Raw genomic sequence first — 144,179 nt, forward strand, 5'->3', positions numbered from 1 at the left:
TTTGATAACTATGGTAATTGGGATTGCTCTCTTGATTGCTATTTCAGATAATTTCCTCTTTCAGATAATTTTCTATTGGTATATGGCAATGCTACTGATCTTATATATTGATTTTGTGTCCTGCAACTTTTCTCAATTCATTAAGTAGTTCCAAGAGTTTTTTGTTGGAGTCTTTGGAGCTTTGTGTATATAAGATTAGGCCACCTATAAACAGTGACAATTTGTCTTCCTCTTTTCTAATTTGAATGCCCTTATTTCTTTCTCTTGACTGATTGCTTTGACTAGGACTTCCAGAACTATATTGAATAAAAGTGGTGGAATGTGGCTATTATTATCTTATTCAAGATCTTAGACAGAAAGCCTTCAGCTTCTCCCCATTCAGTATAATGTTAATTGTTGGCTTATTATTTGTGGCTGCTATTATGTTGAGTTATCATCCTTATATATCTAATTTGTTCAGCATTTTTATTATGGACATTGAATTTTATCAAATGCCTTTTCTGCATCTAATGAAGTGACCATATGGTTTTTGTTCTTCATTCTGTTTATGATGTGTATCATTTTTATAAATTTGCATATATTGAACAATCTTTGCATCTCTCTGAGATGATTTCCACTTGATCATGATGAATAATCTTTTTAATGTTGGATTCAGTTTGCTAATATTTTGTTGATGGTTTTGCATCTATATTCATCAGGGATATTAGCCTCTATTTTTCTTTTTGTGTCGTGTTCTTGTCTCATTTTGGTATCAGAGTAATGCTGGCCTAATAGAAGTAATAGTCTCATTGATTTATTCTGTAATTATTGATTTATTTTGTAATTTTTTAGTCTCTATCTCATTTATTTCTGCTCTGATCTTAGCTATTTCTTTTTTTTTTTCTCTACTAATTTGGAATTTGGTTTATTCCTCTTTTTCTAATACCTTAAGATGAAGCGATAGGTTATTTGAGATCTTTTTGCTTTTTTTTTTTTTTTTTTTTTGGGTGCTGGGGATTGAACCCAGGGCCTTGTGCTTACAAGACAAGCACTCTACTGACTGAGCTATCTCCCCAACCCCTCTTTTTGCTTTTTTGAGGTAAGCATTGACTGCTATAAACTTCCCTCTTAGAATTGCTTTTACTGTATCCCATTGGTTTTTTATGTTATGTCTCCATTTTCATTTATTTCAAAAATACTTTTTTCTTGATTCTCCCTTGATCCATTGGTTGCTCAAGAGTATGCTGTTTAATTTCCATGAATTTGTAAAGTTTCTGAACTTTTTCTTGTTATTAGTTCATAGTTTTATTGCATTGTGGTTAGAAAAGACACATGACATAATGTAAAATTTTCAAAATTTCCTGGGTCATGTTTTTTGGCCTATCATATCTGTCCTGGAGAATGTTCCATGTGTTGTTGTGAACAATGTGTATTGGGAAGTTATGGGGTGTTCTGTTAGGTTCATTTGGTCTTGAGTATAATTTAACTCTGCTATTTCTTTGTTGATATTCTGTCTGGAAGATCTGTTCACTACTGAAAATGGAGTGTCAAAGTCTCCTGCTCTTCTATTGAAGTCTACCTCTCCTTTTTACTGTTATTACTTTTTACTTTATTACTGTTCACTTTATATACTTGGATACTATGATATTATGTAAATATATATTTAGAATTGCTCTTCTTGTTGAATTGAACCCCTTATCATTATATAATGATCCTCCTTGTCTCTTTTTAGCACTTTTGATTTAAATTCCACTTTATCTTATATAACTACTCCTGCTTTCTTTTGGATTTCATTTGCATGGAGTATCTTACTCCTTCCCTTCACTTTCTATCTGTGTGTATCCTAGAGCTAAAGTGAGTTTCTTGTAAGCAACACATATTTGGGTCTTATTTTAATCCATTCAGTCACTCTGTGTCTTTTAATTGGAGAATTTAAACTGTTTAAGGAAATTATTGATGAATAAGTTCCTATTCCAGTTACCTTAAACTTGTTTTCTAGTTTCATTGTAATTCCATTTCTTTTCCCTCCTTTTCCTTTGTGGTTAAATAATTTATTCAAGTTGTATATTTTGATTCCTTGCTTATTATTTTTGATTTGTCTATTATAGACTTTTGCTATATGGTTACTAAGAGGCATGCAGAAGACATCTTTTGCTCATAAAAGTATTTTGAGATGATAGCAATTTGGTAAAAATAGGGGAAAAATCATAGAAAAACATTAATTAAAAAACTACACTTCACCTCCATTCCTTCCCATATTTTGAATTTGATGCCCAGGTTTACATTTTTCTATATTGCCTATCTTTTATATATTAATGTAGTTTAATATTTTTAATTGTTTTGATTTTTAGTTTGCATGCTAAAGATATGAATGCTTCACATACCATGTTTGCAATATTAAATTCTAATTTTGTCTGTAAGGTATATAATGTCTAAAATTTTCTTCTTAATTCATTAACTTGTTTTTTTTTACAGTTTGGAGAATTTCCTTTATCATTCCATATAGGTTAGGTGTGGTGGTGATATATTCTCAGCTTTTGTTTGGGAGGGTCTTTAACATAATTTAGTTTTTGAGGAATACCTTTGCTAAGTACTGTATTTTTTTTTTGGTTCCAGAAATTGAACCCAGGGGTGTTAAACAGTGAGTCACATCCCAGTTCCCCTTTTCTTTGAGAGGGGATCTCATTAAGTTGCTTAGGGCTTCACTAAGTTGCTGGGGTTGGTTTTAAACTTGTGATCCTCCTGCCTCAGCCACCTGAATCCCTGGGATTACAGGTGTGCACAACCATGCCTGGCCCAGAGTATAGTATTCTTGATTGGTAGATTTTGTTTTTATTTACCACTATTAAAATTTTATTCCACTCTTTCCTGGCTGCTAAAGTTTCTACTTAGAAACCTACTGTGAGGTGAATTGGTAACCCTATATGTCATTGTTTTGTTTGTTTCTATTATCTTGCAGTCTTGAGAATCTTCTCTTTGTATTTCACCTTTGAGAGTTTGATTATAATATTTCCTGTGGTATGTTTGGTTGAGTTAAATCAGACAACCGACCATTGACTTTCCAAGACCTGGATACTCATATTCTTCTCTAGGCTTGGGAAGTGTTATGTTATTATTTGTTTGACTAAGACTTCTGTCCCCGGGCTGGGTTTGTGCCTCAGTGGTAGAGAACTTGCCTAGCATGCGTGAGGCACTGGGTTTAATTCTTAGCGCTGCATATAAATAAATAAATTAAATTAAAGGTCCATCAACAACTAAAAATATTTTTAAAAAGACATCTATCCCTTTGACATCCTTAAGTTACTCCTGAACCCTAATAACCCAAATATTTGTCTTTTCAATGCTGTCCCAGAGTTCCTTCAGGTTTTCTTCATTTCTTTTTCCTTCTTCAGCTGTGTATCTTTAAATAGCCTGTTTTTAAGCTCACTAATTCTTTCTTTCATTTGATCTATCTTATTAAAGATGCCTTCTATTACATTTCACTGAGTGTATTTTCAGCTCAATATGTTTGACTTTTTAAAATTGCTTCCATCTCTCTCTTAAATTTCTCTGTTTGAAGTTTGAATCATTTTTCTGTTTTGGGGTTTTTTTTTAAATTTTTTTGAGTTTCCTTAAAACAGCTGTTTTAAATTCCCCATCTGAGCGTTCTCTCATCCCGTTACTAACAGGACATTTTCTCATGCTTTCCGACCATTAGGTGAGGTCATGGTTTCCTGAAAACTTTTGATGATGTGTGATATCATCTGGACATCGAAGGATTAGACATTATTCCAGTCTTTTTATTTCTGTCTTTCCAAAAATTTTAAGCAGATTGCTTCGGAACCTGTAATCAATCACTTCAACTAGTTGGCAGTAGACGGCGCTCTGAGTCCAGCTTTGCTGCTAGTCTTCTGTTGATGTCTTAGCACTTTTTCAGCACTAGAGGGCGATCTAAGCCCAGTTTCCTCCCAAATCCACTGTTACTGTGCCTTTCAGCAAACACCAGGGAAGTACTTAAAATGGGTAGTATATTCCTCCAAGCATCTCTTTGGGGCTGGGGTAGGCCAAGAGTCACTGGCCTGTAGTCAGTCATTATATGATTCTGCCCAGCTCTGGTATGTTTCTCAGCAAATTCAATCTTCTTAGAGTCTTGGAGATGATTGTATGCTGGATGCCACCTCCAACTAACAAGGCTCATTAGAAGATTTATATATAATTTCAAAGTACAGATGTATTAATTCACAATGAGAAATAAAACTTCTAGATGGATTGAAAAATTGTATTGGCAGAACTAACATTCATTAAAAAATAGTTATTGATCACTATCGTAGGCTGATCAATAGAGCCCAAAGGTATCAGGTCATAATTCCTGAAACCTATAAATGCTATTTGAAAAACAAGGGGGAACTTTGCAGATGTAATCAAGTTAAGAAACTAGAGATGGGGATATTATCCTGGACTTATCCATGTGGACCCTAAGTATAATCACAAGTATTCTTTTAAGGGAGAGCCAGAGGGAATTTTGAGTATACATACACAGAGGAGAAGGGCATGTGAAGAAGGATGGACCAGACAGGGATTTGAAGATGTGGTGAAGATTGAAGTGATGTGGCCACAACCCAAGGAACTCTGGCAGTACCAGAAGCTGGAAGAGGCTTCTAGAGTCCTCTAGAGTCCCCAGAAGGAGTGTGGCCCTGGTACCAACACCTTGATTTCCACCAACTGGTAATGATTTCAGACAAGTGGCCTCCAGAACTTCAAGAGAATAAATTTTGATTGTTTTAAGATACCAATTTTGTGATCATTTGTTACAGTAGCCATGGGAAATTAATACAAGGACAAACTATGTGCACATGAGAAATAAGTGGTAAACAAAACTACATGGTCTCCATCTTCATGAAGAGTCAAAGCAGGTAATAAGAAGTCATATGATTGGATGAAATTGATCTTTCAGACCTTTCTGAATTGCTGCCACACTGGGCATAAGTAACCTGTACAAAAACTGATGGGGCCTTTTCAGAGGGAAGGGCATTTTTCCTTCAGACAATTTTCCAAGTTTCTATTTTATGTACCAAGGTAACCATCCCTCTGGCACAATATCTCTTTAGTTATACACTCTTCTCTTTCATTCCCACCAACTGGCACTCTAACTAGATAGCTATAGATAGGTAGATATACACATGTTGTGCTTAATTCTCACAAAGTATCCCCTTTTCATATCAAGTTATTGAGGTACAGTTCACACAGTTACATTGTTTACATAACATTTAATATTTTAGGACTTGCAATGAACATAATTGTGGATATGGGGCATTTGAACAGAACTGCTTCTGATATTTTATGACATTTTTAACTAGGACCTTCCACTCAGCAAAGAGTTTATGACCTGGGCAAATGTTCTGAACATTCTGGAAATAATCACATGTAGTAACCCTTTGACCATAGAACACATTGACCATAGAACAAGATATGCTGCCTTGAGAATTATCACAAATTTCTCTACATTTATTTTAAGATGCTTTGTAAATAACTGTAACTAACATGAACTGTCTATTATAGTTAAAATGTTGACTATTTTACTTATGGTATAGATGAATTGGTAATGTCATGAGGCCATAGTCCAAGAAATGCCACCTTCCTTTGCCTCAGTTGGCATTAAGGACATTAAAACCATGTCCTCATGAGAGGCATGAGGTAGTTGGTCATTCAGTCTCACACACAGAAAAACAGCACCCAGGGTCTCTTCTTTGCTGTGACTATCCAACAATGGAACTGTGTGGATGAAAGAGAACAGGGAGCTTTTACAACAGTGCTTTCTCCCAGCCCATGATGGCAGCTGGGAAAGGGGAAAATAATGTATTTCTCTTATCTAGCTCCCTGCCTCCTGCAGTTTCTATCTCCTATAGCCAGTTCACATTTGCTGTTCAAAAATGTGGTTAGTTCACTTTTTAACTCCCTCCAGGATTTGTGAGGTTTTCCATGGGCGTCTGATACTTCTATTGGAGTCAGTAGGCCTGGGAAGGGACAATTGACTTGAATACTTTGCCTGTTTCACTTCTCTGCTTTCATAGGCCTCAAAAAAACAAAGCATAGACTGGAGCCTGTTTGGATCATGACTTTATAAAAAATTAAATATATTTTATGATTATAAAGTAGTAATGTAATCATTGCATACAATTTAGATTATAAATTAAAGTATAAAGAAGAAAATTATGCCACCTGAAATCTACCACTCCAAAATAGCCAGTGTTGGCCTTGAACATGAATACCTTTCTTTGGATCCAGTTTAGCATTCTGCTTGGTTTTTAGTTTACATGAAATCATATTTTCCTGTGCCATTATATAGTCATAAACATGACTTTCCAAGGCTGTAAATATCCTGTCATAATGTTTGACCACTTCTCCATTGTTCAATGATTTTCAATTTCTCATTATTCAAAGGAACACTTTGAATGTAAAGGCTTGCCTTACAAATTCTTTGTGGACATCTATAATTATTTCTCCAGGATAAAGTGCTAGTTGTGAAATTACTGGGTCAAAGAGCATTCAGACTTTAAATACTTTCTGCTGAAACACAACATACACACAGAAAAGTACACAAATCACAAACAAATCGCTTGATGAGTTTCTATCAAGTGAACACAACCATGGAACCAAAACATAACACCCAGATCAAAAAATATTACCAGCACTCCTAAAGCCACCTTCTCAGTTCCTAATCCCCAAAAGGTAACCATTACACCCACATTTCACAAAAGAACTTAGTTTTACCTTTTTTGAAGCCTCAATATAAACAGAATTATTGAAATGGTATGTACTCTCTTTTTTTCATCTGACTCCTTTCACTCAACACATGTCATTTATGCAATTCATCCATTTAGTTGGGTGTAGCAATCATTTCTTCAGTCTCATTTTCTAGCTGATATTCTATAGTGTGCATATGCCACACTACCTTATCCATTTTAGTGTTGATAGGCATTTGAGTGCTTTCTGATTTGGGGTTATTATGAATAGTGCTGCTAAGAAGATTCCGGAACTGTCTTTTGATGAACATATGTACAAACTTCTGTTGGATATGTACCTAGGAGTAGAATTGCTAGGTCGTAATGATGGCATATGTTCAGCTTCAGTAGATACTGTCAAACATTTCTCCAAAGTAGTTAGAATATGCACATTTTAAGTCTCTTGATACGAGCTGCCATTCCAAAAGGTTCTCTCCCTTTACCATCTTCCAGCAGTATATAAGATTCCATGGGGAATTCTTCCCAACAGTAGATATTACACATTGTTTTTTCCCAAAATTTTCCCCAGTTAGCCTCCAAATGGTTTCTAGCTATTGTTTTAATTTGTATTTCTTTGATTGCTATTGATAGTAAACAAACATCTCGCAAAAGAAGAAACACAACTTTCTAAATGAACATATGGAAAAAATGTTCACATCATTTCCAAATTACCTTTTGGAATATTTTCCTTTTCCTTGTTTTGAAAGGCTTTGCTTTATATTAATAGAATCACTGCAGATTTTTTTAAATAGTAGCTATGTATACACACATATACTCAAATTGATGCAAGAGTATGTTTTGTTACTCTCAGTTTTGAAATTCTCAAATTGTTATCCACTAAGAAATTTACTGTGCATACATTATGCTCAATACACTATAGTGGATGCAAAATTGTTCAAGATGTATAGATTCTATCCTTAAGTGGTTTGTAGTCCATTGACTGCATAAGATACCCAAATGAATATCCACAGTGCAGAGGAGTAGACTATGCAAGTCATACAGCAACAGCACAGTAAAGGACTTAGGACTATAGGGGAAAGACAAAGACCATTTGACTGGAATAATAGATCAGTGAAGGTCCAGATGTCAAAATTGAAGCTTGAAAGGTGGGAGGACCTTCTCTGCCAATTGAAGCTGAAGGAGAAGCACAGGCCAGGTTGGCACTGAGGCCAGAAGAATGTCCAGCAGTAGAAGGTAGGCCACGATTATATATGAGGAAAAATCAAGAAGCCCAAACTGGTTCTTACACAGAATTTAGGCAAGAGAATGTTGAGCTCAAATAAGATGGAATGATGGTTTGAGACCAGTGAGTTACAGTTTGAAATAATTTCACTAGAATGAAGTTATTTCTCCATTTTCCAAATCTTTTTAAAAACAATATTTTTAGTTGTACATAGACACAATGCCTATATTTTATTCATTTTTTTCCTGTGGTGCTGATGATTGAACCCAGTGCTTCACATGTGCTGAGCAAGTGCTCTCTCTACCAGAGCTATAACCACTGCCCCATTTTCCAAATCTTGTTCTCCCTGGAAGAATCCACTCGGTTGGGCTCTGAATACCAGACAAGGCTGGGTGGACTTAACTTGGTAAGTCTCACACATACAAAATTAAGACCCTTAACACTGAAACAGCTGAGAAAGTAAACTGAGGAGGCACATTTATAATGCTGAAGGCAGACTGGGTTGTTCTCATGTGCTAACCTGTTTGAAAAGTGAGAAAAATAAAAGCAAAGGCAAACCAAAGAGATTCATGGCTCTGATTAGCAAATCTGAGGAGAGTTTATTTTGAGTTGATTTTTGTAACTGAGAGAAAAACAACTGAGAATGGATGTGGGGAACAGAGAGGCAGTGCAGTGCCTGGGGAGTGGGAAATCAAGTGAACTTGTGAGTATACTGGCAAATATAACCCAAGATTCAGATTAAATTTTAGTTTGTTTTAGGAGTATTATGGAGTGTCCAGCGCTTTCCTTCCACTGACATATATGTACATCTTATAAAGACTGTGTAGCCAAATTAATTTCTGTGTGTTTTCCTCACTCAACCCAACACCTCTCCACACACACTCACTGGGAGTGCTCCCTTGGAGCCAAGAAATGTCCATAAACTTGTTCCCTGGCTTAGAGCCCAGCAAAAGAAAATGAGGGGCTAGCTGTGAGCAAACTTCATTGTGTTGTGTTCCACAGGTTCATTTCCCTAATGCTATTCAAGGGCTCTAAACATCGGTCTCAAAAGGACCTATGAAAGAGTGGGAGTACCTTTTCTTCCTGGAATTTGGCTTACCACAGGTGAGGCAGTGGGAACGGTCAGTTCCAGGTACAAGCAATAAGGGGGTGCATTGTTTGTAGATAATTTTAAAACATCAATAACATCACCTTGTGAGGTCTGCTTTATTTTCACCATGCATTGGTAATTCTAAACAAGTGGGTGAGAAAATAGTCCTTCTTCTTCCAAAAAGATCTCTTGCTGCTACAGTTACTTTTTAAATTTTAATGCCATAATATACATGTAAACTTTAAAACAGCATTTTGCATTGTTTATCCTTCAATCAACATGACATTTTACAAGGAAGTGAATTCAGAGAACTCCTGGTTACAGGCCCAATTGCATACACATGAACTCAGCTGCTACATTTCTAAAGAAGACAGTTCTGAATGATATGATACTACATTGGATGAATTTCCTGTCTTCATTTCCTGTGGTATGGGCCATCCTTACATTTAAATAGTAGATTTTGCTGGGCATGGTGGCACATGTCTGTAATCCCAGCTACTTGTAAGGCTGACAAGAGGATCACAAGTTTGAGACCAGTCTCAGCAACTTTAACGAGACCTTGTCTCAAAGTAAAATTATAAAGCAAATCTGGGAATGTAGCTCAGTGGTAAAGCATTGACCTAGCATACTTGAAACCCTGGGTTCAATCTCTAGTACCACAAACATGTAGATATAAAATAAACAACAATTTCTAGAGGCATAAAAACAGAAATCAGTTATTTCTTTCTTTTTTAATTTGGTACCATGGATTGAACCCATGGACACTCCATCACAGAGCCACATTCTTTTTTATTTTTTATTTTGAGATAGTGTCCCACTAAGTTGCTTAGGGCCTTGCTAAGTTGCTGAGACTGGCCTTGAACTTGCAATCCTCCTGCCTCAGCCTTCTGAGTCACCTGGATTACAGGTGTGCACTGCTGTAGCCAGCATAGTTATTTCAATTGTTTTAATGCCATAATATATATGTAAACTTTAGAATCTCTGGACCTGGTGGCAATATCTTTTCAGAAGTGTTTCTTCTCATGTCCCCTCCCCCTTTCTTTCTCAAAATGACAGTAATGTAATTAGAAAGTATTCATCTGTACCTTTTGCCTTTTTTGTACTATGATCTTTTATTTTAATTATCTTACAGGAATAATATATTCAAAGTTTAAGAAAATGATCACTGTCTACATTTTCTTGCTAGCCAATATTATTAATAATTTTATACCATAATTATCCCTGATTAATTTGGTCAAGAAATCATCTGTTGTGGGTGCCAATATACTAGGCAAGGTGCTGAGGAAAACTGAAGGCTTCCCATCAGGAGTCCCAGTAAAGATGAGTTCCAGTATGAACTTGGACCATATCAGGTCTCAGCAACCCACCTGGGAAGATGCATCCTAGAAAAGAGGAGCAGAATCCAAATTTCTATTTGATACACTGAGGTCTCAGAACCTTAATCCCAAGGAGAATGTATACGGTGGGCAATCAGAGAAACTTCCAAATCAGGATTACAGCCACAGACCCATTTAGCATGCAAAATAGAAGTGTTTGAGCCTCTATGACAGCAACCAACAGTTAAATAAATAAAATATCTATTTTACATGCAACCTGAGCACACATCCAAATATATTCATATACACATTATTTTTAAAAAACTTGAACTTTACTATGGATAATGAAATCTGTCTATTCTACTCAATTTCACTTTTTAAAAATGTTAGTTGTGACCCAGTAAATTGGTTTCATGACCCACTATTGAGCAGTGAGCTGAAGTTTAAAAATACTGATGTAAGAGAAGGGAACCTTGACCTTCCAGTGCTCTGATAATAATCTAAGGTTTGTTGGTCTTTTACTTCAGATCAAGCTTTGAAGAGCTGTGTATTCCCTCTTATCCTGTGTGAAGAAATCTGAGCTGAGACTTCACTAAAAACTAGGGACAAGGATTGGTCAGGAACAAAACAAAATTCAGACAGGTTCAAACATCATATTACAGTAATGAAAGAAGACCTGGGGATACTTGGACAGTTTTTAAATATTTAATTTATTGTTAACTTTTTAATTGCCATGTAATAATTGTGCATATACTTGGGCTAAAAGATGATATTTCAAAAATTGTCTATAGTGTGCAACAATCAGATCAGGGTAATTGGCTTATCCATTACCTCATTTCTTTGTATTGATAACATTCAAATTCCTCTCTACTAGCTATTTTGTAATGTACAATTAATTATTGTTTCTGACACATTTAATGAATAAAGTAAGTGTTCATTGACTAAGAATATCTCAATTTGGGGGTCTAATTTATTACTACAATAAAAATACAATTAGAAACTTCAAGAAATAGCTTTGGAGAAAGGAAATGTCATAGTACACTACTACCTGACAGGAAATAATATTTACATAGCTAAAATAATGTGAATATTTCTGGTTTTCCACCAGAAAAAGTTAGGATTCACTTAATTGAATTGTGTATTGGAGGAAACTACAGAAAAGGCTAGAGTCATTTTAAAACAGATGCTATTGGGAAGGGGTGATATCCAGGACAATTGTTTTTTATTATACATTTTCCTCACAAATTCACTTTTTAAAACAATTTAATGAATTATTCTGATTTAAACAAATTATAAAATTAATAGTAACAGTGATGACAACAATTAGTGTGACCTAGAAATCTATCAATTTACCCTACTGACCTCATAAAGTTGTGAATCAATTGTTGAGATAAAAATTATTATGGGGCAATCCAAGATGGCAGACTAGAGGGTGACTGCATCTCCAGTTGCTCCAGAACTCAGGATTCAAGAAGGGGAGGCATTGAGAGACTCGGACTAAAATAGAGTCACGGGGTGAGTCTCCCCCACCCGGTGAAGCTCTGCCTGGGTGGCAGGCCCGGATTCGGGTGGCTCATTAGAGTAGGGCAGGGCAGCTAGAGCCTTCCCCAGGTAGCCCTATGCACTCCGGCGGTGGGCTCCTCCCACAGGGCCAGATTCTCCAGCTTCTTAGAGCAGGCCCCGAGTGAGAGCCTTTCTGCACAGAACCAGCTCCAAGTCCCTGAGCCAGCGCAATGAGTTCCTGCCGGCAGGTTGCTTCAGGAACAAGGACAGGGCAGCCAGGGACTTCCCCAAGCAGTCCATCTCCCCCTCCGGCGGGAAGCGCCTTTCCAGGCTAGCTTCTCAGAGCAGGCCTCCCAGTGACAGCCTTTCCACACGGAGCCAGCTCCAAGTCCTGGAACCAGTAGCGGGCTAGGGGCAGCTTTCTTTGGAAGCACTGCATTATCAAGTTACTCCAAGACTTCAGGCTACTGAAGGCAGGAAGGTGATACACTGGAAATCTACAGGGACACCATAAGCCAATAGAAGAATTCTGCAATACCACAAAGTCCCACTGACATCTGACCAATAGGAGAAAACAAGGGAAGAAAATGTCCCAAACAAACCTAGATACTATATCAATAAAACCCAATGACAGCACAGGAGAAGAAATGTCAGAAAGGGAGTTCAGAATGTACATAATTAAAACAATCAGGGAAGCAAACAAGGAGATGAAAGAGCAAATGCAGGCATTGAAAGAGGAGATGAAAGAGCAAATGCAGGCATTGAAGGAGGAGATGAAAGAGCAAATGCAGGCATTAAATGATCGCACCAATCAACAGTTAAAGGAGCAAATACGGGAAGCAAGAGATCATTTCAATAAAGAGTTAGAGATATTGAAAAAAAAAACAAACAGAAATCCTTGAAATAAAGGAAACAATAAACCAAGTTAAAAACTCCATAGAAAGCATGACCAATAGGATAGAACATCTGGAAGATAGAACCTCAGATACTGAAGACAAAATAGTTAATCTTGAAAACAAAGTTGACCAAACAGAAAAGATGATAAGAAATCATGAACAGAATCCACAAGAATTGTGGGATATCATGAAAAGGCCAAATTTAAGAATTATTGGGATTGAGGAAGGCTTAGAGAAACAAACCAAAGGAATGAACAATCTGTTCAATGAAATAATATCAGAAAATTTCCCAAATCTGAAGAATGAAATGGAAAACCAAGTACAAGAGGCTTATAGGACTCCAAATACACAAAATTACAACAGACCTACACCAAGGCACAGTATTATGAAAATACCTAACATACAAAATAAAGAGAGAATTTTAAAGGCTGCGAGAGTAAAGAATCAAATTACATTCAGGGGGAAACTAATAAGAATATCAGCAGATTTTTCAGTCCAGACCCTAAAAGCTAGAAGGACCTGGAACAACATTTACCAAGTCCTGAAAGAAAACGGATGCCAACCAAGAATCTTATACCCAGCAAAACTTACTTTCAGATTTGATGATGAAATAAGATCCTTCCATGATAAACAAAAGCTAAAGGAATTTACAAAAAGAAAGCCGGCATTACAGAACATTCTCAGCAATATATTCCATGAGGAAGAGATGAAAAACAAAGATGCAAATCAGCAATGGGAGGAACTAGCCTAAAGGAATAGCCAAATAAAGGAGAAATCAAATCATGGCAAAAAACAAAACTGAGTCAAATGACTGGGAATACAAATCATATCACAATAATAACCGTGAATGTCAATGGCCTGAACTCATCAATCAAAAGACATAGACTGGCAGACTGGATTAAAAAGAAAAATCCAACAATATGCTGCCTGCAAGAGACTCATCTCATAGAAAGAGATACCCATAGACTAAAGGTGAAAGGATGGGAAAAAACATACCATGCACACATGGACACAGCAAAAAAGCTGGAGTATCCATCCTCATTTCAGATAATGTGGACGTCAAGCCAAAACTAGTCAGAAGGGATAAAGAAGGACATTACATACTGCTTAAGGGAAGCATAAATCAGCAAGACATAACAATCATAAATATCTATGCCCCGAGCATTGGCTCATCCATGTATGTCAAACAAATCCTTCTCAATGCCAGAAATCAAATAGACCACAACACAATAATACTGGGCAATTTTAACACACCTCTCTCACCACTGGATAGATCGTCCAAACAAAAATTGAATAAAGAAACCATAGATCTCAATAAAACAATCAACAATTTAGACTTAACCAACTTATATAGAATATACCAACCAATAAAAAACAAATACACTTTCTTCTCAGCAGCACATGGATCCTTCTCTAAAATAGACCATATTTTATGCCACAAAGCTACTGATAGCAAATACAAGTAGAGATACTACCTTGCACTCTATCAGATCATAATGGATTGAAATTAGAATTAAATGACAGAATAAAAAAAGAGAAACTTCTCCAATACCAGGAGATTAAATAATACACTATTATATGATGAATGGATAACAGAAGACATCAGGAGGGAAATAAAAAAATTCTTAGAAGTAAATGAGAACAAAGACATCATATCAAAATCTCTGGGACACTATGAAAGCAGAACTTAGAGGAAGATTTATTTCATGGGGCACATTCAACAAAAGAAGTAGAAAATCAACAAATAAACGACTTAACACTACAGATCAAAGCCCTAGAAAAAGAAGAGCAGACCAACACAAAAAGCAGTAGAAGACAGGAAATAGTTAAAATCAGAGCCGAAATCAACGAAATTGAAACAAAAGAAACAATTGGAAAAATTAACAAAATAAATAGTTGGTTCTTTGAAAAAATAAACAAAATTGATAAACCCTTAGCCATGCTAACAAAGAGAAAGAGGGAGAAAACTCAAATTACTAAAATTCGGAATGAACAAGGAAATATCACAACAGACATGAGTGAAATACAAAACATAATTAGAAGCTATTTTGAAAATATATACTCCAACAAAACAGAAAACCTCGAAGACATCAACAAGTTTCTAGAGACATATGAATTACCTAAACTGAACCAGGAGGACATACACAACTTAAATAAATCAATTTCAAGCAATGAAATAGAAGAGGTCATCAAAAGCCTACCAACAAAGAAAAGTCCGGGACCAGATGGGTTCTCAGCCGAGTTCTACAAAACCTTTAAAGAAGAGCTCATTCCAATACTTCTCAAAGTATTCCATATAATAGAAGAGAAAGGAACCCTCCCAAACTCATTCTATGAAGCCAATATCACCCTGATACCTAAACCAGACAGAGACACATCAAGGAAAGAAAATTTCTGACCAATATCCTTAATGAACATTGACGCAAAAATTCTCAACATCATTTTAGCAAATCGCATACAAAAATATATTAGAAAGATAGTGCACCACGATCAAGTGGGTTTTATCCCAGGGATGCAAGGTTGGTTCAACATCCAGAAATCAATCAATGTCATTCACCATATCAACAGACTAAAAGTTAAGAACCACATGATTATTTCAATAGTTTGCAGAAAAAGCATTCGATAAAATACAGCATCCCTTCATTCTCCAACCACTAGAAAAAATTGGGGTAGTGGGAACATTCCTTAACATTGTAAAGGCCATCTACGCTAAGCCCATGGCCAATATCATTCTAAATGGTGAAAACTGAAAGCATTTCCCCTAAAAACTAGAGAAAGGCAGGGATGCCCTCTTTCAGCATTTCTATTCAACATCATTCTTGAGACTCCAGCCAGAGCAATGAGACAAACCAGAGAAATTAAAGGGATACGAATTGTAAAAGAGGAACTCAAACTATCCCTGTTCGCTGATGACATGATTATATATTTAGAGGAACCTGGAAATTCCACCGAAAAACTCTTAGAACTCATAAGTGAATTCAGTAAAGTAGCAGGTTACAAGATCAAGGCTCATACATCCAATGCATTTTTATACATAAGTGATGAATCTTCACAAAGAGAAATGAGGAAAACTACCCCATTCACAATAGCATCAAAAAAAAATAAAATACTTGGGAATCAATCTCACAAAAGAGGTGAAAGACCTTTACAATGAGAACTACAGAACACTAAAGAAAGAAATTAAAGAAAATCTTAGAAGATGGAAAGATCTCCCATGTTCTTGGATAGGAAGAATTAATATTGTCAAAATGGCCATACTACCTAAAGTGCTATACAGATTCAATGCAATTCCAATTAAAATCCCAATGATGTACCTTACAGAAATAGAGCAAGGAATTATGAAATTCATCTGGAAGAATAAGAAACCCAGAATAGCTAAAGCAATCCTCAGTAGAAAGAGCGAAGCAGGGGGTATCGCAATACCAGATCTTCAACTCTATTACAAAGCAATAGTAACAAAAACAGTATGGTATTGGTACCAAAATAGACAGGTAGATCAATGGTACAGAATAGAGGACATGGACACAAACCCAAATAAATACAATTTTTTCATACTAGACAAAGGTGCCAAAAGTATGCAATGGAGAAAAGATAGTCTCTTCAACAAATGGTGCTGGGAAAACTAGAAATCCATATGCAACAGAATGAAACTAAACCCACATCTCTCACCCTTCACAAAACTCAACTCAAAATGGATCAAGGACCTTGGAATCAGACCAGAGACCCTGCATCTTATAGAAGAAAAAGTAGGTCCAAACCTTCAACTTGTTGGCTTAGGATCAGACTTCCTTAACTGGACTCCCATAGCACAAGAAATAAAAGCTAGAATCAACCACTGGGATAGATTCAAACTAAATAGCTTTCTCTCAGCGAAGGAAACTATCAGCAATGTGAAGAAAGAGCCTACAGAGTGGGAGAATATCTTTGCCACTCATACTTCAGATAGAGCGCTAATTTCCAGAATCTATAAAGAACTCAAAAAACTCTACACCAAGAATACAAATAACACAATCAACAAATGGGCTAAGGAAATGAACAGACACTTCACAGAAGAAGATGTAGAAGCAATCAATAGATATATGAAAAAATGTTCAACATCTCTAGTAATAAGAGAAATGCCAATCAAAACTATCCTAAGATTCCATCTCACCCCAATTAGAATGGCGATTATCAAGAACACAAGCAACAATAGGTGTTGGCGAGGATGTGGGGAAAAAGGTACACTCATACATTGCTGGTGGGACTGCAAATTAGTGCAGCCACTCTGGAAAGCAGTATGGAGATTCCTCAGAAAGCTTGGAATGGACCCACCATTTGACCCAGCTATCCCACTCCTTGGCCTATACCCAAAGGACTTAAAATCAGCATACTACAGAGATACAGCCACATCAATGTTCATAGCTGCTCAATTCACTATAGCCAGATTGTGGAACCAACCTAGATGCCCTTCAGTTGATGAATGGATAAGGAAACTGTGGCATGTATATACAATGGAATATTACTCCGCCATGAAGAATGATAAAATTATGGCATTTGCAGGCAAATGGATGAAATTGGAGGATATCATGCTAAGTGAGATAAGCCAATCTCAAGAAACTAAAGGACAAATGATCTCGCTGATAAGCGGATGAGGACATATAATGGGGGGTAGGAGGTGTTAGCATTAGGGTTAGGGTTAGGGATAAGGAGGGTGGTAGGAATGGAGGACGGAAGGACTGTATAGAGGGAAAAGAGGGGTGGGAGGGGTGGGGGGAAGGGAAAAAATAACAATGAATCAAACTATATTGCCCTATGTAAATTTATGATTTTTAATTTAAAAAAAATAAATAATAAAAATTATTATGGCACTTTAGAGTTCTCTCTCTTACTCCTGGCATCCTTTGCCAGCTTCTAGAAATGGTTTTCTATACCATCCATTCACAAATGACACTTAAATGTAAGTCAAATAAAAACATTCCCCAGAAATTAATCAACTTTGGAGAGACAGAGATGTTTCAATAGTTTTTTGATCATATTTTATGTTCCATATTTGGCTTCTCAGTGCGAGCAACATTATGTTGCATAAGGGAAAAGCATTTTCCATTCTGTTCATTGTAACTTGAACTACAAGGACCTCCAGAGAAAACTCTTTGCAGAAGCTGTTTGCAGACTGCATTTGCAGTGTCGATGGGAAGTAGCTGGGTATGTGTTCACCTTGATCAAGTACAAGATGGAATGTCAGAGTTGAAATGGACCTCAGAGATGGTCTGGCACTTTGATACTCAAATTAGGGTCCCAGGACCAGCAGTTGGAGCATCACCTGGGAGCTAATTAGACATTCACAAACTCAGGCTCCAGAACTGTTGAATCAGCATCCACATTTTAACAAGATCCCCCGTTGATTCAGCTGATTCGTGTACACACATTAAACTTTGAGAAGCACTGGTCCATTGAAATTCCCTGATAATGTGAGATCCCCCTTTCTAGCTTTTGACCAGTGGTCTCCCAGCCTCGCCTGTGTTGAGATTGATAGCCATTACTTTGGGAAGGATGTACCAGCATTGGTTTGAGGGAGGCTAATTTCATGATGTGCTAGAAATTGCCTGGAAGACTGAAGTGGGGGACAGTATTGGGGCTGGTGGAGATGAGTTTAAGGACCATGAAGCATGGAACCCAGGAAAACAGAACAAGCATTAGAGACCAACTATAGGGAAGGGCTGGGTCTGAAATGAGAGTTCAGTCAATGGCAGAGCTGCTGTGAGCAACCAAAAGAAAACATAGCTAGTCCAGGTTAAACTAGAAGACAGTATAGGTTAGAGAGCTCTTTGTAAAATTGCTCTAGTCTGGCCAAATGATAGCGTGTTTTTCTCTTGAAGAGCTTCCAGTTAGATTTCATGAGCTTTCTTAAAAACAGCTTTATTGAGATATAACTTCTACACAAAACCATTCAATGCACCCCTTTAAAGTGTATAATGCAATGGCTTTTAGTGTAGTCACGTAGTTGTGCATCAATCAGCACAGTTGTAGAATACTATTGTCAGTTCAAAGAAGAACCCTGCACCCTTTATCCATCATGCCCCATCCCCTGACCCACCCATCTCCACTCCTGATAACCAGTAACCTACTTTCTGTCTTTCTGGATTTTCCTATTCTGGACATTTCATATAAATGGAATCATGCAGTATGGGCTCTATGAGGACTCGTATATATATGTAGCATATATTTTCAAGGTTCATCTTTGTTGCAGTGTGAATCAGTAGTTCATGAATTTTTAAAACAAAACCAAATGATAATAATAATCCCCTTCCTATGCCCTCACTAAAAACGGATTAAACTCTTCATTCTATCATGGTGTTGTAGTATACTGTATTGTGCATGTGTTTTAAGGAAACTTCCCTCCCTTGGTCATCCATTTTCTTGAACCCTCTTACTGGGCCTCATTGCACAGCTGTCATGCTGGGATTTGCATTCCCTCTTCTCCCTAGGTGTCACCAGTTCTTGGGTTCCTTGTCTTCCTTTTTCTTCATTATACCTTTGCTTCACCACAGTACATGCTCAAGCAATATCCTAAGGTAAGATGTTTGGGAGACAAGTTTCCTGAAATTCCTAAATTTGTTTATATTTCACCCTCATATTTACTGATTGAGTCAGATTGGATGAAAAGTCACAGATTAAAAATTATTTTCTCATACCTGAGAAAGTCAATGCTCTTTTGGCATCTAGGGTTAATAACAAAGAGTCTCAGATCAATCTGATTCACATTCCTGGTAGGGGCATTATTTTCTACCATCTGAAAAATGTTAAGTATTTAACATTTGGTGATTTCTGTAGATGAAAGTTCCATTTGTTTGCTTTTGTTAGTTTTAAAACTTCCCCATTCTATTTTCTCTGGCATGCTCAATCATTCAGATGTTAGACTTACTGAATGAATCACTTACCTTGTCTTTTTCTCGTTTCTATTTATGATGGACATTTTCATGTGACAATTTGTATGAACAGTACCCAGTTATTTAATCAAACAATAATCTGCATTAGTGATGGTATTTTGTAGATGTAGTTGAGTTTAAGTAAAGATGTATCCTGTATAATCTGGGTGGTCTAATCCAATCCATTGAAAAGACTTAAGAGCAGATTTCCTTGAAGAAGAAGAAATTGATCTGTGGATGGCATCATGAATTTCCCCAAAGCTCCAGTATGACCTTCCTGATGGGCTGCTTTACAGATTTTAGATTTGCTTAGTCAGTCCCTACAACCCCATAAACCAATTCCTTGTTACATAGATATAAATATAAATATAGATAGATATATAGGTACAGATATCTCCACTAGGTTCTTTTTCCCTGATAAATGTATTCTACTTTTTTATTTAATTTTTTATTTGTTCTATTATGTTGTACATGACAGTAGAATGTATTTATGCATTTTGACAGAGCATACATAAATGGAGTATAATCTATTCACCTTATCTTACAACTCTTCCATACACCTTTACTTCATAATAACGTCTTTAATTTCTAAGTGTTGGTGTTCTCGGATTATTCACATTTTATTATATCCTGTACTTTTATTAATACAGTATTTATTCCTTCTGAATTTCAAACTTCTTTTCCTCTTCAAATTGCTTCCTGCCTCTGGAATTACAATTTTCTATTTGCTTACCTGAGTTTCTCTTTTTTTCATAATGGAGAATTTCCTTAAGTGCCCACTGTGGGTATGGGAGTCAGGGGAGAAATAAATGATAGGAATTCTTCAAATTTGGATATTGTTGACTGTGTATTCATTAAATGCCAGAATGTAGAAATTTTTTCGGGGGCATTCAGTTTATTTTGAGGAGAATTATTTAATTTTTTTCTTGAGTTATAAACATACTATATGCATGCATTCAAGATGGATGGTTGAGTTTTCTGTTTCATAGTTACACGTCCAATTAGTCTCCCATATCTCCTTCCTATCACCTTCTATTATAGCTATAGTTCAGCAAGACAAGCTGTGTCCTCCTTAACTATGGCCCCTCTGCATTTACTGTTTGCTATGGTGTCCTTTGCATGTTTCATTCATTAGTATGAATTCTTGCCTATATGTTCTGTCTTCCAGAAATATGTAGAAATATCTCCCATGCTCCCATCCCACGCTGTAACATTCTCTTTGTTGATTGCCATGAGTTTATACATTTCCATTCCATCGCATCATTTTGGTATTGGGAAGAAAAGGAGGTAAAATTATGTGGTGAAGTCACCAAATTTAATAACTGAGTGGTAACTGAAGGCAGGTGGGGTGTGTCTGGAGGAAGTGGGCATTACCTTTGGGGGTATATATTTTGTATCTGGCCAGCAAAGTCTCTGTTTTCTGATCATGATGTGAGCTGCCTCCCTATACCACACTCTTCTGCCATAATTTTCAGCCTCCCCTGGAGCCCTGAGGAATGGAGCCAGCTGTCTATGGACTGAGACATCTGAAACCGTGAGCCCCAAATAAATTTTTCCTCCTCTAAAATTGTTCTGGTCAGGTCTTTCAGTCACAGCAGTGAAAAAGTTGACTAAAACTATAATATGGTTAAATGGCAGAGAGATCAATAGAAGGAAGGGAGCAGAGGGTGGAGAAAGGGAAGGGAAAGAAGAAGTACTGGGGTCTGAATTAGATTAAGATATATTCCATGCTCGTATAATTTTGCCAAAATGAATTCTACTGTCATGTATAACTAAAAAGAACAAAAAAAAACAAGCCCTGGATCGTTCCTCACTGACCATCAGATCAAGGCCAGATAGATCCCTTGAGCTCTTCCATTAACTAGTCCCACCTTACCTTTAGGCTCTTCTCTTTTCTTGGTCACCAACATAGAACTTGTTCTCCTATAAAAAATTCTCCTTTTCCACCTTCAAACTCCAGTCTCTCTTCCTTTATCCCTCCAGCTCCCTCTGCCTAGAATATTGTTCTCTGGCATTCCAAATCTTCCATTCCCATTGATGCCCATCTCAAAGCCTATGAAGCCTTGCAGAATTAACCCCACTGTATATTCTTTCCTTCCACTTCTGTCCTTGTACATTTATACTCATTATCTCAGTACATGTACTCATTCACACTAGAAATGTGTAATGAGCTCCAATTATATACCATACACTGCACTAGACACTAGTCACAGGGATTCAAATAAATGGGAAGTAGCCTCTACTTTCCCAGCAGCATATTTTCATTCCATATCACATATGTTCAAATCTCCTCAGACTCCATCATCTACTTTCTGATATTGGCCTTAAAGCAGTTATTAACATAGTAAATACACATTGCTGAGTAATCTCCCCTGTATCCTCTTGCCCTTTAAATTTTTTAGAAGTAATTCTTTCCTTTAAGGCTTTCTTCCATTGCATCCAGAAAACCATTATCCTAAAAAGCCAGATTTTTTTTTCCTTTTTGTTATTGAATGTTTTCTTTTCCCATTTTATTGGTTCATTTTAGCTATACACAGCATTAGAATTCATTTTGACATAATTATAAATACATGTAATATAATTTGTTCCAATTCAGTTCCCAGTGCTTACTGTTACCCACCTCCCTCCCCTGTTCCCTTTCGTCTACTCTACTGATCTTTCTGCTATTTATTTTTATTTAATTTTTTTATTTTTAGTTAGTGTCTTGTGGATGTACATAATTGTGAGATTCACTGCATGTGCATAGGAAAGTTTGGTCAGATTCATTCCACTGTTCTTACATTATCCCACCTCTCCTCTCTCCCCCTGAATCCCCTTCTTCTAATCCACTGAGTTTTCTTCTGTTTTGATGGACTACCTCTCTTCTATTCTCTTCTCTTCTCTGCTCTTTTCTTGTCTTCTCTTCTCCACTCCTCTCCTCCCCTCCACTCCCCTCTCCTCCTCCTTTTCTTTCTCCTTCCCCTCTCTCTCTCTCTCTCTCTCTCTCTCTCTCTCTCTCTCTCTCTCTCTCTCTCTCTCTCTCTCTCTCTCTCTTTCCCTTCCTTATTTTAGACTAGGAAAGCCAGAATTTTGATAGGTATTTCTCAGTGTTGTCCACCGATGACTGAACGTATGTGCAATGTTTGAAATTGACAAATAGGTAAGCCAGAAAGGTGCACCCACTATCCACATAGCCTTCAGGCTCAGAACTGACTGTTGGTGTCGCCCTGCTTGCAAACACTATAGAAATTACTCCTACCTCCATCCCTGTCTGCCAACTGCCATCCCACTGTGGAAAGAAGTCTTTAGCAATGCTCTGTCACTGTCTAGTACACCTAGCTTCACACACACTTGCATGTAATACACAATCATCCAACCCACACAGGACAAAGACTATTTGTTCACCTATCTCTGCCCGTTTTGCTTCATCTTGTCTTCAAGCCTTTTATGTAAGAGGTTCATGATAAGTATTATACTTTCTCATGTTCCTTTCTTACCTACTTCTGAATTCACACTGTATTCTGGAGAACTGGTATCATAGTTTGGATTTACAGAAAGTAGAATCTGATACAGAGCTTAGCATGCTGGTACATTTATTATGGTTTACAGTAGGCATTCATTCCTGTGAAAGGGAGAGAATGGAATCAAGAGTGATCAGAAGAAGTGGGGTCCAAAAAAGCTTCAGCGAGTCCCATAAGGGGCTCTGGACCTGGCAAGCATTTCAGTATTCTCAAGGTAGGTAAAGGAGATCAGGGCTTTATATTTGGGCACTTATCTGTCAAGGGTTGCAAACTTGCCCTGGAAGGAGGTGAGATCTTGGGCAAGACAGTTTTTTCCAGTGGAGTCAATCTCCAGAAAGGTCAACTGCTGAAGACATCCTGCAAGCAACATTCCCTGAAGCCAGGGGAGTAAGGGAAGAGGATGGTCAACACATTATGGCATCCCCAAAATTCTGTGCTCTGAAGAATGGTGTATTGCTGAAGTAGGTGTGGGCACAGCAAAATCAATTCAAATGCTTCCTGGCCTAATGTGGCATTTTTTCATTCAGTTATATCCAGGCCTTAATAAAAAATTATCAGTAAGGACCTCCTACCCATCTCCACTCAGCACAAGTTCTCCCAGCTTTTTTACCACAGAAATAATAAGAGGATCAAGAGAAACATCACCAGATGTCAAGTTATCAATATATCCTTTGGATCAATGATGAAACAGAATTGGCACAAAACAAAGGCAGGGAGAAATAATAAAGACTTTCTGTGATCAACCTTTTACTTACAATGTTAATTGTCAGCTATGTTTTATACCTGTCCATGTGCTACTGTTCATTTACACACAGCCCCAAAAATGCTTTGCACACAGCTGGTCCTCAATACAAATTTGTTAAAAAATAAATAATGCCTTTTAGAAACCACTCCTCTAATCAAACACGGTGAAGAAAAAGTGCTGGAGAATTAGAGGAGAATATATATTTTATTAATTTGTTTCTCATGGCTTATTACCTTAAATGTTCTGGGTGGTGACTTTCTTTAACTGACGAGTACAAAGATATATATGATTCAACTCATTAAGCAATGGTGACACCTACTCATACCTCTTATGGCATCCATTTCACAGTTTGTGTTCCAGAAATACTAAGTTAAAATGCTGCTTTAGATGAAGCCTTTGCTTGCTGTCTGATTTCCCTTTGGGTTTCCAGGAATCATTGGTGAAGGTCAAAGCAGTGTTATTTGCTAGACAGTGACTGATCCTATGAATGAGAAACTTCTAAACTGAAAAAGAAGGTGCCCCACAGTTTGCAGATGTTTGTCTTTCTTTTCAAAATGTTTAATCAGCTTGCTCCTCATGTCCAGTTTGATTATTGTAAGACAACAAAGTCTCATCCTCCCACATGCTAGGCCTTCTTGATCAGACTCTAGAAGAAATTTTCCTTCCATGATGACACTGATGCTCTGGGGTTGATACTGAGCAAAATGAAAAGAACATGATGCTATTTAGAAACACAAATCATCACACAAAGCATTATCACACCTGGAATCCTGAGTCATTTATCTTGATTCAGTCCCAAACATACTCCTAAGGCTCATGCCAACACAAATTCCTAATCTTCCAAGGCTTCTGCCCAGTAGTTATTATACATTTTTTCCACACACACACATGAAGAGATTGATGTCTTGAAATATCCTGCAAGACGTTACTGAGCATTCAATGTATAACATAGGTAATCCCCTTTCCCTACTGTTGCTACCATTGTTCTCACTGCTGGGAAATCCTCATTCCATTCCTGTGGCCAGGCTGGACTCATTGTACCAACTCATAAAGGACAAACTACAATCAGTCCATTAATGGGTTACAACATCCTGAAGCAAGGAGATAATTGCAATCCAAACTCAGAGCCTGGCCTCTCTCTTCAGACCACAGGATATCAAAAACTCTGTAAACATTTCCTCAAGCTGATCTCTGGAAGAGACAGTACAAGGTAAGAGATTTTGACTCTTCACAAAGCACAATGGTATTTGCAATATATATACTAAATACCCAACTGCAAAATTTGACTTTGAATTACAAGGAACCCCTAATGTCTAGCATCTTTATTCCATAAATTTCTGAGATCCTGGGGTTTTTAATTTAAGATCTAATTTATGAGTGAAGTTCATTTAACATAAGAACATGAAGAAATTGTTAACAGAGTGAACAGGGGTTTCTTAGTTTTTAATCATGTAAGACACATTTGTTTCTATCATGCAAACAGAGAAAATGATGAAAAGAGGGGAATAAAGGTGAAAGAGAGACCACTAAGGATGTCTTTCTGTCCCCAGATTAAGTCCCCTTGTTTTTCTGAGAATCACTCCCTTCATCCATAGGGATGGAATCCTCCTAACCTTGTATTATGGGAACCTGGGCCTCAGGTCACAGCTCATTGGATCCAGGATAGACACCACTTCCAAGATGAACCAATCTCTCCATGGAATATAAAATTGAGATTCTGAATTGTTGGTTAGTCTCTTCCTATGACCATAAGGGAGTACAGGTAAATGTAGGAAATGCAGGCCCATCATTACCTACCATGCATGAAGAGAAACCTGTCTGAGAATGATAAATAATGAGGAAGCCACATAGGGAGAAAACAGGCAGTGAGACAGACAGATAAGCTCAACCTGCTGTTAAAGCTATCTACTCATGGTTCCAATTCACAAAGAGGCTTGGCTCCATTTCCTGCCCTTGAGCTCTGTGATTATCCCTGTGTTCTCTTAATAAATTCCTCCTTTTGTATAAACAAGTTTAAGTGGGTTTCTATTACTTTTAACTAAAAAATACCTTGACTAAGTAGAGTTCTTATTCTGTTAGTACCATTGAGTAGTAACTATGATTCATCCTCTATCATATCTTGTTTGTAGTGTCTCCAGAATATGTTAGCTTGAATCTGAAAGCTATAAAACTCCTAGATTGTTTCATCTCCACCAAGTTTGAAACCAAATACACTGAGAAGAGAATAGACTCGGGGAAACAGGCATATGACACCAGAGTGCAGAGGTGAGACCTCTGCCTTAGCCTCACATTCTAGCAATCAAATGTGGGCAACAAAACCCTGTTTCCTTTGCCTGGGATAGAGAACATAGTTCACTCTTGGGCCTAGCTGAAGAGGGTTTTGAGAGAGAAGATTCAAGAATTCCAGCGTGGGCACTAACACACTGAGTACAACAAATGGAATGAATGTGGGAACTTCTCAGAATTGATTAAAGTGTTCAGTTTCTTTCTGTTCTGCTAAATAATCTTACACAGGGGACCAAAGAAACAACCTGCTATAAAGCAAAGAGTCCTTTTGGCTCTAAATTCAGTGTGCTGAGTCATGCTGCCTTACGTTTTGGATAAGAGAATGAGAAGAAATAATAACCACTATAATGGTACCAGCCAACATTTAGAAAGTTCTTATTGAGCTGTTGTGAGCATATCACTCATGTGAACTCAATTAATCTTCACAATAGCTCCGATGAGATAGGTACTATTATGATCTCTATTTTACAAATTAGAAAGATGAAATTCAAAATGGTTAAGTATATTTCAAAGGTTTCATGCTGGTAATTGTGGAACTGGTATTTAGAGCTAAGCATTCTGACTCCCCGTTGGAGTCTTAACTTTTAGCTTGTGATTCAACAATGGAAAATGGATGATTTGGTCATTTAAAGTTAAATAATATGTATTTAAAAATCTTACTATAGTGAGCCCTTAATCTCATTCATTGGGCTTCTAATTTGTGTATCTTCCTCTACTCCTGTATGGGTCATGATGCTGGCAGGAATTAAAAGGGATTCTAAAATGGCATGATTTAAAATAAGTTAATTTAGGGAATATTTATAGGTATGGCCAAGATTAAGAAAAAGCAACATGGAGTGGTGAAGCACCCCAGAGTTAGCAAGAGCAGTAAGCTATTGCCATCCCTAAACTGAGTGAACAGGCGAAGGGAGCCATTGTCAGAACCTAGGGAGACCTATGGTGGTAGGAGAGAATCACTGGGTAAAGGCTATGGCCATGGGTAGAGGAATAAAGCCCTCACCAAACCTTGGCCTTATATAAACTTTCTCTTCCCCACCTCTCTCACTTTCTGCCTTCTGTTCTCTTGCCAGTGCTTCCTATTAGCTGAACTCAACCAGAACAGGGGGTAATAGGGCCCATCAATGCAGCCCACACAGGTTAGCTCTCAGGGCACAAAGCAGGGCAAAGCTAGGTGGAGTGTAGATTTGGAGATACAAATGTAGAATATCCACCAAACCTCTCTTCCAAGATCACAAGGACAGAAAAAATTTTAATATACAAAAATGAAACAATAACACAAGAAAGGAAACTGAAAATAAACCAAAAGTTTTGAAACCATGGAAGAAAGAAAGTTGATGGGATTGTATTCATGGAAAAAGGAGATTCAAACCAGAAGCTTAAAACATCACAGTAGTTATCTCTGAGAGCTCAATATTAGACAATTGAGCTGGCATGGTGGTGCATGACTGTAATCCCAGTGGCTTGTGAGACTGAGGTAGGAGGATCATGAGTTCAAAGCCAGCCTCAGCAACTTAGTGAGGCCCTAATCAATTCAGTGACACCCTGTCTCTAAATAAAATATCAAAATGGACTGGGAATGTGGCCCAGTGGTTGAGCACCCTTGGGTTCAATCCCTGGTACAAAGAAAAAAAAAAACCCAGAAGATTAGAGCATTGTCTCATACATGAGCTTTTGGGGACAACTCATATCTAAACCATAATAACATTCTGCCCCTGACTCTCAGAAGCTCATCTCACAATGCAATTTACTTTTAGTCCATTTCCAAGAGTCCCCATAGTCTCAACAGCTCCAGGATTGCTCAAAAGTTCAAGTTTATAGTCTCCTCTGAGACACAGAGCAAACTCTCAGTGTGAACCCCTGTAAAAATAAAAAGCAAGTTACATATATCCAATATACAAAGGCAAAGAGTGAACATTTCCATTCCAAAAGGAAGAAATAGGGGCATAGAAATCCAGCTGGGCAAACAAGTCCTGTAATTTCATGTCTGGCATCTGGAGCACATGGCATCCTGATGTTCTCTGCACAAGGCATGTGTAGCTCTGTCCCTGTGGCCCTGCTGGTTGAAGCCCACATCACCTCTTTGTTGGCTTGTTTCTGCTCAATTCCTGTAGCTTTATTCAGCAGAAGAAAGAAGCATTTCTTAATCTTGGGGGACCCCACTACTGCTTTGGCTTCCTTCTCACTTCTCCATACATTGCCCTCTCAGAGGCAGCCTTCAGGGACTCTTACCCTGCTGCACATTGCTGGGCCTCCCAGGCCTTCCTCTGAAATCTAGGTGGAAGCCTCCATGACTCCCTACCTCCAGTATCCTGAAATTCTGCAGAACCAACACCAAGTGATTGCTGCCAAGGTCTGCTACCATCTGGAGCAGTAGGCAAGCCTCCAGGGAGCATGGCTACAGCAGCTTCTGAGGTGCCTGGGCGGCTAAATATGGTAAAACAACTTCCCAGATCCCTGGCGCAAGCAGGATTCCCCACTGATCTCTTCTCAAAGTAATTTTTACTTTTACACCCTTGAGACTGAGATGGGTGTAATCTTACTACAGCTATTGCTTCTGGCTAAAGTATTTAGCAGCATCTCTATAGTGCCTATATTATCTTTATCTACCACACCTTCCTTAGTCCCACTTTACTCACAGTTTTCTAGACAAACTGCAAGTTTTTAAATCTTTTTGCTTTGCTTTCTCTTCCTGATTATCACAATAAACTTGGCTAAAAGTCGCTGGTAAAATCCATGCTACTGACCGACTACTATGCTGCCTAGAAATTTCTTCTGCAAGATTAAAGCTCACAGAAAGTCTCAGAACATGAGAAAATGTATACAATTCCCTACCCAGAATGCAACATGAATGGCCTTTACTCCAATTTTCAATAGAGTCCTCTTTTTCCTCTGAAAGCTCATGAGCTATCTGTAGTCCTATTAACATTCTGGTGTTCTGAACTCCCACCAGAATTATCCATTGAGTCCTGTTTAGAACATTCTAAAGCTTTTCCAGCTTTCATCACTAAACTTTCCAAAATTCCTTCCATAAATCCCAAAAAGCAACAAAAGCCCCATTCCTGGTACCAGTTTCTGTTTTAGTCAACTTTTTCACTGCTGTGACCAAAAGACTTGAGAAGAACGATTAGAGGAGGAAAAGTTTTGGGGGCTCATAGTTTCAGCAGTCTCAGTTCATAGATGGTCAACTCTGTTGCTCTGAGCCTAAGGTAAGGCAGAATATCATGGAAGAAAAGTGTGGTGGAGGAAATAGCTGGGAACATGGCACTAAAAAGGAGATAGAGAGAGAGAATGCCTCTCACCACAGACAAAATATAAACTCCCAATGCCCTCAGTGACCCACTTCCTCCAGTCAAAACTTACTTGCCTAGGGTTACCACCAGTTAATCCCCATCAGGGGATTAATGCAGTGATCCAGTTAAGGTTCTCATAACCCAGTAAACTTTCCTGCCTTATTTCACGCATGAGCTTTTGGGAAATACTTCATATCTAAACCACAATACACACACACATACACACACACACAGAGTGGAGTTTATTCATCCATAAAAAAATTAAGTGATGTCATTTGAAGGAAAATGAGTGAAACTGAAAAGCATCAGGTTAAGCAAAATAAGTGAAACTCCAAAAGTCAAGAACCACACATTTTCTCTCATATGTGGAAACTAGAGGGAAAAAAGGAAAAGAAGGAACCTCATGAAAATAGAAAGGGGATCAGTAGAGTTGAGGAAGGTGATTGGGGGAGGGAGGAGAGAAGAGTAACGGAAGGTACTGCGGAATTGAATTTATCACAGTATGTTATACACATGTATGAATATGCCACAATGAAGCCAACTATTCTGTATAATTATTATTCACCCATGAAAAACAAATTGTCTTAGGTGGACTCTCCCATAGTCATACAGAGCATGTATAGTGGATAGCTTGGCCTCTGCCTGATTTTGAACTGACCTCCAAGTATCACCAGATATTTGAGAAAAGCACTGTCATGAAGAAAAATAAAACAAAGATGAAAATATAGAAATGGATTAAAAGGAAAAAGGAATAATTCAAGGAAGAGAGAACGTTCTTCTGAAAATCGTATTCTTCTCTCTAACCCAGACCTCTCCCTGAGACTCAAACTCATTTTTAAATGCCAGGTAGCAAGGCAAAGTCCTTAAAATCCTTAAATTTACCATGTTCTTAAATACCTGGCTTCTCTTCCATCCCAAATATTTTATAATTCCTGAGTTCTTAATCTCCATCTATAGCACATCTATTGCATGGATAATTGCTTATCTCTAAACATCCACATAATATCAGAGACTATAAATCTTGCTTTATTTTTTTCTATTTCTCATCCTTACCTGAAGCCTTACCTCATTTCCCTTGAACACTATTTCCATATCAGTTTCCATGGTTCCAGCTAAATTTTCATCATCTTTAATCTGAGTTTTTTCAGTGGCCCCTGTATCAATCTGCACTCTACCAGAGAAACAACCAATTGGATATAAGTAGGTAAGTAGATAGATACAGACTTATTTCAAGAAATTGGTTTACATGATTGTGGTAACTGGCAAGTTCAAATAGCACAAGCTAGCAGGCTAAAATCTCTCAGGCAGAAGCAGGACTGTTGTCTGAAGGCAGAATTTCTTCTTCCCCATGGAAGTTTCAGTTCTTCCCTTAAAGCCTACAACACCTTCTTCAGTGTTTGGTTGAATAACTGGGGACTATAGTCTAGTTCAATTGATAATGAAATTAAACAGCATAGCCCCTCTCTGGTATCTGCCTCTCAGTGACTTTCCTTCTCATTCATCTTACTACTGTGTGTAGATGGACCTCAAACTAGGAACCACATCAGAATCAACTGGAAAACCCTAAAAAGTTACACACACACACACACACACACACACACACACACACAAACACAGAGAGAGAGAGAGAGAGGTGGGGGGGGACACTATTCCTACCATATTTCTTCAGGATTATGTATCTCCAATGCCTGTCTGACCATACTACTTAAATATTTGTACTTCATCATGAAATATACAACACAGTTTACACTTAGAAACAAGGTCTCTAAGATCTCATGATTTGGTCCCCAAGTCCTTTCATAGTTTCGACTTCTACTATTCCTAACCAAAGCTAAATCATTTGCTTCTGGCTCCCCAAAATTTTAGCCATTATCACCCATGTCCACACTTTTATTTATTTCAGAGATCACAAAGCAAGTGCCTACAAAGGCCAAATGAATACTTTAAATGTGAATTTGAACATGTGAGTTTGACTCTATAAGACAATAAGGAATGTTGCTGGATGGGGATGAACTAATTTGGAGTAGATTTGGAAGACAAAGTAAGAGTGGGAAGGTAAATATTGACTGAGCAGAAATAAAGGAAGAAGAATATGTATGTTGCACAGACTATTGGTGCCATATTCCCTTTACCCACCTAAGAGGTCACTTGTAGCTTCAGTGGGCAGTTTTGTTATTGCCATCTGCACACCCACAGTGACCTTCTAGTGAAAATATCTGTGACTCTGCTTGAGTCACATATTCTCTGGCTACAAGAGAATATTCATCGCACTCGCAGGACAGGCTGGACATGTCAGGGAGTTAAAAGCCCTAGGAGCAGTGTTCAGATAAATAGTCCCATTCCTTGCCTCTCAATTCTGAAGCATGTTCCACATAATCTCTCAGAGAATCTTTTGTGGGAATGAACCCCAGTCGCTCACAGAAGTAACCCTATCATTTATGTCTCCCTTATTAGCATCTTCCCTTCTTGATTCTTGTCTACCTCACAGTATTTCCTGGACATGTCCCAAATAAGTTTTATCCCAATCCCCACCTCAGGTTCTGCTTTTGAATGGGAAGAGGGTGACTCAAATTAAGACAATAGACTAGACTTGCAAAGTATGAAGGAAGGAGGAGAAACCTAGAAGAGGAAGCATCCAATATTATAAAGAGGTTGGAGAGTCAACACAGCCCACTTTACCACAGTGACAGGAACATGGGACAAGTCCTCCTCTCCTTCTTTGGCCCAGCAGACTCAAAGCCATAAAAGAGGTTACTGGATAGATAAGTTTACTGAAATATTTACCTTGCCCAACTTTTAATTTATACTTCCACCCTAGAAAATTTAGGTGCAAATGAGGTTTAACTCTGAGAAATTTATGTTAAACAGACTCAAAATCCAGCTTGATAAAGCTAAGCAATAAAAATATTGTTCCTGCAAATAATCAGCAACTTTTCCTTTTCCATCTGAAGTCAGATGAAGAGGAAATAAATTAGAAGGTGGTGAGTGCTCAGCATCCCAACCATTGTTTATGGCTCTCTTTACTTAGCTATTCTAAATCATGCATTGCCTCTTAGGGTCATAAAGATATCACTTTCTCCACTCAGCAAGAGAAACTGGAGGTGAAGAAGGAGAACGTTATTTTGCAGGAAGGGAAACAGAGCCCTAGAGATTTATCTGGGCCTGCATCAGAGAAACTGGCTGACCAGGAGTTTGTCTTCAGAGCATCAGAATTTCAGTCATTTGCTTAATCTAGCAGGCCCAAAAATGTGTTAGATGCTGACCTTCTGCAAATACAGTCACAGCCAGATCACTGGTATCTTCTGGTGGAATTATTGCCCAGTTCTTTTCTACTAAGAAATTTTGAGATATGTAATTGCTAAAGGTATTTTTGAGACTAGGCTTAAGAGGAACTCAGTAGGGGCTACAGTAGTGGCTCAGTGGTAGAGTGTTTACCTGGCATGTGTGAGGCACAGGGTTTGATCCTCAGCACCACATAAAAATAAATAAATAAAGTTAAAATACTGTGGAAAAAAAAGAAGAATTCAGTAAAAACCATAAGCACATTTAAAGCACATCTCCTGTGCTGTAGAGGTGTTATAGTAGTTGAAGGGACATCCATGAGTGCCCAGACAGTTAATGGAACAGTCAGCTTTTTGTGAGAGGGGAGCTTACCTTCTCTCCTCTGCCCACTTAGTTCACCAAGATCTTGGCAGCAATTGCCATTCTGGAAACTTTTGTTGTAACTAGTTCTATTTAATCATATCTAGAGGGACTTATAAGCAGAGGAAATTATGAAGAAAACAAAAATGTTCATTAAAAATCATTGAATACAACTTTAATAGCAATTAAAGCATAATGTGTATTCCTTCCTGTATTTACAAGGTAAATACCATAAAATCTTAGTAATGCACATGATGTATATATCTGTGATCTGTACATCTATATTTCTGATAATCACAGTATCTTGATTATCTCATATGGCCAGTAACTGTGCCAAATATTTTTCTGTTCATTGGCTGGTTCAATACTAACAAATCCCTATGCAGTAGTTAATACTATTATTTTGAAAATAAAGACAACAAGTCTCAGGTTAAATCAACTTGCCTAATGCCACAAAACCAAGAAGTGGTAGAAATGAAATTTGGGGTATGGAATAGAGTAGGACCATGAGACGAGAATGTAAGCCTACTGATGTTTCAGTTATCTATTGTTATATAACAACCCACATCAAAGCTTAGTGACTTAAAACAACCATCTGCAATCATTCTCTGGAAAAGATTGTGTAAAACAAATATTAGTTCTTCTTTAAATGTTTGGTAGAATTCTCCAATGAAATCATCTAGGCCTGGAGGTTAATCTTTTAAGAATATTTCAATTATAAACTCAATTTAATTAATGAATATAAGTGTATTCAGATTGTGTATTTCATCATGGTGAGTTTTGGTAGTTTGTGCTGTCTGAGAAATTTATTCATTTCATCTAAGTTATCAAATTTATGAGAGTATAGTTGTTCACAATGTAATGGCTAATTTTATGTGTTGTAAAACTTGGTTGGGTCATGGTGCTATGGTTTACATATGAAATGTGCCCCAATGAATCATATTCAACAAAGTTTGGTCCCCAATGTAGCAATGTTTACAGGTGGGGATTTGGGAAAGTTATTGACATGATAAGGCTCTGGCCTTATCAATGGAATTTTAGCTGATGGCATTATTGGAAGATGGTGCAAACTATAGAAGTTGGGAACTAGTTGGAGGAAGTAGGTCACTAGGGGCATGCCCTTAAAGGGTATTTTTTGACTGTATTTCTCTCTCTCCCTCTCTTTCTCTCTCTCTCTCTCTCTCTCTCTCTCTCTCTCTCTCTCTGTGTCTCTCCTTTCTAGCCACCATGATATGAGCAGTTTTGCTCTACTAAGCCCTTCTGCTATGATATTCTGCTTCACCGTAAGCCCAGAAACAATGGAGTCAGCTGAGCATGAACTGAAACCTTTGAAACCATAAGCCAAAATAAACCTTTCCTCCTATAAGTAGAGTTTCCCAAGTATTTTGACACAGCAATGAAAAGCTGACTAACACATATGGCATGCCCAAATATGTGATAAACATTAGTTCTGGGTGTGTCTTTGAGGGTGTTTCTGGAAAAGATTAGTATCTGAATTGGTGGACTGAGCAAAGCAGATGGCTCTCTGCATAATGAGTGGGTATCATCCATTCCACTGAGGCCCTGAAGAGAACAAAAATGTAGAGGAAGGTTGGATTTGTGCTGCTTCTGCCTGACTGTTGAGATGGGACATTTATCTTCTTTTGCCCTCAGTGCTCCTGGTCCTCAGGCTTTCAGATCCACACTGGAGTTTATTTCACTAACTGTCTGAATTTCAGACTTTTGAACTATACTGCCAACTTTTCTGGCCTCCAACTTGTAAGCAGCAAATAGTGGAACTTCTGCAATTGCATGAGTTTATACCTTATAGTAAATCAATATCTGTGTTTGTGTGTATATGTGTGTGTGTGTAAACACTTACTCTATTGGTTCTGTTTCTCTAGAGACTTCTGACTAATGTACATTGTATTCCCTTATTAACCTTTGATTATAGTTCTATTAATTTTGAGAGTGGGTGTTGAAATCCCCACTTATAATTGTGCATTAAATATCCCTTCAGCTCTACCAAATTTTGCTTCACATATTTTAAAACTCTGTTATTTTTGTTCACACAAATTTAGGAACATTGTCTTCTTAGTGGATTGATCCTTCTATCATTATGTAACGTCCCTCTCTCTGGTAAGTGCTTTTGCTCTGAGGTTTACTGTAACCGAAATTAATGACAATCACTCCTACTTCTCTTTTTTTAAATTAATGTTCATATAGCATATCTGTTTTCATCCTTTTATTTTCAACCTACATATGCTAATGCATTTAAAGTTTCTTGTAGATTGTTAACTGTATATAGTCAGATCATGGTTTTAGTTCATTCTGTCAGTTTCTTTCTTTCTTTTTCTTTTTTTCTTTTTTTTTTAACCAGGGACTGACCCAGGGGCACTTAACCATTAAGACACATCCCCAGCTTTTCTTTTTTATTTATTTTATTTTGGGGGTGGGTACTGGGGATTGAACTCAGGGGCACTCTACCTCTGAGTCACATGCCCAGTCCTTTTTTTTTTTTTTTTTTTTTTTTGTATCTTGTGTTCTTATATCTGTGAATATTAATTCATCAGTTTTTTTTTATCTTGTGTTCTTATATCTGTGAATATTAATTCATCAGTTTTTTTTTTGTTTCTCTGTTTGTACATGGCGTAAAGGCATACCATTTGTGTAATCATAAATTTACATAGAGCAATGTTGTTTGATTCATTCTGTTATTTTTTCCCTTCCCCCCACCCCTCCCACCCCTCTTTACCCTCTATACAGTACTTCCTGCCTCCATACTTGCCCCCCTCCCTAACCCTAACTCTAACCCTTCCCTCCCCCCCATTATGTGTCATCCTCCACTTATCAGCGATATCATTCGTCCTCTGGCTTTTTGAGATCGGCCTATCTCACTTAGCATGATATTCTCCAATTTCATCCATTTGCCTGCAAATGTCATAATTTTATCATTCTTTATGGCTGAGTAATATTCCATTGTATATATACACCACAGTTTCTTTATCCACTCATCAATTGAAGGGCATCTAGGTTGGTTCCACAGTCTGGCTATTGTGAATTGAGCAGCTATGAACATTGATGTGGCTGTATTTCTGTAGTATGCAGATTTTAAGTCCTTTGGGTATAGGCCAAGGAGTGGGATAGCTGGGTCAAATGGTGTTTCCATTCCAAGTTTTCTAAGGAATCTCCACACTGCTTTCCATAGTGGCTGCACTAATTTGCAGCCCCACCAGCAGTGTATGAGTGTACCTTTCTCCCCACATCCTCGCCAACACCTGTTGTTGCTCGTATTCTTGATAATCGCCATTCTAATTGGGGTGAGATGGAATCTTAGGGTGGTTTTGATTTGCATTTCTCTTATTACTAGAGATGTTGAACATTTTTCCATATGTTTGTTGATTGCTTGTAGATCTTCTTCTGTGAAGTGTCTATTCATTTCCTTTGCCCATTTGTTGACTGGACTATTTGAATTCTTGGAGTAGAGTTTTTTGAGTTCTTTATAGATTCTGGAGATTAGTGCTCTATCTGAAGTATGATTGGCAAAGATATTCTCCCATTCTGTAGGCTCTTTCTTCGCATTGCTGATAGTTTCCTTTGCTGAGAGAAAGCTTTTTAGTTTGAATCTATCCCAGTGGTTGATTCTAGCTTTTATTTCTTGTGCTATGGGAGTCCTGTTAAGGAAGTCTGGTCCTAGACCAACAAGGTGAAGATTTGGACCTACTTTTTCTTCTATAATCTGCAGGGTCTCTGGTCTGATTCCGAGGTCCTTAATCCATTTTGAGTTTAGTTTCGTGCATGGTGAGAGATATGGGTTTAGTTTCATTCTGTTGCATATGGATTTCCAATTCTCCCAGCACCATTTGTTGAAGAGGCTATCTTTTCTCCATTGCATATTTTTGGCCCCTTTGTCTAGTATGAGAAAATTGTATTTATTTGGGTTTGTGTCCGTGTCCTCTATTCTGTACCATTGATCTACCTTTCTATTTTGGTACCAATACCATGCCGTTTTTGTTACTATTGCTTTGTAGTAGAGTTGAAGATCTGGTATTGCAATACCCCCTGTTTCACTCTTCCTGCTAAGGATTGCTTTAGCTATTCTGGGTTTCTTATTCTTCCAGATGAATTTCATGATTGCTTGCTCTATTTCTGTAAGGTACGTCATTGGGATTTTAATTGGAATTGCATTGAATTTGTATAGCACTTTAGGTAGTATGGCCATTTTGACAATATTAATTCTTCCTATCCAAGAACATGGAAGATCTTTCCATCTTCTAAGGTGTTCTTTAATTTCTTTCTTTAGTGTTCTGTAGTTCTCATTGTAGAGGTCTTTCACCTCTTTTGTGAGATTGATTCCCAAGTATTTTATTTTTTTCGAGGCTATTGTGAATGGGGTAGTTTTCCTAATTTCTCTTTCTGAAGATTCATCACTTATGTATAAAAAGGCGTTGGATTTATGGGCATTGATCTTGTAACCTGCTACTTTACTGAAATCACTTATGAGTTCTAAGAGTTTTCTGGTGGAATTTCCTGGTTCCTCTAAATATATAATCATGTCATCAGCGAACAGGGATAGTTTGAGTTCTTCTTTTCCAATTCGTATCCCTTTAATTTCTTTGGTTTGTCTAATTGCTCTGGCCAGAGTCTCAAGAACGATGTTGAATAGAAGTAGTGAAAGAGGGCATCCCTGCCTTGTTCCAGTTTTTAGGGGGAATGCTTTCAGTTTTTCACCATTTAGAATGATATTAGCCATGGGCTTAGCATAAATGGCCTTTACAATGTTAAGGAATGTTCCCACTATCCCTATTTTTTCTAGTGTTTTGAGCATGAAGGGGTGCTGTATTTTATCAAATGCTTTTTCTGCATCTATTGAAATAATCATGTGATTCTTGACTTTAAGTCTATTAATATGGTGAATTACGTTTATTGATTTCCTGATGTTGAACCAACCTTGCATCCCTGGGATGAAACCCACTTGATCATGGTGCACTATCTTTTTAATATGTTTTTGTATGCGATTTGCTAAAATTTTGTTGAGAATTTTTGCGTCAATGTTCATTAAGGCTATTGGTCTGAAATTTTCTTTCCTTGATGAGTCTCTGTCTGGTTTAGGTATCAGTGTGATATTGGCTTCATAGAATTTGTTTGGGAGGGTTCCCTCCTCTTCTATTTTATGGAATACTTTGAGAAGTATTGGAATGAGCTCTTCCTTAAAGGTTTTGTAGAACTCGGCTGAGAACCCATCTGGTCCCGGACTTTTCTTTGTTGGTAGGCTTTTGATGACTTCTTCTATTTCAGTACTTGAAATTGGTCTATTTAAATTGTTTATGTCCTCCTCATTCAGTTTAGGCAATTCATATGTCTCTAGAAACCTGTTGATGTCTTCGAAATTTTCTATTTTGTTGGAGTATAGATTTTCAAAATAGCTTCTAATTATGTTTTGTATTTCCATCCTGTCTGTTGTGATATTTCCTTGTTCATTCCGAATTTTAGTGATTTGGGTTTTCTCTCGTCTTCTCTTTGTTAGTGTGGCTAAAGGTTTATCAATTTTGTTTATTTTTTCGAAGAACCAACTATTTATTTTGTCAATTTTTTCTATTGTTTCTTTTGTTTCAATTTCATTGATTTCAGCTCTGAGTTTAACTATTTCCTGTCTTCTACTACTTTTGGTGCTGTTCTGTTCTTCTTTTTCTAGGGCTTTGAGCTGTAGTGTTAGGTTGTTTAGTTGTTGAGTTTTACTTCTTTTATTAAATGCGCTCCATGAAATAAATTTCCCTCTAAGTACTGCTTTCATAGTGTCCCAGAGATTTTGATATGATGTTTCTTTGTTCTCATTTACCTCTAAGAATTTTTTAATTTCCTTCCTAATATCTTCTGTTATCCATTCATCATATAATAGCATATTGTTTAATCTCCAGATGTTGGAATAGTTTCTGTGTTTTACTCTTTCATTTATTTCTAACTTCAATCCATTATGATCTGATAGAATACATGCTAGCCCAGTCCTTTTTATATTTTATTTAGAGACAGGGTCTCACTGAGTCACTTAGTGCCTTGCCATTGCTGAGGCTGGCTTTGAACTTGAGATCCTCCTGTCTCAGCCTCCAGAGGCTCTGGGATTACAGGCATGCACTATAGAGTCAGGCTTATTTTTTATTTTGAGACAGGGTCTCACTAAATTGCTTAGGGCCTTACTAAGTTGCTAAGGCCAGCTTTGAACTTCTGATCCTCCTGCCTCAGCCTCCCAAGCAGCTGGGATTATAAGTGTGTGTCACTGTGCCCAGCTTCTGTGAATTTCTTAATTGGGACATTTAGACTGTTTACATTTAAGGTTATTATTTAGGAATTAGGGCTTCAGTATGCCATTTTATTACTTGTTTGCTGATTGTTTATTTTATTTATTCTTCCTGTGTTTATCTCTTCTTTCTGTAAGTTAAGAATTTTTCAAAATTTTATAGTTTTTTGAGCAAAGAAGCTGTTCTGCTCTCTGTCCCTTGAACTCTAGGTTCATGTTAAAGATCTGTAAGGCTTGGTCCATCCCATTGTCCTCAAGAACCTGTCATCCCTGCTTCCTTCAGTCTTCTCAAGTCAATTCATTCTAAAGAATGAATTTCTTTATTTCCCCCATGAAGGTTTCCTAAACCACTCCAGGTCACAGACCTTATGCATTGTCTGTGAAAGCAATTTTGTATTTAAATTAGTTTGTAATTTTAGAAAAATGTGAAATTCATCTAAAGGTTTCTCTTTTTTGGGGGGATATGGAACCCAGGGCCTCATGCATGCTAGGCAGGTACTCAGCCACTGAGCTACCTTCCCAGCAATTCACTGTTTTGTTTTGAATTACATTAACAAACTATAGAACATAAGTAATGAAGTTGTATGTTGACATTGTATATATTTTTATTTTTTTAACAAATATCTCCTGAGAGTCCAAAGGGTGCAAAGAGTATATTAGGCCCAATATTGGGCACAGAAAGGTGAACAGAACACAGTATATGTCTGGAAGAAATTCACAATCTAGTAGGGGTATAGACAAGTTCATATGCAATTGCCATGCAGTATAATAGATGTTATGATAGAGGAAGAACGTTATGAGGACAACCTATGCTAGGATGAGGAAGAAAGATTTCCTAGGGGGTATGATAACAAAGACAGGATTTGGGAGACACTGGGGGTTAACCAATGAATTAGGAAGCAGGTAGGGAAGCACACAGCAATAGGGTGCACCCAGAGGTAGGCAGAGCAAGTGCATAATAGGAACAGGCTGGAATTTAGAGAGCAAGCGAAGAAGATGGGTAGTGACAAGAAGTAGGAAAGTCAAGACCAGATCATACAAAGCCTTATAAGTGAGTCCAAAGAGGGTACAGGTTAGGGTGATCATATATCTTATTGTTCACATCAGGACATGTTGTGTGTGATGATCTTAAGCTCAGATCTACTCTCTAAACAATTTTTAAGTACACAATACCATTTTGTGAACTATAGACACAATATTGTACAACAGATCTCTAGAACTTACTTATCCTAAAAAACTGAATAGCACTATATCCATGGAATGTTAACTCCCTAGTTCCCCTTCCTCCCAGTTCCTGTCAACTACCATTCTATTACTTGCTTCTATGACTTTAACTATTTCTTAATAATTTCTCCAAGATGGCACTTTGGTTTGAATGTGGACTACCTAGAGCTCTATTGGCTATTGTACAGATTTGTACAATTTTGGAGCTTCCAATTTGTTTCCTACAAATTCTTCAGTTGTCATTTCCTTCCTGAATCATCTAACTTTCCAAATTCAATCAAAGCACCAAACAATGTGCCAACTTAAAACCAAACTCCAAACCACGCTGTTATAAGCAATTGCCCAAAATTACTCCTTTTCTTTTCTCAAACCATTTTCTTTCCCTCATCTCCCTGGTTTCTGGATTCTTGATTTTGTACTTCATACCTACTTCATACCCCTAGACCCTTTGGTTTGGTGAACCTTTGGATTCAGCAAACCTTTGTATTCCTCCTACTGGTTTCTCGGTCTTTGGCCTCATGCTTTGGCTTTCAGCTAAGTTTGCCCTTTTTACTTCCATGACATTGGTTAGGAAAACCCTTGCTCAACTCCCTGTTCAGATGCTGGTGATACAGAGTCCTACCGCTCATTTACTCTTTCTCTCTCTCTCTCTCTCTCTCTCTCTCTCTCTCTCTCTCTCTCTCTCTCTCTCTCTCTCTCTCTCTCTCTCTCCCCCATACACTTTCTGTGACCTATATTAGAAGAGAGACAGGGGCTTGGCTGTGTTTCTCTGGTTTGAGTGAGAAGGAAACAGCTTCCAGGCTGCAGAAGTCCTAAATTCCTCTTCCAGCCCCGCCTCTCCTGGCACACAGTCATGTTTCCCAATGGACAAATAGCACATACACAGACATTGCTGTGAGAATAACATAGCCAAATAGTCTCTTCCATCCTTCTCTCCCCACCTTTTGGAGCCAATGCATCCAAGTGAGAATAGTCAAGAGCTTTTTTTTTTTTTTTTTTCTTTTTTTTTTCTTTTCTTTTTTTTAGTTATTTGAATTTCAAGTTTGCTCTGTGGGGGCTACATTTGCACTGAATATAAATATTCATTAATGTACTTAATTCCCATCCTGAATATCTCTCTGTTTAATTATTGTCTGTCTAGTGGGCTGAGACCAAGTCTGACTCTTTCTGTATATCTTTCCCGTCCAGCTTCACATACAAATGGGCACTTAATAAGTGATTTTGGTCATGATGGCATAATTAAATCTTTTTCTATTGGAAATTACACATGACTTGACTCAAGGGCTGGTCTACTCTAATTGTGTTTGTGTTCATTTTCTTGCTTTTTCCTTTATCTTGCCTAATCCTGGCTCAGGAAAATGGGCTTTAAATTCCAAGGAGGCTCACATGGGATTTCAGTCCCAATTCCCTTTTGTTGTTGACCAAGGGCAAAGAAATAAAAATGTGTGTGTGTGTGTGTGTGTGTGTATATACACACATATACATTATGGAGTGCAGAATGGATTGATCTAGGCTTTAATGTATTCAAAGAACTAATGTTGTCATTCCTTCATTCCTAGGCAGAGTTAAAGGAAAGGCTGCTATTATTTCTACTTAAGAGACCTACACTTATTTCCACAGCTACAATATAGAGAATGTCTTGTCTTCAAGGAAAGCTTTTATTATTTTAAAAGCCTCCAGGTTCTTGCTATCACCAAAAAGGCTGATCCAGCTTTGGAAGGTGATGTCTACTGTCTGGAAGAGAAAAAGCAACTCTACTTGTTGCTCTGATCTAGAAACTGAAAAAAAGAACAAGGGAACTCTACCAATGGGACAGTGTCTACAAGGGGATAGTGGGTGACTCCAGACAAACAGGCTTCTCTTTCATGTTAAAGATAAATATTGATAATCACTCCATTTTTTATTTTATAAGGTTTTCTTCTGCACTGTATAACACAGTATCCTCTATCCACATGTGGCTAGTTCAACTTCAATTTAAATTAGAAAAAAATTTAAATTTCATTCCCTCAGTCAACCTAGACACATTTCAAGTGTTCAGAAAGGTGTAGCTAGTAGTTCTATAGTGGAACACATATATAGGACATTCCTGGCTCATAGAAAGTTGTTGAATAGTGTGGATCTATCTTAAAGCATGTTGAAATAAATCTATTCATTTTACATTGGAATTTGGTGTTTCTTACACCCTACCTAGTATACAAGAAAAGAGTATAAATTATGTTAGTTGGTCACCTGACACAGTGCCACAGGCATGGAAAGACTCCAGGACAATCCATTGTATCCTAGAAAACTCTAACAAGAGGTCTGCTGTGCCTGAATTACTTCTGTTGTAGTCTTCTGTTGATAATAAATTCAAACTTAATACAGTGGCAAAACTTGTAACTTCTGAAGATGCCTTCATCCAAGCATGGGACTGGTTGGGATGAGGGTGTTTATAAGCTCAGGTTCTAAGTTTATAAGCTGAGGTTCTATCTTTTACCTTGCCTGTGTTATTTCTTGATACCTTTCTATAAGAATATTTTGCATTTCTACTCCATACATTTCAGTAATAGGATGAACAGTTTAACAGAAGTCTGGAAAGAAATTTGATTTTTTAAAATATTTTTTGGTTATTGATGGACCTTTACTTTACTCTTTTATTTATATGCAGTGCTGAGAATCGAATCCAGAGCCTCACACATGCAAGGCAAGTGCACTACCACTGAGCCACAACCTCAGTCCCAAGAGAAAATCATTTTTGAACTCACAACTGTTGGATTTGTGACAGGACTTGGTTTTCACCTAATTGCTTATCACTCCATCATGATAAATAGTTCTTCAAGTTGGACTCTCTTTTAAATACAAATATACTACTGTGCAAAGAAACACAATGTTTGCCCATTTTCCAACACCCAATAACATTTTAGTGTAGCTTAATTCATCAGAAGCTTTCCTAGAGGAATAAGGACCAGGGAGACAAAATGCCAGGAACAAATAAAGCCTGATAATGAAGTGACAGAGAAAGGTCTGTGTTCTTTATTGGTAAATCTTCTTCTAAAAGTCAACTCGTGGGTCTATCCTTTTTCACATTCTTTGGTTTCTTTAACTTAAATAACAGCTGCAGTGTAAAAGCACAAATTATTCTTAAATATTCTGAATTCATAGCCTCCTTTCTATCCACTTTTATCCTCCCCAACTGCCCTTTCTCAGCTTCCGCTCTGCTAGCTCTGCTCGCTGGATTTGGCAAGGAGTACAGTCAGCTCCTTCTCCTGAGTCTGGCCCCTTTCCAGTACCAGCCTTTATGCCCAGTATTAGATGTGGCTTCTTAAGAATATTTAGTCATCTCTAATTTCCCTCACCAGGCTTTCATTCCCTGGCACCTTTCCTTCACTCCTTTCTGTATAGCAGCTTGGAGTCCTCATTTTAAAAAATTGATCTGCTCTTTAAATAATGATTTCAGAAATCAAATTACTTTCTGTGAAATCAGTAGGCTCTGGTAGCCAGGGTTCCCCATTACACAAAATCTGTCACATCCAAATCACTATTACTGTCCCTGCAGGAAAAAACACCACCACAAAAATGTGTACTGTTTTACAGAAGGAGAAGTTTCTTTTCTAAGGATGAACTAAGCTACACTAATGTGCTACTGGTGCTGGGCACTTGATCTTTGTGCATGCCATGTACCTGTCTCATGTTCAGCTAAAAGTGATATGGCAGAAAACATCCCTCACTTGGGGAGCAGAGAATATATGTCCTTTACTTTGACAAGTATTTGATCGGAGGATCAAATCCAGTCTTTTTCCTCAAGGACCCCTGCCTAGTACAACCCTGAGATAGCACTTTCCTCCAGCTAAGAAGGAAGGAAATGAAATACCAGTCCATGGGGTCTGAATTAACTGGCAGTCATGGCACCTCAGAGCAAGATTTTTACTGAAGTTTACCCCAGATGTTATTAAATATCCTTACTCCATTTCCAGAGGCAAGGAGGTTCTTCATGCCAAGGGTGAGAGAACAGGAATAAAGAGGGGAGTTTATATCGTGTTTCTTAATCTGCTCTATGGTACCTTATTGCCATGCTAGATAAATTGGTTAGCAGAAGGGACAGAGATTGAGTCAGGGTGCCCCAAACAAAATGGTTTTCCTTTGTATTGCTTTAGTAAAATTTTCTGAGCTCTGGCTAAAGATAAACAGTAAAGCTCACTATATGCTGCATTACTCAATGGAAACTGTGTTAGCTTCTTGTCACTGTGACAAATAACTGAGAAAAGCAACTTAAGGAGGGAACATTTACTTTGGCTCATGGTTTCAAAGGTTTTAGTCCATGGTTTACTGGTCCAATGCTTTAGGCCTGCAATGAGGAAGAATATCATGGAGCAATGGTGTGGAGGAGGAAAGTTGCCCAGCTCAGGAAGAAGAGAGGGAGGAAGGGAAGGGGGGGGGGAGAGAGAGAGACAGAGAGAGAGAGAGAGAGAGAGAGAGAGAGAGAGAGAGAGAGAGAGAGAGAGAGAGAGAAAGGGGCAAAGATATAGTCCCTAAGGGTACACCCCCAAGAACCCACTCTCTTCTGCTAGGTTCTACCTTCTACACTTTTTATTACTTTCCAGTAGTCCATTAAAATTATGAATCCCTCAATGTATTAATCCACTGAGGAAGTCAAGGTCCTTATGATCCAATCACTTCTCAAGAACCCCACTTCTGAACACTGCTGCATTGGGGACCAAGTCCATAAATAAGCCTTTAGGAATAATCAAGTTCTAAAACATAACAGAGATAACCACTGATGCTAAAAATAAAACCATTATTTGAAAGAAAGATTAAAGGATTTTCAGGAACTCATCCATCCTCATAAAATGTGGCTTTATCCTATAATAAATAACTTGAAGTTTGGGTAGATTGTAATGATTAACACAAGGAAGCCACTTTGTACTTGTAGTAAAATGCCTGGAAAATTATTTTTCTTCATCCTAATTTTATTACTTTTGTTATTTTTTTGCTTTTATTTTAAAAAGCTAATGAACACCTTTACATGTCAAGTTATCAAATATGGGTTGGAGGTTATTGCATCTGCCATAAAGGTCTTGAAAATGTGACCCACATTTCACCTTTCCTTGCTATCTAGAAGAGCTCTCCACTCCTAAATATAGCCCAGACTGGCAGTACAAATTAGGGGCATCCCTAATCTTTCCAGGACAGAGGACAGAGGCATAATGTTCATGGCCAGATTCATAATTGCATTTCTCCTTTTTCAATAACACTCTGAAACTTCTTCTGTGTACTATATGCAGCAAAATAAGCACTTCATATATTTCATCTTCTTCTTCATGACAAAGGACCCTGAGTATCACAGAGAAAATTAAGCAGAAAGATTGTAGTTGGAAGCAAATTGTACTTTTTCTTGTAGTGTTTTTTCACATTTGTTAATACATCCTCCTTCCCTAGCATTCTGCATCATAGTTTGGATTCCCCAGAAGACCTCAAGATCAAAGTTGGAATGCCCCTAGTTTACATGGGAGATAATTTCTGAAAACACCCATAGGGGAGGGGGGAAATGAGAGAGGGAAAGAGAAGCCAGCCAATAAAGGATCCATGATCAAGACAGCTTCTACTGTGAGTAAATGGAGCGTAATCCAGTGGGGACCTCCAGAGCCAGTGGAGAGGGTGATGGGGGTGAGCTACTCATATACCAACTTCGGTCAATTGTGGCTGATAGCTGCTTCTAGGAAGCATTAGTGCTCCAGTTTTCTGGGCTGCCCTACACATAGGTAAGTTATTTCTGATAACTAGAGGTAGACCCCTGTCAATGGTATACAACATACAGATGTTGACAATTATAAGAGGGGCCTGTGTGCACTGAAGTAGTAAAAGCAAGCTCCAGGAGCAGAGCATGGACAGCATTTGCTACTGTCTTTCCTGTGTATCCCCAATACACTCCTTGGTACCAATAGGCATTCATAAGTCCAGTTGTTATCTGGCTGCTTTTGCATTCTATAGTACCAACTTGCTTCACTATAACTAGCACTTTTTTGGTAAAATGTCATGCATTTTACCATCTAGTTCTCAATAGCTATGTCCAAAGAAGAAAATAAGAAGTCCCTAATGGGGTCAAGGCGGAGGGCTGAAAACAATGCTGGAGTCTTTCATTGCAGAAATATTTGGAGGTGAAATGATTGGATTAGGAGAGTTTTAATCTAATCAATCCATCTTAGTTTGAATGGGCTAACTAGGTGGTAACTGCAGGCAAGTAGGGCATGACTGGAGGAAGTAGATAGCTGGGAGTGTGCCCTGAAAGGGTTCATCTTCCATGTAGTTCCTTCTCTCTTCTCTCTCTGCCTCTCAGTTGCCATAAGGTGAGAAGCACTCCTCTACCATGCCCTTCTGCCATGATGTTTTGCCTCACCTTGGGCCCAGAGCAATGGATTTGGCTGACCATAGACTGAACCTCTGAAACCATGAACCAAAACAAACTTTCCCTCCTCTAAATTGTTCTTGTCAGATATTTTGATCATAGTGATGAAAAGCTGACTAATACATCATCCAAGGATCAGAGCTCCCCGTGAGACAGACTGAGGCTTCAGCAGAGGCTGCATCACATGTTCATTCATGCTTCCTTCTTTTCACTGTTGTCGATCTCAAGGGGTTTCCCTCACAAACCTTCTGTGTATTAATTTCCATCTCACATACTGTCCCCTGGTGAACTCCACGTGTAACAGATGTTTAAATTTTCCTAATCCATCAAAGAGTAGGTTGCATAAAATGAAAAGGCCCATGTTCTGCATGTTTTATTGTACTGTGCTGCTTTGGCAATTTCTAATCAATACATTGTCATGGTTTACTCATCAGAATATCTGATAAATTCAAGGACAACACTTCTTAACCATGTTGGTATAAAGAATAGGCCTCAAATGCAGTGTAGGGGGCTAGCAAGAATAGATAATAATTAAATTAACTTTTTTAGTTCTCCTTTCCTATTATAACATAGATAACAACAGTGGCAAACGAGTTTCAAGAGACTGCTATGTGCCAGGCATCATTCTAAACATTTTGAATTATCTTTTATATTTCACAGCAACTCTATGAAATATATTCTTTCCTCCAACTTGCAGATCAGAAAACTGAGAAACAGAGAAGTCATATAACTACAATGAGTGAAGCAGCCTGGATTTGTGTCCAGGCAGTTGTATTTGAGACCCTAAGTCTTATTGATTATAATATAGCCACCTTTGTCATGAAAAAATGATAGTTTATGGAATGCCTAGTCATTTCTGCTCTGGTCAAAGTCAGATGTTGACAGGAAAATCTATCTCACTCAGGAAGTACGAGTTGGGCTGAAGAACATTATACTTCAAACCACAATTGGGTTCTTTGGCTGTTGAGTCCTGCTGGAGAAATTACCTCAGACAGCACAGGATGGTTTCTTACATCAGCTGGGCCCTCATTGCCCAATAGAAACAGCTGTCTGAGCCTGGCCAGCTGTCCTACCATTCCCCATTATCCGGGGTAGGAAACCATCGCCATTAACACAACAACCCCAAACCTATAGATTCCCCTTCCATTCTCACTAATGCCCTTTCCTCTATATCATAGTAAAAGAAAAGGTCGGCAATTAAGAACCATATTCCTGTCCCTTCCCCACCTATAACTTTGAACACTTGTCCTTAATTTATACATACAGAAAAAATACACAAATATATATGTGGAATATGTATATATATATACTTATTTTTATATATTTATGTTATATATTATATTTCCTTATTTTCTCCATATATGTAGAAATATTTATATATATGTATATATATTCCAGTTTATATATATGTAATTACCATATTACTAAAACAAAACAGCATATTTTCTTTCTATTTTATAACCTTTTCACATATAAATATTTTAAATTTTATCATGTATATTTAAAGTATACAATGATTAAAAACATAATACTCTATAGTAAAATATGAACTACAGCAGCACAAATTAATATACCCATCATCTCATCCATGTTTCTCCCTATATCAAAAGCAGCTATAATCTACTCATTTAGCAAAAATCTTGACTACAATATACCATTATTAACTAAAGTCTTCATGCTTCACATCAAATCTTTCTACTTGTTGATTTTACATTTTGCTAAGTTGTAGTTTATCCTTTGACCTACATTTCCCCATTTCTTCCCCTCAAAACCAACCCTGCTAACCACTGTTTTATTCCTTAGCTCTATATATTTGACATTGTCTAAGATTTCACATTTAAGTGAGGTCGTGCAATACTTTACTATGTATGGATTATTTAACTTAGTATAATGTCCTCCAGGTCCCCAGGTCCATCTGTGTTATTGCAAATGACAGGACTTCCTCCTTTGTAAAGGCTGAATTATACTCCATCATGTGTGCATATGCATCAGTATAAACGCACGCACACACCACAGTTTCTTTATTCACTCATCTGTCAATGATGACACCTAGTGTGTTGATGGACACCAAGTCTATTTCCACATCATGGCTATTGTGAATAATGCTGCAATTAACATGGGAGTGCAGATATCTCTGAGTTAGTGATTTCATTTCCTTTTAATATATGGCCAGAAGAGGGATTCTTGTATCATATGGTAGTTTTAACTTTAATTTCTTTAGGAATATCCACACTGTTTTCCATAAAGACTGCACCAATCTAAATCCCCACCCACCAGTGTACAAAGGTTTCCTTTCTCCACACCCTTGAGCTTCATCATCTGTAGGATGAGACTATCTCCTAAGATCCCTCAGAGTAATCTGCACTGGAAATAAAACTAGGATTGCCAAATAAAATACAGAGCAACCAATTAAAATTGAATTTCAGATAAACAATGAAGATATTTAGTATATGTATGTCCTAAATATTGCATGTGAGAGTTAGTTCATGAAAGATACTTATACTAATTAAGTATTCATTGTTTATATGAAGTCAGACTTAACTGGGTGTCTTATACTTTTATTTGATAAATCTGGCAATTATAAGTAGTAAGTGCAATGGTCATCAAACTTGTCCATATTTTGAATACAAATGAAGACATTCCATGAAGTATGAGGACACAACTGAATTTTAAGGGTAATAATGTCCAGATCCTCAATTTTTCCAAATGTGATGTGCCTTGGAACAAGACCTTGATAGACACCTTCTCTTGCTTTATAGAAGAAGATACCTCTTTTCCTTCTCAAATCTTACTCAGGTAAATCACTTTGGGGTATAAAAGTCTCCAAAAGCTAAACAAAAGTACAATTTTAAATAAGCAGTATTGCTTTGGGAAAGTGAAGAACACTCAAGACTGGGTCACAGAACTTTTGCAAGCTGGTTTCCAGTCTTGTATTCAGACAATTGAGATGCTAGGTGATTATTTTTGAAACTAAATGTCTATGTGATATTTTTAGTATATAAATTGGAAGTAGATCAGAATAAAAAGGATACATTTTTCCTTCATCTTCTTATTTATGGCTCACATCTTTTAAAAAAAAACAGGAATAAAATGCTCAACTTTGTTCCAATCTAGCAATAAAAATATTCATCCATGAATTTTTTAAAGATCCATATTTGCTTTGTTAGGAAATGTGTTTTCACTAAAATTTTACCTTTTATACTTGATAATTATCAAAATTTGTAATACATTTATACTATTTTAATCAATTGAGAACAACCAATTTTTGTAACAATGCCTCAATCCATAAGGTATTTTGAAGCACTTTGAGTCTTGTAGTCACAGGAAATAAAAATAATGTCAATTTATATATTTGTTGTAGAGAAGTGCAAAATATATGGTGATGAGTAAAATTCTTTCAAACATAAAAATATATTATATTAGAATAAATTCCTCTGATGAAGCAGAATGAAATGAGTTCAACAAGATAAAGATATAAAATCTTTGTTACAGAAGATCTTATTCGTGTATTGTCTTAATGGGTAATAATATCCAATAACTATTTAGATTCCTTTGTATTCATTCATAAAGGGAGATGTAAGAGTTTTATTTTTTAATATTGATATTTATAATACACCACAAATTAAATCCTTTGTAGCTATTTAGATTTAAGATAAACCAATTTTACATGTCAATTTAAAAATGTCCCAGGGGAAACATAGTTTTCATTGAAATCATTTTAGAGGTTTGGGTTGGGAGCAGGAAATGGGCTAAAGCCCAGCCTGTTCATTTCCCAAATTCTAAAATGTGGATGGTTCTTATACCATCTCCACTTCAGATGAGAATCTGAAAAGGACTCTGTTTACAGTGACTCTTGTAAAAGCTAAAGTCCTGGTTTAGAGTCTGTAGCTGAGCATAGGGATGGATGATCAGAGTTGCTCTGGATATGAAGGTGAATGTAGTTAGACTCCTTAGGAATTAATTCCAAAATTCAGCTCAACATGTCTTGTGCTCTGGTGCAGGTCTACTTTCACTTACAGGAAGGAACATCTTTTTGATCTAGACAAAGACCCCAAATGGGCTGGCAGGGTCATGGTTGGGTTCTCGTCCATGTGAGTATAATAAACCAAAAATTCCCAAAGCATGTAGGCATCTGAAGACATTGCTTTGACATGCTTCTGCAGACAAAAGAAACTAGTGAAATACTCAAGTACCTCCAAAAGGGTCTATAAAATAAATCATAAATTATTCCTATCTTGATACCAAATGTGATGTGTCCACAGCTAGGATATTATTCAGTTCTGGTCACAGCACTCAAGTAAATACATAAATGATCAAGAGGAAGTCCTACGAAATAAAATGCTCCAGATGATGTGGTCAAACAGGATCCTGAATGAGCAACTCCTCATGAAAGATGAAGGCTGATAGCAATTCTTAGGTTGGCCAATTTTAGCCAAATCAATGGAGAAAAAAATTGGTCATTGTGTCATTCAGAACTGGCAAGAGTTTGGACATTAAATATAAATGTTGGGGCAGTTTTTCGGCCCTTTGGCAAATGAGTGACCTTTAAACTTACCTTAAATATGTATCATAATTCTCATTTACATCAAAGACAGAATAGTGAATACATAGGTATTTAGGTTTTGTGCATTTAAACTTAGACAGTTTATAACAGTTCCAAACAAGTTTTGAGTGCTCTAGAATTTCACAGTATTGTTCCAGAAGATGAGCGTTTTCCATTTTTAGTAAAATGGCTCTAAGCAAGTTTTTTTCCCTTATAGCTTTCCATATTTCTCTCAAGACTCAGCAGTGAATCAAGTGGCAGCCAGACTGAACAAGTTACAACCAAGATTGTTTTAGGTCCCAGTTCCCTGCAGTGACAGGGGTTTGCCCCCTGTGTTATTGGGAGGAAGATGGAACACTATAAGAAACAAATGAGAAAAGTTGTTTTACTAAAGTCCTGGAATACTGCTGTGGGTTTCTCAGAGACAGTGTTGATCTTAATGGTGAGAATCCCCATGCATCACACACACCTCCAGCTAGTGATGTGCTACAGCTACCTGACTTATTACACTGGTTTGCCAGAGTGGATTGTTACATTTTCAGAAATGTTACAAGCTGATTAGCATGTGTTGGCAACTTGAAATTAACCATGGTGGAAACATTTACATCTTGAAAATGGACAAATGTCACAAATCAGTTGGGGCCTTTTTTATCCTAAGGGTCAGTTGTTATACATTTATCAACATAAAGCAAGCCTACCTTAGAAGAGACCACCATGGACTCAACAGCAGGGCTGAGGGCTCAGTGGACCAGAAGTTGTGACCTATAGAAGGTGCAGACCTCCATGAACAGCTACAATAGCAACAATAGATACCATGATGTCCAGAGGGGCAGAGTGGCAGCCAAGGCATCTGGCTAAGTAGGGCTGCAGTCAGGTGAAAAGATGATTTGCTCCCCTCTAGGTAAGTCCTTAAAATTCTATTGGCAGAGAAGGAGGTGATTATTTTGCAGAGATTGAGGGCCTTAAATCTAACTGCAGTGAAGATGGGGAGGAAGGCAAAAGAAAATGAAAGTAAGGCTCATATTACTAATGTAACACAAGGTGTTCAAAATGTCTAATACTTTCAAGTAAAGTTCTTTTAGTGTCATATCAGAACAAGCTCACCAAGAATTGTTTGATTAACTATAGTAACAGAACTTTGTTCGCCTTTTCTATTTATTATTAATTACTGCTTCAGATTCTATGAAGTTACCTGTTAACTTGTAGATCTTTTTCAATAACAGTGCAAATTTTTTCTATCCAGTTGAAATGAAAATCCCCAAAGTCACAGTTTTTTATTGTCCTGTAGGGCATAAATCAGTTTTGAATCTAATACCAATTTCTTTTAATATCTTTTTAAATGCCTATAAATACTCAAGCCCACAAAATGCTTTTTCATCTAGTTTTTATCATGTTAGTGATTTCCTAATAAGATAATAAATCTTTAACACGTGTTCATACTATACACATACAAGAATCATGCTTGGAGCTTTTTGAAAATTATACTTTGACAATGTAACCAGGCTTTAGTGAGGCAAAATCAGTTCATCTCAGTTGATCCTAGGGATAAATATAATTTGGAGCCTTGTCATGGAGAGTGGCAATGGGCACAGTCCAACAAATTGATACGATTTCTGCTCTCTATAATCCTATATTGAGGGACCAGCTCCCCAAGGAATTTTGAAGACATTGGTCAGGTTTGGTAGGATTACGGAGTTACCATAAATCATTAGTCTTGTAGACAGAATATCTCTCACCAAACACAAGTATTGATGTCTTTAGTATCATAAAGCTTAAATTTGTAGGGGGAAAAAAGATTCATGTGTATTTGACTTGTCTAAGATATCATCCAGTTTGTGTCTGGAAATACCTTGAATGACAGTGTGTCACAGCCTCTAAAACCAATCACTCTTTACAGATTTGCTTGACTGGAGGAGTCCTGATAAAAATCTCCATTGTGTATTTCTTTCTCTTTTTTTTAATTGTAACCAATACTTCCCTGGCAGTCATTCTGAGCACATAAACTGTGTCTAAAACTCTTAATTTTTGTGAGGTTCAGACATGCCAGACAGCAGAGTAGTAAAGCTGGTGACAACAGAACAGTGCTGTCTCTATCCTGCCACACTTTCTATGGGTTGTTGAGAAGGACGGGTGGTTTTCACTGTGATCTGCTAAAGCCTACTCCACATACGTGAGTGTTTATCTCTTCTGTTCAGTGTTTTCCTTCTTTACAAACCTCCTGAGAAGTGGCAAACAGTGGCAGCATCCCTGAAAATGTTCCATTTGGACCTGGGTGACAGTAAGTCTCAGCTCACATGCTCTTGACATCCTACTTAAAATGAAGCACAGTATTTTGTGCTGAGTGCTGACAAGAATCTTGCCTTATGCACAACTTCAACAACCCAATTTTGTGCAAGATTTTGAATTCAGTTCCTTGCAGCTTCTACCTCCCAATGACAGGTGTGGCTCAGTCTCTCTTATGCACGAAGTTTGGACTATCTCTTTCAAATTGCATTACAAAAACTTGAAAATGAGTACTATGTAAAAGGATGTATTCTTGTGAGACATAGTTAAAGACTCCCCACTTGTACTGGACAATATGGAATAGTTCCCAGGAGTCCTGAGTCTAGAATCTAGGCAAGTGTTTTGATTAGCACAGAGTTCCTGGTAAAACCACTCAGAGTGAAGAAGAGTAAATATCCCCACTACCTCAACTGCTGGGCTAGATGGCTATATGAGATCTGATGTCCTAAAATCCAGGCCGGGGTTGGGGCTCAGTGGTAGAGAACTTGCCTAGCATGTGCAAGGCACTGGGTTTGATTCTCAGCACTGCATATAAATAAATAAATAAATAAATAAATAAATAAATAAATAAATAAATAAATAAATAATAAAGGGTTCATTGACATATTTTAAAAATTACAGTCAAGATTTAGGAATTTTAGAAAATTACAGTCAAGTGGTTTAGGAATCCACTTTGCTGAGACCCTCAAAGCTTTCTGACTCAGTTTTCTCTCACCACTTCATAATGCCTCTCACATTGTACCACAACAGTGCCCAGAACCTACTCCAGAAATGCAAATGGCCATCAGGATCCTCCTAAGAATAAGAAACCAGATAGACAAATCTTGTATAAATACCATATAACTCATTGCAAAGTGGTATGTGAATTATTTGATTATCATTGACCATAAGTTCCTACCATCCCTAAGAATAATTGGAAAGAAGTAGTATTATATCCTTACACCTGAAATTGAACCACACATGTAAAAAGAAGTCATCTAAAACTCATTAAAAATCAAGGGAAAGCCATTGGGAGAGGCACACTGATAGCAGATTAGTGTAGAGGTAAAAAAAAATCATGCGAAATCATTGCTTCTGCAGCAAAGAAATGCTATGACTTTCCTTTTTATTTGTGTGGTGTCTGGACTGACTACCACTTATAGTAATAAAATATCAAAAAGTTATTAATAAAGTACTTTTTGCTACTTTAAATTCAGTTCATAACCTCAACCAAAAACTTATTTGCACCAGCATTTATGATAAAATCTAGATGATGTGATTCTTTTTTCAAATAGTCCCTTGGAAGCTGACACAATAATGGAATCGTAACTTAGATTTCATCCTTGTATCAATCAGTTCCTTAATTCTGGGATTTTTTTTACCTCGATACAAGATATCTATTTAATTTCTTTCTTATATGATATTTTTCACCAGACTTTGCAATTTTGGACAATGTTTAAAATCACATACAAACCCACATGTCAGCGAATGGCTTCTTTTTGATTAAAAAAAAAATGCTTCGTTTCCTGCTATGGAAAAATAGGGGTACATATTTAATTTAAACATTATCACTTTTCTGTCCCACTCTGTAAATTTTTATTAAAGATGAAAGTTAATACACTATCTACTTATATTAATATAAAATCTGCTCATATTTTTCTAGTGAATGGTGTTTTTGATAATAAATTAATAAATGAAAACAAGAAGTATTATCTATTTCATTCTGAAGATCTAAGGAATTTCCGATAAAGATTTCTTGATAGAATGCATGAACCCAAAGTACTTTGTTAAGAAATAAGTAATAAGAGTTTAAAGACAGTCTGTTGCTTTTGGAAGAAGCAAAATAGTCACTTCTTAGTTGTATAACCTCAGCAGAATTTTCCACACCCAGTTGCTCTTTTTCAGCAAACTTGAAACAAGCTATTTATTTGTCATAATTTCCTACATTTTCTTAAGGAAAAAAGTCATCAGGATGGACAGTACATTTTTGAAAGGTCAAATATACTATTTTCTACAGAGACTGAGCTCTTCAGTTGTTTCCAGATAATTCAGATGTTAAAATACTTTGGCTCCCCCAGGGCTTACCTACATTTAAAATGTGTTTATTTTTTAAAATCCTGTAAAGCTTATTACCCTTTGTTTGTAAATTTGTTTGCTTCACCTTTAGTCCTCTCCTCAGTGTTTTGAGACGAGACAAAAAAGAAAAATGAAGTCAGTGGCTTCAAAACTTTTTAATCAACATTTGGGGAAGATTCACTTAACCATTTAAAACAAACATCAGAACAAATTTGACTGAATTATGTTATGTGCATGTACAAATATGTAACAATTGAATCTATGATTATCTATAATTATAATGCATCAATAAAAATAAATAAAATGAACACCAAACAAGCAACCATTCCATATGACAGCTTTGAATATAAGACCAGGCTTTGTATTCAGTGAAAACTATTATAAGAGAAAATATTTACCTTTTCCTCCACTTGGGGATTTATGGCTTGTTTGTTGAATTGAGAACAAAGGACAGTTCTATGGACTCAAAGAGGGGAGGGCATACTAAATATTAAAATATAATGTTTTATAGTGAAGAGAATAAAGGAATATAAAAAATAAAATAAGATTATATGAGAATAATTCTTTACCAAAGGATTTTGTGAATAAATACATCCCTACAGAGATTATTTTTAATTATAGCAAATTTCTGTTATTATAAGGTCAGAATCAGACAACTTTCATAAAATAACTGAGGAAAATGACCAAGGTGTCATATCACTGAGATAAATACATTATCTAAGTTCTGGGACAATGTGTAATGTCCTTATTTATTTATATTTTAGTTGGGGATTCCCCTGAAGCAGTCCAACCATGAGACAAGTGTTCAGAGGTACAGATATAGTCATGTACCTCGTAATGGCATTTTGCTTAAAGACAGACCACATACAGGGGTTCCATAAGATTATAATGGAGGTGAAAATTCTTATCACCTATCCACATTGTAGCTACCATAATATCCCAGTGCAACAAATATTTGTGATGATGTTGGTTAAACAAACCTGCTGCACTGCCACTTGAATTAAAGTACAGCATGTGCAATTATGTACAGCACATAATGCTCAATAATAATAATAAATTACTAGTTACTGGATTATATAGTTACTATACTTTTTATCATTATTTTAGAGTGCACACCTTCTACAATATGCCATGTTATGCTGGCAGAAACTTCAGACATCTTGTGTTTACTACATCTTTCAATTGCATGAAGAGGCACATCAAGTGATTGACCTGTAACCATCTGGGTTTGAACAATACATTCTGTGGTATCCACACATCAATGGAATGACCTAACAAAGAATGTATCCACCTTGTTAAGTGACACATGACTGAGGTTTGTTTGGCAGATGATCCCAGGAAAAACTGGTGTGCAAGTGGGCAATTGAAACTGTGGAAGGGAGGGACACCAGTGTAGTTTGTCAAGCTACTAACCATTGTGCATAGATGGAGCTAAATTCTAGGAGCTGGAATGTGTTACTGCAGTTACCCTGCCCAAGGGACAAGGCGGGCTGATATCTGTATACCCCAACAACTCCTCCCATCAATCCTTACAAGAGAACTGCTGAGGCCATGGACATTTTTATGGTTTGGATCTTAAATGTCCCTCAAATGCCCATATGCTAAAGGCTTCAGCACCAGCTTATGACACTACTGGGAGGTGGTGGAGCCTTTAGGAGTGGGCCTCATAGAAGGAAGTTAGGTCATTGTGGATGTGTCCTTGAAGGTGATATTGGGAATCTGGCCTTTCCTCTCTTTCTCACTTCTTGACTGCCACCAGGTGAATGTTTTGTTCAATCATGCACACCCTGCCATGATGTACTGCCTTGCAACAGACCCATAAAATCAATATGCCAACTGAACATGAACTGGAACCTCTGAAGCTGTGAGCCAAAATAAATCTTTCTTCCTTTTGAGTTGTTTATCTCAGGCATTTTGTCACAGCAAAGGAAAGCTAAATAACACAGGCATTTCTTCCCTAGCATAATTGGCCTAGCCTTCTAAAGAAGTGTCAGCCAGAGGAAGTCTCAGTTAAAGAAGTACAGGTTCTGGCAGTTAGAAGTCAGGTTGCCCAGCATAAACTGAAGTGGTATTTCAGACTTCTGGGGCTACTGTAACAATTACCATAAACTGGATGACTTAAATACAACAGCAATTTTTTTTTTACAGTTCTGAAGGCCAGAAGTCCCATGCTTACTCAAGCAGGCTCTAGGAAAGAATCCTTCCTTGCCTCTTCTGGCTTCTGTTGACTCCATGCTTTCCTTGGGGTTCTTTGACTTGTGGTTACATCACTCTATTTTCTTCTTCTGTCTCCACATAATCTTCTCTTCCACATCTCTGTGTCTTCTTACACATGTCATTGGATTTTGGTATATCCTAAATCTGAAATGATCTTATCAAGATCCTAAAATAAATTTGCAAAGATTCTTTTTCCAAACAAAGTCACATTCACACATTCCAGGGGTTAGGGCATGGACATATCTTTTGGGGGGCCACTATTCAATCCACTGAAGGTGGTATGGATGAAGGGATATGAGCAGGACCTCAATAGTATATGCTACAACCTAGTAATTCTTAGCAATCATAGTCAACTCTTTCTTTGTCCTCTCATCCCTCACCCATCAACACAAACCATTCACCCAACATCAGTTTTTGGCTTATATTTGTGTTAACATTTGATTTTGTTTCCATTTCCTCCATGTATTTCCATGGTATAAATACTTTCCCCACACAAAATGTGGATTCGTTGCCTGTTTATTAAACATAAATCAATTTTTAAAAGTAGCACCACAATAAACAGGAATGGGAAACCCTTACAACAGAACTTTCTGTAAACAAAATGTGGTTTAATATAGTTTATTATATCTATACATATAAATGTGGTTTACTATATGCATATTTTTCCCTGTATAAAGGTAAACTCCTAAAATTCTTTCAATAAAAGATAAGGTCTTAGAACAAAAATATTAGTCTGCATGTCACACAATGATTTCACTAAAATCCCCAGAGTTTTACACTTATGATTACAAGTCAGGAGAACTGTCAAGCCACACTCAATGGGCCAAACATTAATTTGGGCCTTGCTTTGCATATTAGAGTACATTTCTCCACGTCTGACACAGCTTGAAAAATTAAAATAATTTCCTCAGCAAGCGGAACAGTTAGAAAGCAGATCCATATTTCTGTCACTGCTGTTAATGAGCAGGTGCCTTTCAGTATTTGCCAGTTGTTGAATTATTCTTTTTCCAGATCAAAGGGGTTCATTCTATGGGTGTAGCTTCTAGTCATCACTCACTTTCCTGGTATGATTTTCAAAGGGGTCCCTTTCGAGGGCAGTAAGAAGAATCCAAGGTTGAATAGCACTCTAGGAGGCAACATAGGTGAATAAGCTGAGAAATATTGTGGAAAATTCTGGAGAGTGGACTGTGAGGTAAAGGAGAGGAGTGTGTTGATAGAGCTGCAGGCAGGTGCTCCAATAGGTCATCCATGATGTTGTCCTAGCCCAGTAGTCACTCTGTAACTGCTACAATTAGCACTTTTACAAGGCTTTCCAACCTAACACATTTGTTTGAAAGGAATATGAGAAACTCTGAATGAATGACTCTCATAGGACAGAATTCCTTCCTATCCACTCAATAGTGGGACTCTGTCAATTCCAAATATAAAGTATATATATTCACTTATTCATTCATACAATAAATTTCTATTGAGTGACTGTTGACAGGTGAAATACCAGATACCTTACCTGGTTAATCCTCATTCTTGCCTCATTGTCCTTTCATCTTGGTAGACAATATTTGTTTTATTTTCAATTTGGTTACAAAAGATAGGAACTAGTGTTTTCTTTTAAAATACTCAGATACCAAAAACAATGACCACACTAAGACCTGTATAATTATCTTAAGTCCAGCTACAACATTAAGCAAATTATAAAACCCCATTGTGATTCCAAAATAATAAGGAAATGAAAATCAAACCTGAAATGTAATTTTTTTTAACATGTTTGTTGAAAGCAAGAGAAATGAAGGGTGAAAATGGTATCTATTCTGTTAGGAAGATGGAATTTCCAGTTAGTAAAGGATGATTTAAGAGCTGTGGAATACTTCACAGGTGAAAAGTTATGCAGCAGAATGCCTTTAACCACGAATTTGAAGGATGAATTACAACCCCTTTTGGTTTAATCACTCTGCCGACTGCCCTCCAGCCAGACACTTAAGAATGACTAAAACTTTTCAGTCTCCATCTAAAGTAATAAGCTTACAGGCCTCAATGCCAAAAAGGCAATAAAACCTAGACTTCTGGAAGGTAAGACAGGAGTTCAAAGTCTTACAGTCTCTCCAACCTTCCCTCAAGAAATTTCTCTTTGCCTCTGAACTATCTAGTAGTTTTTAGAACTCAGTGAGCATAGAAGTTACCTAGGAAGCTTATTAAAAATTCATATTCTTAGGCTCCACCCCTGCCAATTTGGACTTAGTAGTTCTGAAGTGGGAGTTTTATTAACAAGAAACCTTAGATAATTCTGTTTCAGGAAAGCTGTTAAGTATACTCTGAGAAAGTGATTCAGGAAAAATTTACCCTGAATTTGCCAGTGTAGCTCTTTCTCTCAACCATACATTTGATAGCAAAAATATGTTCTTGACTTAAAAGAATTTAATAATGATTTAATGAACATTTACAATATGCCATTTATAATATACATATGTATATATATTTTTTTCTCATAATTTCCCTGAGAAATAATATTCCATAATATTCCCATTTTATAGATTGTGGAAACTTAGAGAAGGTTAAGCAAAATGCTTAAAACCAAACCTGTAATATCTAACCAAAACATTTGTTCCAAACTATTACACTCTCTGGCCTTCCAAAGTATTCTATGAGCCTATTTACATTTCTAATACCCAATTAATGTCATAGTAGTTTACCAGTCATTATAAAAACTTATACCACTTTATAAAAGTCATTCTCATAAGCTCCAATTGTGCCAAAATAGACTCTATTGGTCAGTAGATGAGGCAGGCAGGGAACAGCTGATCCTTGGGAACAGCTGGCCATGGTCAAGCAATCAATGAGAACCCCATTTTTCCCCTTAGGAAATGTACTAAAGGCAATAAGAATTTCATGCATTAACCACTCCAGGGATAGTTTACAGTGCCAAAGAGGAAGCTCAGAACTTCTAATAATGATGGTATACCTGGTGTTGGACTAACCTTTCTGCTAATAATGACTCTAAACTCTGAACAGTATATAAAACAACTATGTAGTGGTACTAGACAGTGACCAAAAGTAAAAAGAAACTGGAAGAACTTTAGCTCAATAAACAGAGAAAGCACACTATGGAAATCTACTTTTATCTGTCTTTTCTTATGGCATTGCTCAGTCCTCACAAACCTTTAGAACATGACTATTGCAGAAAGCTTGAGTTTCATTGACCTAAAGATTCAGAGGATAGAATTTGAACCTGATAGAACAACTGAGAATTAAAGAGGATCAAATCTTAGAAAAGAGGAAGCTTCAGAGAGAGAAACCATAACATTTATATTTGTATGCTCCTCAAATTTGTGGTTGCATCCTGAATTATAATACATGGGGTAAGACTACAAGGAGCCAAGAAAAACAGAAGTTGGAAAACTGAAAACAACTGAATAAAAAATTTAACAACTGCTCACTTCAAGGGGAAAAAAAGTTTAGAATTAGTGTACTCTTGAGGTGAGAGGACTTGGAAAATACCTCAGATTTTCCATTATAATTCCACAAGGACCACACATTTGTAATAAACACCACATGTCAGGATAAGGGAATTTATCCAAGGACAAAAGACAATAATAAAAATAGATCTGCCTTAATGAAACATAAAACCAAGTCTCCTAAAGATGAAGGTGATCCACCAGTAATTTACCTGCCTCATACTCTTCAAAGAAAGATAAGAGAATCCAGAATCTTTATAATGCATGTGAAGTGTACATTAAAAAGTTAATATATTTACTATATTGAAAACTCAGGACTGTGTAAAAGAAATCAGTCAATATAAATAGATCCACAGATGATCCAGATATTAGAATTAACAAATTTTTTTTAATTATTATGATGAATATGTGAAAGAATTTACAGAGGGAAAATGGGTAAATGGTAGAGAAATAGGGAATTTTAGGGGAGATTCTTAAACTGTAGAAAAAGAACTAAATAAAAATTCTAGAAATAAAAATATGCAATAGCAAAAACAAAAAAAAACAATTTATTGAATGACTTTGACAGTATATTGAAACCAGTAGAAGAAAGGAACTATAAAATTGAAGACAGAACAATGGAATCACCCAAACAGAAACACAGTGAAAATATTTTGGGAAAAAAATGGATGGAATGACCCATGGGATGGTAGCAAGCGGTCTAACATAAGTGTAGGTAGAGTCCCAGATAGAGAAAAGAGAGATAATAGTGTATAAAAGCTATTTGAAGACATCTTGGCCAAATTTGTTCTACATTTAACAAAAATCAGCAATTCACATATTAGGAAAGCTTAGTGAACTCCAATCAGTGTAAATACAAAGAACCACACAATAGAACATCACAATCTTACTACTGGAAACCAGAGATAAAATCTAACAAGTAGCCAAAGGGTGAAAAGCACATTTATATGCAAAGGAACAAAAATAAGAACAGTATCTGATGTCTCATCAGAACCAATGGAGGTCAGAAGACAGTGGAAATAGAATGTTCCAAAATTCTGTTCTTACAATAAAACAAACAAAACTCTGATGGTAATATTTATGATGGACTGGCAGTTGAGATGGAAGAAAACATTTGGTGAGAATATGTTGCATACTTCTTCAAATTCTTTGGGAGAACAAGAGGGAGCCATTGTAATTTCCCAAGTAGGTGCCATGATAGCAGCATTTGTAAATTGGGTACAGGATGGACAGAAATAGAAAAAATGAAGCAGGTAAATGGAAAAAATATTTAAGTGACATCAGTATCTAGGTAAGAGTTAAGAGGTTGGGTTTTGTTTTTGTTTTTTCATCAAATTCTAAAAGCACTAGGCAACAGTATCATCAAACGAGGTCTAGGATTTAGGTGACAGACCCAGAAACCTAATTTCTCTAGACACTTGTCATGGCCTCAACCCTGAAAATCATCTGCAACACTCAGAAAAATGAAAATGGAGTGTGAGGGGAAGCTCGATCAGTTCAGGTCTTATAAATTATATTGAAATTCCAAGAGGCACCCAACTTCCTCATCACTTCTATAGCAGGGAACACAGATTGAAAGTGAGGGAAGCCCATGAATTCTGCCCATGAATTCTCTTGGAGTAAAGAGAGTTGGGGTAACATTGGGACATTTGTAGGTAAAAATTATTTGCACATTCATAGCCTTCTCCTTCAGAGAATTGTATTTTATTTAAAAAAAATTAGTACTGGGGATTGAACCCAGGGGTTCTCTACCACTGAACTATATTCCCAGCCCTTATTTTTTTTATTTTGAGTGAGGGTCTCATTAATTTGCTGAAACTGACCTTTAACTTATGATCCTCCTGCTTCAGCCTCCTGAGTTGCTAGGAATTTAGGTGTCTGTCATTGTATTCTGGTCCCACAGGAGATTTTAATCAAAGGGTTACTTATTACTCAGATTTAATTAGGTCAGTATGAATGATTTTTCTATTTATTCTGAACAGCTCTAAAAGCATATATTTCCAGGTTGCAATGGTGCTTTTACACATCACATAGGTTTATATCTAATTCTGAAATAATTACCCCTATGTTACAGACAAGGAAATAGAGGTTCTGAGAAATTAAGTAACTTTCTCAAGCTCACACAGTGACAAGGCCAACAATCTGAACTGTGGAAATCTGGCCCCAGAGTTCATGTTCCTAATACTATGCTATGTCATGTTCCTAACACTATGCTAGGTTCAAGAACTCAGATCCATAAACATCAAAGTCAACCTGGAACAACAGAGAAAGAGCTAAGGAATCTGTAACATTGAGGCAGTGTCTACTTTGGGCTGAGGTCTATTTACTAAGTAGATTCTGCTTCTAGAAATGATCCTAAGATAAATGTCATCTCACTTGTGTGTTCTTTTATTTTTTTTTTTTTTGTTCTTTTAAGATATACATGACAGCAGAGCATATTTTGATATGCATACATGAAGTATAGTTTATTCTAATTAGGACCCCATTCTTGTGGTTGTACATGTTGTGGAGTTACACTGGTCATGTATTCATATATGAACATAGGAAAGTTAGGCCTCTGGATCTTGCTCTTGCTCCAGAATCTTGCTGAAGCATTACAGCAAAGGTGAAGCTTGTCTGTCTTTGATATTATGTCAACTTGTAGATTTGTGGTCCCTGAACTACCAAGATAAAGTTCTTTTTTCTTAGCACACCTAACTTGGCAGATGCTAGCATCATAGCTGAACAGATGTTTTCCCTGGAGAATGTTTCCAATACCTTATGATGAAGAATCACCTTCAGAGAATAAACAAATGTACATATGTGTAAGCTCCAGCAAGACAAAACCATCTATTTCAGATGAGAACAACAAATGCTCTGTGCTTTAGGAAATATATGTAAGACAGGTTGGAAGTCACTCAAGGATTTATTGTTAAGTGTCATTTCCATTTGGAGTTTTTCACTGTCCCTCCCTGCTTCCAGCAATTGCTATTTGGAACATTAATTCTGGATTTCATTGTTTATTTCTCCCAATACAGTTTGTATTAAACTGACAAAAGACACTTTTATAAACTGAGCATGCTAATATTTAACATTCTCTGCAGTGCGTGAATTTAAACCAGGAATAAGTGGGTAACCAGTATGTAGCAGTGTTTCTTTTTCTAAACACTTTGTAAGTTTTACTATAGATGTATTATTTCACTGTGGTTTTTAATGGCAAAATTATTCCCAGAGATATCAAATTTCTCATGCAATTCCTTTCAATATTTACAATTATGATTGATCAAGTTTCTCTGTCTCAGAAGCGTATTTTGAAGCCACTAACATCCTTTTGCTGAATAATGTGATTTCATTCTTCACTTGCATTGTCCATTTTACTGAAATTTACATGGTAAATATTTCTGTGTTAGGAGCTTCTATGAATAAGGAAAAGACAATAAGGATGTATATATTACATACTCAACTTTAATTGAAATTAGCTAATTTAGTATGCAAAATAATGATACCAAAAGATATGTACACATCTTAATCCCCAGAACTTGTGAATGCTACTTTATATGGTAGAGGTTTTGTGCATGTGAAAAGGTTATAGAGAGAACCAGATGTTCTTGGTTTGGCCATGTGCTAAGTGAAATAAGCCAAATCCAAAAAACTAAAGGCTGAATGTTTTCTCTGATATGCAGATATTAATTCACAATAAGCTGTTGGGGGGATAGGGAAGAATAGAGTTACTTTATATTAGGTACAGGGGAGTGAAGGGAGGGGAAGGGGTATGGGGGTAGGAATGATAGTAGAGTGAAACAGACATTATCACCTCATGTACATATATGCCTGCATGACCAATGTGATCCTACAACATGTACAATCAGAACAATAAAAAATTAGACTCCATTTATGTATAATCTATCAAAATGTATAAATGCATTCTACTGTCTTGTACAACAAATTAGAACAAATAAAAAAATAATTAAAGAAGAGGGAACCAGGGGAGATTAACATGCGTATAAGGAAAAGACCTTGTCGCCACAGAGGCAGAGATAGGAGTGATGTGGCCGCAAGCCAGGAATGCTGATAGCTAAACAGAAGTTGGAAGAGGCAAGAAATCAATTCTGCCTTAGAACCTCCAGAGAAAATGGAGTATAGACCTGCTTATATCATAACTTCAGGTCAATAAAACTGACTTTGGGCCTCTAATTCCAGAACTATGAATGAAAAGATTTCTGTTGTTTTAAGCTACTAAAATGTACTGTGGGGGGGGGGGAAGGAAAACAATAACAGAATGAATCAAACACCATTACCCCATGTAAATGAATGATTCCATAAATGGTATGCCTCTATTTCATGTACAAACTGAGAAACAAGATGTATCCCATTTGTTTACAATAAAAATAATTTTTTAAAAAAATTAGTATACTCTGTTGTATTATACATATAAGTCAATTATTTGGACTTAGGTGAATTTATCTACAAATAGAATTTTATATGTACTAAATAAACATGCTGGACCATAAAGGTCTTTTTAACTCACATATATGGAATTATGGCATGTGGTCTATTATATTTGAAGTGTTTTTCTGTATCTAGCAAGAAAAAGGTAAAAAAAAAAAAATCACTTTGGTGTCTCTGAAGGTGGTGTCCTTCCCTTAGGAAGTATCTAGGAGCTTACCAGAGAAAATGGATATTATATAGATTGTGATTTGGAAGTCAAATACTAAAAGGTGCCCAACTTCCAGACTATGGGTTCCCAGAGAATGAAGTGCACTCATATTAGATGACAGATGGCTAAACCAGTCCTGATCTCAAACAATGAATGTGAACCTTGATAGTGGGAATACAAATCTTTATAAAGTGTGAACAACTATAATAGTGTGCACTTGGTTGACTCTACATTGTGATAATGGTGTGGTCTGCCTAGAAGGGACCATGGTATACTAATTCCAGAATCTAGTCGTCAAGGCCTCATTATATCAGTGGATAAATATCCTCTATGGATCATACAGAATGTGTTCAACAACAATATGTTATGGCTTCCAGGAGCATGGTCAGTAGTACACTGATAAGGCCCAGCTTTCGCTGCCTTTAAATAAGAAAGTCAGACTGACTCCCACTTGTACTACTTAAATTCTTGAATTCCAAGACTATATGAAGGAGGGGAGAGATTAAAAAGAGAGAAATTGAGTTTCTTAGGAATGCAGTCTTGAGTAGGTAAATGGAAACACAGCAGTACCTTCCTCTTTTCTGCAGTTTTGCTTTCTATAGTTTTAGTTACTCATAGTCAAACATTAAATAGAAAATTCTAGAAATGAACAATTTATAAGGTTTAAAGTGTGTGCCATTCTGACTAGAGTGATTAAATTTCTCATCATCCTGCTCTGTCCCACCTGGGGCATGAATCATGCCTTTGGCAAGAGTATTCACACTATATATGCTACCCACCAATTAGTCACATAAACCAACCCAATTATCAAATCTATTGTTAGAGTATTATAATGCTTGTATTCAAGTAACACTTGTTTTACTTGATAATGGCTGCAAAGAACAAAGATAGCAATGGGAAGGAGGCAGCAGAGCATAAAACACTATTATGTACATTATAAAAAAAAACAAAGTATATACAGGGTTTTGTTATATCTGCTGTTTGGGGGCATCCCCTCGAAATCTTGGAACACAGTTCTCACAGATAAGAGGGGATGATTACATATGGAAAAATGTGTCTATATTTGTACCATTGTTTATAGAATATATGATGTAGGTTACAACCATTAACAAATAATGAAGCTCATCAAAGATTAACAGCTATTAAAATAGTACTAGGGTTTAAAGCATTCTAGTTGCCAGTAAGATCTCTTGAAGACATGTACAAGTTTCCAATCACAATCGTGGTCACAACAGGCAAATTTTGTGATATGTATCCAGTGCTGAGGCCTCCATTGTGAGCCTGTAAAGCTACTTTGGCATCTAGAGAGGCTGCAGAAATCTTCAATCAGAGAACCCCACTCCAGATGACTGTGAGGTTACTTAAACCCAATCCCAATCCTAAATTTAAACAACAGAAATAAACCCCTTCATTCTGGAAAGTGCCTCATGTTATCTGAGTCTCTCTGCCTCTGAGATCATGATTAATGGGTATTTAAAAAGTCATACTTTTTTTTTCCTGAATTTTTTTTAAGTGGATGAGGACACATAATGGGGGGAGGGAGGGGTTAGTGTTAGGGTTAGAGTTAGGGTTAGGGAGGGGGGCAAGAATGAAGGAAGGAAGGACTGTATAGAGGGAAAAGAGGGGTAGGAGGGGTGGAGGAAAGGGAAAAATAACAGAATGAATCAAACAACAATACACTATGTAAATTTATGATTACACAAATGGTATGCCTTTACGCCACGTACAAACAGAGAAACAACATGTATCCCATTTGTTTACAATAAAAAAAAGTCATACTTTTTTATTGTCCATAGGGCCTATGACATGAGTGAGTCCCTTTCCACCTAGGATTCTTGACAGTAATATTAGGCAAAATTGTGTTATTTTTGGTAATTTTTGCTTAAATGTCCCTTTAATAGATGGTATTGTCCCTCAAATTCCCTTCTATCAGAAATACTTTTCTCCAGATTCCTTTCCAAGGATTGTCCTTATCAATCTCCAATAAAACTACTTTATACTTACAGAAGCTAGAGAAGTGGTATTGTGGGGTCATCAAAGATCAGAAGAGGATAAAAATGCAGGAGTTAGGTGGTGGTGAAATCATATCAATAAATGATTAAAGTCAGTTCTACACAGCAATGTCACCATGTTGCCTGGATGCTTAAAGGAACATGGTGCTTAAGAGAGACAATAAGATCTCTCACCTTCAACAGAAAAGATCAGTATCAGCTATGGTAAATTCTAATAGTAATAATAATGATGATAATAAACACTCTCATAGTACTGTTTTAAGCACTGTTCTAAGTACTTTATACATGTTGATTTATTTAATTCAAATAAGATGCCTATGAAGTAAGTACTAGTATTTTTAGTATTTTTCCCATTTTATACATGAAGAAACTAAGCTAAAAAGTGATTAATTCACACACCAGGAAAGTGTTTGCAAATACATTTTATCTAGTCCTCAACAAATGACTATTAAGGTACCACAATCCAGTATGGATGGGAGCGGGGGGTGTTGGTTATACAGTTTAATTAAGAACATTCTTTAATAAGGTAAAAAGGGTCAATCCAGTTTATTGGCTGTATGGCTACAATTCTTGGCATTACTCTTGTCTAATAGTTATTTAATCAATAAATCTTTGATTGTTGAATATAATGAACCTGAAAACATTCTACTCTAAAGCAAACTGATGACCATAATTGTCTAACGCTGAGTGATCAACAAAAGAGTCACAACAGGTTGCAAAGCTCAGATGTTGCTATGACTTGAATATTTGTGTCCACTACAAAATGAATTATTTTACCAACCTAGATGCCTTTCAACAGATGAATGGATAAAAAAAATGTGGTATATATACACAATGGAATATTACTCAGTCTTAAAAGGAGAGTGAAATTATGGCATTTGCAGGTAAGTGGATCTGTCTCGTCCAGCGAGTACAATGAAGAATCGGCTCTCAGATGAAGTTTTAAGGTCTTTATTTTTATGGGAGAGCTTCTGAGCCGAATGCCTGGTTCTTCTTCCTCCTCCACCGCTGCCGTCTTCTTCTTCTTCTCCTCTTGTCGCGCAGCTCTCTCTCTCCTTCTCTCGACCCGCCGAAGCTGCCTCTCTTCTTCTTCTCTTGTGGCGCCGCCGCTGCGTCTCTTCTTCTCTCGTCACGCAGCTGCTGCCTGCCTGCCTCCGCTGCGCAAAGTACGCAGCTTTATGGGATATAACAGCCAATCACCTTAACGGGTCAGGCGTTTGGCTCGTGGAGACTTAATGGTGGGCAATGAGGACATGTACTGATCACGAGCTAAGCACGGATGCGGAGGAGATCAGTCAGCCAATAGAAAGAACTTCCTTAAAGTTGTTTTTCTTTGCGGTTGGGCTTCTCGTTGCCATCTTAGGGCGAGGCCAGCAGTCTCCAACATGGGCAGCAGTCTCCAACATGGATCAAATTGGAGAATATCATGCTAAGTCCCAAAAATGACCAGTCCCAAAAATAACCAGTCCCAAAAATGCAAAGGCCAAATGTTTTCTTTGATATGTGGATGCTGATCCATAATAGGCAGGGCTAGGGAAGAACAGAGGAACTGTGGATTGGGCAGAGGGGAGTGAGGGGAGGGGAGGGAGTGTGGAGGTGAAAAGGATGGTGGACTAAGACAGACATTATTACCCTATGTACATGTATGATTGCACAAATGGTGTGACTCTGCACCATGTACAGCCAGAGAAATGAGAAGTTGTTCTCCATTTGTGTACAATGAGTTGAAATGAATTCTGCTAGTATGTATAACTAATGAGAACAACTTAAAAAATTAAAAAACAATGAAAATGCATTTATTGAAACCTGATCACCAGTATTATGGTGTTAGGATGGGAGGCTTTTGGAAGGCAATTAAATTATGAGGACAGAAGTCTTATGAATGAGATTAGTGGCCTTATAAGAGTCCCCTGAAACACCATGCTCCTTCTGCTGCATGAGGAGATGAGAAGACTCATCTATGAAGAAGGAAGCAGGCCCTAATCATACATAAAATCTGCTGGCACCTTGATTTTGGACTTTGTAGCCTCCAGAACTGTGAACAATAATTTTCTACTGTTTAGAAGTTACCCCAGCTCCAGTATTTTGTCATAGTAGCCTGAACAGAATAAGACAGATCTCAATAAATCTGGCTCTTATTAAGAGAAAAATTCTCCACCCAACCTAACTCATTTTAAATTTTTTTAGTTGTAGGTGGATACAATACCTTTATTTATTCTTATTTATTTATTTTTATGTGGTGCTGAAGATGGAACCCACTGTGTAACACATGCTAGGCAAGCACTCTACCACTGAGCAGCTACAACCCCACCCTCAACCCCAACTCTTAATGGAAACTTCAACAATGTCCTTGGAATCTTTCAAATACTCATTCATTTCGTTCTTAAAACCACTTTTATAGAAGCATGTTTGTTAGTCAGCTTTCTAGCACTGTGAGAAAGTCCTTGAAAAAAATCAACTTATAGGAAGAAAAGATTTATCTTAGATCATGGTATCATAGGTTTCAGCTCATGTTTGCTTGGCCTTGTGGCCTATGGAGGGGTGGAGGTGGTGGAGGAGCTACTCACCTCATGGTAGCCAGGAAATGGGGAGGGACAGAGAGAGAGAGAGAAAGAGAGAGAGAGAGAGAGAGAAAGAGAATAGAGCAAAGAACCCAACATCATCCCCTTCAAAGGCACAACTGCAATAACCTAACTTCCTTTCACTATATCCCACATCATGAAAGTTCCATCACCTCCAAATAGTAGGGACCAAGCCTTAAATACATGAGCCAAACCATAACAGCATTCAGCTAGTATAAACTGAAGGCTAGTAAATAAGCCTAGCATGGATGGACCTTATAAACCATGAGCACAAATTACTTCACAGTTTATGAATTAGTAATATTCTATTTTCCCTTGAATTTATAATAAAACATCCAATTCTAAGAAGTACAACAAAAATCATGTAAACAAAAAAATATGATCAGGTTTAGAGATGTCCAGACTAGTTTTTTTTTTAACTTTTTATTATAGAAAATGTCTAGTCTATACAAAGTAAACAGACTAATATAATACACCCCACAAACCTATCATTCAGCTTCAACGACTACAACATTTTGCCATATTTCCTCTTACACTTTCTTCAATTCCCCACTCAATTATTATTTCAAAACAATTTTCTAATCAAAGTAAAAATCTTAACTTTATAATTTTGAAGAGTATCACATAATATAATGACAAATACAATGTGCTCATGTAATTTATATTCCCCGTCCAGATATGAAACTCTTTGATCATCTCACAAAGTTTCTTCATGTTCATATCCAGTCAATTTACACCTGCAACCCAGAGACACCAATTATTCTGGTTGCTTTTTTTCCATGCCATAGATCAATTTTGCTGATTCTAAACCTACATAAATAGAAACATGTAGACTATAGTCTCTTTATGGTCTTTATGGTCTGAATCTTTCACTCAGCATCATTTTGTGAGATTTATCAATGACAATGCATGCATCAATAGTTCATCTTTTCTTACTAATGTTCTACTGTATTAATATATTACAATTTATCTGCTATCTTAATATTAGAGATATAAGTAGTTTCAAGTTTTTGGTTATTCTAAATAAGGCTGTTATGAACATTTTTGCAATTTTTTGTAAACATGAAGTTTCATTTCTCTTGGGTAAATATCTAGAAGATATTTAGAATTCCTAAGTCAACAAGTACATAAAATAATATTTTATAATATAGAAATTAACTTTCTATGTTTCTGCATATGATTTGCAAATGTTTCTTCTTAGAAAACCAAAATATCCTTTTAAATTCTTTTTCAGGGTAGAAAGTGTCCCTCAAGAATAAAATTTTGCAGCAAGGCACAGTGGTACACAACTGTAATCCAGCTGCTGTGGAGTCTGAGGCAGGAGAATCGTGAGTTCAAAGCCAGCTTCAGCAAACCTGAGGTACTAAGCAACTCTCTAAATAAAATGTGAAATAGGGTTGGGGATGTGACTCAGTGGTAGAGTGTCCCTGAGTGTAATCCCCAGTACCAGAGAAAAAAAAAGAATAAGATTTTGCAATGCTAGGTAAGAATGTGATGTGTGAAGATACTACTTGCTAATAAGAAATAATGAAATAGTACTCTAAGTTGTACATGAAACCTAAGTAAATTCTGGGACCCCATGTGACCCAGGCCTGCCAATTTTGCAAATTTCCTTTTTCCATTATCTTTCCCCTTTGATAACACCATGTATTTGTCTGCTAAATATTAGAGAAAATTTATAGAAAGCCACTGTATATAAATGCAATTCTAAAAGTAAAAGAATGAATATGTAGAAATAAACTTTGCATTTACTCTTTTTCGATACAGTTCCAGAAGAAAACAAAAGCAACCATGAATTGCAAGGTAACTTATCTGTAATTACTAAAATAGTGTCCCTTTTCCCTTTTTCTTTTTTTTTTTTTTTGGTGCTGGGGATTGAACCTAGGGCCTTGTGCTTTCAAGGCAAGCACTCTACCAACTGAGCTATATCCCCAGCCCATAGTGTACTTTTTCTAAGCCAATTCTTCAGAAGGAATTGGACAAGCATTCTTTCACTAAGATAGTGCAACAGACTGCCCTTATGTACATAAGAATAAATTAGTCTTGGTTTTTCTAGGTTCATTTAATTCAAGGAATAATTAGGGACCCTTGTTACAATCAAGGTAATATTTAGGATAGGTGAATAAGGTCAACTTTCTTCCAATATTACAGCACTGTCCTCCTTTAAATTAAAATTTCTTGTTAAAAATACAGATCCCTGATTCCAATTTCACTTACGGAATCAAACACTCTAGTAGAAAAGCTCAATGATTTGCTTTAGTTTAGCAAAATTCCCATGTTGCTCTAATGATTATAGAGGATTGCATTTTGAAAAATAAGACTTATGTAAGGTTTTTCATACCATTCAACTATACTCCCAATTTCCAATATACCTTGTAACTTTCTTGTTCTGAGTCTACTTTTCCCAACAATTAGCCACTGGCATGGCAAAAGTCAAAGGACTACAACTGTGCATTAGCATGAAAGAATCAGGAAGAATAGTTTTAGGGGTTTAGACTTAGACACAAAATCTTTTCCATGTCACTCAGTTTGGGTCACCAGGAATCATAAATGGAATACAGGTTGAGTCTTCCTTATTCAAAATGCTTGGGACCAGAAATGTCTCAGATTTGAGATTTTTTTCAAATTTTGGAATATTTGCACATAAATAATGAGATATCTTGGGATAGGACCTACATATAAACATGAAATTCATTTATGTGTCATACACACCTTACACACATAGCCTGAAGGTAATTTTATATAATATTTTAAACAATGGTGCGCATGAAACAAGTTTCTTCATATGGAATTTTCTGCTTGTGGCATCATGTCAGCACTCAAGAAGTTTTGGATTTGGGAGCATTTTGGACAGAGTCCCATTAAATTAAATTAGATTGAATAGCTTACCTCATCAATCATGATCTTCCCTGCCTTTGCAAGTGATTTCACAGGTAGATCAACCATTCCTATTTTAACCTCAATCCTTACACTTACACCTTGGTTTACTAGTCCTTCTTCTCCTTCTTTCCCTTATGCCCTCAGCCTAAAACTCAAAATTTCTTTTCTAGCTCCCTCCATAACTGGGACTCAGGTCCAGCTCTTCAAGTTTTCCTTTTATCTAAAAGATATCTCAGTTGAGCCTTTGTCTCCAAGTTTTCAATTCCATAAATTTCTATACACTCATTTTTGTCTGCTCGTTGGCTAAGAAGCTTTTCCCAATGAAAATCGTAAGAAGCTAGATCCAACTGTCACAAGTACCCATTTTACTCATTTCTTCTCTTTCACTGCATTGTGGCTTAAACATCCAAGGTTTCACTAATGAGCTTGACTCAATACAGTAGAAAAATACTCCCTATTAGCACAAAACATGGTATGCGGGGCTCAAAAAATGGGCAATAAAAATGAACTGGGTTGTGGACAGAATATCACCTTTGCTTCAGCTTTCTGCAAATAAGATGAGAAAAAGTAGGTCCAAAAGCTGATTGTTTCATCAGAATCTCCTGATAGAATTCCATAAAATGTTATTAGTCTTTATTCCCAGAATATTCTGATTTGATTTTTCTAGATTAAGGAACTGGAATCTGCATTTTAAAATATTTCCTGTCTTAGTCCATTTTCTGTTGCTATAACAGAATACTACGATCTGAGTAAATTATAAGGAAAAGAGATTTATTTGGCTTATCATTGGGGAGGCTGGAAAATCCAAGAACATGACACTGGCATCTGGCAAAGGCGTCTGGGATGCATCCTAACATGGTGGAAAGAAAAGAGAAAGAGAAAGAGAGAGAGAGAGAGAGAGAGAGAGAGAGAGAGAACATGAAGGGCCAGACTCACTTTTGTAACAACCAGTTCTCACGATAACAAATTCTTTCCCACAATAACTATATTGATCCATTCATAAAAGGTCTGTCCTCATGGTCTGACTGCCTCTTACTAGGCTCCTCCTCCCAGCAGTACTGCATTGGGGATGAAGTTTCTACCATGTGAATTTTGGGGGACACTTTCAAACCATAGCACTCCATACCAGATATTTTTCTTTTCATACAATAAATATCATGTATTTGTAAAAGCAAAGTAGGTGAGTTTCAGTTCCAGTAAAAAATGGAGTAAGTAAAATATATCTTACTTTCTCAGCTGATTACAACTAAGAACCCTTCACAAAATATACAAAGCAGCTATCAGAACTCTGAAAAGATAAGAGCAGGAGAAGTGAATGTAGAGTCTAGTATTCAAAAGACAATACTATCTTTTGTTTGTTTTTGTTTTTCCTGTCTTATATGTTCTGGCTTAAACTCTGTGATAGCCCAAAACAGATAAAGAAAAAGTCAAGATAAGCACACGCTCTCCAGACATAGAAGGAGGAAGGGGAGGAGAAACCCATTGTGACTCTTAAGCATGAGCAATAAAACAGGAGTGTACTGCTCCTAAACAAGATGGAAATAGTTCCAAGCCATTTTGAGTACCAGCAAAGAAAACACAACCCTTTTCCAATTAGTATGGCAGGTGCTTCCCCTGTGAAAAGGAAAAGCCTTGTTTTAAAACTCTCTCTGCATACACTGGGCAAAGGTGGCATCAGTGGGGGTAGCAGTAGTAGGACCATCATACATAATGTTCCTTTTTTATAGCTGAGAATATTCCATTCTGTATATATACCACATTTTCTTTATCTATTCCTCTGCTGAAGGGCACCTAGGTTGGCTCCATAACTTAGCTATTATGAACTGAGTTGCTATAAATGTTGATGTGACTGTGTCATTACAGCATGTTGACTTTAAGTCCTTTGGGTATAAACCGAGGAGTGGATAATTGGGTCAAATGGTGGTTCCACTCTAAGTTTTCTGAAGAATCTCCACACTGCTTTCCAGAGTAGCAGCACCAATTTGCAGTCCCACCAGCAATGTATGAGTGTACCTACCTTTGCTCCCAAATCCTCGCCAATGTTTATTGTTACTTGTATTCTTGATAACTGCCATTCTGACTGGAGTGAGATGGAATCTCAGTGTAGTTTTAATTTGCATTTCTCTATTTGTTAGAGAAGTTGAATGTTTTTTCATATATTTGTTGGCGATTCATATTTCTTCTTCTGTGAAGTGTCTGTTCAGTTCCTTTGCCCATTTATTGTTTGTGGGGTTTTTTGGTATTAAGTTTTTTGAGTTCTTTATATATCCTGGAAAATAATGCTCTATCTGACAATGGAGCAACATTTTTTGAGTGCTGAAAAAAAATACCTGCCTGTCAACCCAGAAGTCTATATCCAACGAAAGTATCCTTTAGAAATGAAGATAAAATAAAGATGTTCAAGGAGAAAGAAAAACAAAGAGAAATCATTGCTAATAGAACTATTTACAGAAATGCCAGTTATATTCGTGCATTTAAAGATTTCTCTTGAAGTGATTGATAGAACAAATAGAAAAGTGACAAGGATATAGAAGCTGGAACATTATTGAAGAATTAAATCAATTTATATAACATTCTGCCCAACAAAATAGAATATACATTCTTCTCAAGTATACGTGGAAATGTTCACCTAGACAGACCATGGCCTGGGTCACAGAACACACTTTATTAAACTTAGAAGAATTGAAATAATCCAAAATGTATTTCCTGATTATAATATAATTAAGCAAAACATAGATAATTGAGGATATCTAGAAAATCTCCAAACATTTGGAAATTAAATAACACACTATTACAAAATCCATGGGTCAAATAGTTCTCAAGAGAAATTTCAAAACATTATGAACTGAATAAAAATAAACTATATCAAAATATGTGAGATGTATCCAAAGTAATGCTTATAAGAAAATTTATAGCATTAAAGGCTTATACTAGAAAAGAAGGAAGTTTAATCAATAATTTAAGTGTCAAACTGATAAAATCAGAAAAAAGAAGACAAAAAAACCTAAAACAAGAAGAAAAGAAATAATAGAGAAGAAATTAATGTAATTAAGAACAGTAAAACAACAGAGAAAACCAATTAAGCTGATTCTATGAAAAAACAATAAAATTGATAACCATCTAGCTTGATGATTGAGTAAAAGGGAGAAAACATGTATCATGAATACCAGAAATGACAGAAAATTATCACTATTGAGTCATGGACATTAAAGGACTATGAAGGAATATTGAAAACAATTAAATGAGTTTCTTTCTTTTTTTTTCTCCCCTCTGAGGGACAGGGGATTCAAACCAGGGTCCTTACGCATGCTAGGCAAGCGCTCTCCAACAGGAGTTATTTCTTCAGAACTCAAAAAACTCTATACCAAAAATACAAATAACCCAATCAACAAATAGGCTAAGGAAATGAACAGACACTTCACAGAAGATCTACATGCAATCAACAGATATATGAAAAAATGTTCAACATCTCTAGTAATAACAGAAATGCAAATCAAAACTACCCTAAGATTTCATCTCACCCCAACTAGAATAGTAATTATCAGGAATACAAGCAACAATAGGTGTTGGCGAGGATGTGGGGAAAAAGGTACACTTATGCATTGCTGGTGGGGTTGCAAATTAGTGTAGCCACTCTGGAAAGCAGTGTGGAGATTCCTTAGAAAACTTGGAATGGAACCACCATTTGACCCAGCTATCCCACTCCTTGGCCTATACCCAAAATACTTAAAATCAGCATACTACAGAGATACAGCCACATCAATGTTCATAGCTGCTCAATTCACAATAGTCAAATTGTGGAACCAACCTAAATGCCCTTCAATTGATGAATGGATAAAGAAACTGGTATATATATACAATGGGATATTATTCAGCCATAAAGAAGAATAAAATTATGGCATTTGCAGGCAAATGGATGAAATTGGAGAGTATCATACTTAGTGAGATAAGCCAAACTCAAAAAACCAAAGGCCAAATGATCTCATTGATAAGTGGATGATGACACATATAGAGGGTGGGAAGGGGGTAAGAATGGAGGAAGGAGGGACTGTATAGAGGAAAAAGAGGAGTGGGAGGGGTGAGGGGAAGGAAAAAAATAACAGAATGAATCAAAAACTATTACCCTATGTAAATATATGATTACACAAATGGTATGCCTCTACTTCATGTAAAAAAAAAAAAACAAATGCACGTAAATATGATGAGGTAGATAACATGAACCAATTCCTTGGTAGACATATCCAACCAAAATTCACATACAAATAAATACCCTGAATAATCTTATATAAATTAAATAGATTGACTTCATGGTCAAAATTATTCCAAAAAATAAAACTTCAGGCCCAGATTATTTTACTGTAAAATTCTGCTAAGCATTTAATATAAGGCAGGGGCATCTCTCAACTCATTTGCTGTGCTACCATTACTCTGATATCAAAAACAGACAAAGATGTTTAAAGAAATATAGACTGCAGACCAATAGCCCTCATGAACATGGATGCAAAAGTCATCATCAAAATCTTTGCAATTTAACCCATCAATATATTAAGAGAGCATCATCACCAATTGGGGTTTATCCTCAAGAATCCAAGGATGGTACTACAATGGAAAACTCAAACAATGTATTCCACTCTATTAACATATTAAAAGAGAAAAATCTCAAGATTATATCAAAAGATGCAGAAAAATTACTTGACAAAATTCAACATTTATTCATAATAAAAACTCAGCAAACAATAAATCAAAATTAGCTATTTCAATATGATAAAAGGTATCTATAAAAATCCTATAGCTAACATCATTCCTTTTGACTGGGATAAAGGCAAAGATGATCACTCTCACCACTTCTATTCAATATTATGCTGGAAGTACTAGCAAGTGCAATAAATCAAGAAAAATAAATAAAAGTTATACACATTAGAAATGAATGAATAAAATTATCAATATTCCCCAATGACATGATTGTCCACATAGAAAATCTCAAGTCATCTACCAAAAAGCACATAGAGATAATAACTGAGTCTGTCAAGGTCACAGATAAAAGGTCAACATCCAACCAATTATATTTCTATATTCCTAACAGTGAAAAGTGACAAACCAAATTTTAGAAACAATACCGACTACCACCCAATGAAATATTTAGGTACAAATCTAACAAAATATGTTCAAGATCTGCATGTAGAACTAAATAAATATGAAAAGTAAACATCAAATTTTATGAGATACAGCAAAAACAATTTTCAGAGGAAATATGTAACATTGAAATGTATATTAGAAAAGAATAAAGATATGAAATTAATAACCTAAGATTCTGCTTTAGGAAACTGAAGAATAAAGAGCAATGTAAGACTAAAGCAAGTAGAAGGAAAGAAATACTGAAATTTAGAGCAGAAATCAATTAAATTGGAAAAGGAAATTGACAGAAAAAAAATCAACAAAACCAATATTTGGCTCTTTGAATATATCTACCAAAATGATAAACTTCTAGTCAGGTTAACAAAGAGGGGAGTAAAATCAGAGAAAACATAAATTACTAATTTTAGAAATGAGAAGTGGACCATCATTTCTGATCCCACAGATATTTAAAGGACAATGAAAGAACACTATGAACAACTCTATGCCTGCATATTGCAAAATTTGAATGAAATGGACCAACTCCTTGAAGACACAAACTCCTAAAACTCCCAGAAGGAGAAATAGATATACCAAATAATCCTATTATAGAAATTGAATCAACAATTAGTAACTTTATAAAGAAACACCTGGCTCAGATACTTTCACTGGTGAATTTGACCAAATATTTAAGGAAAAAAGAATACCAGTTCTCTACAATCTCTTCCAGCAAGTAAAAACAGAGGGAATACTTCACAATTCATTTTACAAGGGTGGTATTAACCCACTATCAAAACCAGATAAAGATAATAGAAGGAAGAAAAGCTGCAGACCTCTGTCTCATGAAAGGAGATGCTAAACTCCTTTAAAAAATATTCACAAATTGAATCCAACAATGTTTAAAAAAAATTACACACCATAATCACATGGAATGTATTCCAGTTATGCAAGCTGCTTCAATATTCAAAAATCAATCAATGTAATACATGTCATCAGACTAAAGAAGAAAAATCATAGGATAAAATGAATACATTTTTAAATAATTTGAAAAATTCAGTGTTTCTGATGAAAACTCTTAGCAAATCAGAAATTTAGAAAAACTTTCTCAACTTGATAAAATTAGTTACTAAAAATATTTATTAAGAAATTAAAAGTCCACACTTAAGAATGGACTTAAGTATGGGTGTTTTTCCCCAGTCCTATTCAAATTTGTATTGGAAAATGTCAGTAGTACAATAAGACAAAAATAAGAAACAAATTTATATAGATTGGAAAGGAGGAAATAAAACACTTTTGCATATGCTACAATTACACATAAAATCCAAAAGAATCTATTAAAAATTCCTGTAAATAATAAGCAAAAATAGGTCCCAGGACAGAAGATTGATGTACAAAAAATTGCTTTCCTATATACCAATAATAAATAATTGGAATTTGAAATTTAAAGAAAAATACCATTACAATAGTACTAAAATATGAAATACTTAAGTATAAATCTATTTAAAGGCATAGGATCTTTATATGAAAAAATTACTAAAATATTCAAGTAAATTGAGAGATTACCATGTTCATGCATTGGCAGATTTAATATAATTAAGGTGTAAATTCTCCCCAAACTGACCTATAAAGTTTTGGCAATCCAATAAAAATTCCATCAGGATTTGCTATACATATGAAGAAGTTGATTTTTAAATACTTTTGGAATCATAAAGGAAAAGATGTATTCAAATCAATTTTCAAATGAAGAACTGATTGGAAAGACTCAGACTACCAGATATTAAGACATAATCTATTACAGTAATCAAGGGAGGGTGGTATTAGTCAAAGAATCGACAAACAGACTGATAGGAAAAGAATGGCAAGCTACAAAAACAGACCCAAACAAATATATTCAACTGATTGTTACAAAGTTGCAAAGGAAATTCAACAGCAAAAGGAAACTTTTCAACAAATGACTCTGGGACAACAGAACATCCACATGAAAAACATAAACTTTGCCCTGTATCTCATATTGTATACAAACAAATTCAAAAATGAATCAAATACCTAAACTGTTAGAAAAACCATAGGGAAAACTCCCTGTGATCACAGTTGAGGCAAATATGTCTTAGATATGACACAAAAAGCACAATTCTTAAAAGAAGAAATTGAAAAAATAATCTTTGAAATTTAAAATTTTACTCTGTGAAGTACAACATAAAGTAAATGAAAATACACAGATCGAGGAAATATTTGAAAGTTGTGTATCTGACAAAAGACTTACATAAAAATAAAAACTGAGCAAAATATTTGGCTAGATATTTCACTGAAGAAGATATATGATAGAAAATAAGAAACATGAAAAGATACTCAACATCATTAATAATTAAGGATATATAAGCAAAATGAGATACTATTGCTCCACCACTAGAATGGCTAAAATTAAAAATATCCTGATAATACTTAGTATCAGTAATACTGCAGAGCAACTGAATCTCTTGTGTGTTATTGGGAATGCAAAATGGCACAGCCACTCTGGAATGCAGTTTAACAATTTTTTTTGGGGGGGAAGAGGGTACTGGGGATTGAACTCAGGGGCATTCAACCACTGAGCCTAATCCCCAGTCCTATTTTTGTATTTTATTTACAGACAGAGTCTCACTGAGTTGCTTAGTGCCTCACTGTTGCTAAGGCTGGCTTTTAAATTTAAACATACACTTAAAAATATAAATGGGGTCCAGGGTTGTGACTCAGTGATAGAGCACTTGCCCAGCATGTGTGAGGCCCTGGGTTTCATCCTTAGCAACACATAAAAATAAATACAATAAAGGTAAAAAATGTAAAATGTAACATTTACTATGTGACCCAACAATTCCACTACTAGGTATTTATCCTAGTGAAATGGAACTTATGTTCACATAAAAACCTATACATGCACATTTATAGCACCATTGTTTGTAGTCAGCAAAACTCAGAAGCAAACCAAATGTCCCTCAATAAGTGAATGGATAATCATACTGTTAGTCAGCACTCAAAAGGATAGATGCAACAACACCGTTGATAGAAGAAATAACATAAACGAATTTCAAATCCATTATGCTAAGTAAAAGAAACCATTTCAAAAGGTTACATGCTATCTGCTTCCATTCATATGACATTCTTAAAATGGCAAAATTATAAAGACAGAGAACATATCAGTGGTTGCCAAGAATTAAGGATAGGGAGAGCGTCCAACTACAAAAAGGAAGCAAGTGGAAATTTTGTGAAGTGTTGGAATTGTTCTATATACTGTTAGTGGTGGTTACAACAATCTATGCATGTGTCCAAATTTAAGTGAATTTTACTCTTTGTAACTTAATAATATGAAACAACAGTAAGCAAGTCTGAGTTGATATTTTAATATATCAAATATCTATTTATTTTATATAACATAAAATTATATAAAGTAAAATTTAAAGGCAATAAAAAGGAAACCAAGGTAAAACAGGAAAGGGGCATCATAGGAGCAAATACAACCATATAATTAGTCCCAAATGCCTCTTAAAGAGAAAGGATCTATTTCCTTTTATTTCATATGTCTTCCTTGAAGTAATAATTATTATAAAGTTCTAACACTGCTGTTACTGACTCAGATGTGTTCTTAAATTGAAGACTACAGACTTGTGAAAATCATTTCTAAAAATGAAATCAATTCTTTCCTAAGTGAATTAATGTGTTACATTTTCAATCTAATTAATTGTGTAGAAATCCATCAAGATGGTCCTAGCCCCTTGAGTCAAAAAATAGCCAATTCAGAGGCCATGTATAGGTATGACCTAGGATTAAAGAAAAACCTGCTCTGCCAGACAGTGTCTCAGTTTTTTCCCCCTCATATTTGGAAGGGTAGTAATATATATTTTTTTGTTCCTGTGATCCTGACTTCAATTTCTGAAAGTAACCAAACATTGTGAGTTTTTAAAAGGGTTTCTAAGCAACTATGTTAATTCTTCCCAATCCAGAGGATGAAAACATTTGTAGTGAATCCAGATTGAATTACGTGGTGGCCTTGTTTTTGCACTTAGCAAAGATGGTTTCATCAATCACAGGAAATGACACTTCTGACAGAAATAAAATAAGATGTAAATTAGCTAGAGGAGAGAACAGAGCAGTGACTATTCCATTTGGAATAAGAAAGACTCAGGAAAGCAAATTGTCATGCAGGAGTTATGATCCCATTGCAGTTTCATCAACTAATTTCCAAATGACTTGCAGCCTTCCTTCCAATTACGAAATCTACATTATTTGACTTGTTAAAACTGGCCTAGAGGGGAGAGAATCATTTGGCAAAGCCTGAAAGGGTGCTACTGTTTAGGAAGCTGGTGCTTCTGAAGAAAGAAATACTGTCCAACAGAAATAAGTCATGAGCTACCCACGTAATTTTTCTCATAGCAGTGAGAAAGTAAAAGGGACAGAATGAGTAATATATTTTACTTAATCCAATATGCCCCAAGGAGAGTCATTTCAATATATAATCAATATAAAATTATTGAGATTTTATTATTTTTTCATGTTAAATCTTCAAAACCCAGTACATATTTTATACTTAAGTTTATCTCAATTAAAAGTACCCACATTTTAAGCACCTTATAGTCATGTGTGGCTAATCACTACCATACTGAATAGCACAGCTCTAAAGAGTTTTTATATCTGTGGAAAATGGGACGTATGATCATTCTCTTCATTCGATATTTGGAACTAAAAATAGATACTTAGAAGAGAAGAAATGTTGGAATAAATAAATGACTTCCTTGGAGGACATGGTAAAATATTTGATTGGGTAATTGATGCTACCATTTAACTGCACTAAGGGTCACAACAAATATCAGACCATGTGTTCTGTCTCCTTTGAGAAGAAGCTAAAACTCACTTGCATCATGAAGGTTTTCTTGTTTACATTCATCTCTCTATGCACCAATTGGTCACTTGGCCTTTGTCTCTTTACCTCTTCTTTGTTTTCGGCCCTGAGTAATCTATGACAGGTAGCCAAGTACAATGGAAAGTTCATAAACTGTTAAGCAAAAGAACAGAGAATTTTTCCTCCAGGCAAGCCATAATTAATGTCTCACCATCATCCTTCCCGTTCCTGCCACCGAAAGTACCCATGGGACCAATTGATGGGACAGAGTCTGGATACATATTCCCACAAGTAGAACATAGAATTAACAGCAATAGTGACTATTTCCCTACTTCCTGTGTTGACCCAGTCCACGGCACTGATCTTCTGCCTGGAACTCTGAGGTAAACACTCCAGAGTACTTGGATTCTAACGCTTTTCATTGCTATAATTGATCTGCTGAAGTACCCTCTCCTTTGATGTTGCATATCACCTGAAGCAGGCCCAACTTGCTCTACCTGTCTGTTCCTGGGATCACCATGCCCAGACATTCTTTCTAGGACCATTATTTATAGCTATATCAACTTGCAAAGCTTCTTGTTGTAAGTCTACCAATCAACCCCCATTACTGAGCCCATTAACAAGTTGAAAACAGTCTCAATTTCCTCATTTGTTAAGTTGAAGTTAACAATATATACCTTACAGAATTAGGAAGATTGAAGAAACAATGAATGAGAAAATGCTTTGTGAACTTTAAAAAGCTAAGTGTTACTATTTTTTTGCTTAGTATTCACTTTGCTTATGGTATTACACTCATACTAACAACCATGAATATTGTAGATACAGCACCTGTGTTCCTAAAACTTTTATGTAGCATCCTATAAATGGCAGTGTAGGTTTTTAATTATTGTATAGATAATCTTAAATAGTCCTACAAAGAGGCAGAATAAAACAAACAAGATTATTGAAATCAAGAGCCCTATATATGACTCTGATAGTTTGGGATTTCTCATTTTTTCAAATGTTGTTCCTTCCACAACAGTTGATTATTTTAGTCAGTTCCACCCCCTCCCCCACAGTGACTAAGTACCCAACCAGAACCATTTTTAGAGGAGGAAAAGTTTATTTGAAGCTTCACAGTTTCCAAGGTCTCCATCCATAGACAGCAGGGTCAATTCCTCAGGGCTCAAAATGAGGCTAAACACTGTGGTGGAAGAGTATAGGGGAATGAAGAGGATCAAATAATGATCAGAAAGCAGAGGGAGACTCTACTCTCCAGATACAAAATACATACCTCAAATCCACGCCCCCAATGACCCACCTCCTTATCTCCTCCAGCTACACCCTACCAGCCTTCAGTTACCACTCAGTTAATCCCATCAGGGGATTAATTCACTGATTGGGTTAAGGCTCTCACAACTCGATCATTTCTCCTCCAAACCTTCCATTGTCTTACACATGAGCTGTAAGGGGATACCTCACATCCAAACCATAACACAGATTGAGTTTATATTCTGTAGTTAAAACTTCAGATGACACATATAATTTAAAATGTGATGATTACATTTTTATTCTTGGAAAAGTTTGGGGTCAATCTGGGTTATAGTCAACATTGCAAAAATTTATTTTCTATAATTATCAGAGAAAGAAATGCCAACAATCACAGATTATTTGGGTACTGAAGAGATTTGTAAATGACCTCATCAAATGAAAAGTATAAATGCCAGATTTAGAGTTGGTGTCATGGTATCCCCATTCCAACCAAAACCTTGCATATCTAGACTCTTCTGTGCTTCTGATACTGTGAGAGTTGAAAGAAGAAACCATTTCAGCTCCCTCTGAGAGGCAATTGATCTAGATAGCAACAGTATTGGCATCAGATCTGCTATTTTGCTGCCGCCATTATTCTCCCTCTCCCACACCACTTTACAGCCCAGATTGTTAGCCCGGAACTTCCTAGCCAGTAGTTGGCCCAGATTGTTAGCCCCTGAACCTCCTCACCAGCCATTGGTCCGTTGTTATTAGCCTGTGAAATTCCACTACTTAAGAGTAGCTCCCCCGCCATTCTCTCTCTCTCCTCCTCGTTTTCACTCTCTCTACTCCTCCTCACTCTTGCGTGTGCTCTCTCTCTCTCTCTCTCTCTCTCTCTCTCTCTCTCTCTCAACCTGCAGGGAGACACTCTGCCTGTCTGCCTAATAAAGTCTCTTGTGCGAGTTCCCAGAGTGGTTTCTGGGTGCTTTCAAACAGAGATGTTAAAACCAATTTAAATGATGGAGATCACTAAACTCATGTTTTACTAGTAAAAGGTATAAAGATACTTACTGGCTTCTTATATCTATTATATAAGAGTCAGCACACAGAGCAAGCTGGGGCTTTGAGTAAGGTTCAACAGTAGAAAGGGATACACTTTGCTTAAGGACAAAGCCTGGGTTGGAAACACTAACTCAGCAGTGGGAATTACTGAGCTAGCCCACAAGCAAATCGTCTTTCCCATGGCAAAGCAGACTCTGGCTTAACCTAGACTGGTATCCTTTACCAAGGAGGTTTTCTCAAGTGTGTGATCAAGGTGAGACATATAGTGCATTTGCATTAGCCAGATTCTTGCAGGAAAATTTACCCCAGATAGCTCAAATGAAGAGACTTCAATTAAGGTCTATCTACAGATTATAAGCAGAATTAAGCAGGGGTGGGGGACAAGGATCATTGCAACACCCAAAGATGAGACAGCAGGAATCTATTACAATTCCTAAGCCTCAGGCTCAAGAGAGCTAGAGACTTGAAGGAAGGGCCTCCTGGTGTGAGCTGTAGGCCAGGATAGATTCTACCACTTTCAGAGCCAAGAATCAAAGCAGGGAGCTGCAGCTCTCTGATCTGATATTGAATCCTCCCATTGGCCTAATCCAAGTCAATATTTTAGACATTCTGGGTTATACAGTTTATGTTATAACTACTCACTTCTGCTAATATAATGTGAAACTAGCCACAGACAATATGCAAACAAATGAGCATGACTGTGTTTCAATAAAACTTTATCTATGAAAACAGTAGGTTGGATTTGGCCTATGGGCCCAAATCTAACACAAAGGGAGCCCAGGTGAGACAGTTTGCCAGTCAGCCTCTGTAACATAGAACAGAGCAAAGAAATAAAGCAAGAATGAATCTGGGGCCTGGGAACAGGCACAAATGGGGAATAATCAGCACACAATTCTTCAGCCAGTCCATTTGGGATACAGCAACAACTCAATCTTCTAACAGGATATGAAGAGCAATGTCTGCTGCCAAAGTTGGAGGGGGTGGATCTAGGAGGACATGGTTAGGGGACAAAGACCTCAGTCAATGAAGCTGGAGCCCAGGCTGGTGTCCAGAGCTAAAACATGACAGCAGTTTTCAAGTCAGGAATTAAGCTTGAAATTCCTCCACCCACTTGAGGCTCACATGAGGAAACAAGAAAGGCAACCGCCCAGTGAGCCTGAGGGAACTTGAGATTCATGTGGGACTAGTGCTTCCAAATTCCTAAAAGTTATTAATCTTTGGGATTTAGAAATGAGAAATCAGAATTCTCAGGCATTCTCAGGATTTCTCAAATTCACAACCTATTCTTAAAACACTTCCTTCATCCCTCATGTTCTTTACTCATTATTGCTTATTTCTAGAAAAAATAAGGAGTGTTATATTTTATGATATTTACAAAGGACCATAGCTAATAGCTGATACGCTAACTGGAAAATGTTAGCAAACATTATTAAGTAGCATTTTAATAATATAACATTTGTTTATCCTAGCAAACTTAACAGTTATACATACAATCACATAGCAAAAAATCATAAATTTAAGGATCTTATTTTGCTCCCAAAACTTGTTTTTCTTGGAACAGCACTCATAGGATTTGTTTAAAGTATGCTATGTATATAAACTGACTAATATTGATTTTATTTGCAAGCATGACTCACCATTGGCAGCAAACAGGCCCACAAACACATACTTATTAGATGGCAACAGTTACAAGCAAGACTGAATTGTGACCACTTCTCTTCTATGTGTGCCTAACCTGAAAATGTCAAGTTCAACCTCCCACCCAGCATGCCAGGGTTTCTTGTTCTTGTCTTCTATTTGAGGTCAGTGTATACCTTCCCATCTGTAATATCTCTTTCTTCTGGTGGGGATGGGCACGTCTCTTTATGAGAGTCCTGGGACCTGCCCCCAAGTGTAACATCTCTTTGTTGATTGTTATTGTTTAATTCTTTCAGGGGAAATAGAATATTATAACATAGTTTCTCATTTTCCTGATTTCTCAAGTGACTTTTCTATTGATTCCAGATATAGAAAAATATGTCAGTTTCTTGAGAAATGCTCAGAAAGAATTCCCACATGGAAACACTATCAGGTCTAGCATATTCAGGACTGATGTAATTATACTTGTTTCCACCCTGCCTGCCTGTGGGACAGGTCTGAATGAACTACTAGGCGGATCCTTGTGGGTTTAGGGTCTGGATAAGTGGTTTAAGATCTTTCTGTTCCTGTGAGGCTGGAACAGCCACTTGAGGACCTAAATCTGGTTGATTTCAGGGATAGTCAGAGTATGGGCATGAGATCTCTTGATCTAGAGAAGCTCCTGAAAGAAAGATTACAGTTTGTTGAGCTTTCTGTTAGTCATAATGGTATAATTTTGGATAGAAATGCCTATGAGCTATAGTGCTAAAAATGAAGAATACTGACCTCCACTCTTTGCCCACAAGTGGCTTACCACATCTCAAATATATACTTGGTTCAACAACATTAGGGAAGTAGAGATCTTATAAGAGTAAAATGATTTGCATTTTAAATGTAAATTGTGAAAGCATCATATGCTTCATTGTTAAGAAGCCAGCTCTATATACTAGTTGAATATATAGTTGAAGGTTGTTCTATCTTTCTACCGATATTCTTCTCCCATCTTCTGGTATTACTTTAGTAGAACTCAAGAGCCCCCAGGTTGCCTTTTCAATCTTTCCTCCATTTATTTATTCAATAAATACTTATGGATCATTTATTATATGCTAGGCACACCACTGGTCTCTGAAGATAAATTACACACAACTCTGCTCTCATCAGGTTTGTGGTATAGTAGAAGAAAAGACTATACACACAAGGGATCATACAGAATAATTAGTCAAATAACCTAGTCCCCCCAAAAGTACAAATTACAAGCTATGAGGCATGTTATGAGGAAAAGAAGTAACTTGGTATATAATGAGGAAGTGGAGAGATTAAATGTGGCTAGAATACACAGAGACATGGAGGGGGCCACCCAGACCTACATCCAAGGAAAGACCAATCACAGCTGTCAGTTCCTCCAGCATCTGCCAAGGCTGCAGAGACTCATTTTGCCCAAGTTCCTACCTGCAGTCATGTGTGAGGTCATGGTAGGCAGGACACAAATACCTGAAATATGACAATTCCGATGAGCAAATCTTGGTCTGCAACTCCTACTGAATCAGATGAGGCTTTGTTGAACTTGCATTGAAGTTCGTCTTCTTCCTCTGCTTCCTTTGCCTTCACTTCCTTCTTTCTTACTCCTTTCCTTTCACAAATATTGGTGTTTATTAGCATTAATCTAGAATAAAGTCATCCTGGTAAAGAACAAAGAAAATTGTATTGATTTGGGGCTAATTAGGATTGCAGTCAGGAAAACATTCAATCTTGAAAATGTCCTCTGAGGTTTTAAAAAATGGGAGCTATATTATAACTTTAAACCACAAGGGGCTTGGTCACTACATCATTAATTAGCTAGGAATTATGATTGGTGCTGGCAGAAGTTAAGCTGTTTTACAAGAAAAAGTTTGGATTTGGTCTCAGTCTCTCGGTTTGGGGGAAGAGGCCCATTGTACAGAAGGTCAGCAGAAGTTAACAGTGTTTCAAAGGTTAACCTGCATAGGGGCATGTCTGCATTAGTTCAAAGGTTCAGGTACAGATATGTCTGAGATCTGATTAACAATTGTCTCTTGACATCATTTTAAGTGCCACTGAACCGATGCTAATCCATTTTGACTTTTTCCCTTAACATTAATAAACAGCACGTACCCCAAACTCTTTCTCCATTGTGCACTGCTGGAAAATTCAGATGAAGGAAGACACAAGATGAGCCTGGAGAGCTCAGCAGGAGCCAGGTCATGTAACACTTTGTTAAAGATTTGAATTTTTCTTCTAAGAGACATTGAAAGCCATCTTAAGGATTTTAAGCAGACAAAGGATCTGGTCTTATTTACATTTTTACTTTTTTTAAACAACTTTGGTTGCTCTCTGAAAGTTTAGTATGAAAAGCAGTAAGAGTAGATGGTAGAGAAGGGATAAATTATGATTTTTTCATTGAAGATGTTGAGATTGAGGTGACTTTCAGTTGGATCTATACATCTGGAATCCAGAAAAGCCTAGGTTAGAAATCAGCAAAGTGCCTGTGCTCCCCAAATACTTACCTGTCAGCTTCAATCAAAGTTGAAAAAAAAAAAAAGTAAAGATTAGCAACAGGAGAGGAAAGACAGTAGGACTGTAGTACTACCTACCCATCTCTGCCTTAGGACACACCCTGTTTTCTAGCTGTAATCCCACAGAATCTTCAAAATAAAGCTTTGAACTCACAAAAATTAAGTTTCAAGATTTTTTAAATATAGAAATGAAGTGTGAGACAGGAGGTAGAATAAGGTGAACCAGTAGCCATATCTGTTAAAAAAAAAAAAAAAAACCAAGGATTCTTGTTAAATGAATATTGGTTATTTGAGGAGCTTCCTATGTAAACAGATTTGTAAATTAGAGGCTTATGTCACTTAGCATGATAGTCTCCAGTTCCATCCATTTTCTGGCAAATGCCATACTTTCATTCTTCTTTAAGACTGAGTAATATTCCATTGTGTATATGTACCACATTTTCTTTATCCATTCATCTGTTGAAGGGCATCTAGGTTGGTTCCATAGCTTAGCTATTGTTAATTGAGCTGCTATAAACATTGATGTGGCTGCATCACTGTAGTATGCTGATTTTAGATCTTTTGGATAATTACCAAGAATAGGGAAAACTATGGACCAAATCAATGTTCAAGATGCCATGGGAAGTGCTGTATTCTGTCCCTTAAAGGACCTGGGACCGGGGGGAAGTCCTCTTGAGCTTACTTTTGGTTTCTCTGAGGTCCTGAGGAACTCAGAACTACCAAACAGTCCCTCTACTGATAAAGAGATAGCGGAAACAGGCAAGGGGAAGCTACAGGTGTCAACTCAACAACCTGAACAACTCTTCAGGTTGGCCTCCATTAACACATGGCTCTATTTGCAAATGAACCAATTTAAAGTCATGTAAGGCAGCACTCATAATCTCTTGAGTTTATTATGTCTTCAAAAAAGGAGAAGATTTTCCAACATTCAATAGTTATTTTTTATTCCTCTGAGTCCAACATTATGGGAAGCCCCTACCTTCTGACATCCTTAATGAGAGTATTGAATCTTGCAGTGACTTCCAGAGTAACTTTTTCTAATATGAGGCAACCAGCCAGAGTTATAAAAGCTATAAGCCTTCCCATTGAAAGGAAGAAGATATATTTTTTCCTCAACTCTCATAATTTGTAGTGGAGATAGGTGCGTGTAACAAAAGATGGATTAAATAGAGGAAAGCAAGCAAGTTCACTAACACATGCAGTGCCTATCACGTGGGAGAAAGCTCAGTTCAAAAGTAACTCAAATCAGAGGCTTAGACTCCGGGGTATATATCATCTTCAACAAAGAACAATGAATTTTAGAGAAGTGTCAGGACAAAGGAAAAACAGCCCTGGGCTTCCAAAGGTGGGAAAACACTGGGAAGGAAAAGTTGGCTCGTGGATTCCTCTGGAGTCATCTCCAGGCTGATAAAGATTGTACAAGAGAATTTATATCCTGTCTTTAGAAAGGAAAGGTGGCAGTAGGGAGTGAGGGTGTGTGGAAAGAACTTTTTTTTTCTTAATAAATCTCTGTCCTGCTAGGCAAACAGAGAGAGGAGGCAGAGAGCTCTACTGTCTTTTGATTTTATTCAGCACAACAGTCCTTCATAGTTTGAGAAGAAATGCTTTGGCTTCCTTCACCACCATGGAGCATACTGCATCTCTCACTTTCAGAGACAAAAGGACCCACATAACACGCCTCCTGATAATATCTCCCTGTATTAACACAACGGTTCAGTTGTAACACCTGAGTTCTTTCCTTTTATAAAAAAATCTGAGTAATATAGGTTCTCTGTTCTCAAATGAAAAAGAATTAAGAAAAATACTCACCAATTTTAGTTTGCTTCTGAATTAGCTTTGGAAAGACTCTTCTCTGCTAGTACATTTTTTTTTTTTCCCCCAAATCGGGGCAATCAGTTCTACAGTCTTTTTGATTTGGTGCATGAAGTGATGAAGAAAGCCAAATCAACCATTTTTTCAATTTGGTGTTTTTCATCTTACTGAAAATTGCTTTTCTGTGAGGTTTCAGGAAGGAAAATACAGTAGTTTGTTACTGAAAATGAATTACCTATACCGTTAATCACAACCAGGATAATTACCACATCTTTCAACTCCTAAGGTCTAGCTTTCTAGTTTTATAATTTTACATTTTATTTTATTTTTTGCTTCTAAGCTTCAGGGACACACTAACCATACCATATAGTTTGAACATAATATTCCTTTGAATCTCATTTCCCAACCTACCTTATAAATTACCATTATTCCTCTTGTATACTGTTCATAAATATTTTCCTTAGGGCTTGAAGTTCTTGTTTAGTCTTATCTTAAAGTTGCATTTTGGGTAACATTATGCATGCTGGTTGTTCCATAATTATATTTAGAAGTGTGAAAGAAGTTTATGGTCCCTTAAAATAATTTCATTTATTTTCCTCTTATAAGTCTAAAATTAGTTTACAAATTGACAACTTTCCACCTAATTGGTTCTTAATAACTAATGGGATTCTAGTATTTCAGATTATTTTGGCAGTGAACCAAATGCCTTTAAAATTGAGAATATTAAATATAGCAGTGCTGAGATTTATTGCATCTATTTGCAGAATGTATTCCTTGTGTTTTGATTTTAAATTTTTACTACAGGAAAATTCTCAGGATTATGTTTTAGTACTAGGTGGTCGCTGCACAAATCACCAGATTCAGAATCAGCATGATCTTCAGAGACCATTGGCCAGTGACACCAATGTCCCCTAGGAAGGATTTCTGCAAAAAAAGCAGCAAGTTTCCAAAGATTCTCATTTCTCTTAGAAACACAGATCACTCCTATGTCTCAACAGTGCATCCTCCATTAAAGAGAGTTTAGCAGGAAGATATCCTAAATCAAAGGGACCCAATCTGGGAGGATGCATATCCAGGTCTTTAAACAAAGCAGGTGGTACCTCAATGATTAACACCTTGATGGTAACTTGGGAAAGGACCAGTATCAAGTCTCATCCTTGCAGTATAAATTTCCATGGATAGAACAAGTATAGGGAAGGTCATCGTGGCCAAAAATTCTTTGACATTCTGCCTATCAAGAAGTAGGATCTATGTCCTCTCCCCTGAACATAGGCAGGCTTTTAACTCACTGTACCCAATAGGATGTGGTAGAAGTCATGTTGCATGACTTCTGAGGCTAGGTCAGAAAAAGAAAAGTATCTTCTGCCTGTTCCTTGCAACATTCCCTTTTGGAGCCTTAAGTCATCACATAAGAGGTTGGATATAGATACCTCATATAGATAGATATAGATTCCTCAGTTGAGCTCCTAGTTATCAACTACCACCCAGCTACCAGCCATATAACTGTGTCATCTTGGATATGCAACCAGATCAAGACTTCAGATGACAACAGCCCCAAGTGACATTTGACTTTAACTACATAAGGAATCTCATGGGAAAATCACCTACTTGAGTCCTTCATGAATTTCTCATGCCAAATCTATAAGCATAATAAAATGATTATTGTTTTAATCTATTAAGTTTGGGGTAATTTGTTAAAAAGCAGTCATTATCATAAGAGTTATTTGGGGTCAGATTCATTCATTCATCCAATACCAACTTCTTCAAACTCTCAAAGTAATAGATATATAGTCCCTGCCCTCATGTCACTTACATTACGGTGACCTGGAAAGGATGCCCAATTAAGATCACAAGAACTGAGCTCAAGAATCAGCTCTGCCTATAACTTCTGTTTGACCTTGAACATATCAGTCTCTAGTCCTTAATGTCTTTATCTGTACATTTTAGATACCCAATTACCAACCACATTCTGCCAAAATGAACAACCAGGTATCTTCTGGGTTCTGGTTCAGTCATGGATTACCCACTTCCCCTTTCCTAGAAACCTTGAGGATGAGTACATCTACATTCTTCATCATTAACTAAGCTTTATCCTTTATGCATTCTTGAGCCTACACACCATCCTTTTCCCTTACAAATCAGAGTAACAAATGTGTGAAATAAAAAGAGCAATTAATGTTATTTATTATGCATTTATTAATCACTTCTAAGAGAAGTATTAATTAACGCATTTAACTTTTGCAGCAAGTGCATGAGATAGGCACTATTTTTATCCCTATTTCACAAAGGAAGCTGATACTCAGAGGTTAAGATTCACACAGTAAGAGATGAAGGTCAGATTTGAATCCAGGCTATATAGTTTATCCAATACCCACTACTGATGTTATAAAAACATAGCAAGTCTTAAAAGCCTTAAACAAAACTTTACCTATGTAAGGCCCCCAAAAAGGAAACCCCAACTCTGTCCCATGGATGGACGGCAACCCCAATCAACCGCAGGAGGCGTCACTTGATGCAAACCACAAGAGGTGTTTATTCCAGCGCGCTGGGACCCAACTCGAGGAGTCGAGTCCCTAGCAGAAAATCTTGTAGGTTTATAAAGGCAGAAACCTTTCTGGTCAATAGTTTCTGGTAATCCTACTGTTTGAGCACTACCTGGCTATCAGGCTCAATTTACTCTTTTACTCTCTGTTTGGGGCTGTTTCCTGGAACAGCTTTAAGGGCGTTGTTCCCATTACTGGGAGGGAAACCTTAGGGAGTTGAGATAAAACAGACAGCTTAAAAAAATGTCCATTCTTTCACCTAAAAACCAGAATGTAAACTGAATTAACGTCCCTTGTGATTTCACTATTTCCTTCCTGCCTTCAGAGGAACTTTAAGGAGCTAAACTCTGTACCAGTTAAACCACAATGACAGGCCTCTTCTCTATCTCAATGACTTTCAGATTAGTGAAGACTCTGCCAGGTAGGAGTGACAGAAACCTAACTCAAACAAGATTAAGAGAAAAGTTGGTTACACATACATTGCTGGTGGGGCTCCAAATTAATGCAGCCACTCTGGAAAGCAGTGTGGAGATTCCTTAGAAAATTTGGAATGGAACCACCATTTGACCCAGCTATCCCACTCCTTGGCCTATACCCAAAGGACTTAAAATCAGCATACTACAGTGATGCAGCCACATCAATGTTCATAGCTGCTCAATTCACAATAGTCAGATTGTGGAACCAAACTAGATGCCCCTCAATTGATAAATGGATAAAGAAACTGGTATATATACACAATGGAATATTACTCAGCCACAAAGAAGAATAAAATTATGGCATTTGCAGGTAAATGGATGACACTGGAGAAAATCATGCTAAGTGAGATAAGCCAATCCCCAAAAACCAAAGGACGAATGATCTCTCTGACCAGCGGCTGATGACACATAATGGGGGGTGGGAGGGAGGCAAGAATGGAGGAAGGAGGGACGGTATAGAGGGAAAAGAGGGGTGGGAGGGGTGGGGGGAAGGGAAAATAACAGAATGAATCAAACACCATTACCCTATATAAGTGTATGACTACACAAATGGTATGCCTCTACTTCATGTACAAACACAGAAACAAGTTGTACCCCATTTGTTTACAATAAAAAAAAGAGAAAAGTTGGGAGGATACTTATTGACCTAGTACTTGACAAATCCAAGGAATAGAATTAGCATTAGCAAGGCTGCATCAAGGAGTTTAGACAACACTTTTAGCTTTCGCTCTTTTCTTTTCTCTACCTCCTTCACTCCTACCCTTCTACTTCTTCATGCACCTGCCAGAATTCATCCTCATATTTTCATCTGATAGCATCAAAATAACCAGCAGCTCTCTTTTCAGATCCTGCCAGCTCAGCCATTAGATGAAGTAATTTTCTTTTAAACTCTCCTCAGAGAGGAATATGATTGTCCTGACAGTTGCCCTGGCTTAAGACTGAAGCAACCTCTGTTGCCAAGGTGATGGGTTGGTCTGTTCACAAGGCTTCCAGCATACACACTTATAGTTAGGATCAGCCCCACCCAAGCTATGTGGACTGGTTTCCCTTGGGTCAAATAGGAGTAATCTGTAGTTCAATCTACTTTGTGACAAGGAAAAAATAAAAACACAGTGATGTGGTATTAAGACTGATATTTTTGAGTGTCATAGAGGAATGATAATAATTTAAACTAACAGGGAAATTAGGCAAGACAATAATATATTTCTCACAAGCACATTTTCAGGGAAAACATAAGGAAAAATGTTGGACAAAATAACAGATGCTCCTTTCATCTCCTTTAGTCATCTGTAGAAACTCTTGATATCCACTGAAGTTCCAGCCACTCCCTAGATTTTTGGACTGATCTTGTTCTCCAACAGAAAAATTGAAAGTGTCCTTATTTTCAGGTGAGTCAGCTGAAAGAAAACCATGCAGAAACCATGCTCTGACATTTTTCTTTAGTTCTACTGCTAGTAGTTCTTCCTAACTTCAAAAACCATATGGTATCCCAGTCTCTTCATCATAGCCAAATGATAACCAGTCTTCCTATAGATAAGAATGCCAACCAGGAAACTCAGTCTAGTAGCCAGGGACCTGCTACCTACAGTCACAGCTTCATGCCTTGTGGAAGCTAAAAATTAGAAAATAGCTGGAAGCCATGATAATTATCTCAGTCACTAGTATATTCCTCTCTCTACTTCTCTGTATAGGTTGGCTTTCCCCACTTACTCATTTCTGGCTCCAAATGGTAGACCAATTGACATAATCTAAGTAAACTTCCAGATGAAAAGTACACTGTTCAGTGACCATGGTCTCTGGACTTCAGTCAAGTTAGTCTCAGTTATCAGTGGCAAAAGAGAAACCATTTATATCCCTGGATCTTTCAGTCAGTCAGGAGTCAACTGACCTCAATGGGCTTAGCTAGGCAATTCTGCTTCACAAGCATACATTTTGAGACTCAGACTACAGAGGCCAAAGTTATTCAGGGAAAGTTTTTGTCATAATGTGACATAGGCAAAAGGGAATAAGTAGAAACACAAAAAGCCTCTTAAAGGCTAGACTCAGAATGGTACAATGACACTTCCACCTATATGACATTGACCAACATAAGTGAAAGGACAACCCAAAGTCCAGGGTGGGAAAGTATTCTCTACCCACAGCGAGACTGCAATAAGGATGTATATGCAAGGAATGGTGAAAAGTTATCTTCCACAAAGCAAAGCTGATTGGTTAATCCTGCTTTATAGAGTTAAGATCAAAGCATTTAATTTCAATCAATTAGCTTTGACCAGAGGGGATATAGGAACATCCTGTGGATATAGGGTCAAAGGTTGTAGAGTAGTTCAATTACAGTACAAAGTACTCATGGGAAGAGTATCAACTAACATACTGATACAGCATTTTTTACCACTCCAGTGGACAAAAGTCTGCTCTACACAATGGACAGCATGTGTTTCAGCAACTAGAGGTTCTTTCATATCTCAAAGAAAAAATCAAAAGGGTCACATCCACTGTAATTTTACCTTATTTACTTCTAAACTCATTTTAGGTGTGTCTTTGTCTTTGAGAGATTGGTTATACCTGCCCTTCCTCATTCATGAAATTGTTGTAAGAATTATGTAAAATTCTATTACAGGTATGCTTTGAACACTTAACAATAAGTGAATGAGCATTGTTATTTGTCGTTATCCATCTAAATGTTTGTTATTATTTGGACATGAGATGTCCCCCAAAAGTTCATGTATGAGACAATGCAGCAATATTTAGAAGTGAAATGATTAGATTATGGGAGCTATAACTTAGTCAGTGGATTAGTCATCTGATGGATTAATACTTTGAAAGGATGACCGTAACCCCATCAACAAATTTTTTTTGAGATTAATGCTGTCTATGTTCTTAACTTAAAATTACACAGGAGGAAATAAAATGCTTAATGAAAATGGAATGTTCAGTAAAAGGACTGTCTGTACAATTTTAGTTATGAAAAAATTGTCTGAACATTCTCATCCTTATTGAGATCATGAAGTGAAGAAGTTATCAGGAAGAAGCATGATAGGAAAGCCACTCAACTTTCTTTTTCCCTTTGATTCGTGGTCACTCTAACAAGATTAAATGCAAAATAGGAGGAGGCTCTGAAGTGCCATGTGCCCCATAAGGGTCCACCAGGATAAGTAAGTGGGCAAATGAAGATAATAATGAAATGTGAGCATTAAAATATTGCTAGGAAAATGTGTTTTGTATTTTTCTACTTAGTTTTATAATAATAGTAGTTGGCAAACTTTTTAAATGGTGTTTTATGCCAGGCAGTGTTCTTAATGCTTTTAACTTTACTAATTCATCTAATCTTCAAACACAATATGAACTATGCATGACTATTATCCCCATAATTCATAGTGAAGAAATTGAAGCATAGAAAGATTAATTAGTTTGCCACTGGTCACAGAGGTGGTCAATAAATGGAACCAGAATTTAGAACCAAGGAATCTGGATTCACAGTCCTTGCTGCTCTCTAATCATTTTCAATCTAAAGAATGAGGACATTATCCAGGGTATACATCATGTTAGTTCACAAAACAAGTCTCAGAAATTTAAGATTGAATCATATTAAGCATCTTTTTTGACTACTACAGCACAAAACAATAAATAGAAGGAACTTCTGAAGCCTTACGAATACAAGGAAATCAAAAAACATTCTCCTGAACAACCAATGGGTCAATGAAGAAACTTAAAAGAAAATTTAAAAATTTCTTTGGGTAAGAATGTAACATATGAAATCTATGGGATACAGCAAAAGTGGTTCTAAGAGGGAATTTCATAGCAATAAATGTCTACATAAAAGTAGAATAAAGATCTTAAATAAATGACTTCTTGTTTCACCCCAAGGATCTAAGAAATCAAGAAAAAATTAAACAAAGCATTAGTAGAAGGAAAGAAATAATAAAGATCAAAGCTGAAATAGATGAAACAAAGGCTTTAAATTAAAGAAAGAGTTTGTTTTTCTAAAGGATAAGCAATATCAATAAAAATTTAGCTAGACTAAAGAGAAAAGACTGATTAAAAAGTCAAATGTTCTCTCTGATAAGTGGATGCTAACGCACAACAAGGGGGTGGAAGGGAAAGAATAGAAGTTGATAAGATTAGACAAAGGGAAATGAAGGAAAGTTGGGAATGGGAATAGGAAAGACTACAGTAGAATGAATCAGATATAACTTTCTTATGTTCATATATGAATACACCACAGTGAAACTCCATATCATGTACACCCACAAGAATAGGATCCTAATTAGAATAAGATATACTTCATATTTTATAAATACATCAAACTAGATTTTACTGTTCTTTATAACTAAAAGGAACAAGTAAAAAGTTTTTAAATGCTGTCCAGGAGAAAAAATACCAACACACACACACACACACACACACACACACACACACACACACAATTAAGAAATGGGTTTGGAGACATCCAAGATGGTGGGCTAGAGGGTGACTGCATCTCCCATCACTCCAGAACCAAGGATTCAAGAACGGGAGATATTGAGAGACTCTGACCAACATAGAGCTCCGGGGTGAGTCTCTCCCACTGGGTGAAGCTCGGCCTGGGAGGCAGGCCTGGACAGGGGCAGCTTCTCGGAGCAGAGCAGGGCAGCTAGACTCTTCCCCAAACAGCCCTGCTTTCTCCGGCGGCAGACGTGATCCACAGCCAGCTCCTAGGAGGAGGCCCACCCAGTGACAGCTGTTCCGCACGGAGCAGACCCCAAGCCCCAGACCCAGCGGTGGGCCCCGGCCCACAGGTGGCTTCTGTGACCAAGGCAGGACAGGGAGAGGCTTTGCCCTAGCAGTCTGGCTCCCTCAGGCGGGGGCAGGCCCTGTCTATAGCCAGCTTCTAGGAGCAGGACCACCCAGTGAGAAGAATTCAATGCAGAACCAGCCCCCAGCCCTGGACCCAGTAGCAGGCTAGGGGCAACTTTCTTCAGAAGCACTGGATTATCAAGTTCCTCTAAGACGTCAGGCTACTGAAGGCTAGGAGGTGATATACTGGAAATCTACAGGGACACTATAAGCCAAAGAGGAAATCTGCACTATCTCAGAGTCCCACTGATATCTGACCAATATGAGAAAACAAGGGAAGAAAATGTCCCAAACAAACCTAGATACTATATCAATAAAACCCAATGACAGCACAGCACAAGAAACGTCAGAAAGGGAGTTCAGAGTGTACATAATTAAAACAATCAGGGAAGCAAATGAGGAGACATAACAATCATAAATATCTATGCCCCAAACAGTGGCTCATCCATGTATGTCAAACAAATCCTTCTCAATTCCAGAAATCAAATAGACCACGACACAATAATACTAGGCAATTTTAACACACCTCTCTCACCACTGGATAGATCTTCCAAACAAAAATTGAATAAAGAAATCATAGATCTCAATAACACAATCAAAAATTTAGACTTAACGGACATGTATAGAATATACCATCCAACAAAGAACAAATACACTTTCTTCTCAGCAGCACATGGATCCTTCTCTAAAATAGACCATGTCTTATACCACAAAGCTACTGTTAGCAAATACAAGAAGATAGAGATACTACCTTGTACTCTATCAGATCATAATGGATTGAAATTAGAAATAAATGACGGAATAAAAAACAGAAACTTCTCCAATACCTGGAGATTAAATAATACACTATTATATGATGAATGGATAACAGAAGACATCAGGAGGGAAATAAAAAAAATTCTTAGAAGTAAATGAGAACAAAGACACATCATATCAAAATCTCTGGGACACTATGAAATCAGTACTTAGAGGAACATTTATTTCATGGGGCGCATTCAACAAAAGAAGTAAAAATCAACAAATAAACGACTTAACACTACAGCTCAAAGCCCTAGAAAAAGAGCAGACCAACACCCAAAATAGTAGAAGACAGGAAATAGTTAAAATCAGAGCCGAAATCAATGAAATTGAAACAAAAGAAACACTTGGAAAAATTAACAAAATAAATAGTTGGTTCTTTGAAAAAATAAACAAAATTGATAAACCCTTAGCCACACTAACAAAGAGAAAGAGGGAAAAAACTCAAATTACTAAAATTCAGAATGAACAAGGAAATATCACAACAGACACGAGTGAAATACAAAACAATTAGAATCTATTTTGAAAATCTATATTCCAACAAAACAGAAAAACTCAAAGACATCAACAAGTTTCTAGAGACATATGAATTACCTAAACTCAACCAGGAGGATGTACACAACTTAAATAAATCAATTTCAAGCAATGAAATAGAAGAGGTGATCAAAAGCCTACCAACAAAGAAAAGTCTGGGACCAGATGGGTTCTCAGCCGAGTTCTACAAAACCTTTAAAGAAGAGCTCTTTCCAATACTCCTCAAAGTATTCCATGAAAGAGAAGAGGAGGGAACCCTCCCAAACTCATTCTATGAAGCCAATATCACCCTGATACCTAAACCAGACAGAGACACATCGAGGAAAGAAAATTTCAGACCAATATCCTTAATGAACATTGACACGAAAATTTTCAACAAAATTTTAGCAAATTGCATACAAAAATATATTAAAAAGATAGTGCACCACGATCAAGTGAGTTTTATCCCAGGGATGCAAGGTTGGTTCAACATCCAGAAATCAATAAATGTCATTCACCATATCAACAGACTTAAAGTTAAGAATCACATGATTATTTCGATAGATGCAGAAAAAGCATTCGATAAAATACAGCATCCCTTCATGCTCAAAACAATAGAGAAAATAGGGATAGTGGGAACATTCCTTAACATTGTAAAGGCCATCTATGCTAAGCACATGGCCAATATCATTCTAGATGGTGAAAAACTGAAAGCATTCCCCTAAAAACTGGAACAAGACAGGGATGTCCTCTTTCACCACTTATATTCAACACTGTCCTTGAATCTCTAGCCAGAGCAATTAGACAAACCAAAGAAATTAAAGGGATATGAATAGCAAAAGAAGAACTTAAACAATCCCTGTTCACTGATGACATGATTATATATTTAGAGGAACCCAGAAATTACACCAGAAAACATTTAGAACTCATAAGTGAATTCAGTAAAGTAGCAGGTTACAAGATCAATGCTCATACATCCAATGCATTTTTATACACAAGTGATGAATCTTCAGAAAGAGAAATTAGGAAAACTACCCCATTCACCATAGCCTCGAAAAAAATAAAATACTTGGGAATCAATCTCACAAAAGAGGTGAAAGACCTCTACAATGAGAACTACAGAACACTAAAGAAAGAAATTAAAGAAAACCTTAGAAGATGGAAAGATCTCCCATGTTCTTGGATAGGCAGAATTAATATTGTCAAAATGGCCATACTACCAAAAGTGCTATACAGATTCAATGCAATTCCAATTAAAATCACAATGACGTACCTTACAGAAATAGAGCAAGGAATTATGAAATTCATCTGGAAGAATAAGAAACCCAGAATAGCTCAAGCAATCCTTAGCAGAAAGAGCAAAGCAGGGGGTATCGCAATACCAGATCTTCAATTCTACTACAAAGCAATAGTAACAAAAACAGCATGGTATTGGTACCAAAATAGACAGGTAGATCAATGGTACAGAATAGAGGACATGGACACAAACCCAAATAAATACAATTTTCTTATACTAGACAAAGGTGCCAAAAATATGCAATGGAGAAAAGATAGCCTCTTCAACAAATGGTGCTGGGAAAACTGGAAATCCATATGCAACAGAGTAAAATTAAACCCCTATCTCTCACCCTGCACAAAACTCAACTCAAAATGGATTAAGGACCTCAGAATCAGACCAGAGACTCTGCATCTTATAGAAGAAAAAGTAGGTCTAAATCTTCAACATGTCGGCTTAGGATCAGACTTCCTTAACAAGACTCCCATAGCACAAGAAAGAAAACCAAGAATCAACAAGTGGAATAGATTCAAACTAAAAAGCTTTCTCTCAGCAAAGGAAACTATCAGTAATGTGAAGAGAGAGCCTACAGAGTGGGAAAAATCTTTGCCACTCATACATCAAATGGAGTGCTAATTTCCACAATATATAAAGAACTCAAAAAACTCTCCACCAAGAATACAAATAATCCAATCAACAAATGGGCTAGTTGTTCATTACAGACACTTCACAGAAGACGATCTACAAGCAATCAACAAATATATGAAAAAATGTTCAACATCTCTAGTAATAAGAGAAATGCCAATCAAAGCTACCCTAAGATTCCATCTCACCCCAATTAGAATGGCGATTATCAAGAACACAAGCAACAATAGATGTTGGCAATGATGTGGGGAAAAAGGTATACTTATACATTGCTGGTGGGGTTGCAAATTAGTGCAGCCACTTTGGAAAGCAGTATGGAGATTCCTCAGACAGCTTGGAATGGAACCACCATTTGACCCAGTTATCCCACTCCTTGGCCTATACCCAAAGGACTTAAAATCAGCATACTACAGAGATACAGCCACATCAATGTTCATAGCTGCTCAATTCACAATAGCCAGATTGTGCAACCAACCTAGATGCCCTTCAGTTGATGAATGGATAAAGAAACTGTGGGAGGGTTTCAAGATGGCAGCCTAGAGGGTGGCTGCATTTCATGTTGCTCCAGGACTCAGGATTCAAAAGAGGAGATATTGAGACGCTTGGGACCAACTCAAAGCAGCCGGGTGACTCTCACCCCCTGGGGAGGCATCCCGGATAGGACCGTGGTCCCGGAACGAAGGAAACTTTGTGAAGTAGAACTGCCGGCGAGACGCCCCTCCCCCCGCTAGAGAAGTGAACTCGGACAGCTGGGAGCGCTGTAAAGGAGGCCGCTCGGCACAGCGCTGGGACTCGGAGCAACCACTGGGGCTCCGGCAGCTGCCCAGGGGAAGAGTGGCGAGGAGAGCTGTGTGGACTCAGGACACCGGGGCCTGCCCTGAGGAGGAGGAGGAGGAGCGTGGCCACTTGGATTTGGAGTGACTGCACCAGAGCTACAGGCGGTTGCCAGAGGAGAAGCTGCGCGGCGAGCTGTTTGGACTCAGAACGAGGCTTCTGAACCCCGGGCCCTGCCCTGAGGACGAGGAGGAGGAAGAGGAGCGCGGCCGCTTGGATTCGGGGTGACTACACCAGAGCTACAGGCGGTTGCCAGAGGAGGGGCTGCGTGGCGAGCTGTTTGGACACAGACCACTTCTGAACACCGGGGCCTGCCCGGAGGAGTAGGAGGAGGAGGAGGAGCACGGCGGGTCCTTTGGACTCGCAGTGACTGCATTAGCGCTCCAGGCGGCTGTTCAGAGGAGAAGGCGAGTGGTGAGTTGTTTGGATTTAAAGGGACAGCTCCTGAACACAGGGGGGCTGCCTGGAGGAGAAGCGTGGTGGGACGCTTGGTCTTGAGTGGCCGCACCAGAGCTCCGGGCGGTTGCCCAGAGGACCTGTGCTGCGGGTCACGTGGACTCAGAGCCACTCAGAGCGACCGCTCCTGAACACCCCGGGGGTTATCTGGAGAAGGAGGAGGAACAGGGAGGGTCACTTCGAGTCGGAGTGATTCATTGCCCAGGGCTACGGGTGGTTGGTGGGAGGAGGAGGCACGCAGTGAGTTTCTTGGACTCCTAGTGACCGCACCGGAATACTGGGCGGCTGTCTGGAGGAAGAGGCATGTGGCGGGTCTCTGGGATTCATAGCGATTGTACAGGGCTCCAGGTGGCTGCTCAGAGGAGGGGCCGCATAGCCAGGCGATTAGGCGCAGAGCAGGGTCCCAGGATCTAGGAGGCTTCTTGGTGGAAGAGCCACACAGAGACAGGCTTAGGGCGGAGCGAAAGTTCCAGGCCTGCGGGCAGATTCTCTGAGGAAGGGCAGCCTAAGGAGAGTCATCTGCAAAGGGTGAGGCTCCCAGGCCCAGGAGGTAGGGCCGGGCCCCTGGGAACTTTGCAGAGGAAGGCAGCCCAGCCCAGGCGGTAACTGTAAATTGAGGGGAACCTCTAGGAGGGAACTGACCAGCGAGACCTCCCCACCGGGTGAGTCTTCCCTGCTGGGTGAGGTTTCCCCACAAGGACGGTAAAACCAGAGACTCAGGCCCAAACAGGCCTTGCCTCAGCCCACAGCCTAGGTCCCCCTTTGGATGACCATTGGTCAACAAGTGGAGGCACCTCTGCCCACTAGCAGGGATTATACCCCACCTGAAGGCCACCACTCCTAGAGAGGCAGCTTCCTTGTGGAGCACCGCATTATCAACTTCCTCTAAGACTTCAGCCCACTGAAGGCTAAGGGGGGATATATATATAGAAATCTTCAGGGACATTGTAAGTCAATAGAGGAAATCTGCAATATCTCAGCGGTCCTCTGATACCTGAACAATATGAGAAAACAAGGAAAGAAAATGCTGCAAACAAATCTAGATGTTACATCAATAAAACCCAGTGACAGCATGGCAGAAGAAATGACAGAAAAGGAGTTCAGAATGTACATAATTAAAATGATCAGAGAAGCAAACGATGAGATGAAAGAGCAAATGCACGCACTGAATGATGAGATGAAAGAGCAAATGCAAGCATTGATTGATCGCACCAATCGACAGTTAAAAGAGCAAATACAGGAAGCAAAAGATCATTTCAATAAAGAGTTAGAGATATTGAAAAAAAAACAAACAGAAATCCTTGACATGAAGGAAACAATAAACCAAATTAAGAACTCCATAGAAAGCATATCCAATAGGATAGAACACCTGGAAGACAGAACCTCAGACATGGAAGACAAAATATTTAACCTTGAAAACAAAGTTGAACAAACAGAGAAGATGGTAAGAAATCATGAACAGAATCTACAAGAACTATGGGATATCATGAAAAGGCCAAATTTAAGAATTATTGGGATTGAGGAAGGCCTAGAGAAACAAGCCAAAGGAATGAAAAACCTATTCAATGAAATAATATCAGAAAATTTCCCAAATCTGAAGAATGAAATGGAAAATCAAGTTCAAGAAGCTTATAGGACTCCAAATACACAAAATTACAACAGACCCACACCAAGGCACATTATAATGAAAATACCGAACATACAAAATAAAGACAGAATTTTAAAGGCTGTGAGAGAAAAGAACCAAATTACATTCAGAGGGAAACCAATACGGATATCAGCAGATTTTTCAATCCAGACCCTAAAAGCTAGAAGGGCCTGGAACAACATTTTTCAAGCCCTGAAAGAAAATGGATGCCAACTTACCTTCAAATTTGACGATGAAATAAAATCCTTCCATGATAAACAAAAGCTAAAAGAATTTACAAAAAGAAAGCCAGCATTACAGAACATTCTCAGCAAAATATTCCATGAGGAAGAGATGAAAAACAAAGAAGCAAATCAGCAAAGGGAGGAATTATCCTAAAGGAATTGTCAAATAAAGGAGGAAACAAGTTGTGTCAAACAAATAAATAAATAAAATTTAAAAAATGAACCAAATGACCGGGAAACCACATCATATCTCTATAATAACCCTGAATGTTAATGGCCTGAATTCATAAATCAAAAGACATAGACTGGCAGATTGGATTAAAAAGAAAGATCCAACAATATGTTGCCTGCAAGAGACTCACCTCATAGAAAAAGATACCCATAGACTAAAGGTGAAAGGATGGGGAAAAACATACCATGCACATGGACTCAGCAAAAAAGCTGGAGTATCCATCCTCATTTCAGATAATGTGGACTTCAAGCCAAAGTTAGTCAGAAGGGATAAAGAAGGTCATTTCATACTGCTTAAGGGAAGCATAAATCAGCAAGATATAACAATCATAAACATCTATGCCCCAAACAGTGGCTCATCCATGTATGTCAAACAAATCCTTCTGAATTTCAGAAATCAAATAGACCATAACACAATAATACTAGGTGATTTTAACACGCCTCTCTCACCACTGGACAGATCTTCCAGACAAAAATTGAACAAAGAAACCATAGATCTCAATAACACAATCAATAATTTAGACTTAACAGACATTTATAGAATATACCATCCAACCAAGAGTGAATACACTTTCTTCTCAGCAGCACATGGATCCTTCTCTAAAATAGACCATATATTATGCCACAACGCTAATGTTAGCAAATACAAGAAGATAGAGACACTACCATGTATTCTATCAGATCATAATGGATTGAAGTTAGAAATAAATGAAAGAGTAAAACACAGAAACTATTCCAACATCTGGAGATTAAACAATATGCTATTATATGATGAATGGATAACAGAAGATATTAGGAAGGAAATTAAAAAATTCTTAGAGGTAAATGAGAACAAAGAAACATCATATCAAAATCTCTGGGACACTATGAAAGCAGTACTTAGAGGGAAATTTATTTCATGGAGCGCATTTAATAAAAGAAGTAAAACTCAACAAATAAACGACCTAACACTACAGCTCAAAGCCCTAGAAAAAGAAGAACAGAACAGCACCAAAAGTAGTAGAAGACAGGAAATAGTTAAACACAGAGCTGAAATCAATGAAATTGAAACAAAAGAAACAATACAAAAAATTGACAAAATAAATAGTTGGTTCTTTGAAAAAATAAACAAAATTGATAAACCTTTAGCCACACTAACAAAGAGAAGACGAGAGAAAACCCAAAACACTAAAATTCGGAATGAACAAGGAAATATCACAACAGACAGGATTGAAATACAAAACATAATTAGAAGCTATTTTGAAAATCTATACTCCAACAAAATAGAAAATTTTGAAGGCATCAACAGGTTTCTAGAGACATATGAATTGCCTAAACTGAACGAGGAGGACATAAACAATTTAAATAGACCAATTTCAAGTACTGAAATAGAAGAAGTCATCAAAAGCCTACCAACAAAGAAAAGTCCGGGACCAGATGGGTTCTCAGCCGAGTTCTACAAAACCTTTAAACAAGAGCTCATTCCAATACTTCTCAAAGTATTCCATAAAATAGAAGAGGAGGGAACCCTCCCAAACTCATTCTATGAAGCCAATATCACCCTGATACCTAAACCAGACAGAGACTCATCAAGGAAAGAAAATTTCAGACCAATAGCCTTAATGAACATCGACGCAAAAATTCTCAACAAAATTTTAGCAAATCGCATACAAAAACATATTAAAAAGATAGTGCCCCACGATCAAGTGGGTTTCATCCCAGGGATGCAAGGTTGGTTCAACATCCGGAAATCAATAAACGTAATTCACCACATTAATAGACTTAAAGTCAAGAATAACATGATTATTTCAATAGATGCAGAAAAAGCATTTGATAAAATACAACACCCCTTCATACTCAAAACACTAGAAAAAATAGGGATAGTGGGAACATTCCTTAACATTGTAAAGGCCATTTATGCTAAGCCCATGGCTAATATCATTCTAAATGGTGAAAAACTGAAAGCATTCCCCCTAAGAACTGGAACAAGGCAGGGATGCCCTCTTTCACCACTTCTATTCAACATCGTTCTTGAGACTCTGGCCAGAGCAATTAGACAAACCAAAGAGATTAAAGGGATACGAATTGGAAAAGAAGAACTCAAACTATCCCTGTTCGCTGATGACATGATTATATATTCAGAGGAACCTGGAAATTCCACCAGAAAACTCTTAGAACTCATAAGTGAATTCAGTAAAGTAGCAGGTTACAAGATCAATGCCCATAAATCCAACGCCTTTTTATACATAAGTGATGAATCTTCAGAAAGAGAAATTAGGAAAACTACCCCGTTCACAATAGCCTCGAAAAAAATAAAATACTTGGGAATCAATCTCACCAAAGAGGTGAAAGACCTCTACAATGAGAACTATACAACACTAAAGAAAGAAATTAAAGAACACCTTAGAAGATGGAAAGATCTTCCATGTTCTTGGATAGGAAGAATTAATATTGTCAAAATGGCCATACTACCCAAAGTGCTATACAAATTCAATGCAATTCCAATTAAAATCCCAATGATGTACCTTACAGAAATAGAGCAAGCAATTATGAAATTCATCTGGAAGAATAAGAAACCCAGAATAGCTAAAGCAATCCTTAGCAGGAAGAGTGAAACAGGGGGTATTGCAATACCAGATCTTCAACTCTACTACAAAGCAATAGTAACAAAAACGGCATGGTATTGGTACCAAAATAGAAAGGTAGATCAATGGTACAGAATAGAGGACACGGACACAAACCCAAATAAATACAATTTTCTCATACTAGACAAAGGTGCCAAAAATATGCAATGGAGAAAAGATAGCCTCTTCAACAAATGGTGCTGGGAGAATTGGAAATCCATATGCAACAGAATGAAACTAAACCCATATCTCTCACCATGCACGAAACTAAACTCAAAATGGATTAAGGACCTCGGAATCAGACCAGAGACCCTGCAGATTATAGAAGAAAAAGTAGGTCCAAATCTTCACCTTGTTGGTCTAGGATCAGACTTCCTTAACAGGACTCCCATAGCACAAGAAATAAAAGCTAGAATCAACCACTGGGATAGATTCAAACTAAAAAACTTTCTCTCAGCAAAGGAAACTATCAGCAATGCGAAGAAAGAGCCTACAGAGTGGGAGAATACCTTTGCCAATCATACTTCAGATAGAGCACTAATCTCCAGAATCTATAAAGAACTCAAAAAACTTTACTCCAAGAATTCAAATAATCCAGTCGACAAATGGGCTCAGGAAATGAATAGACATTTCACAGAAGAAGATCTACAAGCAATCAACAAACATATGGAAAAATGTTCAACATCTCTAGTAATAAGAGAAATGCAAATCAAAACCACCCTAAGATTCCATCTCACCCCAATTAGAATGGCGATTATCAAGAATACGAGCAACAACAGGTGTTGGCGAGGATGTGGGGAGAAAGGTACACTCATACACTGCTGGTGGGGCTGCAAATTAGTGCAGCCACTCTGGAAAGCAGTGTGGAGATTCCTTAGAAAACTTGGAATGGACCCGCCATTTGACCCAGCTATCCCACTCCTTGGCCTATACCCAAAGGACTTAAAATCAGCATACTACAGAGACACAGCCACATCAATGTTCATAGCTGCTCAATTCACAATAGCGAGACTGTGGAACCAACCTAGATGCCCTTCAATTGATGAGTGGATAAAGAAACTGTGGTATATATATACAATGGAATATTACTCAGCCATAAAGAATGATAAAATTATGGCATTTGCAGGCAAATGGATGAAATTGGATAATATCAGGCTAAGTGAGGTAAGCCAATCTCAAAAAGCCAAAGGATGAATGATATCACTAATAAGTGGAGGATGACACATAATGGGGGGGAGGGAAGGGTTAGTGTTAGGGTTAGAGTCAGGGTTAGGGAGGGGGGCAAGTATGGAGGAAGGAAGTACTGTATAGAGGGTAAAGAGGGGTGGGAGGGGTGGGGGAAAGGGAAAAAAATAACAGAATGAATCAAACAACATTACTCTATGTAAATTTATGATTACACAAATGGTATGCCTTTACGCCATGTACAAACAGAGAAACAACATGTATCCCATTTGTTTACATAAAAAAAAAGAAACTGTGGCATATTTATACAATGGAATATTATTCCGCCATAAAGAAAAATAAAATTATGGCATTTGCAGGCAAATGGTTGAAATTGGAGAATATCATTCTAAGTGAGATAAGCCAATCTCAAAAAACCAAAGGACAAATGATCTCACTGTTCAGCGGATGATGACACATAATGGGGGGTGGGAGGGGTTAGTGTTAGGGTTAGGGTTAGGTTTAGGGTTAGGGATAAGGAGGGTGGCAAGAATGGAGTAAGGAAGGACTGTATAGAGGGAAAAGAGGGGTGGGAGGGGTGGGGGGAAGGGAAAAAATAACAGAATGAATCAAACAACATTACCCTATATAAATTTATGATTACACAAATGGTATGCCTTTACTCCATGTACAGAGAAACAACATTTGTCCCATTTGTTTACAATAAAAAAAAGAAATGGATTTGCCAATATTTCATTATCTCTTTGATACATGGATGCTAACATGCAATAATGGGGTGATAGAAGTTCAGACTAAGGAAAATGAAGGAATTAAATAAAGGGGAATGAAAGAAAGGGAGGATATAGGAATAGGAAAGACAGTGGAATGAATCTGACATAACTTTCCTGTGTTCATATATGAATACATGACCAGTGTAACTCCACATCATGTACAACCACAAAATGGGTCCTCATTAGAATGTTACACTCCATGTATGTATAATATGTCAAAATATACTATACTGCCATGTATATCTAAAAATAATAAATAAAAAGAAGTAAAATCAAAATCAGAGATAAAGAAAAGAGATATTACAACAAATGCCAGAGAAAAACAAAAGATCATGAGAGAATACTATAAACAATTATACTCTAACAAATTGGAAAACCCAGAAGAAATGGGTAAATTCATGGACACATAAACCCTATCTAGTCTGAATTAAAAATAAACAGATAATCTGAACAGACCAATAATGAGTTAGGAGATTTGAATAAATAATAAAAAGCCTCCCATGAAGGAAAAGCCCAGGATCTGATGACTTCACTGATGATTTGTACCAAAGGTTTAAAGAACTAATAAAGTAGTTCAAAACTAAATAAAAACAAACATTTTTCCCTAAATTATTCTAAAATTGAAGAGAGAAGAATTGTTCCAAACTCATTCTATGAGACTTGTATAACCATGGTACCAAAACTAAATACTGATAAAACAAACGAAAAAAGGAAACTGTAGGTCAATATCCCTGATAAACATAGGTGCCAAGATACACAACAAGATACCAGCAAATCAAATTCAATCACACATTAAAAAAGCATTCACCATGATCCAAAATGATTCATCCCAGAGATACAAGGATGGTTTGACATATGTAAATCAACAAACATATCACATTAACAAAATGAAGAGAAAAATATGATCATTTGAGTTGATGCAGAAAAAAACATTTGTCAAAATTGAACATCCTTTCATGATAAATCTCTCCACAAGTTAGATATAGTTCGCATATAGGACAAACCCACAGCGAACATCATAGTGAATATGGAAAAGTTGAAAGTTTTTTCCTCTAAGATCTGGAACAAAACAAGAATGCCCACCTTCACCACTTCTATTCAAAATAGTTCTGGAAATTCTAGCCAGAACAATTAGGTAAGAGAAAGAAGTAATGGACATTCCAATTGGAAAGGAAAATGTTAAAACAATCATAGTACCTATTTGCAGGTACCATGATTTTACATATAGAAAGCCCCAAAGAATTCACAAAACCTCTCAGAACTAATAAATAATTTCTGTAAGACTGTAGGATACAAACATACAAAAATCAATAGCATTTCAACATACCAATAATGAACTATCTGAAAAAGAAATCAAGAAAACAACCCATTTACAATACACATAAATGGTAAAATCACTAGAAGTGAATTTAACCAAGAAGATAAAGGTTTTCTACAAATGGATTAAATATTTAAATGTAAGACTCAAAACTATGAAACTCCTAGAAGAAAACAAAGGGTAAAGTCTTCATGACATTGGTCTGGGCAATAATAATTTTTTTAGATTAGACCTCAGAAGCACAAGCAACAAAATAAAACCTAGACAAATGGGATCACATCAAAGTAAAAAGCATCTGTACAACAATCCACAATGTATATATGCTTTAAAATATTATGTAATTTATGATAAAAAGATACAATTTATTTGTCAATTTTAAATAAATGAACAAATAAATTTGAAAATGAGAATTAGGAATGACTATGAAGCACATACAAGTGTAGGATAATCAATCATGTATCAAGTATCTAGGTATCATTTTATCACTCCTTTTATGCTTACTTTGGCCATCCCCCAGCTTAGATCTTTAAAATATCACAAGCTTGTATACACTATAACCAAACTTTCTTTATTCAATTTGCATGGCTATTGGTACATCATCTTGGATATACTTTTGCTTCTCTTACTTCTAGTTAGACCCTTCATACAAACAAGACTATTCAGATACAAAGCATAAATGAAAGCTAGAAAATGAAAATTGTTTTTCACATAAACAAATTTAAATTAATACCATAGCATAAAATTATGTCTAGAAATAATTGTCTTTGATTATGCCTGATTGACTATCTTAATATATTGGTTTAACCTAGTGGTTAGGAGCCTGGATTATAAATCATACAGATCTGACTTCAAGCTCATTTGTATTTCTTAGTCTGTTTTTCTTCTTTTGTGAAAAGATGATAATTGTGTTGCTTTCATAAAATGACTGTAAATGTTAAATAAAATTAAAACATTTAACACAATGCCTGATGCATAGCAAGTTCACAAGGCACTTCTTATCCTTAATCGGTATTAGCTGAATTATGAACAATTTGTGAAAGGGTGATATTAGCAAAAACAGCAGAGTAGGTAGGTACTATCCAAGGTACTATCCCTCCACAGTAACACACACACACAAGAGCAAAATAACCAGAATCACTTTTGTAGGTGGTAGGAGAGTTTTTTGGTGTTTTAACTTGCCTTTGCCCCACCCCTCCCTGGCTTGATAACATTTTTAAAGACAATAGCCTGTGTTCTCAGTGTGTAACCTTGGTCCATTATTCTAGAAAGAGTCATCAAACTTTGTTCTCAAAGAAGTATGCTTGAATTAAAGTATTGAAGAGTGTTTGTATATATTACAGAATATAGAAACCTCTGCATCCCCAGGACAAGATTTTTACTTAGAAAAGACTTTGGTAGACCCTAAGTGTTTGTCTCAGGCTTATCTTTAGGCTCAACATAAACAGGAGATGAAGGATATGGGAGAGTGGTAAAGAACCTAGTAAGCATTGAACAAATATCTTAACAGATCCAATCTTCAAAAACTGAGATAGGTTTTATTTTCCTATTTTTTTACTCTAGGCATTCAAGGAACTTCTGTGAAAACAAAAGCAGAAGAAACAGAGACTTGAGAGAATACACCAGGAAAAGAATAGTCTTTTGTTGTTGTTTTGTTGTTCTTTTTAATAAAATAGTTTAGAAAGTCACTAAGCAAAGAATCAGCTACAACCCAGAGCAAACAACATAACAAACTTTGGGGGGGGGGGGCAAATATCTGGAGTAATCATATTATAATTCACAATGTTCAATTTTGAACAAAAAATTACAAAAAATGGAAGGAAACAAGAACATACACTCATTCTCAGAAGAATTTAACACAAACTGCCCCAGAGGAAGCAAAGCTGTCAGATTTACTAGATAAATATTCTGAAACAGCTATATTAAATATGTTCAAAGAGCTAAAGAAAATCAGGAAAATGATGTATGACAAAATAGAGGATATCACTAAAGTGATAAAAATCATAAAATGGAACAAACAAAATTTGAACCTTAAAAATGCAATCACTAAAGAATATCAACAGCAAGTTTAAGGAGGCAGAAAAAAAAACAGCGAACTTCAAGATAGGTCCATTGGAATTATCCAGTCTGAGAAGTTAAAAGGAGAAAAGTAAAGAAAAAACAAATAGAACCTAAAAGATCTATGGGATATCAACAAATATATGAATTTTCTGATAGATAAGAACAGAAAGATATAGAAAGAATGTTTGGAAACGTAATGCTGCAAAACTTCCAATTCTTAAAATAAAAGACATGAGTGAATATGCACTTCTAAGAAGCTCAACAAGTAGGATAAATGGAGAAGATTCACACCAAGTCATATGATAATCAAACTGACAAAAGTCAAAGAAAGAGATAATGTTGAAAGTAGCATAAGAGAAGCAACTCATCATGTACAAGAAATTATCAATAAGATTAACAGCTGAATTCTCAGGAGAAGCCATGGAGGCCAGAGGGCAGTGGAATGACATATTCAAAATGCTCAAAGAAAGAAAACCTGTTAACCAAGTATTCTATATCCAACAAAACAATACTTCAAAAATGAAAAAGAAATTAAGACATTTACAGATAAACAAAAGCTGAGGAAGTTTACCACTAGTAGATTTGCCTTGTAAGGTAACTACATAGGCAAATTAAAATGCTTTGTTATTGTAATTTTAGTTTGTAACACTTCATTTTTTAAAGAAACAAATGCATACAACAAAAATTGTAATTTGTGGTAGGCATAAAATGTTTAAAAATATAATTTGTGACAACAAAACAAGGGGGAGAGATAGCTGTATAGGAGCAGAGTTTTAGCTATTCTTGAAGAGGTATTAATTTGAAATAGTCTTGTTATAAATTCAAGAGGTCTCCCCATCTCTTGCAAATTCCACTGCATTCAAATGCTTAATCCCTTCTAATGAAACTACCAAACATGGATACTAGAATTCAAGTCTGAGCAGCAACACAAGAAAGCCCTTTCTTAGTCCAAAATGACACGTTCCCCAGTCATTGGAGGAGAGTCAAGAGAATTCCACAAATCTTTATTGACATTTACTCCTCCTCAACGTGGCATTAGTAGGTATCAGCCTTATTATACTTTCTAAATAGACAATACATGCCTCCTGGATCCTTCTTACAAATGACCTTTCCCAAGCTTCATCAGTTGAACATGATCTATACCTTGCATAGTCACCTGGTCATTCTGAATATTTCCAGTGACTCCTAGAGTGTTGGCATTAACTAGCCTCACAGCCCCATTTTGTTAAAAGAGGATGGGATGGTTACAGAATGTGTGGAGGCATTAGAGAATATATTTCAGGTCAGGGTGTAGTGATTTATACCCACAAATTCTTTGATATTCCCACCTTCAAAAGGTGCCTTGCCATTGAATATGGGCCATACTTTAACAGACAACACATGGTGGAAATGAGAGTATGCAACTTCCAAGGCTAGATCATGAAAGGAATTTTGACTTCCTTCTTGTGTTCTCTTTCTCTCTCTCTCTCTCTCTTTCTCTCTCTGAGCACCTGCTCCAGGGGAAGCCAACTCTGACATCATGAGGATTCTCTGAAAGCTCTGTAACCGGTTCATGTCACAAGGAACTGAGTTCTATTGTCAACATCTGGAAAGAAATAAGACTTACCTAACAACCATGTGACCACCTTAGAAGATGATCTTCCAGCCTAGTCAAACTTTCAAATGACTTCAGCCCTAAACATTTTGTCTGCAACTTTATGGGAAGTCCTGAGCCAAAGCTACCCACTGAACCTTGAACCTCAGAAACTGTGTGAGATAATAAATGTTTATACTTTGCAGGTACTACATTTTAGAATAATTTGTTATGCAACAATAACTAACCATTACACACAATCTCTCTTTTCCATTACTAATGCCAAATAAGTTACTCCAACATTTAGTGGTGAAACAATAGCAATGATATTTATTCTGCTTACATGTGACATTTGGGTAGGATTTTCTGGGGACATCTCATCTATCCTACACTCTGTCCCACAATATCTAAGACCTTAGCTAGAAGACTTAAAATATGGGGACTGAAAACTTCTCAAGCCTCATTCAGTCCTATGTCTGATGATTGATGCTGGATTTCAGTTGTAGACTTTTGTTTTTGTCAACATGGGTCTGTCCATATGTGTTAATATCAGTTTCCTTTAAAATGGTCACAAGGTTCCATGAAGGAGTAAGAGGGAGGGAAGGAGAAGAAAAGGGGGATGGAGGGAAGGAGGGAGAGAGAGAGAGAGAACACAACGAGATGGAAACAATATTACCTTTTATAATCTAGCTTTTGAGGTTACACAGCGTCATTTCTTCAGCATTCTGGTAGTGAGGGTCATTACAAAATTTTTGCAGGTTGACAGGAAGGGAACACAGGCCCATGTCTAAATGGAGAAGTGGTGACATTGCATTGTTAGATGACCATGTGGGATGTGATGCATATTGGTATAGCTATCTTTGGAAAATATAATCTGTTGCACTTGTCTAAGACTGATACCCTGACCATTGGCCTCTCAGAAAATGAGTCAGCTTCTAACAAATCTCCATAAAAACCAGCCACAGTCCATAAACAAGCACAATTGTTCCTGATTGATTGCAATATCTGGGTCCTACCTCCTGATTATGCCAGAAAAGGGACTAAATTTTCCCTGATCATGAATAGTAAATTGGTGAATATTAGCACTATCTTGAAATATCATTCATTAATAACTATAAATATTGAACTTCAGAGCCCTTATCATACTACAGAAGGAGCCAATATTTCTCTAATTGTATCCATCAGAACTCAGGGTTCAATCACAGAAAAAGAATAGGAGATGTAGGTATATACTCTGCATGTGTGTATGGTAGGCCCTTTGTATTAATCGGTTCCACACCCATATATTCAACCAACTGTGAATTGAAAATATTCAGACAAAACATTTACATCTGTACTGAACATGTACAGACTTTTTTCCTTGTAATTACTCCCTAAATAATGCAGTATAACAACTATTTACATAGCATTTACATTGTATTAGGTATTGAGAGTATTCTAGAGGTGATTTAAAGTCTATGAGAGGATATATGTAGGTTATATGCAAATACTAAGGCATTTTATATAAGGGACTTGAGCATCTGCAGATTTGGATATCTGTAGGGATCCTACAACACCAGGGATACCACGGGATGACCCCATTCCCCAGCGTCCCCCCATATATATGAATTTATTATAGGTAATTTGCTTACACAATTGTGGGAGCTACTTAAGCAGTCTTGGCAAAACTGTCCTCACATTTAATGCTGAATCTTAAAGTCTGTAGGGAAAGTATTCAGGAGAGGAAATAACAACACAAGCAGACTACAACTCCATGATTATAATCTGTAAGCCCACAAGGAAATACATAAGGATTAACTGAAATGGGTATCTATTCTGGTTGCCTCTGAGACCAGACTATTGTGAAGAAGCAGAGCACTTCATCAAAAAGCTAAACACTCACACCTAGCACAGCTGATGTGTAGTGCCAAGGACATAAGTCAGCAGATCAACAACAATGTGTATACACTACAAATTGGCAGCTGCCTCCCTTTAGCCCTCCAAATCTCTCCAGGATCTCCCTTGTGGCTCTTATTAACCAGAAACATACAGAAAAGGAATCTGGGGAAATGTAGTTTAGCCTAGCTAAGTCAACTAAACTTGACACAAACTTTAAACCAAGCCTTCATGCTAATCATGCAGCCTAAAAACACAATAGTCAAGAGTCAGGGCACTTTTTGTGGAGTTGAATTTCTGGCTCTGCTAGATTGTCATACACTGCCTAAGATGAATGAGCATTACAGAACCTGCTCACCTGCCACTGATCCAAGTCCCTGATATTTACCCCATGATCACTAATCTAGCAGATCTTAGCGTGTCTGTTGTCAGAGCATTTACTTTTATTTGCATGACTACTATTATAATAAAGCAGATACAAAGATTAACTGAGAATTTATGTACAAGACATAATGCTGAGTTTGGCACATAGTATATGCTCAAGAAAGATTAGCTCTGATTATTACCATTTTTATAATTACTATTTTTATTTAGATCTATCAACACAGATTCTTCACTAGATTATATGGATTTAACAATTCATTCTTGGACCAGATTTTGTCCATTTTCAATGAAAAATTATAATTTTAGTAAGGCTGACACCAAGTATTAAAAAGATTGGTCATAAAGATGTCAACTTTCACAATTTCTGACACAGGATCTATAATGTACATGATAAAGAGGCAGTTAGGATTTATAATCCCAAATTCAGGGAAATTACAGGTTCTGTGACATCTGAATCTTACACAATTTAGAGGACCTACTTTTGGGATGAGAATATAAAATAAGGAATAAAATTTACATATAATGGCAAATACTTAAGGAATGAAAAGTATCACAATAAAGTATACATTTTAGATAACTGGAAAATACGACAAGTAAAACAAAATCCAAAAAAAAAGAACATCATATTTTTACTAATTGAAATCCTGACCCACCTCTATAATACTTCCTTTTTCACATTTTTGATGTACATGCTTTGATTACCTTTTTCTGTGATAATGATTTTGTAGTATCATTTTAATAGAGAAAATATAAATATAATTCACTTTCCTAAAATGACTGTTCAAAAACTTTTATTATTAATAGTTTGGAAAATTTTTAGCTTATAACTTAGTAATGTCATTATTTTATAGGATTGTTTTGTTAAATTTAGGAAAAATCTCTTCCAAGGAACAAAGTTCCATTTCTGATTAGGCATCAAGAAGACCCAAATCCTTGGTTTCAATTTTACACGGTGGATGATTAGAAGAATTTGCTACTGACTCTAGTCCATTATGACGAATACTATCCTTTGAGGATCCTTAGGGGTCAGTTGGACAGCTGGCTAGCCTTCCTGTTCAAAGGAGTTCACAGTTAATGCTTACTCTACAACATCCTGTAGTTTTACACAGTTTGCAATGCATCAATAGAAATATTATTTGAGATATAACATGATTGGCAGTGAAAAACATCACACACAAAATCATTCCCAATTTCTCTTTTCCAGTCTTTGATCATCTTAATGTCTTCACTAAATACTATTTTTTGCCACATTCCTATTTCTTTTTACTTTGTTTCATAGCTGCAGAGAATAGTTTTGCACTGGTGTCCAGAAAAGTTGCTAGGTTCTAGTGTATGTAAATCTTCAGTCTTACTAGATAGTCCTCAGTTTATCTAACTTCCAGTCTTCTTCCTCATTCTTCCTTGTATCTAAATTCCATCTTGCTATAATTTTAGTTACAACTTCATCTTATTTTGAAATTGAAAAGATTCATTCATAAGAACAATACCTTCCTCGTAATAATACAATCTTCTCTCACTTTTCCCTTTTGAAATTATGAAAGATTTCAAATATTTCAGAAATACAAAAAGTCCAGACAGTAATAAAATGAACACGCACATATTCATGAATCAACCTACTTAAAACTTAGCAAATAAGTTTTAAGTTCCGTACATCATCTCTCCCCATTAAGCTTCCTTCCCTCTGCCACCTCCATTAAAGGAACCACCCTCCAAATTTTGGTGTTTAGTAATTTTATGAAGTCTTTGTACTTATAAAACAAATTCTGGTATCACAAAAAATAGATAGTATTTATATTCATGTCCTAAAACCATATATAAATGACGCTACCATATACTAATTCTTCTAAAATGTATTTTCCCTTAATATTGGACTTTAAAGATTTACCTAGTTTAATAACCACACTGCCAGTTCATTTATTTCAACTGCCACACAATATTACATTTGTGTGAATTTATTACAAATTATTTATTCCCTCACTGATGACTGAAAGCTGTAATGCACATGTCTCCATGGAGAATTTCTGAGTTCTAGGTATATGCACTTTCAACTTTATTAGAGCCAAATTGCTCTCCAAAGTTGTTTTACCAATATACACTACCAAGTGTTGGTAATCTCAGGCTTTTCAATATTTACAAATCTAATATTTGTAAAATGGAATCTAATCCTTCATTGCAATTCCATTTCCCAATTTAATAGTGAATTGGAGTAGTTTTTCAAAGGTTTATTTCCTTATCTACAAATTATCTGTTCATATCTTTGGTCATGCTTTAATTGTGCTGTTTTGTTTCTATTCCCCACTGATTTGTACATATCATATGACTGCAAATATATTTTCCTAATATGATTTGTGTTTTCATTATTTATGGAAGTTTTGATGTATAGACAATGGAGGGGTTGGGGAGGAATAGAGAAATTTTTAATTTCAATGTAATTGAGTTTACCAAGTTTGTTTACTATTATCCTTATGCTTTGGGGGTCTTATTTTCAAAATAATTTCCTGTACAGATCTTAATAATATTCTACATACTTTTTCTTCATTAAAATTTTCTTTTTTATATTTGGGTATTTTATCCATATAGAAGTTTGGTTTGGATATAGTATAATTCAGGAATGCAGTTATTTTTCTTTATGAATTGCCCTGAGCAACATTTTTTGAACTCTCTCTTACCCCTGTAGTGAGTTGACTTTTACCCCTCCAAACTATGTCTAAGTCCTAAATGTGGCACTCACAAATGTGACCTTATTTTCAAAAAAGGTCTTTGCTGATGTGATTAAGTGATGGATGTGGAGATGCAATCATCCTGGATTAAGCTTGCAGGCCCTATAGGCAATGAGAAGTGTTCCTGTAGGAGGAGAAGACACAGAGACACAGGAGAAAGGCCATTTAAGGAAATAAGCAGAGATTGTCATTATGTTGCCACCAGCCAGGGAACACTCCCTACCAGCAGAAGTTGCAAAAAGTAAGGAAGGATTCACCCCTAGAGTCTGTGGAAGGAACACCTTGATTTCAGACTTCTGGCCTCCAGAACTGTAAAAGATTTACCACTGATCTGCAGTGCTACCTCTCTCATATACTGAGTTCCCATTAATGTGGGAGCTATATCAACACCCTCAATTTTGTTTCATTGGTTTATGTATGTCCAAGATAATACCTTGTTATCTTAATTATTATAACTTTTAATAAATCATATTGTCTGACAAGGCAGATCCTCTTAACTACTTCTTCCCAACATCACTTTGACTATTTTTGTCCCCCTTTTCTCTATAAATTTGACAACAAGGTTGTAAATTTCCATGAAAATCCTCCAATCTTTTTCAATGGAATTGGATTTATGGAACAGTTTCAAAACAATATCTTTAAAACACCAAGTAGTGTTATCTATAGGTCTTTTATTTATTTTGGTTACCTTGGTTTTCATTAAAGTTTTTATCATGTCCTCCAAAAATGTTGTATGTTTACGTTAGAGGCTCCCTTAGATCTTTTCTATTTGTTGCTATTTTTGAAGCCATTTGTATTTGGTGTTTAGAAACTCAGTTTTTGTATCATCATGTTATTTCAAAGCAACATTGTTGAATTATTTTAATTTGCATAATTTGTAGATTTTCTTGTGTTATTTGTATAGAAAAATATATTATGGCAATTGGTTTCTTTTTTCTTTCCAAACCATGTATAATAATGATATTGAATAGAAGTAATGATGGCTATACTGTCTTTTTCTTGGTTTCAAGAGTGTTGCTTATAATGATGCAACACTAAATTTGATGTTTAATGTAAGCAATTTTTCTTTATTGGCTTAGATGATCAATCTATCTTTCTTCATCAGTCTGCTAAGGTAGTGAGCTATCATGTTGAGCCATGTGAAATTGCTGATATAAAACTTTTTTGTAATCATGAAAGGGGCAATTTCACATGGCTCAACATAACATATTAATCATTTCTAATGTTAAGCTAGTCTTTCATTCCATTATTTCATGGGGCTAATGTGGACAAGTTTGTTGAACTTGGGTCTGTTGCCAAAATAGTCTCATGAATAAAAGTTGTCGGAGTATGCTCCTTTTTTCTGGTACACCATTCCTGGAGGTGCTGCAATATGCAATACTGGGTCAATGTGTGGTAGTGTTGACAGAACAAACTCCCATTCCATCTCCCTGCTCTGAAAATCCATTTAAAATATTGTCCTCAGATAGCAAATGTCTCAGATATTGAACTATTAAGAACTGATACTCCACTCGATCTTAGCTAAAAGGCTGAGAAGCAATATGTTCATTCTTTTTCTATTTCCTAGAATAGTTTTTATAAGATAAGAATTGTATGGTCTTAGGATATTTTGTAGATATTACCCTGCAAAATAATCTTTGCCTGATATTTTTGCATGTGGAAGAAGGGGTAAATTTTGTCTCTGGTTCATTTATTTTTATTTCATAATTCTGACCAAGTTTTCCATATTGAATTAGTCTTGGTATTATATTTTCTTAATTTCTCATGTTATCTGTTTTTAAACTAATTGGCATAAACTTGAATCTAACACACAATTAACATTAAAAGTTTTTAGTATACACATTTCCTTCTGTATTAAAAAGTTATTCCAGGCAACAGTTTCCCCTTCTACTGAATATCAAAGCCACGTGAACTTATTATGTCACAAAACTATTCCTTTCTACTAATGTCTCTGATGACTCACCTCAATTCTAAGGCAAGAAAGTCATTTGTGGTAGAACCATTTGATCCAATTTATATTTTAAATTATTGCAGTAAAATATTCATCTTTGAAATGAGCCTAAATAAAACATTAATTATTAAAATGTGTTTGTGAATGTGTTTGTTGGGGAGGACCAAGTTCTAGTGAGAGAATGAGAGAATAAAAGAGAGAGACAGAGACAGAGAGAGAATGAACATGTGTATATGTTCTAACCCTCTTACCATAATCACCAGATTCATTAGGACTATTTTCTATTATAAACCACATTTGAACACAAAATATACAACTTAACAACAAATACTTTGTTGAATAAACATAACGTAATTAAAAACTTGATAATGTGAATTTATAATATATTTTGTTCATTTGAATACTAATTACCCTTCTTTGTTCCTGACCCATATGATTATAATTGGTAATGCTAGGAAACACAAAAAAATACAGTGACCATTCTTTATGAGTGAATAAACTAACCAAATTTTTTCAACCAGCATTTACTTATGGTGGTCTTGCCATGGTGAGAAAATGTATCTTTAAAAAACTTATAGTGCAGGTGCTGAAAAACCCTAAGGATGGATGTCCCATACATTTCTGCATGCCATTTGTTTTGCTAGGAGCACTTTGTCTGAAAAATCCCTATTTATCCTTTAGAATAGGGGTCAGATAGTGAATATTTTAGGTCCTGTAGGCCATGTAGTCATCACCCCAACTATTCAACTTTGTTCTTATAACATGGAAGCAGCCATGGACAACACTAAACAAGTGGATGTGTCTGTGTTCCAATAAAATTTAATTTACACAAATGGACAGCAAGTTACATATGGTCTAAGGACAACAGTTTACTGACTCATGACATAAAACCTTCTGCATACATAGAGAAGCAAAAGAATACAATGATTAAAACATGGACTCTGAAGCCAGACAGACTGGTTTCTAATTCTGCCACTTATAAGTTGTGTGACTTTAAGCAAGTCACATATTTCCTTGTGCTTGTTACCTCATTTGCAAAACAGAGTTTATAATACTTATGTATACATGGAACTTTGTGAGTTGTAAATGAGTTAATAGATATGAATGAAGTTAGCCAAGTGCCTGGTATATAGTTAAGTACAATAGTGTGTTGGAGGTAGCTGTTATGACTATGTAGCATTCTCTCTATATTTTCTAATTCTAGAAAATTTGGTATATTATCTCTTTAGGCCAGGGACACAGACAGAATTAACTTAAATAAAAGTCTTAAAGGGCCTTAAAATGAGAACACCAAATTTAATCTAAATAAAGAAAAGGGTAGTAAACTAAGAAAAAGAAGGGTATGGGAGTATAACAAAAAGTAACCAGCTGTCCTCAGTGTGAAATGTTAAAAGAGAGGGATCAAGATGAAAACAATAAAAGGGAGAATGAATAACAAAGGTGAATGGAAGGAAGGAAGAGAAAAGAATTAAAGAAATTTAGTATAGAATGGGGAAGAGAGGAGAGTCTACAGTGCAGTCCGTCTCTTGAATTCTGGTTTTCACTGACAGACTGGGGTTGTTCTGGTTGTATGAAGATCTACTTGGTCTCATGGAATGGAAATTGGATATAAATTTCAAAACTGGCAGTCAGGTCCTACTAACCAAGATTTAAATCTCAACAAGACAAAGATCTCTTCAATTTCAAAGAGGAGTGCCTAGATTGACAGAGAACTCACAGTTAGAATCAAGACAAGATGACTCATCTCTCCTCTGGGACTATTATTTGAACTGTGAAAAGAATAGTTTTTAGTTCCAGGTATGGTGGCACAGACCTGTAAATCCCAGTGGCACAGGAGACTAAGGCAGGAAGACGGTGAGTTCAAAGCCAGCCTCATCAATAGTGAGGCACTAAGCAACTCAGTGAGACCCTGTCTCTAAATAAAATATAAAATAGGGCTGGGGATGTGACTCAGTGATTGAGTGCCCCTGAATTTAATCCCTGGTACTGCCCCCAAAAAAGAATACTTTTTAGTATGATGCCAGGTAGTTCCTTTCAAATGATTTCTATATCAGAAGCTAGGCTAGGTTAGGTAGTGTTTCACCAAAAAATAACCCCAAAATTCAGTGACTTGAAACAGCAAAGGCTTATTTCTCACGTATGCTTCCTGACCATTGCAGGTTGGCAGGGGGCTCTGTTTCATGTAATCTTCACTCTGAGACCTTGACTAATAGAGGGATCACAACCTGGATTGCTGCAAATTATTCTGACAAAAGTTTCACATTAACAATTTAATGTTTCAGGTCAGAAGTAATACTCATCACTTTTAGCTCATCTTATAACCTGGAATTAATCAAATAGCCTGACCTAACCACAAGAGGGCCAAGAAGACAATCCTAATAAGTGTTAAGAAGTTGGAGGGCCAGAAGTATCTGATGAGCAGCAACGAATGGTTTCCAGTTTTCAACCAATTATGGAGAACATTTATCCCAGTTTTCTTCAAAAGAGTTTTGAAAATATTGGAAGAGCCAATTTTGGTGGTCTACTGAAAGAACTGTAAACACCATCAGTGAGAAGCCCACTTCCACTCAAGAAGCCTTGGAAAATTGAACAAATACTAGAAGCAATAATTATTATGAATGACACCACAGGTGGGTATGGTAGTAGCACTGACCCACCCCTACAATAAATTAAACTGCAGTTATCAAACACTCCATCCAACCAAAAGGTAGAATGAAGCAGAATGCAGAGAGGAAGCTTAGGATCTCAGTGTTTATCTTGATGGGAATTTGAAACCACAGGTGCCAAAATTACATCCATGTCCTTGAGGCTCCAGGGGACTGGTGTAAAGATGTTTGTTAGCACTGATGTCTAGTAGACACAAGGCTGTGATTTGTCTAAGTCTTGTGTTTTGTCTATAGTCTGGCAGGATATCATGGAATAAGTGTTCTCTTCTTAAAAGTGAAGTGAAGAGAGGCTTCTAGTGTTGGCTAAGAGGAAGTATGCCCATTGATCATAACTAAAAACACTGGACAAAATACAAAAAGCAGTAACATGAAGACTCTGAAAAAATAAACAACAGTAGGCAAATTGGGTAGACAAATCAAAATCTTCAGGAAGTAAACCAAAATGGGAATGAGTTTCCCAAGGTGTTTTCCCCCCTTTTCTTCATAGTCCCCAAATGGGCACTAGTTAAGAACTGTAACAGGGTGTATCAGTTAAGGCTTCACAGGTAATAAATTTTCCAAGAGAAATATCATCTTCCGAGACATAGGACCAAAAAAAAATTTCTGCAAGCTGATGTTTGTGTTTGTGAGGGAGAATGAATAATTCCAGGGAAGAGGGAACTGGAGAGGGTGATTTCTAAACTTCATGTATCATCTCAAACAAGACCTAAGCTCACAGCCAAGTTGTGCATGCCTAGGACAAACCCAAATCAGTATAGCAAATACTTTCAGAACTGAACAAAGATATAAATTACTACTCAGTCATTGAATAATCCCTGAGCGGTATATGCATGGAAACAGGATAGCAGAAAACTTTGGAAACTTAAATACAATATATATAAAGCATCTCCCAATTTCCAGATTGACCCTGAAGTAGCGCATGCATGAAACATATCTAAAGAAGCAAAGCAAATATTTTAAAAGCAGAACAGGTACTAGAACTACTACTCACAGAGGATGAAACTGAACTTATGTTCTAACCCTAACTGATTTGATTACCTGCTAAGATGGAAAAACAATACACTTATACACATTAATATTTTCCAGATGAGTTTAAAATGATTTTTGATTTCACAGAAGAATATTCAAAATGCCCATAATATTTTCCAAAATATCTAATATACAAAAAATAGGAAAATATGACCAATTTTCAAGGAAAAAGATAATTAATAGGTACAAATCTCAAGATGATTCAGATGTTGAAATTCTCAAAGACTTTAAAAAAGCTATTATGACTACACTTCATCAGGTAATGGCAAACAAACTTGATACAAATGGAAAAACAGAAGTTCACAGAAAGAGATATGGAAAGTTTTTTAGAAGTTTTCATCTGAAAAGATAATGTCCTCAGCAAAAATTCAGTGGGGTTGAGCTTAACAACAAAATAAAAGTAACAAAGAAAGAGATCATGAACTTGAAGATGGGTCAATAGAAATTATCAATCTGAATGACAAAGAAGAACAAAATTTTAAAAAGTAAAAAGAAACTCAGGCACCCATGGGACAATATCGAAAAATGAAACATTTGTGAAAAAGCATCTGAGAAAAAGATAATACAGATATTGATGCAGGAACATTTGAAAAAATAAATTACTAAAAATAATACTGGACACATCATAATCAAACTTCTGAAAAAAAATAGAGAAAAAAATTCTTAAAAGCAGCCAAAAAAATGATACATTTTATCCAAGATAAAAATGAGTTCCCATCAGAATCCAGGAAGCCAGAAGATAATGGTTTTTCTGTTTTTCAGACTGATAATTTACATCTACCCATCTTCAATTTCACTGTATCTTTCCTTTGTTATTTATATTCTCTTATTAAGCTCAACCACTGACTTTGTTTACAATGAATCAAAATAAATAAATTAGTTAAAAAAACAAGCAAAAAGCATGTGAACCTAGAATTCTATATAAAGCAATGACACTCTTCAAAATGAAAGCATAATAAAAATATGCTAAGATAAAAGTAAAGTAAGACTCACATCAGACCTTCTCTAAAAGAAATGTTTTTTAGATAGAAGCAAAATGACAGAAGAGGGAAACTGGAAACTCCAGAAATGAGGAAGAATAACACAAATCATAAATATCAGCATCAGTATAAGATACTATTTTTCTTCTCTAAAGTTTTTCAATTTATATATGACCATGAAAGCAAAAATTTTAACATTGGTAGTATTTTCAATGTGTATAGATATAATACACACAAAAACTAACAACATAATGGTGGAAGGGTAAAAGGATGTGTATGGTTTTAAGACTTACATGTTTCACTTAAAGAAGTAAAATATTATAAACTCTAAATAGAAAAATATATCCTGATATTGGGAGGAATTTTTATTTGTTTTGTTAGGAGACAGGGTCCAAAGCAAGCAGGAGGAAAGAAACAAATTTAAGAGCAGAAATCAATGAAATTGAAAACAGAAAAGCAACAGCAAAAAATCAATGAATCTCTTGCAAGAAATGTTAAAATAAATTTCTCAGAAAGAAGGAAAGTGATATAGATCTGAAACTTGGTTCTACACAAAGAAAGGAGGAGTCAAATTAAACGAAGTTAAAAAGCAGTTGTTCATATATGCAGGGTCCATTTCTTGCATCTCTATTTTATTTCATTGATTAATTTTGCTCTCTTGATGTCAATACCACATTGACATAATAAGATTTTAAATTAAATAGTTTTACTTCTCTAACTTTGATCTTCTTTTTCAAGGGTATATTTCCTATTCTATTTCCTTTACTCTTCCATATGAACTTTAGAATCAGTTTGCCAATGTCTACGAAAGAGCCTATTGGGGTTTTAATTTGAATTGCAGGGAATATATAAACCAATTTCAAAAGAATTGACATCTTACCAATATTGAGTCCTTCAACCCATGAACATGGTATCTCTCTCCATTTATTTAGTTCTTCTTTAACTTCTCATAGCAATCTTTTTAAGTTTGTCAAATACAGGTAATTGTTGGCAGAGCTCTAAGAAGACCCCTAAGATTCCAACTTCCTGGTATACATGTCCTAAATAATTTCCTCCCCATGAGCATGGGATTTCACTCCTGTAATTAGATTAATAATTAGTCAATTGAGTTAATAAAAAGAAGTTGATCTTGGGTGGACCTGACTTAATTGGGAGAGTTCTTAAAAGAAGGTAAAGCACCAGAGAGATAGTTTCCCGCTGCCTTCAAAGATGAAATCTTCCATGAGTGCTGCAGTTTCAAGGACCTAGTTTCTGTTTGTAAACTGGATGAGCTTTAAGAGATTCCCAAGCATCAGACAAGGCCACAGTTCCAGGTGACACCTTGATTACATATTCAATCTATATTCTATAGTCTCTAAGCAGAGGATTTAGTTAAGCCATGCCTGGACTCCTGAGCCCCCAGAACTGTGTATCTTAGTCCATTTGGGCTGCCCAAACAACACCATAGATAGGGTGACTTATAAGCAACAGAAATTTATTTCTCATATTTCTGGAGACTGGTAAATCTAAGATTAATGTATCAGAAGATATAGTATAAGACAGGGTCCTGCTTCCTATTTCACAGAGGGCTATCTATAAAGGGTGAGGGAACTCTTCAGAGTCTCTTTTTTAAAAATATTTTTTTTAGGGCTGGGGATATAGCTCAGTTGGTAGAGTGCTTGCCTCCCAAGCACAAGGCCCTGGGTTCAATCCCCAGCACCGCAAAAAAACATTTTTTTAACTTTGAATTAACACATAATAATGGCACACATTTATGGGGTAAAATGTGATATTTCAATACAAGTATACCATGTGTAATGATCATACCAGGATAAATGGCATATTCATCATGACTCCTGACATTAATAATTTCATTGTGATAGGAACATTCAAAATTACCCTTATTAGTTATTTTGATGTGCACAATTAATTGTATTCAACCATAGTTATTCTATATTGAACTATGGGACATTAGAAATTATTCCTCCTATCTAATTGTACCCGTTCTCTCTCCATATCCCCTCCTCCATATCCTTTCTAGGCTCTGATAATCACTATTTCTCTCTGTACTTCTGAGATCAATTTTTTAGCTTACACATTTAGAACATGCAGTACTTTTCTTTCTGTGCCCAACTTATTTCACTTAACATAACATCTATGTTGCTGCAAATGCCAGAATTTCATGCTTTTTCATAACTGAATAGCATTCCATTATAACTATATACCACATCTTCTTTATCCACTCATTCAATTATAGACATGTAGGTTGATTCTACTTATTGACTATTATAAATAGATTTCCAATTAACATGCACTTGCAGATGTCTCTTTGACATACAAATTTCATTTTCTTTGGATATATACTTAGTAGTGGGTATGTGAAGTCACTATTCCATTCATGAGAGCTCCTCTTTCATGACCTAATCACCTCCTTAAGGTCCATAAATTCTAATACCATCATCACCTTTTCAACATATGAATTTGGTAGGGGGCACAAACATTTAATCTACAGTACTGTGAGATAGTAAGTGGGTGCTTCTCTGAGCAAAAAAAAAATCAACGAAACAAAAACCTGGTCTATTGAATGATGAAGTGGGAATCAAGAAATAGGAGGCTGGGAGAGGGAGTCAGGGGATTGGGAGGTATGGAAGGTAGGAAAATATAGAAAGAACATTCTTTAACTCTGTTCCTAACTTTGTAAGTCTTCTGACCTCATCGGGTCAAAATTTCTTAATTTCTCAAGTAATTGCTTTGCCTACCTTATAAAATGAGATAGTATCAATGTGAATGGTTTGAATACAGTAATGCTTTACAAATCCAAGGCATTATTAATGTTTATTATTAAATGTGCTAGCACCTAACAAAGAGAAATCTGAGGAATAATGTTATCGAAATGAATTCAATTAATCTTTGTTCGGAGGATGGAACAGATATATCTATTAATTGCATAAATTATTACATTGAATTCAAAACTATCTAACTCCCAAGTATGCTTTGGTGACTTTTACTCATCTATTACATAAAACTATAAAAAGTCAGACACCTACTAAATGCCATAAAATTACATACCTAACTGGACACCATTGAAGGCAATCCAGCAGCTACCTAGAAATAAGAAGTAAAGAGTAGAAATCTTTGTGTCAATGAAAGTAAAGGATTCAACGAGGCCCTCCTTTCCTGTCTTGTAGAATCTAAAATATCTATATCTTCACAGAGTTCAAAGACAGATAGTTTTACTTTTCTTCCTTCTCAGTGGTGACTGGTGATATCTGAAACTGTAAACAGTTCCCCAAATGACTTACAGTCATAGCCAAAGAAATACAAACACAGAGTATTTCCTGAGACTAGGGTCATTGGGTGTTAGGCTTTGTCAAGAGAGAAGCACTTCAGAAGAAATAAGAGGAATGTGATTTTGGTAGCTTCTGTTTGAGATGACAGTAAGGCAGTCAAGGAAGAGATTGCTGATATGGACAAAGGTGCCAAGAAGGTCAGGAATAAAAGAGTAGACTTGTGTGCCATCTGCACAGAAAAGTTTTAGCTTAGTGAAAGATGATAAATGAGCAGTTTGTGCTAACACCCATCATTACTTATCAAGAAATAGAGCATACAGCCTGCAGCAAATATAACTTATCAAAAGCTTTGGCTACTACAGATTAAACAGTGGACTCTAATAAGAGAAATGACTCATGCATAAAGATTACAATTGAAACTGTCACATTTTCTAACAATTTAGGATTGTATAGTTCTTTGCCAAGTTAAAATTCAAAGTTTTCTATGAAATTTCTCAGTTCCAATTCATGATATTGAGTCAAAAATAAATAAACTCCATTTTAAATCATAAGACTCAAATTTGAAGCACATTAGTAATCTTTGAAGAAATTAAGACATTGCTTTTCCTATGTTCTATTACTCGTATTTACTTCTTCACTTGTTTGGGAGATTAATCCTGCTGATCATGATTTCGTGATGCATATAGTGATGGTATCACCTAGCTTCAATCAATACCTCATAGCCAATCTTGTTTCCTCCATCGCTCTATCCACTGGCCTATCTGTCCTATTCTATCATTTTGAAACAAATCCACACTTCCTATTATGTCACCTGTAGATATCTCAATACTTACCTCCAATAATGACAATACCAATATCACATGTAAAAATTAGCAATAATTCCTTAACATTCTCAATTATTTAGACAATATTCAAATTCCCTGATTGTATTATATTTGCATGTTTTAGTGTTAATTTCATCAGAATCCAAATAAGAGCTGCATATAGCAATTGTTTTACCCTTTTGTCTCTTTTGTTTCTTCATCCCTCTTTTTTTGTATTATATTTCTTTTTGGATGAACTACATTGGTTGTCCCATTGTTTTCTATAGTCTGCATTTTGCTAATTGTATCCCTTAATGTTACCACGTTCCTCTTTTTGTTGTATTTATTGTAAATTGATTATTAAAGTATGGATCATGTTCAGTTTTAATTTTTTGACAATAATCATTAATAGGTAATGCTGTGGTCATCTGTTAAGAGGCTAACAAAGGCTTTTTTTTTCTCTTGTATTGATGTTAACAGTCACTGATAACCATAGACCATATCCAGTGTTTTATTAGAGGTTGCATAAGAGTAGTGTTATAATTCTATCATTCCTTCTTCATATACCTTCCAGTTATCAGTTATTTGATTAATATATGCTTTTTAATTTAGGAAAGATAGAATAAAAGCTAGGATTTTAGTCCTTTATATTCCAGTTCTCAAAGTATCTGTTAGTTCTCTAATATATTCAGAGAAGGTTTGAAGGTGAAATTTACCTTTTAAAATAAAAATGAACATATGAATCAAACATATATAAATGTTTCAATCCATTACAATTTTTATTTGTACCCAAAACCAAATTGCCCATGTTCAAGTGGCTCTTATGTCTTGTGTTAGTCAGCTTTATATCATTGTCCAAAATACAGATAATAACAAAGAAGGAAAGATTTATTGTGGCTCACAGTTTCAGAGGTTTCAGTTCATGGTTAACTGGCTCAATTGCTCTGGGTGTGTGATAAGGTGGAACATCATGGAGGAAGGGTATGTTGGAGAAAAATTGCTTAGCTCATGGCAGCTGGAAAGCAGAGAGGGAGGATAAGAAGGAATCAGGGAAAAGATACTGTTCCCAAGGTCTCACACCCAGTGACTTTCTACCTTCTAACAGGTCCTACATTTTCCACTATCCCAATAGTCTATTCAAATTATGAATCCCTCAGTGGATTAATCTACTAATGTAGTAAGAATCTTCACGATCCAATCACTTACCCCAAAGTCCCACCTCTGAACATTGCTGCATTGGGAACCAAGCCTTCAACTTGGAGCCTTTGGCGGACTCTTCCTATCCAAACCATAACATTTGTGTTCTTGTAGTCTTTGTAAACATTCTTGCTTCCCAATATAACACAATATTTTAAGTTTACCTTGTACATTTTCTGGCCCAGTTCTGATATCAGCTATTTTTCTAAGGAGTATAGTTTCCTTTTAATGGAAAATGATACTTAAAGAATACCACCTGTACATCAGGGATGTTTGTTGCTACTGAGTCGATCATTGTTTTCAGGTCTTTTCAGTGTTTAAAGCTAGAAAATACATGTTTTAAAAGATGGAATATAATATTTTATAATGATACTTCCATTTCAAATTCAAGAATACAGATTTTTACTTACTCTCATTTTTATTATATCTGTATCCCCTTTTATCCATGCTGAAAATCCCAATTCCCAACAATAGCAACATAAATATTCATTTGCTTTATCCCAAACTACACAAACAATATCAGAATCACACCAACATTATGAAGATATTTTTACAGTTCTTTCTGTCCTTAGCATATAATCCCTCTTGGAATGTAAAATCAAATGATTGTGTTTAATTGAAATCATATGGAACAGTTCTTCTCTGCATGGTTAAGCCAAAAATGTGTTTCATAGCTTATTTCATCTACGTTGTACTGCTGTTCTTTTTCAGGGATTGCTTTTTAAATTAAATTTGTAACATAATTTTGTAAAATAATTACATGTTTCTGAATTCAGATGTATAAAATAAATGATATTCAGAGATGTTCCACCTCTACCCTTATCCCTTCACCTTGTTTTCTTCTCCCCTTCCTCATTTGTAATTTTGTTTAAAAACAGCTTTAAGTTTATTCTTTTTTTAATATAGACAAATATATATTACATATGTATATGCATGCACATATGAATAAATAGGTTCACACCTTCCCTTTCTTAAATGATCATATCATATATATACTTCCTCTACCTTAAGTTTTTTACATAATAATATATTCTGGAAAACACTCTCCAGAAGTATATAGAGCTATAACTCATCTATTTTGTAGTCAGTATTCTTTTATGTAGATACAGAACAGATTTTCAGTCTTCTATTGAAGGAATTTGGGTTGCTTCCAATGTTTTGCTTTAATATGTGTAATGAATAACCTTGCATATATGTCTGTGCATATTTTTCATTGTATCTTTGAAGAAGATTCCTAGAAGTGGAATTGGTAATTCGAAGAGTAAATGTATAAGCAATTTTATTAGAAATATTAAAATTCTCCTTCATAGGCTCCATTTTCTATCCCCAAACAACGTATTTTGTGTATTAAGAATATCTGTGTTAAGAATTTTAGGGAGTAAACAAGTACTCCCTCTTAAGTGGAGTATAGGTGGAAGAATAATCCCCCTTGTCCTCTCCTCCAATTTAGTTAGTTTTATACTTTGTGTTGGCAGTATCTGGGCATTACCCACAAAGCCAATTGCTCCTTTTGGTTCTATACACAGAGAGCAGTGGGAACTGATTATTTCAAGGGGCCAGAATTGGCCCACCTCAGACCTTCCCAGTGGGACAGGATGTGATACTAGCTACACAAGCTGCACACAGCTTAGATGGCCAGACTCTGGCGGGGAAGAAGCCTAGCAGGCATGCTCTCAGAATGATCACACTGGATAATGGGAGCTACAGATACACACAGGCAATAAAATCATCTGCTCTGAATGTCCTCATCTTTATATCACTCCCCTGTTGAGAAACCTACTTGGGATCCTTCCCATCTGTGTTGCCAAATCCAGGCTTGTCTGCCCAGTGTCCTGGTCCTCCAAACAAATCAGCTTCCAGTCTGTTCTCCCCTGCATGGCTCTGTTGCTGTTGCCAAGTTAAGCTGCTTGCCATTCCTTACACTTGTAAAGACTTTTTCTGCCTCTGAGCTTGTGAGTGTAACATTTCTTGGTCCAAGGACAAATGCTGAGTTTAGCCAGTGCACACTGTGTGCTTCCCCTAAGAACCCACCAGTGCCAGACTCCAATTAAACTCATTTTCTCCACAACAATCGTTTCATGAACTACCCGTCAATGGAAGACTTAATGTCTTTCTACATCACAAGATGTTCTAAAATAATTGACATCATGTTTTGTATTTGACATATAATTAATGCGTGTTAGACACCTGATTGCCTACCACTTATGTTTATGGTCAAATATATATGAATCTTGAAGATAAATATAAAACCACAGAATTGGATGCATTGTTCTCTCCTGAAAAGAGCAGCAAATAAAAGATCCTTGTTCATGCACCTGATAGAGCTTATCTCCACACACTATAAAGCCAGAGTGAAAAAATTGGCTACAAGAAGCTCACTAAACAGAGTACCAAGAGGAAAAAGAATAAATCTCACCACAAACAAGTCAGATACACCAAATTGAGCACCATTTAGTTCATAGAATAATAGCTTATTTTAAAAAGAAGAAAATTCAAAACTGTTTAACCAGTATGATGACAAACTTATAATGAATTTTTAAAGACATATACAAGTCAAGTACTCCTTATCTGAAATGCTTGGGTCTAGAAGTATTTTGGATTTCTGGTTTTTTATTCAGATTTTGGAATATTTGCATACATATAATGAGATGCCTTGGGAATGGAACCCAAGTCTAAACATGACATTCATTTATGTTTCATATATATCTTATACACTTAGCCTGAAGTTAATTTTAAATAGTATTTTTAATAATTTTCTGAATGAAACAAAATTTCATGATATGGAATTTTCCACTTTTGGTTTCATGTCAGCACTCTTAAAGTGTCAGATTTTAGAATATTTTGGATTTGGGATTTTTAATTATTGATTAGGATTTTGCAACTGCACATGATGTGCCCATACACATACTTATAAAAATATACAGATATATATTCTAACAGCATTTCTTAGTGGTGAGTTTTACTTTTCCATATTTACACTTTAGTGTGCAGTACAACTTTATGGTAAGCATGCATTACTTTCAATAGAAAAAAACCCTAAACCATGAAATATTTACCTGAGATATACGATAGCATTTGTTTGTCAAATATACATCAGATAAACAAATATTATATGGAAATTTGAACTTGGTCAGCATCTAACACATCCAAAGGAGGGAAGAGAACTTTGAAAGAGAACAATTCTGAAAACAATTCAAAAGCAATCACTGTTTTAATCTTGAGCCAATATTTGAATAGGCATTATTTATAGGCATAATTTGCAAAGATCAAAGCAGCCTTCCCTTCCCCATTGTCAAACAAAGAGAAGAGATGAACTTGCTGAATCCACATTTTAAATGCACACAGAGAATGAGCACATGGTGTCTTACCTCATCTGTAATGGCATGCTGTTGGCTTCAAAGACAAAGGCAGAGGAGTGACAAGTTGTAGATCTTTAATGTCCTGCCTTAAGGATTAGGAGAGGAATCACCATAAACTCCTATCCAAAAGCAATTGAAGGATTCCAGTTTGTTTCTTCAAGAAATAAAAGGACTTTGGGGAAAAAATACATATCAGGAGTGAGCATTTTTGAAGAATAAACTAACTTTCCCTCTGAAGCTGATAAAGTAGTAATGGTGGTAGGCCATGGAAATTATAGGGGTTGCAGTGCTGTAGTGGGTGCTTTTTAATGAGTTGCCCTGGGCAAATATACCTAATCAGCCTCCACTATTCATTCTGCCACTGCCCACATCTGTGCAAATTGGTTCTCATTTTTATGCCATAATAAGTAAGAAACACTGGGAATTCTTTCCTATTTTTAATTTTTCAAAACCTATCTAGCCAAATGTCATCTCTAAAAAGAACCCCTTCTTGTTTGGGTTGTTGGCTCCTTTAACAAAGACAGAAATGGCTCAGGGGCTGCCCAGGGTTTTCCCTCCCTCTCCTTCCACTGCATTCCACTTTGTTGCCTGTTTATCCAAAAGAATATCTGTAAAATGCGATGAGTGACTCTGAAGTAGTCATACTTCCTCTTCTCATGGAAAGGGAAATACTCTCTAAGACAGAATATTACTCTCACCTGTACTCCAACACATTTGTAGTGCTTGGATTCCTGGAGATAATAAGACCATTTGGAACTTTTTAAGGTTCTAAGAAATTGCTTCTTCTCCTTCATTACTCATTCCCAATCTGCCAATATGAGTCAGATATTGTTACAATATTCCTGTGTAACAAACAAGTCCAAAATGAAACCACATGCATTTACTTCTGGTTCACAGTTTCTAGGGCAACTATGACTCTGCTGTGATCATCTGAGAATTGCTGAGCTTTGCTCTAAACTGTGGGTTGGGTTAACTTATACTCCCCAAGTCCCTTCATTCTTGGACTAGCACATAACCAGAGCATGTTCTCATGCAAATGGCAGAAATACAAGAAACCAAGTCAAACACACAAGCATATTTAAAGTCTCTGTACATGTCTGTTTTCATTTGCTGGGGCTATCATAACAAGTACCACAAACTGGGTAGATAAAAACAACAGATGTATTGTTTCCCTCAAAGTTCTGAAGGCCAGAAGTCCAAAATTGAGTTGTCAACAAAGGGCTGTGTTCCTGTGAAGGCTCCAGGGAAGAATCCTTCCTTTCTTCTTCGTAGAGTCTGGTGACTCTTATACATGTTTTGTGTTTCCTGGCTTATAGCTACATTACTTCAATTGCTGCCTCCATAGTCACATGGATTTCTTTCTTGTATGTATGTGTCAGTAATCAAATCTCCTCCCCTTTCCCTGCTAAAGACATCAGCTGTTGGATACAAGGCCCACCTGAATCCAGTATGACCTTGACTTGATTACATCTGCAAAGATCTTATTTGGAAATAAGATCATGTTCACAGATTCCAGATAGGCAAGGAATGAGGGCTAGAAAACGAGGAGACACTATTTGAATATGGGTTTCCCCTCTCTGTAACTTATGTTGAAATTTAATCCCCATTATGAGTTATTAAGAGATGGGACCACATGAAACCTTTAAGAAATGATTAGGGCTCTGCCCTAATGAATAAATTAATCCATTCATTTGATTGATGGATTAATGGGTTACTGGATTATCTCAAGAGTGGGTCACCTCTAAAAGCCTGTTAAGTATGATCTCTCTTACATTCCCTGACTCTCATCATGTGATGCCCTGAGCCTCCTCTAGAGTCTGACAGCAAGGTCATCACCTTGCTGATGTGGCTCCTCCCCCTTGGACTAAAACCATGGGCCCAAATAAACTTCTTTTCTTTATGTCTTCCCCAGTCTGTGATGTGTTATTAGCAACAAAAAAATGGAGCAAGACACTATCCAAACTACTATAATGCCACATGTGCTAACATTCAATTAGCCAAAGGAAAATTACATAACAACAAATTCCCAAAAGCAATGAGGTAGAGAAATACACTCTACATATTAAATGGGAGAAGGTTACCACAAAGTCATATAGCAAAGTGAGGGACTGTGTCATTATTTTACAGAGTTGGAAACAATTCTCCAACCTACTACAGTTTGTGCTATTTCTTTAAATGTTTTACACAAACATGTCTTTTTATAGTTCATATCTAGATTATATGTATTGAGGAAAGTAATGTTGATCGAGATCAACATTATTCTATCAATTTACTGTGAGACACAAAGTATAAGTCTGTCATTTTTTAAAGCTTTCCACAAATAATCATAACTACTCTATGAGGTAGATGTTAGTATTCCTATTTCCAATTTACAAATAATGTAATTGTGGCTCAAAGAAGCTAGAAAAGTTGCCCATGGTTCTTGCTGAGCCAACATTCAAACCCAGTCTGACCCCAGAACTTGTATATTAACCTATTACCCACATTGATTGGTCTCAACCTTAATCCTTCCTTCCATGTGTACTCTAAGTAAGATAAGAAACATGATAGAAAACAGTTTGTTGACCACGATCTTGAATTGCCAATGACTGGAACAGTGCCTGGGTATTCTATATGCTCAATAAATATTTGTTTTAAATTATTAATAGAATAAATAACTAATTGAAGATGTGTTAGGTCTAACTGCCTCTTTGTATTAGTACAAGGGGGATTTTGTTAAGGATAGACATTTTATGAGATAATGGTTTAAATAAATGGCCATATTAAAATGCTAATGCATTGGAAGTTGATCTTGCAAGGCACTCTATCTCCATGTGAAGTACTAGACTTTGAGTCTTCACAAAGCTATAGACCTCAAAACTGGATTTAGCTGATTTCCATCTGCAGACTTGGTCCCATCCCAGGCTCTGGGTCTGAGCCTATAATGTCACAGTGTATTTAGGGAGTCCTGATTCAATAAGTTAAGTAATGTGGCTTGAGCTAGGAAATCAGGCCAGCTCTGAACTTGTATCCCCAGTGTAGGAAACAGGCTGTGTCCTTGTTTATTCACCCATTCATTAAGTATTTCAACTAACATTTACTAAACACCTCCCATTTGCCCATCCCTAATTAAGATACAGGAAATAAAAAGAGTATGAGAGAGAGTGTGTCAATCCTGTCCTAGAAGAGATTGTATTTCCCATGGTCAGTCTTCAATTTGTACCTCAGATTGACAGTTCAGTCCCATCACCGGTCAGATTCTCTGGGACAGAGTCCAAGACAGTGGTTAGTGTATAGGAAACTTATTACAGAGTACTGCAAGAAACTTCCCAGCAGGCAGGAGTAGGCAGAGAAAGGAGTGGGGCAATCATTAAATGTTCTAGGGACTGAATTATGTTCGCCAAAATTCAAAGTTCTAGCTCTCAATATTGCTGTATTTGGAGATAGGGCCTACGAGGAGGTAATTAAGGATAAACTAAGTCATAAAGATAGGGCCTTAATCTAACCACATTGGCGACCTTCTAAGGAGAGGAAGAGACATCAGAACACACTCCCCTTCTCCATGGTAGTACAAAGGAAGTCATATAAGGACACAGAAGCTAGGAAGAGAGGCCACATGGGAAACCAAAACTAACATCACCTCAGTCTTGTACTTTCAGCCTCCAGAACTATAAGAAAATAAATATGTATTGTTTAAACATCCAAGTTTGTAGTATTTTGCTATGGTGTCATAAGTAAACTAATGCTCAGTCCTAACAATAGCCTCAGTAAAACCCACAGGCTGATCTAGAGCTGGGATAGTCCTTTAGAGTTGTCCCAAGTTTGGGTGAGAGGATTTACATTTATACATCTCCATTGTTTCATCATTAAGTAGAGACATTAGTTTGGGTGAAGTAGCCACCTGGTGGAAGTGGATGTCTTTAGCTAAGGCAGTCTCCAAAGAGAACTGACATTTGAAGTTTCTAGCAACGCTTCTAGCATCAATGGAACTAAGTTTTTCATTTCTCTCTGAACAACAGTATAAGTCTGTGCCTGTATATTACACTTAGTACCTTAAGACCATACAACTGTAAGTCTGAGACCCCACCTTATTCTGACCAATCTCCACTGTTCCCACAAGCTGGAATTCTTCTCTTGAACTTCTTCTCAGTAACTGGGATATGGTGGCTTCCAGATCTTTGATACCATCCCTCTGCCTGCCTGCTATATCTCATGGCACCTCATCCCTACAGCAATTATTTTTCCTACATATCATTTGCCACACTCTGTCTACAGTCAGCCCTCTGTATCTGAGTGTTTCACATCCATGAATTCAACCAACCACAGATTTAAAATACGTAGGGAAAAATTGTACCTGTACTAAACATGTATAAACTTTTTCTTGTCATTTTAAGGCAATACCGTATAAGAACAAGTTACATAGCATTTACATTGTAATAGGTATTATGAGGTAATCTAGAGAAGATTTAAAGATATGTATAGGCTTTATGCAAATACTATGCCATTTTATGTAAGACAATTGAATAGCCATGAATTTAGGCACTTTCATGGGGTTTTGGCAACAGATTTTGAGGGATGACTGCACTCTCTGCTTTATCTGCCTGACTGGAACACTCTCTACCACCTATTCTTTGATCTGCCCCTAAGCACCTACTTTACCCCCACTGGCATGCTAACTCTTTGGGAACCCCTACCTCAGCACTTCTGTTGACCATGGAGCATAAAGCCCTCATCTAACTCATTCTGAAGTAGTTTTCCATTCTCTGACTTGCATAGTATACACTTAAGTTATAATGGGGGGATTGTCCAAACTGCCAATAATCCTATCATGCTTTGAATATTCTTGAAGATTATATGCATATTAAAGGCTCTAAAATGTTCTGCAGTAAAGAAACTGTTTCAGTTATCTATTACTGCATAATAAACTATCCTAAAATTTAGTGACTTAAAAGAATATTCTGTTCTTTACTGTGATTGTATGAGTTAGGAATTCAGGCTCAATTTGTCCACAGTTTGTGACTGGGCAGGAAATTTCAACATGGCTTTACTCTCATTGCTAGCACCTCAGTGTTCCTCCAATTGACCTCTCTGCATGGTTAGCATGAGTTGCTTACAATATGGTGATTGCAGAGTAGTCATACTTCTTATGTGGCAACTGACTTCCAGGAAGAAAGAAGCTGAAACTGCTAATCATTTTGGAAATTCCAAATAATCACTTCTTTCACATTATAATGATTCAAGTAAGTCACAAGACTAACCTAGACTGAAGGCATGGGAAAAGATAGAGTCTTAATGTGAAGAATAGCTTTCATACATAGGGAGGGAAAATTGTTGGCAGTTGTAATTGAGGTAAGGCAGATATTTTTCTAAAATTATTGGAAACATAGAACTTTTTTGCCCATAACTCCCATCAATATCTTGAAAATGTCTTATTCAAAATAGCCAGTTTAAGAACCCCTGTTATCATATAAGTAGGGTCTATGTTATGTGCCATTTTAGTCTCCTGGTTTAAAGGCAATATAGAGAGGCCTAATCAAAGACAAAAGTGTTAGAAAGTTATTAGGCCTCTAGGTCTTAAAGATCTTCCATCCCATAAATGGTGGTACATAGTAGCAAAATGAGGTGCCCCTGAGTACTAGAAAGAAAAAATGTGGTTGCTCCTTATGTAGCAGGTGTGAAGTCTCAGCACCAGCCACCTGATTGCTTACCAATGACTCTCTGATTACTGAATCCACAAAGTGCATGTTATGACTTGCTCCCCAACATCCATCCCATCCCTCTTCTAGTGAGAAAATTTGAATGATTTCGATGAGCAGGCTTCAACTCCACGTGAGGCTGGTTTGTTTTCCTTGCCAACAATTGGTCCAGGAATGGACCTGTGACCAAATTTTGACCAATGAGATGCAATAAGTTTGTTGGTAAAATTTTATTGGAAACATAGAAACACAAGACATAGAAATTCTCTTTCCTTTTGGCCACTCTTGAAAGGAAATGACTGCTAAGTCTGACCAGTTGCCACACCTAGCTCCCAAATCTAAGATCCCTGATTGACCATGAATATTCTCCAACAGTCATGATGTAGTCCCTGCAGATACAGTAATAGATGGCTGTAAATAAAGTAACCTATCTTAAGCATATATAGTATACAACAGTCAATTAAGCATGGAAACCCTAGTGTAATCTTCCTTTCAGAAAATGAAAAGAATGCAAAATATCACCAATAGTCATCAGTCTGTGAGTATGATATATTTCTGGATAGGTTAACAATATTTCTTATTCTGGTAGTGAAGAGAGTTCCAGAGTGAACCAAAATCAGTTCTCTGAAAGAAACTCCATCATCTTCCAAAGACAATGTCTGAGATGAATATTAAAGCTTGTATTAGTCTTGTAAGACCGTATTCTAAGATGCAAGAATTAGTCAAGAGCCTGAATTTTTTCAACCAAATCCTCAATGCTACAGTTTGGGCAGGTACATCATTTAATTGGAGAATGACAAATGTCTCACTCTGGCATGACAATGATAGAGAACCCAAACATCTCTCTGACATCTCTTCCACACAACAAATTCCATATCTTAAGGTGTATAACTTGATGTGCCATAGTCTTAGTACCAAACCTGGTAAAAGTTAGGCTTCTTTTAGTTTCATAAAATTGAAAACCCAACTCAAACTCTCTTTAACAATAGTAAAATGTTAACCAAGACCAAAGTCTTGCCATAGAATAGACTTTAGGGTTAGTTGATCAAAGGTATCATAAAGGACACAGATTACTTCTAGCTCTCCATTTTGACACCAGTATTGTCAATTGCATCTTAAAGCTAATTATTCTCATTGGCATGACTGTAGGCTGCCCTCTGTTGCAACTAGGACTAATGGTTACTTATTCATATCCAATGAAAACTGATTTCCTTTAGCCATGTTTAACAAAATTTCCATTTCCAAAAGTCTTTAATTCTTTTCTTGTTTCTTATTGGACCAAATTGATTTGTTTCAGAATATCTACAGATTAAGATGGACTGGCTAAAATGATTTGATGAGATGAAAAATGGCTTCAAAGTTTGGGGTTAACCAGCTTCCACTGAGGCACATGTGCTATGTGTAGGAGTATATAAAAGTTAAAGAAAATAGAAAATTTAGCTAGGAATAAAAAAGGAGGGGAAGGAAGCCAGGAGGACAATCAATGTTTTTAACTACACTGAATTCAGATTCTTAGAGGTAGGTACCTTGGGCAGAGCATAGAAACATTTTGCTTATTGGAGAGGAATATTTTCCTCTGGAATATAACACAATGCCATGTTATTTGTACATCTGTCTTTTGTGATTTCCCTTCTTTGAATCAATTCTTTTGCATTACAGTATGACTGGCCATGCTAAAGACCAATCCCACTTATTGGATCAAGTTACATTCACTCAGGTTAGGTCACTACTCACCATGATGCACTTTTTCATTCCCAACATCAAGAACTGAGTTAAGTGGAATAAGAAGTGAAGGAAAATACAGCATCATGAATATCTATATGAATTAATAAAGTACACCCACAAATGTGTACCAAGAAATGAGAGAGGGAGAGATTTACCAAGCCAACCCTGATAACTATTTCTAATGTATTTTGCTTGTTCAGTCAGCAACCTCTTCTTTGTACTCAACTAAAATTCTTAAATTCTCCACTTTAAAATTATTTCCTCTATTTCTTCAAAAACACTGTCATACAGGATACACATTGTCATCTGTCTCACATATGTACAAATGGCCCAACTGAAAAGGATTTAGCCCTATGTCAACAAAAGGGCTCTCACAATCCCTTCTATACTTAACTGCCTATGAAACTGTTACTTTGATTATTAGGAAAAGTAAACCTGAAATATCCCAGAGTATAAATGTCAAACATTGAACCTGTAGGCCAACTCCAATCTGCAGAAGGTCATCATTCAATGACACAATCTCATTGAAAACAGCTTTACTTCAGTTGGTATATTTTTATGAAATATTAGTTCAGCCCACCAGGATTTTCATGAGGGGAAATTGGTCCATGAGTAAATTTGAGTTGACACTCTTGTCCTGAGGGAAAAAAATGGCATTTTTTATAATGTAAGATTAATGCACTAAATGATTT

At 36.6% G+C, this 144,179-nt stretch overlaps 1 long non-coding RNA gene across 1 annotated transcript; it reads right to left on the reverse strand.

Annotated features, from left to right (window-relative positions):
- Window positions 1-88,843: 88,843 nt before the first annotated feature.
- On the reverse strand, window positions 88,844-92,041 carry LOC306651539. Its single transcript, XR_013761157.1, has 3 exons — window positions 91,868-92,041; window positions 90,137-90,293; window positions 88,844-89,206 (listed from the first exon to the last, which is right to left on the reverse strand). It is a non-coding gene; the product is annotated as an uncharacterized lncRNA (long non-coding RNA).
- Between the last annotated feature and the right edge of the window lie 52,138 nt (window positions 92,042-144,179).

Source organism: Sciurus vulgaris (assembly GCF_902686455.1).
Source record: "Sciurus vulgaris genome assembly, chromosome: X".
NCBI lineage: Eukaryota > Metazoa > Chordata > Mammalia > Rodentia > Sciuridae > Sciurus > Sciurus vulgaris.